Here is a 144179-nt window from a genome sequence, read left to right as displayed (position 1 = left end):
TCGCCAGCATTTACAACAGTGCCTGGAGTACAGTAGATGCCCTGTGACTGATTGATGAATAAATCGATGCCTACATGAGAACAATGTTGTTCTTTGTGGAAGAACAAAGTAATTCATTTGGATTCTGCTTTCTATTTAAACTAAAGAATCCTGCTGATCTGTGTCCCTGAAATAGCCTGTGTAAGCACCCTGTTTACTCATAACCTGGGAGGCTTTTAACTAAAATGTGCATTGTCCATGTCAGTGGAATAGGGCATGCACACAATTAAAAGAGGACAATAAAAGGTCCCTGTCCAAGCAAACGCTGATTCAAGTATTGGGGCTCCCTGGCATCAGCCACTGGATTCAACTATTTCCAAGAGCAAAAGCTGAAAATCAAGGGGTTAAAAGAAGGCACTGACGTTTAAGCATAGGGGTCAGATTCACCTTGACCTCTCAGCTCTTTTTGGATACAGTGATCATATAGAATGTGATGATACTCTCATCAACGTTTGGACCAGTTCCCCCAATTTATGCCCCTCTCATCCATTATAAAAGAGATCTAAAATTTCTGATAACTTTTACTGAGATATAATCTACATACTGAAAGTGCAAGAATTATAATGGATTTATAAGCAAATTATACATTAATTATTTTTAAATGAGCATACCCATATAACTTACACCCTGATCAATAAGTAGAATGCTAAGCAGCCCAGGAACTTTCTTGTGTTTCCTTCCTGTCACTTCCCTCCCAATCACTACAGAACCTGTTGTCTAGTATCGTGGATCAGCTCAGTTGATTAGGGAATAAGAAGACTCATACAAGGGTCATTTTTTTTTTCTTCTTAGAACTTGTATTGTTTTAAATTGACAAATCAAAATTGTATGCATTTATGGAGTTCAATGTGATGTTTTGGCAAATGTTTACAATGACGTGATTCAATCAAGCTAGTTAACATACCTGCTGTCTCACTTGACATTTTTGGGGGTAATACATCTGAAATTTACTCTCTTGGTTATTTTGAAATGTACAATACATTATTGATGACTATAGTCTAACAAGAACTCCAAACGTAACAAAATGTTGAGACTTCTAAGACTAATAATGGAAGGCTTCTCCCAGGTGGACAAGCCACTTAGCAAACCCGTGAGGTATCATGGCAACATGTGGTAATATCTTTAGCAGATGACGGGTGCCTGCTTTTTTTGTTTACACTGTGATGTGTGTGTGTGTGTGTGTGTGTGTGTGTGTGTGTGTGTGTTCTAATCATATATTAAGAGAACAGAAATTTTTATTATCTGTGTCTTTATTTGAAAACCACTTGGCAAAGAGACCTCTGGGGGAAATGCTGCTCCATCTTTCAAAAGCAAATTTCCATTTTTACACATAGAAAAGAGATTTCGTATGTGTGTGTGATTTGGTTTTCAATGGGAACTCTCCAAGGCCCCTTTTTTATTTCAAGTTTTAAAATGCTATGATTCTACATCTCATCAAATATAATAGAAAAGTTCAAGTTTAATATATCTTACAAAAATTGCCTTCCTGTAGATTATGCCCTTCAGCTATCATTTTAAATTGTAATTTGCAGTTTTGAAATTCTCCCATAAAAGAAGATGCTTTAGTCAAAATAGAAGTAACTTAATTTTTTTGTCTGACTAAATTGATCCCCTTTCCTTTTCTTTTGTTTGAAGGACTTGTCACGAAATTGTAGAGGTGCACCGTTTTCTAAGGAAATGAATATATTCTTTGGGTCTCAGTGAGTGACTGACTCTAAAATGCACTTATGGTGAAATAGCTATAATTCTGCTATAGTTTCATTCTTGAATCCAGTTTTTAAGGGACAATAAGTATTAATTAGTTTAAGTGGCCTTCAATGCAACTCAACATATATTTTGGAGTGTGTGGTAAATGTGACATACTGGAGACACTAAGATAAGGTAAGAAGACACAGGGTCTCTTCCCTTAATGAGTTCACAGAGGAGCAGGGTTAGGGAAAATAAGGGGTCAGGAGGGGTTGTCATAACATGGATTAAATGAGTACTTTGGAGATTGCATATGTTGCTTGCCGCATGCCTGTTAACTTACTTCAGTATCAGTGCTCGAAAACTACATTGAAAGAATGGATGGCCTAGTGGAAGACACCTGGGGACAATTTTATTTCATCCACATCTTTAGTGAGTTCTAGAAAACTTGGAAACTGTGTGCCTTTCATGTGCACTTTCCTCAGATCACCTGTCCTTCCTGGATGAATGTGAAAGTCATCCGGAATTAAAAGGCCAAAACTCTTCCTGTGATATTGCAAAGTCCTTGTAAAAAATACTTTTAAGTGATATTTAAATGGAAACTTTAAAAGTAACAAAACTATATATGGTTGAAGGAAAAGTAAGACAGAAAACAGGTCAATGTAAATCATATGCAAAAAAAATTTAAATGGGGACGAGAAAGGCACTTAAACACAATTCACATTGTTCATTTTAAAATTCACTCAAAGGTAGTTACAACTTGGGAGTCTCTGTGGTAACTCACTTACCTGGAAACAATATCTATGGATACACAGAAGACTGAAGGACAATAACAAAATACTGTAAGGCACATGAAATAGCCACACCCAAATTTGAAAATTATTGCTATGTTCCCATATGAATCTTCCCAGGCTGCCAAAACAAAATACCACAGACCAGGTTACACACTGACATTTATTTTCTCACAGTCTAGAAGCTAGAGGTTCAAGATCACGGTACCAGCACAGTTGGTTTTCAGTAAGGGCTTGGTCTTTACCTGGCTTGCAAAGAGCCATCTTCTCATTGTGTCCTCATATGGTCTTACCTCTGTGCATGTGCAGAGAGAGGAAGAGAGAGAGAGAACGCTGATGTTTCTTCCTTTTTTTTATTAAGACACCAATTGTATTGCATTAGGTAGGGCATCACCTGTATGATCTCATTTAACTTTACTTACCTCCTTACAGGGCCTATCTCCAAATACGTCACTTTGGGGGTTAGGACTTCAACATATGAATTTCCAGGGGACAAAACTCAGTCTATTAACAGTAGGCCTCACTGTCATTCTTAGTACTAAAGTTATAACATCTTAGAAAATCAACTTCATAAATTAGCTAAGGTGTCTGGGCCCAGATCCTTGAGAAAGAAAATTTTCAATAAATTAATACAAAAAAATTAGCCCCTCTCATGTACCAGCATGATCTTGATTGGAATGGGAACGTCCTGCTGGCTAATTTGTTGAGCAATTCTGCACTTATTCTATCTGGCAGGAATTGGTTTAATTTATATTTAAACATAATTGGCCTCCACTGCCTTCTCCTCCTGCTTCTCCTCCTCCTCTTCATCCTCCTCTTTCTTCTTCATCCACTCCACAAATTTCACCCAAATTGTTCCAACGCTGACCATCTTTTCACTGGAACAATTCCAGCTTCAATAATGCTTTTCTTTCTAAATGAAGCCTCACATAAGCAATTATCTGCATTTCAGGTTTTGAAAGTGACTTTCTTTCCCCAGCTTGAGAAAATGAACAGGAAGCAGTTTTCGCTTCAGCTCCACACTGTGAATTATCACACGAATAGCCTTATGAGTCAAGTTTATTTTGCACTCTTTGTGCCCTTTGCATGAAGGCGGTTTTCCATTCTCCCAGGTTGCTCATTGTTATTGTGTAGGACCCAGTAAGATGCTAAAAGTAGAAATGCCTTTTACCGTTTATTAATATTTGCCTATTTCTTTGAAGTTTGTTGTTGTTGCTGTATTTAGCCTTTTCTACTTGCTCAAAATTAAGATTCAGACATTTTGAAGGTATAGATAGGAAATATGCTTCTACAGATGGCATGAGACAAGGTGAACTGATATGAGAATTATGTTTTGGATGAAGAAGATCTGAGTTCCAGTTTTGATTCTGCCAAATACTGTGTGTGTGTTCTTAGGAAAGTTGTTCCCTCCCCTTTTTTTTCCTTTTTTCTTTTTTTTTTTTTTTGCCTTACTTTTTAATCTATTAAATGGAGAGAGTGAAAACAACCTCAAAGAATTGTTTTAAGTACCATAGACAAGAATATATTGTATTGCTGGGCATGTAGGGGTTGCTTAATAAATGAAGACTATTACAGTGTCTTGAATCCTCATTACAGACATTAAAGCAATCATATTCACTGTAATTTTCCTGATTGGAGCACAACAGCAAGAGGGCAAATGTAGGTCCTCAAGTCCCTTCCCTAAGCTTCACACAATTATTTCCAGGATTCCTTAGGGGTAGGTCTCAAACTCACATACCACAAACCCTCCTAGTTGAGGGCCTCTACCTGAGAACAGCTGCTGCCACTGTCCACTGCAATTCAGTGACAACGCTGCTGGGGAAGTGTCAAAGATGAACAATATAGGGCTCTACAAAAAGTGGTAAAGACAGATTTTAATCAGTAGTAAGTGTTGCAATAGAGAAAAGAGTGCAGCATGACTGAACTCAACTTCCATTTTCTCAGATGTGAATGCATGTTTTAAAGAAAGAATAAGGGAATATGGAGGGGGGAAAATGGTGGTGGAGGGGAGTAGCAGAGTCAGAGAAGTGAAAAATTACAAAGAGGTAGTCAGTTTAAATGTTATTAGGCCAGTGTGTCTGCCAGCCAGCAATTAATCAAAGTTAGGATTCTATCCTCCCACTGAGACTGGAAGTCAGAGGCCCTATCCTTGGGTGTCAGCTGAAACAAAGAGTGAATCTTCTTTGGCAGCCTTGAGTTTTCTCAGGCAGACACTTTAAAGAGGGGTAGGGTCATTTAGGGATGTGGCCTTAAGCTGTTAGAAACTGTGCTAGTATTTGCTCAAATTTATAGGCCAAGGTTAGACCTAGTTGAGAGGAAGGCTCAAAGGAGCCTGACTAGAGTTTGGTGGAGGAATTTTTGTTTGGGTCTTCCTCCCTGAGCTTCGGAAGATTCAAACCTTGGAGCCACTCAGCTTTCACCGGAGCCTCTGCAGTCTGCAGATGGAGGGCATTGCTCTGTTCCCCAACTTGGGCCCCCGAACACTTGTGCAGGGCATCTGAGTCAAGAGACTGCCTTGGCCTGCCCCTTCTCTCTTAGCATCCTTGTAAAAAGCCACCTTTTTGCTTCTCCCCAATTAAAATAAAGTCAAAAATCCATCATGCAAATTGGTGTTTGCCAGCATGGCCCCTGATTTTGTCAAACTTGTCTCTTTCATATCTAAATGGCAGTTTCAGCCTAAAGTGGGTCTTCCATTTCATTGATAAATATAAGCACCCAGCCTTCTCTTACCTACTCTTTAAGACTGCTAGATCTAGCCTCCAGAGATTTTAGGTCAATTGATTATCAAGAGCTGCTATTATTTTAGGTAATTTTTATTCTTTGAAAAATTAGAATATTCTCCTTCTACATTCTGCTCCAGGACACAAACCCACAAGAGTCTCTTCCCATAGGATTTACTAGTTTGCTTCACACTTTTGTATTCTATGTAGACTGGGGGTTGTTTTCCAATGAGAAGATGTAGGTAAAATGCCATTGTCAGGAAGCTCCCAATTTCTTCCTATGTATCTCACTTAGAATGAGCGTATACTCTCATTAGCTACTTGACTACGAACAGTCCCCAGAAATACAGCTTACAAACTAAAATGGAAAGAGTATTTTTTTCTCCTCAATTAGGTTTTTAAGGGTAAAGTAACTTTCTTTTTACTTAGAAATGTTAAATGGAAGAAGAAAGGGATCCTAAGTATGAGTTAATACCTTGGTTTTTACGCTAAGTTTCTCTCCATTTACTGTTTAGAACTAGGCCTCCTTTTATTCTCAGGTTTGAGTAGAATCTATTCATCTGCAGCATGCTACTTTAGAGTTTAAAGCCCTCCGCATTGGCTGCAGTTATGGTGTTAAATCAGTGAAAATATATTTTAAATGCTTTTCTCAGCTATCAATGGCTTCATAGCGTTGTAGCTTCAAATAGTCTATTCACTGTGCTCCAAATGGACGCAGAAGAGAGACGCCACTTTTGTGGAGGAAAAAAGATAAAGAATAATAATAGCTAACATTCATCACTCATATGCTAATCATATTTACCTATACAGGCCCAAAACTCTTCTAAGCACTTTATATTCATCAAGCCATTTGTTAAGTAAACTAAGCACAAGGATTAATAGCATGAGTATTTTACTCTGAGATATCTAAGTTTAGATTTTCTAGCTGAAACAGTAGAATGAGGACTTGGCAAACCCTTTCCCCTACAAAATAATAGAAATACTGGTAGGCCGGGTGCGGTGGCTCATGCCTGAAATCTCAGCACTTTGGGAGGCTGAGGCGGGGGATCACAAGATTAGAAGACCGAGACCATCCTGGCCAACATGGTGAAACCCCATCTCTACTAAGATACAAAAATAAAAAACAAAAATAAATAGCCTGGCATGGTTGCGTGTGGTCCCAGCTACTCAGGAGGCTGAGGCAGGGGAATCACTTAAACCCTGGAGGCAGAGGTTTTAGTCAGCCAAGATGGAGCCACTGCACTCCAGCCTGGTGACAAAGGGAGACTCCATCTCAAAACAAACAAACAACAACAACAACCACAGCCACCAAAAAAAAAATACAGGCAAAAAAAAAAAAATCACATGCAATTATTTCTTTAAAACAGTGAGTCTGTGTCATTTTCACTTGGGACGATTCCCATCCCAGCTCCATTCCCAGCTCAGTGGCCAGGTGACTATAAAATGCCTGCAGTCTGGCAGCCAACAGAGAAAACTGACCTCTTTGGATCTCCATTAAAAGCTGCATCTCCAGAGTATAGTGAATATGTTGATCAAATTAGGGGCTCTCAGAAAAATCCACATTCTAAGGCAAGGTTGTTGTTTCTATTTGATTTGACTTGAATGTCAGATCAGAAGAAAAAAAGTCCTATCCTGAAGGCATGAGTGAAAACAATAGCAATCTACTGGTAACACTGTCACAGAATAGCTGCCTATGGCTGTAATTACACTGGGGGCAAACAGAACCCTGGAGAGAAGTAGATGATCATAGGGGACTCTGAAAAGCTCTGACATATTTCTGAGGCTCTAGAAGGGATGTAGACATGTGCAGGGTTATGCACATGAGTAGAGTGCACCCAAGAAAGACCTGGGAAAGGTGAAAACTCCAAACACTCAGCTCTTACAGACCTTAAAGCCCCGAATAAGCAGAAAGTGAAAGCAAAAGCTGACTCTTAGGCTGCCTCAAGTTTGAAGGTGTGCCTTTGCATACGGATTTCCATGACTCAAGGCAATTAAGGAAACCTGACAGATCAGTGGCTAATCCCTAAGTGTACTGATCCAGGAGTGAACTCTAGGTCCCAGTCTTAAAATTGAAATAACATTTAATTTTTTTTTTAATGCCAATAAGAAACTCATCGACTGCTTATTGCAGAGAATAAAGAATCTACAGGATTAGTCTAGGAAAGCTGGTGACAAGTAAGTAACAACGACAAAATGCAAAGTGGAAACAACCATTTTGCTAAATGGGGTGAAGGGCAAAGAAGAATAATCTGATACCAGAGTTGCTACTATGTTATCTACAGAGTCTCCATTTCAGCAACAAATTATGAGATGCAAAGAAAGAGGAAGGTATGGCCCACACAAAAGAAGGAAAGCAGCCCGTAGAAAATGTGCCCAAATAGTTCAGATGTTGACTTAACAGATGAGTACTTTTTAAGTTAGCTAGTGTAAATATAGTCAAAGAACTAAAGAAAATTATGTCTAAACAAATAAAATTATGATGATGTTTCATTAAATAGAGATAGGGTTATAGAAAGAATTCAAAAATGTCTAGAGTTGGGAAGTTCAATAATTGAAATGAAAAATTCACTAGAGGGCCTCAACAGCAAATTTGACCTGGCAGAAGAATCAGTGAACCTAGAAATAGTCCAATTGACATTATCCAGGTTGAGAAAGACAGTTTGACAGTTCCTCAAAACTCAAATATGGACTTACTATGTGACATAACAATTCCACTCCTAGGTATAAATCTAAGTGAATTAGAAACATACATCAACATGCAAATTTGTACATAAATGTGTACTGCATCATTATTTCCAATAGCCAAAAAGTGGAAACACCCAATGTTCATCAACTTATAAATTGATTTTTAAAATATAATATATCCACACAATGGAATATTATTCAACTATAAAAAAATGAAGTAATGACACTGCCATCATATGGATCAACTATATGCTTAAAAGCATTGTGCTAAGTGAAGAAGCCAATCACAAAAGACCACATATGTATGATGTAATTTATATAAAATATGCAGTATAAGCAAATCCATAGAGACAGGAAGTAAATTACGGGTTGCTTCTTTTGGGAGTGATAAAAGTGTTCAAAGTTAGATTTTAGTGATAGTTGCACAATTCTGTGAATATACTAGAAACCACTAACCTGTACATTTTAAATGGAAGAATTTTATGGCATGTAAATTATATTTCAATAAAGCTGCTAATAAAAAAAAATTCTTAACCTCTCTGATTCTGGGATTCCACATCTGTATAATACAACACTGTGTGCTGAGAATTAGATGAGACAATGAATACGGTGCCTGCCATAGCCCAATACACAGTGAGTAATTTGGATAATGAAGTTTTCTGCTAGTTTTCCATGAAATATAACAGGAAAAAACAGTAATATAGTGGGTTTGATTTTTTTTTTTGAATTTTAGGATCTAGTTAAAATAGAGTTACAGTTTCTTTTTAATCAAGAAAGTATGTTCACTTTCAGTAAATATTAAAGACTGATATTTAATATTATTTCAGTAAATATTAAAGCCAAAATCATTCACAAGCTAAAATATCACTCTTCTTTTATGTAAACAGTTTGCTTTCAGATGAACAGATTTCTTTCGGAAACTGAAGTTGTAAATTCTAAATATATAGAAAAATGAGACTTCAACAAAGGTTTCAACAAATAAATATATTGCTTTAAATTCACATTGCACCTACAAGATTCACTAACAATATATTTTCAGTGAGAGTTGGACTCAAGTTATCTATCAAATAAACTCAGTCAAGGTCTATAAAATAATATAGAAAATAGAGTGATATGTATTAAGAATCTCTAAAAATATATATAGTAGAAATACATTCCCCATAATTTCATCATGGAATCCTTTTCCTCTTAAATATGCTTATGTGACCAGTGTCCAATAAAACACACTTTGGAATATTGATATGCAATAATATATGTGAAATAACTCTTCTCCACAAGTAGTAAAAGCACAAGCAGACTTTTTTGCATCTACTAAGGCAACACCTGTTCCTTTTGTGATGCTGATGAAAGCCATGTTCCTTATATCTAAGGGGAAAAAAGCACACTAATTTTGTCTGCAGCTTCAGGTGTCTATATCTCCTCTCCAAGGGACATAGCTGGTTTTAAAGTATTCCAAAAAGTGAAGAATCTCCCTAAACTATGTGACTCAACTTTTGCCATGAAAATTCACAATCTTCATGATTCCTCTCAATTTTCTGTGTTTCAGACATTAATGATAAGAGTTTTACACATGAACATTGCTATCTCAGTAAGAGCAATCTGTCTCCTCTTTTGAAACAAAAACATGAAATTCTTAATCCTCTTCTAAAGAATGTAAGTGTTGTGAAAATTACATGATCAAAAATAACATTCCCAGTAATACTAAAGTGTCTCAGTTCAGAAAACAATGCAGAATAATTACATTTTGCATTAGAGTCACCTTCTTTCATCCCTATTCCTTGAAGACAGGCAAAGCTCTACATTTTTTGTGACCATCTTTAAATGTTCTGGTATTTGTTTGTATACACTAAACTTGGGTTTTGAAAAGTGGGTCCTTGTGCTCACAGATTCATTTTGAAACAAAAGATCCACCCACCATATCCTCCCTGTCCTCCCTGGCTCTAACAAAGAAAAGGAATAAGTCAGGAAGAGGAGAACGTATCAGAGGGAAACTTGAGGGTGCCTCTGATTGTAGGAGATCTGGCAGATAGGCTTAAAAAGAGAAATGCAATACCAGCAAATCTTTTAAATTCACATATGAATTTACCATGTGTTTAATAGTTATGGTGTTTCACATCAGCCACTGTTCTAGATATTCAGGATAAAAAAAGGTGTTTTCTACTTGCGAAATGGTCTAAACCATTGCTGTTCAATAGAAATACAAGGTAATCCACATATGTCACTTTAAATGTTTTTAAATTTACTTTTAAATTTACATGAGTAAAGTTCATTTCTTTTGATACACAGTTCTATGAGTTTTCACAAGAGAACACTGTATTAATTTTCTACTGATACCAGAACAAAATGAGACAAATTTACTGACTTAAGCAAAACAGATATATTACCTGAAGGCTCTGTAGGTCAGGCTGGCAAGATTCTCACTAGGCTAAAATCAAGTTCAGGACATAGCTGTCTTCCTTTATCGAAGCTCAGGAGACATCTGTTCCTCTGCCTTTTTCCATCTCCTAGAGCAGGTGTCCCCAAACTTTTTACACAGGGTGCCAGTTTACTGTCCCTCAGACCATTGGAGGGCCGCAACATACTGTGCTCCTCTCACTGACTACCAATGAAAGAGGTGCCCCTTCCTGAAGTGAGGCAGGGGGCCAGATAAATGGCCTCAGGGGGCTGCATTCGGCCAGTGGGCCGTAGTTTGGGGACACCTGTCCTAGAGGCTGACCACATTCCTTGGCTTGTGGTTGTCTTGAAAAGGCAAGATAAGTCCTTTTCAAATCACCTCCTCTTCCACCTCCCTTTTCCACCTTTAAAGATCCTTGCAATGATACTAGGCCCACTTGGATAATCCAGGGTAATTTCTTTATTTAAAGGTACACTGATTAGAAAACTTACTTATGTCCATCACCTTAATTTCCCTTTGTCATGCATGTGACCTAAAACATTTACTGGCTCTGGGGATTCAAATATGAACATCATTGTCAAGGGCCATTGTTCTGTCTATCACAAATGCATGAAGTCATGTAAACACCATCATGGTCAAGGCAATAAACAGTTCCATCTTCCCCAAAATTCTCTCTTCCTCCTACTTTGTACCCAAGTATGCCCCAACTCTAACCTCTGCAAACATTGATGTGTTATCTAAGCCTTATGTATGCCTCTTCAGATATCATATACATGAAATCATATATATTCCATGTAGTGGTCTTTTGAATCTGACTTCCGTAAATTAGCATAATAAAATAATTATCCATCTCACTGCAAGTAACAATTGTTTCTTTTTATTCCTGAGTAGTCTTTTTTTAATCCCTTCACCAGTTAAAGGACATTTGGTTGTTTGGAAATTATGAATGAGGCTGCTTATAAACATTAGTGTACAGGTTTATGCATGAACATAATTCCATTTCTCTCGAGAAAATACCCAGGAGTGGAAAAGATGGGTCATATAGTAAGCATATAGTTAACTTTATAAGAAACTGTCAGACTACTTTCCACAGTGGCTGTAGCATTTTTGCATTCTCACAGGTGATCTATCTATTCCAGTTGCTCAAGATCCTCATCAGCATTTGGTATTGCTGTTTTTATTTGTTATAGCTATTCTAATAGGTATGTAGTGGTATCCTATTGTGGTTTTAATTGGTATATCTCTAATGGCTAATGATATTGCACTTCTTTTTATGGGCTTATTTACTATCAATATACCTTCTTTAGTAAATTGTTTCAATATTTTGCACATTTTATTATTGATTTTCTTACTGAGTTTTTGAGTGTTTTTTCATATATTATGAATAAATCTTCTTTTCTACACTATTTTCCTGAGCTGTAATAAATGTTCTTTATGAGATATTTAATTTGCAAATAGTCTCTCCTAGTCTGTGGCTTTTCTTTTCCTTCTCTAATAGGTTCTTTCAAGGAGCATAAGTTTTAATTTTGATGAAGTTGCATTTATCTTTTTAAAAACAGATTATTCTTCTGATGGTGTATTGGAGAACTCTTTACTTAGTCAAAGATCACAAAGATTTGTTTGCTTGCTTTTTTTTTTTTTTTTTTTTTTTGAGACAGAGTCTTGTTCTGTCACCAGGCGCCAGGCTGGAGTGAAGTAACGAGATCTCGATCTCGGCTCACTGCAACCTCCGCCTCCCGGGTTCAAGCAATTCTCCTGCCTCAGTTCCAAGCAGCTGGGACTACAGGTGCGCACCACCACGCCCAGCTAACTTTTGTATTTTTTAGTAGAGATGAGGTTTCACCATGTAGGCCAGTATGGTCTAGTTCTCTTGACCTTGTGATATGCCCGCCTTAGCCTCCCAAAGGGCTGGGATTACAGGCGTGAGCCACCGTGCCCAGCCTGCTTGCTTTTCTATAGTGAATTAAATTTACTTATGTTTGGGTGTTGTATTCCTGGAATATGCTCTACATAGTTATGAGGTATTATCTTTATAAAAATTGTTGAATTAGAATTACTAAAGTTTTATTTAGAATTTTTACATCTATATTCTTGAGGAATATTGATCTGTAGTTTTATTTTCTTGTGATGACTTTGATCTTGATATCAAGGTTATAGTGGTCTCAGAGAATGGATTGTGATGTATTGTCTCTTCTTCAATTTTGTAGAAGAGTTTACCTGAAATTGTTTTGATTTCTTACTTAAATGCTTGACTGAATTTACCACTAAGGACATCTGGGCCTGGATTTATCATTGTAGGGAAGCTTTTAACTACAAATTTAGTTTCTTAAGCAGATAAAAGGCTGTTTAGGCTTTTTTATTTTTATTTTTATTTTTATTTTATTTTATTTTATCTTTGGTTAGCTTTTGTAGTTTAGGTCTTTCAAGAAATTTGTCCATTTTATATATGTTGTCAAGTTTATTGGTATAAAGTCACTCATAGTTTTCTCTCATCTTTTAAATATGTACAGAATGTGTAATGGTGTCACTTCTATCATTCCTGATATTGATGGATTGTGCCTTCTCTTTTTTTCCTACAATCACACTGGCTAGAGATTTATTATTTTTATTGATCATCATAGAAATCCAGCTTTTTGCTTCAATAATTGTCTCTACTATGTGTCTGTCTTTTTACTTCTTAGACTTCAGCATTGACTTTATTATTCCCTGTCTTCCGCTTACTTTGTTTTTAGTTTGTCTCTTTTTTGCTAGTTTCTTGAAATGTATGCTGAAGGCACTAATTTGAAACCTTTCTTCTTCTCTGATATGAGTGGTTAGTGCTATAAACTTCTGAGTACTACATTAGCAACATCCTGCAAATTTTGACATGTTGTGTTTTTATTTTCATTCAGTCTAAAATACTTTCTAATTTCTTTTTTGATTTATGCTTTAATATCTGGGTTATTTCTATGTGTTATATTTAATTTTTACATATGTAGCAACTCTCGAGATCTTTCTGTTATTGATTTCTAATCTATTCCACTGTGATGGATGAACATACTGAGTGTACTGGTCTGTTTCCATGCTGCTGATAAAGACATACGTGAGATGGGATAATTTACAAAGAAAAAGAGGGTTAATGGACTCATAGTGCCACATGGCTGGGGAGGCCTCACAATCATAGTAGAAGGTAAAAGGAACATCTTACATGGCAGTAGGCAGAAGAGAACTTGTGCAGGGAAACATCCCCTTATAAAAGCATCAGATCTTGTGAGACTTATTCACTATCACAAGAATAGCACAAGAAAGACCCACCCAATGATTCAATTATCTTCTACTGGGTTCCTCCCACAACACCTGGAAATTGTGGGAGCGACCATTCAAGATGAGATTTAAGTGGGGACACAGTGGAACCATATCACTGAGTATAACTTTAATCTTTTTAAATTTATAAGGATTTGTAGTATAATCCAGAATATGTTCTATCTTGGTAAATATTCTATTCTTTGCACCTGCAAGGAATGTTTTATTGAAATCTACACACTTCCTGATTTTCTGACTACCTAGTTGATACGGTTTGGATATGTGTTCCCACCAAATCTCACATGGAATTGTAATCCCCAGTGTTAGAGGTGGGGTCTGGTGGAAGATGATTGGATCATGTGGATGGAATTCTCATGAATAGCTTGGCACCATGCCCACTGTGCTGTTCTCCTGATAGCTAGTGAGTGAGTTATTGTGAGAGCTGGTTGTTTAGAAGTCTGTATCAACTCCCTTCTCACTCTCTTCCTCCTGCTCTAGCCATGTGAAGATACCTGCTTTCGCTTTGCCTTCCAGTATGAGCAAAAGTTCCCTGAGGTCTCCCCAGAAGCAGAAGCCTCATGCTTCCTGTATTGCCTGCATAATGATGAGCCAATTAAACCTCTTTGCTTTATAAATTACCTAGTCTCAGGTATTTCTTTATAGCAATGTGAAAATAGACTAATACACTAGATCATCAATTATTACGGTAGAAACACTGAAACAACTGACTACAGTTGTGGATTTGCCAATTTTTTTCTTGCAGTTCTATCAGGTTTTTTTTAATGCATGTTGAAGTTCTATCCTATTTTTTTACTTCTCAAATTTCCATTTGGTACTTTTTAACTTATTTCTTTGCTGAGGGCTTCTATCTCTCAAGAGTGTTAACTTTATCTCACAGAAGATAGCTATAAAGTCTGACAGATTATTCCAAGATTTAGGTCATCTTATGTTTGGCATTTATTTACTGTCTTTTCCCTTGAGTATTTTTCAGATTTTTCTCATTCTTATTATGTCACATAATTTTGGATAGTAAACAGAACATTTTAATTTCATCTTGCAAGTTTGTAGGTCCTGTGATAATCTAAAAAATGTTACTTTTTTTTAGTAACTGGTAATTAACATGATTAGCTTCAGACATTTAGGAAGTTGCACCTTCAGTGGTGATGTTCCCAATGTCAGTTCTATTTGCAAAGTCTTTGCTATGCTCTTTGGGTCAGGCCAATGAATGCTCCACTTGGAGAAGAGCCTGAAATTTGAGTTATGGTTTATATTGTAGTTCAGCCCTCACAATCTTTGCTATGCCTTGGTGTTGTTTCACAAATATTTAGCTCAGGGTAAGTCCAAGAGTTATGTCATTACATACCCAAAATTTGGAATTCCATTTCTCCAACTCTTTCGTCTCTGAGTTTTCTCCCACACATTCCCATAATCAATGATGTTTTCCCCCTGGTATCTCTAGGCAGAAAGACTGAATCTTCTTAAATGTTTAGCCTCTCACAATGTCATGTGCTTTTGAGTAAATAGGGTTACTTTAAGGTTAAATGTCAAAAGAAAAGAGAAAAATGGCATGGATCGTGTACACTCATTTTAGGAGCTTCTTTAGGAGCTTCTTTTTTTTTTTTTGAGACGGAGTCTCGCTCTTGTTACCCAGGCTGGAGTGCAATGGTGCGATCTCGGCTCACTGCAACCTCCGCCTCTTGGGTTCAGGCAATTCTCCTGCCTCAGCCTCCTGAGTAGCTGGGATTACAGGCACGCGCCACCATGCCCAGCTAATTTTTTGTATTTTTAGTAGAGATGGGGTTTCACCATGTTGACCAGGATGGTCTCGATCTCTTGACCTCATGATCCACCCGCCTCGGCCTCCCAAAGTGCTGGGATTACAGGCTTGAGCCACCGCGCCCGGCCCAGGAGCTTCTTTTTAGTTCGTTTGGCTAGAAAGACAAGCCTTCTCTCAGGGTTTTAGGTTTTTGCTTCACTACCATACATCTACTGAGCTGCTCTGGACAGGGTTCAGAGATAAAAGATTGAAAAAAGGAGATGGGGAATTCTCTCCACCATCTCCAGCATATAGAGGTCCTTTTTACTTGTCTTTAGTCACAAAGAGTCAAAATGCTTCCCTAAAGCATTTGCTTTCAGCATCTGCCATGCAATTCTAGGACTCAGACTCCTTTTTGAAGCCATGCTAAGAGACAAAGAAAACAACATGAAACTTTCCTGCCATATCCCACTCCTCTGCTCTACCCCATTTGGGGTCATTACTCATGTTTTGACATCAACCTTCAATCCACTTGCTGTAGTTACTTTCCAGAGATCTTGGGCAGTGCTATTCACATTCTGTCCAGAGTTTTTAGTTATAATCAATAGGAGAGACAGACTACACTAGACTTGTTCCTTAGCCAGCCAACATATGTAATTTCAATTTCATAGTAACCACATTAAATAAGTAATAAAAAGGAAAATATTGTTTGTACGAAATTTGTTATTTAACCCAATATATTCAGAATATTATTTAAACACATGATCAATATAAAAATCACTGACATATTTTATGGTTTTTTTCCTGTACTAAAACTTTGAAGTTTGGTGTGTATTTTTAGAGATATTTCACAGCATATTTCTACTTAGACTAGCCACATATCAAGTGCTCAATACCCAGAGGTAGCCAGTGACTACTGTATCAGACAATATAGGCCTAGCTATAGGGCAATGCTTCTTAACCTTTAGGGTAAATAGAGTATTATGTTAAAATGATTATGATTCAATAGAATTGGAGAACGGCCTGGGTGATTCTAATGCTGGTGGTTGGACATGTGAAGTCACAAGGCTCTAGAGTTAAATCATTACTTTTCAAATTAATTCTTTATTCCAGCTAATTATATAGGTACTGATATAGTTTAAATGTTTGTCTCCTCCAAATCTCCTGTTGAAATGTGATCCCCAGTGTTGGAGGTGGGGCCTGGTGGGAGGTGTCTGGGTCATGGGGGTGGATCCGTCATTAATGGCTTGGTGCCCTCCCCATGGTAATAAGTGAATTCTCACTGTATTACTTCATGGGAGATCTGGCTTTTCTCTTGCTGGCTGTCTCACCACGTGACACTTCTGCTCCCCCATCACCTCCTGCCATGATTAGAGGCTTCCTGAGGGCCCACAAGGAGCAGATGCCGGCACTATGCTTCATGTACAGTCTACAGAAGTGTGAGCCAAAATAAACCTTTTTTCTCTATAGATTACCCAACCTTAAGTATTCCTTTATAGGAATGCAAAATGAACTAACACAGGTACATAGTAAATATCTTATAAGAAAGTTTTGTTTCTACATTTCTGCACCGGTAACATCATAATTCTATCCACTTCAAGGTCTTCCTCATCACATGGGGTATGCTACCATGGTACTAGCCACAAGTATTTACGTATTTTTATAGTACTTTATACTATGTAAGCCACTTCTGAAGGGACAAACTAGAGAAACGACATCTGTGGGTGCCCATCTTTAATACTTGACCAGTTTACTTTGATGGTCTTGGCAGCCACTCAACACTTAGCAAAAAGAAGAGATGTCCTAACATTTGGATTTTAGGACCTGTAAGTCCTAGTTCTATTGTGGAAGCACTTCTACAAAGAACAGGTTAAATATCTTCTTTTTCTACTTGATAGCTAACCATCAAGAATCATTTTGGAATGCTTCTTGGCAAATCTGTATGGGATGATGGCTATAAAATGAGACCTAAAAAATAAGCTGCTTTTGAATAAGAGCTTAGCGTCTCTATTAATCCTCTCCTCATCCCCTAAGTATCTCTTACTTGGGTAAGACAATCACTTAAAATTCCACAAAGCAAGGAAACTTAGAAGAAAGCAGGCCATTCTCCAGGATTTGGTATCTAGTCCTGAGCTTGAGTGGGGCCCCACCATGCATAAGGGACTAGTTTAAAAAACGTGTTCATAATAGGATCTCAATAATTATTTCTTTGAAGAAGACAAACATGCTATGCTATCAGTATTCATAGATAGACCAATTCTTCTTTTTTGAGACAGACCCTGTCATCCAGGCTGGAGTGCAGCGGCATAATCTTGGCCCACAGCAACCGCCACGTAACAGGTTTGAGCAAATCTTGTGCCTCAGCCTAGCAAGCAGCTGGTATTAAATGCACACACCATGATACCGAGCTAATTTGTATATTTTTAGTAGAGACAGGGTTTCACCATGTTGGCCAGGCTGGTCTCAAACTCCTGGTCTCAAGTGACTGCCTGCCTCGGCCTCCCAAAGTGCTGGGATTACAGGTGTGAGCCACCATATCCAGCCCACAGACTAATTATTTAAAACTCATGTATGCATTCTCTTAATCAGAGAATGTAGGTGTCAATATCCTGCTATTTTAGAACACAGAAAAGTCTCCTGAATTTCTGGAAAATGTAATATCTTTACCTCTGAGGTTTAAGAAACTACATGAAGATTGCTTCCTTAAATTATAAACATACAGCTTTCATGATAGTCTTCCTGGTATTTTTAAGCAATAATAAAATACTTCCAGAAAAAAAAAATATGGGCTAGGTATGAATACTGCTCTGAAGAAAGAAGAAATGAGCAATTTTAAAAGCTGAAGAGATCCTTTATATCTAAAACACTAAAATCTTCAGAGTGACAATAACACTAATATGTGACTACAAGTGGTTTATTTAGAGGCAATTCCAGGAAACATTAGTAGGAGAGCAGGTAGGAAGACAGAGCAAGGAGGAAAGGTAATCTTGGATACATTAATAGGCAGCTTATCACATGAGCAGCTACAGCTCCATCCAACTGGGGACCTCTGGAAGAGAGCGTAAAACACATCTTATTCAGAGTTATCTCACTTGAGGGGATAAGGCTGAAGACTACTCCTTGGATAACACCTTCTCTACTTCGTCATCCCTCTCACTTGCCTTGTGAATGGGCCAAGCCTGGTTCCCATTGCCCAAGAAAGCTCTCAGGAAGATGCTCAAGTGCTTGAGGTAAGAAGCAATCAGCTTGCAGGGGATGATGAGGGCCACTAGCTTTGACTCTGTCCTCTTTGTTTTTCAGTGTAAATGATAATTACAAGAGGCTGACATAGTCCTCAGCACAGGCTACAAAGAGACTGTTAGAAGGAAAGTGGAGGAAAATCAATTATTCTGATGACTCTTCACCATGTAATCTTTTTGAGAATAAAGTCAACCCTGAAGAATGAAATTGCATCTTTTCTGTTTTAACATAAGCATTGCCAGTAACTAACACAGCTAACTAAAAGTTATTTTCTCCCTGTTTCCTTTGTCAGTGGGTATTTTTACTGTATTTTGGTTGCTTAAGAGTAACATTTACAACATGTCTATTCTAAGTCAAACAAGAAAAAGAGCAGTTTGTTCAATCTTTTATCTCCATTATATTGGTTTAAAGAATCATCTCTCTCTACACCCTACAGTTGCCTTTAGTTCTACATTTATCAGAAGCAACCAACCCAGTGGTGGCCTATTTAACATCAGCACAAAACCTAGAAGGTTTAATTGAAAGCACTGGCATTCAAACTGTGCTTCGTAGCTTTCAGAAAAAAAGCTATGTATTTAAGACCAGTATTGAGTGGATCCCCATGGGTCTCAGGGCACAGAGCCCAGGGAGCAAGATCTGAAAGAGCTGAGAGAATGTCCAGTCATAAGTGACCACAATTGGTGACTTAACCTAATAATACAGAGTGAATAAATTGTTAACAGTTTAGATAAGGGACTGTCAAAATAAGATTAAAATAGTCTTTCTTCCAATAATAACAAAAAGATTATAGCACCAACCTATTCCTTTTTTATAGCTGATAATTATTCAGAGATACAAAGGAGATCAGCAAGGTTATTTTTCTGTCACTGCACTGCTTGACAACATCTCTCAATTATTACTCATTGTTCAGGATTAATGTCATTCTTCTCCCTATACTACATAGAGTTAGAAGATTTTTATGGCTATAATTTCTACCACCATGAAGCTAAAACACAGCCAGAACATTTTTATGTAATTATACCCTCAATGTTTAGAAAGCCCATGTCAGAGTTATTAAAGAGATATTAGACATTAAAAAATTAAATTAAATGCACCGAATTAAAGCTTCATGAAATAGGAAGAAAGGTATCAGCATGTTCATTTTAAGTAAACTAGAAATTGCTTCTGTATTGGCATTTTATTTTCAGGCTAATGTTTTATCAAATTGCTTTCTTTTTAGAGGCACTTTATATTTAAATGTGTGTTTTCATATACGTGTTTATATATGTTTTGTGTGTGTGTGTGAGAATGGGTATTAACCCTTTTTCCTCAAAATAATTCTCCAGAGAGATTACAAATACAACTGGTCACTACTTTTCTGAATTCAGCAGTCAACATATAAATCTGCTAAAAGTTTGTAGTGAGAAAATAAACAAACCATTCAAATAAAAATAAGATGCAGATGCTCCACAGAGACCTAGTACACTGATTGGAAGGTCACTAATAGATATTAAATATCAAATGAAAAATCATGTGAATAGCACACTCTGTATATTCACACACTTAGTCTTGACATTCACAGATATTTATTGAACCCCTAACTGTGTGTGCAGAACTAATTGAACGCTTTTGGGGAACACCAAGAAGCAGCCTACTTCCCATCTTCATTTTTCTCCACAGCATTTATCATTGTCATGTATACTATACATTGTATTTTTTTGTTTCCTTTATTGTTTTTCCCTACTAGAGCAGTGGTCCAGAAACTTTTTGCCATCAGGGACTGATTTCATGGTGTTATGGTAGGGTCTTAACTACAATTGTCCAGGTTCTTGGAGTTTTGAACAAAGAATTGAAAAAATGTGCAACAAAGCAAGGAGAGAATGAAACAACAAAAGGAGGAAGGCAGGGATTTACTGAAAGTGAAGGTACACTCCACAGTGTGGGAGCGGCTCAAGGGCCTGGATACAAAATCTTCTCAGGTCCAAATACCTACTAGAGGTTTCCCATGGCTACTTCATGCTCACCTTATGGAAATGAAGTGGTGGCCTGCAATCAGAAGAGTTAGGAAGTGGAGTTACAAAGTGGCCTGAAGTGGAGTTAACGAAGTGCACACTCCTGTGCAAACATCCCATTGGTTGCTTTTTGTAACCAATCAGAGGCTAAGGTGAAATTACGAAGTTGCACTTCTGGGCAAAGGAAGACTGGGTCCGCAATCAGTCGGATTGGCTGCGGACAGCCAATTTCCCATCCGCCTGGCCGAAAAGGTGAAGGGTTTGCAAAGCAAGTAGCCTCTGGTCCTTCTGTTACTTAGGTGTGGAAAGTTAGGGTTTTCCTTTCAATTTAGTTCTAGGAAGTCAGTGTTAAATGGCCTTACGTTCCTTCACTCCAGACCCTATTCTCCTGCCTCAATGGAAGACAGTGTTTCTGTGGATGGGATTGGTGGGGGGTGGTTTCAGGATGAAACTGTTCCACCTCAAATAATCAGGCATTAGTTACATTCTCATAAGGAGTGCTCAACCTGGATCCCTCACATGTACAGTTTACAACAGGGTTCGAGCTCCTATGAAAATCTTATGTCACCACTGATCTGACATGAGCTCAGGCATAACGCTTGCTCACCCACCACTCAGCTCCTGCTGTGCAGCCCTGTTCCTAACAGATCATAGACCGGTATCATGGGGGGGACCCCTGTTGGTATAGGTTGCAGACCTCTATACTAGTGTATAGGTCCTTTAAAGTAGAGACTACATCAGATGCTGTCAGCATACTCACTTTTATCCCCTCATATGGGTTGAATTGTGTCTCATAAAAAAAAAATATGTATTTGGGCCAGCCATGGTGGCTCATTCCTGTAATCCTAGCACTTTGGGAGGCCAAGGTGGGCGGATCACCTGAGGTCGGGAGTTCAAGACCAGCCTGACCAATATGGAGAAACCCCATCTCTACTAAAACTACAAAATCAGCTGGGAGTGGTGGTGCATGCCTGTGATCCTAGCCACTTGAGAGGATGAGGTAGGAGAATCACTTGAACCCTGGAGGCGGAGGTGGCAGTGAGCCGAAATGGCACCATTGCACTCCTATCGGCAATAAGAGCGAAACTCCATCTCAAAATTGTGTGTGTGTGTGTGTGCACGCGCGCGTGTGTGTGTATGTATTTGAAGTCCTAACCCCCGAACTTCAGAATGTAACCTTACTGGGAAAAGTCTTTATAGAAGTAATAAATTCAAATGAATTCATTGGGGTGGGGTTCTAATCCAATATGATTGGCATCCTTATCTAAAGGAGAATTTGGATACAGAAACACATGCACAGAGATGAGACAAAGTGAAGACGGAGAGAGAGCACCATATTTAGGTGGAGGACTAGAATGATGCCTCTACAAGATAAGGGATGTCAAAAATTGCTGGCAAACCACCAGAAGCTAGGAAAGGACAAGGGAAGATTCCTCTGCAGTTTCAGAGCAAGCCCAGCCCTGGCGACACCTTGATTTCAGACTTTGGGCCTATAGAGCTGTGGGACCATCAGCTTTTGTTGTTCTAAACCAGGCATCCCCGAACTACGGCCCCGCGGGCCGCATGCGGCCCCCTGAGGCCATTTGTCCGGCCCCCCCACCACTGCACTTCAGGAAGGGGCACCTCTTTCATTGGTGATCAGTGAGAGGAGCACAGTATGTGGCGGCCCTCCAACGGTCTGAGAGACAGTGAACTGGCCTGGCCCCCTGTGTAAAAAGTTTGGGGATGCCTGTGAATCTAAACCACCCAGTTTGTGGTGCTTTGTTATAGCAGCCCTAGGAAATTGACACACCGCCTCAGCTCTTTTTACTTCAATCCATAGTGGCCCACCTTTTATTGCATATGATTATTTGCCTGCAAGCTTTTTCTAGTTGTGGAATTCAGATTTGCAGGATGGTTCAGGAATTCATGTGGCCCCTCCCTGTGAGGAGCCCTGATGGGATTTGGTGAGAATATATACCTCCCAGCTCCTTCACCCCTCAAGTGTGGTAATGGTGAGATAGGTGTTTCCTTGGATTCCCTAATAGGTTAAAGCTCTGGTTGCCCGTGTTTAACCTTCTAGAAAACATACCTCTCCTGGCTTCCTCTTCTTCCATCCCACTTCCTCCACACCTCTACTGGTGTTTCCTGACATTACTTCTTCAATAAACTGCCTGCAGATGAACCCAGGGCAGCTTCTAGAAGGGCACAGTCTGAGACAGGGAGTTTCTGTAGCTCATTGTGAATTCTCTGGGCTAAGAACCGTGCCTGGTAAGTGGTGGGTGTTGAAAACATATTTGTGGATGAAAGAATCCATGAAGTAGAATACTTATCACTTGTTCTCAAAGATTCTACAAGTTAGTGATGAAATGCAGAGTTAGTAAGAGCAGGTGACCTGTTGCAACAGCAATGCAAGAGAGACCACAGGAGAGTTTGAGGTTACAAGCTAAATGAAGAGTACAGACAACAAGACCCTCAGGATCTTCAGTGGAAGAAGAGAGCACAGAGGGCATTGGTTGGCTCACAAGGCTTCTCAAAGGGCGGCAGTCTTCTTCTGAAGGGCATATGCCTCATGCTAACTATTAGCAAAAGAGACTTTTGCCAACCTTCCTAACTAATAGATATTCTATAGCAGAAGGGACCAATCCTAAGTTTGCCAATGCACAAAGCTAGTACCAAGTTCCATAGCAATTCACTAGCTGAACCAAAAAGAGAGCTGAGGTATTATTTTTAGATATAAGTTGGTTTAACTCTGTTTAATTCAAATGAATGTGCATTAATCAGATTTACATGAATTTCTAAACACTAATGCATGTGAGGTTGGGGAGCCTACTTACTGTGAAATTTAGAGGAGCAGCAGAAGAAAATCTATTGACATGATTTAAAATAGACATCTTTAAAATACATCACCGTAATTACCACTATTAATTTCTATCTCCATCACTATGACTCCCTACGAAAACCAGTAGCTATGTTGGGAGATACTCTGCTCAGAGTTTATGTGAATTATCTCATTTAATCACTGTAACTACCCTGAGATAGGAATTCTTATTTGCAGATGAAGACACTGGCATAGAAAATAGCAGAGCTCAGATTCAAACGCAGTTCTGTCTGATTTAAATGCAATGCCCATGTGCAAAAATGTTGACTGTGATATGTATTATGAGTGTTTTATTAATCTTTTTATCATTTCCAGTTGTTCTGTTCAAGGAAACAAGGCTAGGCATTAAAAACTAAGTTATTTTGTCTAGTAGATAATGACAGAGAATTCATAGTTTTGCAATTCAGTATATGTTTAAAAAAAGCAAAATATGATAGACAGTATTTTCTAAAAATGACCACACCACTGTATATAATATCCCACATGCTTATCCTGTGATATGATATTGATACTCCTCCATTGAGAGTTACAGTCTATGTCTCCTTCTCAGGTAAGAGAAAGTAATATGGCTTTGCCCGACACTATCCTTTGGGGCATACACTTTGAGAACTTTGAGCCAACAGGTAAGAGGTTCATCTACACTGAAGCTGCAATGTGGGGAAACCACATGGAGATCTCCATAGAAACAGAGAACCATGCCTGAGGAGCCCTAGCCACACCAGAACTATTGGAGTCTCTCCAGCATCAATAGGCAAACATGCCAAGGAGTAGGGTTTTAGGTTATTCCATCTTGCAGCCCTCTTTCCAGGGGAAGACATGTGAGTAGAGAGGAGCAATTCCCCATCAAGCTCTGCCAAAAATTTGTAAGCAAAGTATCTTCTATTGTTTTAAGCCACTACATTTTAGGGTAATTTATTATGCAGACAGAATAACAGGAACATAAAACAAAGGTACTTAACTAAGAGAAAGCCAACCTAATGCAAATGAATCATCCCTCCTTAAGTTTTTTCCTGAAAATGCATAGCAGAAAGGTGCCAAGATGGGCTTTCTACATTTATCTTTTTCCCCTCTGTTCATAACATAACTTAAATCCTACTTTCAATCCAAAGTGAAATGGATTTGAAGACCTTTCAACTTGGCCTCCAGGGAATCTTCTCCTCCACAAAGTTATTGAGTGTTACAGATTTTGATCAATTCTGAGATAGATCACAATGTCTTAGGCCAAGAATGAGATCTACTTTTCAGCTCTGCAGAAAAGGTTCATGGCCTCTAGCCACAGATACAGCTGGTTGGGGTTAATGCTCTTATCCTTTGGTTTTGGGAGGATTTATGTCAAGATTTAGGCTGATTCATCTTTGAGATTAATAACATGAGGATGTAGCCCAAGGAAGATCTAACCAAAATGCAGCAATGGGAACATCCCAGCCTGAAACCTGCAATACCTCTGCCCAATCCATAGACTGTCGTTTCAACGCCTCCACACTACCTAATCCAACAATATGTGCTGTCTTTATATCTGTTTAATGAATATACAACCTGGAACCTTGTTCCTATATCTAATTTTCTATCTAACAGGAAGATCGTAAGGTTTCTAATTAGTTTGACTAGGTATCTTAATAATATTAAAATACCAGAATAAATGGCCTGTGTGCACTGATAGACTATTTAAGATCCATTTAGACACTAGTGACATTCATAAGAAATATTATATTTCCTCAGCCCTTAGGCAACAAAAATTTGACTCAGCCCATTTGTTTTCATCTCTACCTTCATTCCCTATTTGAAGAAGGGGAAATACGGAACTTTCCTATATGAGCTCATTTCCAGCTCTAGTCATTCTGTCACTCACTTTACTCTGGCCCTATTAGTCTCTTATTGTTCCTTGAATACACCAAGAATATGTTGGATTCATGAACTTTACACTTGCTCTGATTTCAGCTAGTATACTCTGTTGATTTGCTCACTCGCTCGCTCTCTCTCTCTCTCTCTCTCTCTTTCCCCCAGCCCCCCACCCCAAGAGTTTTCTGTTGTGTAGGAATGACCATGGGTTTCTGGGTTACTATTCACCTTGGTAGAAGGGAATACTTGCTACCTACTTTTGGGTTCTCCAAAAGCAAGACTCGAAACAATTATTTGAATTTATTCAGGAGGGTAACTCAGAAAATATCAGTAGGACAACAGAAAAATGAAAAAGGGAAAGGAATTCAGCCAATGAAAAGTGTGTTATCAAGCCACTTCTCACCATAGGCAACCAGGGCTTACTCTCACTTGGAAACTCTGGGCACACAGTTATCCTACACAAGGAGTAAAGAAGTTGAAGTGTTTATTTACCATAGGTTGAAGTCTTCTCCCAGCATTTTTGCCCAGGCAGAGCAACCCCTGGAAGACAGAGAAAGCCTCAGTCAGGGAGGAGTAGCTGCTATCACAGAAGTCAGGCCAGTGTGGAAAGAAATGCAGAGTGTCATATGACAGGACACAAGCAGCATCTGCCAGAGCACCGCCGGGAACTATTTGTAAAAGTACTATGCCAGTTTAAAGGACTAGTGATTATGTATACTTGGTATAAAAAAGTCAAGACTTCCTGGAAGAGCTGTCATTTGATGTGAATCTTAATAGATGCTTTCACTTCCCATCAGAAACCATGAGGTTTATCCCATAAGGGAGGCCTAGAATTTAGAAAATGCCTTTCCAGGCAGAATGAAGAAGAGGAGAAAAGCAGGACTCTCTGGGAAGCAGGGGCTCTCCGGCTCTCTGGACACAAGTGGGAAGTGCTGCTCATCACTAGCAGAAACAGCAACCTGTAGAAATGTTAACGGGGAGAAATATTTTCATTTAAAAAGATGGTAAAAACTCTTGAGGGAATAAATTAGGCAATATAACAAAAATAAAAGAAAAAAATGAAGGCAAAATATGAAGAGATATTTCACTGGAGAAACCATACAAATGGCAAATAAGCATATAAAATGCTCGACATCATTAAACATTAGGAAAACGCAAATGAAGAACATAATGAGGTATCACTATACACCTATTTGAGCAACTAAAACTTTAACATAATGATAATACAAAATTCAGATGAAGATGCAGAAAAACTGGGCCCCTCATACATTGCTGGTGGGAATGTAAGATGGCACAAAAACTCAGAAAAATTGCTTGGCAATTTCTTTACAAAAAAAAAAAAAAGGCAACTAAGTATATATTCACCATACGACCCAGCAATTGTGTTCTTGGGCATTTATCACAGAGAAAAGAAAACTCATGTCTGTACAAAAACCTATATATGATTGTTCATAGCAGATTTATTTGTAATATCCAAAAATCAGAAGCAATGAAAATGTCCCTCAAAAGTAAATGATTAAACAAGCTGTGGAATATCATACTGTGAAATATTCCTTGGTAATAAAAAGAAGTAAATTATTGATTCAAGCAACAACCTGGATGGTTCTCAAGGGCACCATGCTAAGTTTTAAAAAGAAGCTGATCTGGGCCAGGTGCAGTGGCTCACACCTGTAATCCTAGCACTTTAGGAGGCTGAGATGGGCAGATCACCTGAGGTCAGGAATTCGAAACCAGCCTGACCAAAATGGAGAAACCCCATCTCTACTAAAAATACAAAATCAGCTGGGCGTGGTGGTGCATGCCTGTAATCCCAGCTACTCGGGAGGCTGAGGCAGGAGAATCACTAGAACCCAGGAGGCAAAGGATGCAGTGAGCTGAGATCATGCCATTGCACTCCAGCCTAGGCAACAAAAGTGAAACACCATCTTAAAAAAAAAAAAAAAAAAGCCAATCTGAAAAGGCTACATATTATATTATTCCACTCATATAATATTATCAGAAAGGCAAAATTGTAGAGATAGAAAACAGATTAGAGGTTACCAGGTATTAGTAATGATGGAGAGGAGGTGTTGAGTATGACTATGAACACACAGCACAAGAGAGATCTTTTTGGTAGTGGAATAGTTCTGTATCTACGTTAGGTGGTTGTTATAAAAATCCACCCAAGTGATTAAAATGATATAGAACTATACCTGCACATCACAGTGGTGGCCATATCTTGGTTTTGCTATTGATATATATTTTTCATATCTATAGATTTTTACGATAGATAGATAACAGATAGATGTAATGATATAAAATGTAACCACTCAGAAAAACTGAGTGAAGCCTACATGAGACCTCTCTGTGCCATCTTTGCAACCTCTTGTGAGGCTATAATTATTTCAAAATGAAAGGACTGAAAAAATACTAAGGGTCTTTGGCCGATTTACACAGTCACATCTAAAAGTGAATAGTATTGCTTGGACATGACTCTTGTTATTGAAGAGAAAGAAAGTTTCGCAGAGGGCACATAAGGAGTGTAGAGCCTGCTGGATCTTCAGAAAGCACCCCTTGTAAGCAAGAGCTGGTTGAAGAAACAGATCTTATACTTTTCTACCTTTGTCCAACATCCCTATAAGGGTCACCACTGTCTTTACTTCAAATCACATAGGTACATTTTGTGTATTTGTGTGTTTTACATAGATGAACCAATACTTTTAACGAGAATTCTAATTCTTTTCAATGTACCTGTTACATTTTTGCATAAAACAGTGAATCTTCCTCCTCACCTTAAAGCCATAGCTTAAAAACAGAACCAAGGCACCTACTCCGGGATTAGGTATTGATTCACTCAATGATGTAAAAGTCATTTGCATCATCAACTGCTACCTATGGATACATCCTTAGGGATAAGGGAGGGAGGAAGGGAATCAGGCCAATGTGGGATGGAGAAGGGGGAAATTCTGTAAAGCTATATTCTAGAAATGATTCTCAAATCAGGGAAATTCTGCTTTTTGACATAATTATGTGTGAAGTACAGTTATTTGTATCTTTACTTTTTCAGCTCAGAGATGGGAAGTGAATCAAAGATGTTTTGATTGTCTAAACAAGATCCAATTTCAAGCTCATCTGGGTAATGTGTGTATTACAGATGTAGACGTAATCTCTTTTTGAGAAATGACTACTAGAGGAAGTTCCTTAAATTGACAGAAAGGAATGCTCAGTGTATCTCTCAAAAGGAAATGGAGGCTAATGGTGTGGTCCCTTGTCTGACTCAGTGACCTGGGGTTGTAAATGTCCTTCATTAGGCCTTGTTAGCTTTCACTGGGTCTATGCATAATTCATTGAGATGAAAGATCCTCAAAATACTCTTATTTGCCTGAAGGCTGTTGCCATCCAGTAGAAAAGATCCCTTCCTTTTCAGAAAATTTGTTTTACAGGAATAAAAAATAACAGGAAGTTGTACTCAAGGTATACACCCATATGTGATAGGCTGTACATCAGGCAGATAAGCTTCTAATTGAATGTTAACTATGAAATCAAAACATCTTTGATAAATCACTTCCTCTCCCTGTCCCCAGAGCACTCATGTTATAAATAAACACATTTGAATATAATTGTGGAAAAAAGTACCCCAATGTCAACTCTACATTTTTATTTTAATTTTTAGATTATCAATTTGGTATGATATATAAAATAGTACCTGCCTTTTGCTACTTTCAGCTTCTTTTAAAATCTGTGATGCCTTAATATATTTCATCTATTGTCCAGAATATAATTTTGAGTACTCCCTTCCCCATCATGTTGAAAAATCAATATTTTTAATTCACCTTTGAGTGACATATTCTCTGCAGTTGACAAGCCTAGCTTCCTGTCTTTGCATTTTCCTTTTTTTTCCCCCATTTAGTATTCTAAAGTAAGTTGAATGCCAGCAAGCAAAAGGAAATACCATAGAAATGGATTAATTAATACTAAACTTTCCTCATTATCAAGTAGGTGGCCAGGAGTACATTAGGAGCAATCTTGCACAACACAAAGAAAAACAGTCATGTAGAATGCATTTTTTTTCTCATTGCTTATCAAGGGAAAAAACCTATTCCCAAAAAAAGAGAAAGGAAAATCAATGTCAGTTCTGCTTTTTACTGCTGTACTTTAATTGGACCAGTGGTAAAAATGAGTTGGCCTTTTAGGACCACTGATTTCATCTGGATGTATTTATTGCACATAATATTAGCTGCTTCCTAAATTTCAATAAAAACAATAGTAAATGAGATGGATCTGTGTGATTCTAAATGTTTTCCAATTAAGAAAACATAGCAGTAGCTGTTACTATTGTTACTATTATGACTATTATGTTTAACTGTTGCTTTGTGAGAAAAAAATAAATCCCACACCTTCTCCAAGTTCAACACCTGCTTCTCTCTAATGGAGCTCTAAGGAAAATTGAGACTCCCTGTAAGAAAGAAGCAACCTGGGAAAACAGTCGTGTAAAACCCAAGATGCTTTCAGGACACATGTTTGAATAAATGCAGAAATTAACATTCCAAGTGAATTATTGGTTTGGATTGAAAAAGATGTCAATGGTTCAGTTTTGTTTCTGTCCAGTAGATTTGGAGAATATATTCTTTGTCTCTCTATTTTCAGTCCAGCTAAAAATATTTGAGGCCAGGTATGGTGGCTCAAGCTTGTAATACCAGCAGTTTGGGAGGCCAAGTTGGGAGAATCGATTGAGCCCATGAGTTTGAAAGCAGCCTGGAAAACATAGCAAGACCCTAACTTTACAAAATTATTTGAAAAATTTGGTCAGGCATTGGTGTCGTATGCCTGTAGTCTCAGCTATTTGGGAGGTGGAGCCGGGAGGATCACCTGATCTTAGGATTTCAAGGCTGCACTGAGCAATAATTGTGTCACTGCACTCCAGCCTGGGCAACAAGGGAGACCTTGTCTCTTAAAAAAAAATAAACAAACAAAACTATATATATATTTATGTTTCACAGTGCACTTTGTGATTCGTTCGACTGATATTCTAGTTTTATTAAGTTCAAACAACCTTTCCAAAGGGGTTTGCATTTTTACGAGCAACTGAAAACTGAAGAAAAGTTTTATGTTAAAGTAGCTACCACTGAAAACTGTGTGTGTGTGTGTGTGTGTGTGTGTGTGTGTGTGTGTGTGTGTGTGTGTGATGGGGGTTTTATGTGTGGGAAATTTTTAATAAGAGAAAACTAGTGTATTTTTTAGAGAACATCAGAGTTAGGCCTCAGGGCTGTGTCTCAAAGTATGGTTTCAAGAGCTTTATTTTAATCCATTAGATCTTATAGCTTATTTACACTACTTAAGAATATTTTTCTTTCCTTATGCAGAGCTGTGGGAACAAAAGAACCACCACCACAATAAAGGTAGCTGAATTCAGAGATGCCTTTTCTTGTATCCAAAGAAGAAAGCTGTAACCCGTCCACATGGCCGGAAAGCCCATGAGCTTTACACAAAACTGCTGCATTTTGAGGTTTCTTGAAAGAGTTACTAATGTTTTGATAACTTTTTAACTTTCCTTTCCCGTTTCCCTGCACTGCACCCTTTATTATTGGACTATGCTATTTAGTGACATGAAAGGAAATCTAAGTCTTGAGCTTTGTGACACACAGCTTGGTTTAAAATAGCTCCTCTACTTTTAAACTGTATATACAGGTTTATCTTATTTTTGACACGGTTTTGAAAACATTCTTGATCCTATTTGACTTTGTGACATTGGATTTGAAGTCTTTCTTCTGGAGGTTATGTTGGGACAGTATACAACATGTGAAACTGAGCTTAAGATTTTATGCCTCAGCCTTTTATTATACTGTAAGTGTTCTTAACATTTAAACACATTTCATAATCTAAATCTAAGCTTTTTTTGAGTAAGCATGATATTTCTTTACTAAGTTTATCACCAAACCATATGTCAAAAAAATTCTTTTAATTTTTTTCTCTAGAATTACAATGTTCCAACTCAAAGAGAATGCTGCTTTTTGATGAAGGAATTAAGAAGTACTATATTGACCATGATTCATTTTATGGGAATAGTTCATTAACTGCTTATTAATGCCAATAATTCTTTGTGCATAGGACCTCTTTTCAAAGAAAAATCAATTGAGTATCTTGTACATGATAGTGTTATACCTTAATATTTATTGATTGATAAACTGAAGGATGACAAAAAGATATTATTTGATGTATTCAACAAAACAATTTGTTTTATTGATCACAAAAGTATATTTTGGAAACCTAACATGCAAGCATTATTATTTATTCATTTCACAAATAATGTGGTACTCAAGTACCTGCAAATTCTTAGCAATGATTTTTTTTAGTCCCCTGAAGACCCACCATTTCATCTCCACAAATTCACAAAATCCAATTTCTGTAACAGATATATATATATATATATATATATATATATATATATATATACACACACACACACACACACACACACACACACACACACACATATGCACATACGTATTTAAAGGATATGCCCACAAATATAGAGAGGCAGATGAAGGCAGACTTAATGTTCCCTCAGCTTGACTAAACTTTAGACAGGTTTATTCCTAATTATAGATCCCTGATCTCCCTTTTCTTAGAGCACTCACTTTAGAAAACTTGTAATTGCAAATTGTTTCTTTACCCCTTTGAAATGTATATAAGTCTTTTTTACAGCCTCTTGGCAGTATGAAGACCTTGGCAGTATGAAGACATCTTCCTCAAGGACCTGGGAACTATTCTTCAGAAATAGAAGCATCAAGGAAGATAATGCCCTTATTTCTCAGTCTCTGTGGGAGGATAGGAGTCTAAATTCAGCCTTATTCCAAGTTGTAAAACTATCTCCTGTCATGAAGATACAAGAAAATTTACTTTTTATTTGTGAAACACTTAGCAAACACATGTGGCCTGCAACCCCTTATCCCAACTCTTAAAAACTCTCAACCCTTTTTTCAGCTGAGTTGAGTGCTGGCCTCTCTCCCCTATTGCAACAGGCTTAAATAAAATCTTCCTTTCTTGTTTAACCTAATCTGGTGTAAATTTTTTGAAAAAATTATACCACAAGAGAAATAGCTGACTCAGTGACAATTTCTTCTTGTCAACAAGTAAGAAAGCTGTAACTCACACAGTCCTCAAAGACTACTGGTCTTAAAAACAAATTGCTGTGAATTTGAGGTTTCTCCAAAGAGTTATTAATGTTTGAGTAACTTTTCAACTTTTCTTTCCCCTTTCACCCTCTATTATATGTACATATACAATATGCTATATATAATATATAACAAACATTATCTATTATAATGTATATAATATATAGTATTAAATTATATAATAATACATAATATATAATGTATATATTATAACATAACATATACATTATATAATCTGTTATATAATATAATGTATATGTTATATAATAAAGGGTGAAAGGGGAAAGAAAAGTTGAAATTTCACCCTTTATTATATAACATATATAATATATGCAACTGATACTTGTTATTCACAGTATTTATGTTCTATAAAGTCACTGCAAAGACTGAATCAGCAAATAGTGAACCATTGCTCCTAGGGAAAATTCAGGATTAGGTTCTGAGAGTCTCTGGTCACAACATTTTCACCAACCCATCAATACATAACTTAGCTTTATGTGTTTTTCTGTTGAAAGACACCTTATTTAACATATATTGCTGCTTCATTATCATTGAACTCACAGTCTACATCATTATAACTCAGGCCTAAACAAAGCTTATGTAACACACGTATGTTCTCCATAAGGCACATCACAGTTGTCTTGCACTTAGAAACACTTCAGCAGTATGCTTGGGATCCATTTTAAACAGCAAAAGTACCAACAAAAAAGCACAAAAATGTGAAAAACATAGCAATAAATACACTACAAAAAAGGCCCTTGTTTACAGTATGAAAGCTGAAACAAGAAGGCAGAGCAGCTCTTTGTTCAACCTCCACTGGAAATGTGTGCATTGAGCAATGCTAATATTTTGCCTCTCTGTGCATAGTCACAAAAGACTAAAAAAAATTCTATAAGTACTGATTTGGGATTACAAATAAATATTAGTAAGCAGGCAAATTAAAAAATATGGGCTCTGTAAATAATAATGATCAACTGTGGCCAGGCATGGTGGCTCACACCTGTCATCCCAGCACTTTGGGAGGCCGAGGCAGCCAGATCACAAAGTCAGGAGATTGATACCATCCTAGCCAACATGGTGAAACCCTGTCTTTACTAAAAATACAAAAATTAGCTGGGCATGGTGGTAGACACCTGTAGTCCTAGCTACTTGAGAGGCTGAAGTAGGAGAATCGCTTGAACCTGGGAGGTGGAGGTTGCAGATTGAGCCACTGCACTCCAGCCTGGCAGCAGAGCAAGACTGTGTCTCAAAAAATTTAAAAAAAAAATGATCAACTGCATATATGCACATGAAGCATATATATGTGTACATATATACATTTGTTACACATTTTATGTTTAAAAGATATACACCTATATTTGTTATATATGTTATATATAATTAATTTTTTGTATATATATATATATATATATATATATAGAGAGAGAGAGAGAGAGAGAGAGAGAGAGAGAAAGCGAGAGAAAGAGAGAGACAGTGAGAGACAGAGAGCGCCAGATTGCCTCATGATTGTGCTTCTCTGATTAATCTAAACCCTAACTGAACCAAGGTTCAGATGTATATTTAAAAATATCATTTTGAGAAGGGCTTCTAGGCTTCACCAGTCCACCAGTAGGGACCATGTCTCCAGCAGTTCCCTGCTCTAGGGTGTATGGTCAACTTTTCCAAATATGCCCAAACTTTTCTTATCTTATTTGTCTAGAATTCATCCCAGTATACAACATGTTATGTCTGATATGCCACTATAGACATAGACATATTCAAAAGGGGGTAAGCCACTTAGTTAATAAGAAACAAATGGCTTACTACCACTCTCAGTCAGAAAAAAAAAAACAGGCGGGGACCCTGAAGAGTCAGCTGGTTGGTAAGAGAATGAAGATCTATCACATTTTCCTTTCAAACCGGTCAGAACCCCAAGCGAATTACACTACCCTCTTCAAAGCCCTATAACACACGTTTTCGATTTCCAGGTGCATAATAACAATTAATTATTCATAAGAAATGCAAATCTTTAATCTTCTGATTCCTTCTTTAAATATCTTAAATGTCAAGTAGCAGGTGGTTTTCAATTCAGTAAACAAACTGCATTTGCCTGGATATATGTGAACAGTGTCACAGCTACACTTACATCTCTCCTGGCTGAGTGAATGCTTCTATATCTTTTAACTTTGTTATGCCAGATATAAACAGTATTGAAAAACAGGTTCGAAAGTTATCTTACAAAGGCAACAGAGGCCAGATCAGCTTCTATATATCTTTGATAGTAATGACAAACACAGTGATAGACTTTTCTAGAAAGCTAAACAAAACAGTAACTTTCTGAGAAAATGGAACATGAAAATAAGGTAATGTACACACCAGGATTGGATCCTGGACTAGGAAAAAAAAGTTGGCATAAAGGACACTTTTATAAAAATGAACAAAATCACGTTCTTTGCAGCAACTTGGATGCAGCTGGAGGCCATTATCCTAAGCGAATTAACACAGAAACAGAAAAACCCAATACCACATGTTCTCACTTATAATGGGAGCTAAACATTGGGTACACAGGTACACAAAGATGGGAACAATAAATACTGGGGATTCCAAAAGCAGAGAGAGAGGGGGAGAGAGGAAGGAAAGGGCTGAAAAACTACCTAAATGGTACTATGCTCACTCCCTGGGTGATGGGATCAATTCTACCCCAAACCTCAGTGTCACACAACGTAACTTGCAGCCTGAATCTAAATTAAAAGTTGAAATTTTTAAAAAGGCTATGATTGAGTGGAGTAATTTAAATAATATCTGTTGATAGAATATTAGCATTCTATCAATATTAAACCTCTTGAATTTGATAATGTACTGTGGTTATGGAAATGAATAGCCTTGATCTGAGGAAACACACACTGAAGAATCACAGGTAAATGTGCATAATTTCTGCAACATGTTTTCAGTGGTTTGGAAAAAAAATGTGTGTGTGTGTATATGTATGTATGTGTGTATAAAGGGAGAGAGAGTAATAAAACAAATGTGGCAAAGTGTTAACAATTGGTGAATCTGGATGAATGGTTGAATGGTATGTGAAATGTCTTTGTATTAATAGTCTTGCAAGTTTTCTGTAAAGTTTGTAATTACATAAAAATTATAAAGTAAAAAACAAGTACCTCTACTTTATAAAAATATAGGCATAATTCAAAATGCCTTCAGCATTACATGTTCATTTACTACTTAGCTGCTCCAGTCATCAAGAACAGTCATTATTATCTCCAAGGTCTAAAAAAAAAAAGATAGTTATAGTAATTGCCTGCTTCCCAGCTCAACTTCAAGCCTGCCCTTTATTCTCCCAATAACAGATAAGACTGGCTGTCTACCAGCATGAAGAAAGGTACATAAATTAAGCAACCCTTTTGTCCTAGTTATTATTGTTCATAACAAATCATTCTAAAATGTAGTATCTTAAAACAACAATTAATTTCTTACCTCTCACAGTTTCTACAGACAGGAATTCAAGAAGGGCTTGCCTCGGTATTTCTAGCTTGGAGTCTCTGGAACAGCAAGGAACTGAGGCAGCTGGCGGCTAGATTAGGTCTCTCTCTGTCTCTATCTCTGTCCCTTTCTCTCTCTCTCTCCATTTCTGTCTCTCTCTCTCTCCCTCTCTAAGTAGTTTCAGGTCCTTTCCGTGTTCTCCTTCCGTATGGACTAGATTGGGCTTCCTCATAACATGGTGGTCTCAAGGCAGCTGAACTGTTCAAATGGTGGCTAATAAATCTCAGAATCTGTCAGAATCAGGTCTAAATGGCCTTCTATAAAACAGCTTCAGAAATCCATAGAGTTCCTTCTAACACAGTTGGAAGCCTGCCCAGGTTAAGGAGTCAAAACGTAGGCTCCACTTGCCACGGGCTACAGTCTGAATATTTGTGTCCCTTCCAAATTCATAGGTTGAAACCTAATTACCAATGTGATGGTATTAGGAAGTGGGGCTATGGGGAGGTGATCAGATAATGAGGGTTTAGGAACAGTGCCCTTAAAAAAGAGGCCTTGGAGAGCTGCCTTTGCTTCTTCCACCGTGTGAGAAGACAGAGAGAAGCCACCCTCTAGGAATCAGGAAACAGACTCTCACCAGACACTGAATTTGTTGGTGCCTTGATCTTGGACTTCTCAGCCTTCAGAACTGTGAAAAATAAATTTCTGTTGTTTATAAGCTATCCAGTTTGTGACCTTTTGTTATAGAAGTCCAGATGAACTAGGACCACCACTTTTTGATGACAGCATAGTCAAATTCATATTGTAAGAAGAACATGTAAGATGAGAGATCTTGTTATAGTCAGTTTGAAACTACAATCTGTCACATCTTTCTAATATATATTTGTGAAATGAGATCATCATAAATGATCTCATGTGGACATCTATTCCTAGATTATTTGTTGTCTCAAGGCCTGTGGAGAGACAGATTTTACTCAATAAGAGAGAGCACCCAAATCACAGCTTTTGGTCTGTTCTGTTTCTACAGTTTCTAAATTTTTTTTCTATATACCATAATCTTTCTGAGTAAAAAATTACACATGCATGCTCCAAATTACTGCAGGTATCCTTGAATCACATAAGTCTTCTAGGATAGTGGTGTGAGACCAGGTGGAGTCACTTTCTTAATTGGGAGTGCTCTTGAAAGCAGAGCCTGAGACAGCACTTTGGTACGAGTAGTTTATCCGGAAGTTCTCTCAAAGATCAGGAGCCAAGGCAACAGAGAATGTAACAGGGATGGGAGAATATTCAATCCAACAATACATTATGGGGCTGTAAATGAAGCTTATGGTAAATGAAAATCAGTGGAGAGAAATAATTATCCACCACATTCTTTCCCAATTAGTTAAGGGTTGCCCCAGTGGGTGCAGACAACTCCCACATTTCCATGTTAGGCTGAAACAGTCCTGGGCATAAATCAAAAGACAAAAATAAATGGCATGAGCTTGATGCAAACAGCTGTATCATAGGTGAGTCTGAAAGAATGGGAAGTAGGACTCAGAGACATCCAGAACATTCATAACTGTTCAATGACTGATTCCACATTCTAAGCAAAAAAAAAAAAAAAAAAAAAAAAAAAGCCTATTTTCCTTTGTGTCAAAAAATAGTCATAAAATTTTAACAATGGTATTTAATATATTAACAATTTTGAGGCGCTGAAAGCCTATTATGAAATTTTCAGACATTTTGTGAATCAGTTAAACAAAACCATTATTAAAAATTAAATTACATAAACTTGCTGTTAAATAGATTATATTAAAACAAAGTTAATAAACATAATTTATCACTTTGTATATTATTTCACTACATTAATTATTCTGTATTGTCTTGGGATTAGTTATGTCTTTTGCATCTGTATGGTGAAAATACTACAAAACATGCTCTGCCACCTATCTTTTCTCAACTCTGTGTTGTCACACTGATGATGTCACATAGGTACTGTGAAGCCAACCATGGTGGGAGTATTTACACCACAGAAATTAGTCAACAGTACAAATCAAGGCTTTTATCTTTTTTGTTTGTTTGAGAGCAGGTCGTTAAACATTTCCCAACACACCAACAACCATCTTCACTTTTGTTATTTTCATTCCTGCTACTTCCTGTTGATTCCTGTCTCTTCCTCTCACCCACATTTTGGTAATGTCATATATATGTTCATTGCCTCAAAAAATGGAGGATATAATAAAAGGAGAGAAACAACTCTTTTCCAGGCTTTTGAGTTGTAAAAGGTCAGGCCCTGTGGGAAGAAAGGAAGCTCATATACACAGATAATAAAATAGATTTTTGAGAAGGTGAGATTCGGAAAAGCAAAGTTTACTGGCTTACCCACCCCTCAAACCAAATAGGGAACTTGAGGAGAAGAACGGGTATGGGGTGGCTCCCTAAAAAAGGAAAACCATAAGAGCTTAGGCACACCTCCTTGGGAGAAGATTGATTGAAAACCAGGATAGGTTTGGAAGAATGAATTAAGGGTTAAGCCTCCTTTGGCGAAATTCCAAGTAGTCAGGAAGAAACAGAAGCAGATTATGTCTAGCCAGTTGGCCTTCATCAACTTGACCAAGTCCCTACCTTCAACCCCATGTGGCATAGGGATGTTTAATGTCTGCTGCAGGCCAGGATGGCATGACAATAGTAAAAGAATTTAAAATCTCCTTTAGGCTACCCATTGCAAGTGGGACAGAAGCCCATGTGTCCATCGTGTCTAAAGTGGGAAAGACTCTCATCTGAGATCTTGCAACAGAAGTTGAGGATTATAAACCAGCAATCTGTAGGACCAAGGACTGAGAGCCATGTGAAGGATGGCTCACAAAGATCAATGTGACAGAGGAATCCATACCCCTGAACCCATGCCATGCAAACCATGACACAATGAATACCTCAGAGCTAAATGTCCATCCCTGGGCAAATATGTGGAGACCCTGAATTAACTGAAATTAAATTATACTTTATTGTGGCATAGCGTCTTACAATAGAAATTAACTAGAGTTGCAGAAAATAAAGACAGGTGAATTTCTTATGCACTTGGGCTTGTGAACCTGGATTGGTACCGGCTAACTTTGACTGGATGGGAAACCAAGTTTTGAAAAAGTGCCTATTTCAAGTGTTCTTTTTGAGTTCATTGTACCATTTGCCATGTCTGGAACAGGCATTTGCCTGTTGCTTCCAAGGGTCAGATTGATAATAGGTTGTATTAACTGAACTAGTGATTATGCCAGTGAGGGGTACCTATATGCTAAAGTGACTTTCAAGGAACAGAATTTTGGAAAAATGAAAGTGCATTATCAGCTTTCTCATGTCTTGTCTAACATCCAGAAAACTTTCTCATGCCAGGACAATGTCTATCCTAGACACTAACACACTGAAAGAAACCTGCATTTTCCCCCTGTCTCTTTAACTTCTGTGAAAGATTGTATTATCTTTACAAATATTCATTGCCCATCTGTGAGAGAGGATTCTATTTGCCTACTGGGTTGACATCTGCCTTGGTCACATGACTTGCTCTGACAATGAAATGTGAGAGAAGTGATGTGCTTCCTTTTCCTTTGCCATCATGACCAGCAATGCTCCAGGTTTTAGAAAACTGATTGCAAAAATGACTGTAACTTCTCACTTCTCTTTCTGTAATATGATTTTGTAGCAACTCCCACCAAATATGGAGGTCCCTGTCCCTAGAAGCTGGACTGGCCTGAGATATGATTTGGTCGACAGAATGTGGTACAAGCAGTAATGTGCCTTTTTGTTATCTAATTTGCAAGAGGGTTTATACTCTTCCATTTGTTGTTTTGGAATCCTGATACCGTCATGTAATTCAGCACTGGTTAGCTGAAGAAGGAGAGACCAGTGGACCAGGGATGCATTGTCTTAGCTGAGGCCATCCTAGACCAGCCTACTGCCAGTCCATTCCCAAATAGGTGAGTGATCCAAGATGAGCTCCGCCGAGGCAGGCCCAGATCAGCAGAACTGTCCAGCTGGCATGTAGATTCATGAGAAAAAAAATAAATGTTTATTCCTAAGTATTGCTGAAGTTTCATGGTTTTGTGGTGGTTTGAAATTGCAGGATTAATGTGGCAAGAAATAGTTAATACACAGATTAAAGCTGATCTGTCAGCCTGTACACAGAGTACAGAAGATGTAGGACAGAGCTACAGCAAGCAGGCACAGGTCACAAAGCATTAACAAGAAAGAAACATTTGTGTAAGCCACTGATATATGGAGTCCATTTGTTATCCAGAGCAGCCTAGCCCATAGTGATTGATATACCAATTGACATGCCTACCTGTGCTTGGTTCCTCAACTTCTCATTTCTTTTTTTCTTGCTGGTTGATTTCTATGTTTTCTATTTCATAGAAATTGGGTTTGCACAGATCCCCTATGACACGGACATACAGCTGCTTCTTTCTTGGTTATTCATCCCGAATTTTCCCTGACTTTGGTCCTATTTTTTTTTTGACTTTTTTAATTTTAATTTTTTTAAGAAATGAGGTCTTACTATGTTGCCCAGAGGAGTGCAGTGATACAACAGTGTGATCATAGCTCACTGCAGACTTGAACTCCTGGGTTCAAGTGATCCTTCAACCTCAGCATCCCAAAGTGCTGGGATTACAGGGATGAGCCACCACACCCGGCCCCTGGGCTTAATATTAAGATTAATTTCCTTCCCTTATATTCAAGGATCCTGGGACCACAAGATTGGGTTTTGTTGAATTAGAAATTTTTTCACTTTGCTTAGTGATGAGAGTCTGCAAGACAAAGGTTAAGGTTATGTTTTTTGGGGTCATTTGCACATTACTTTTAGAATTCACTTCCTTTTATGTTTATTCACAAGATCATTTAAGGTTCAGTGCCAAGAAACCAACAAAAGCATGACTTATTTTTCAGGTTGCTGGAAAATTGCTGAACTCTCCTGCAGTATTTTAACTAACAATCAAACAACATTCAAAACAGCCCATCCATCTTCTCTAAAGAAATACAGGTGCACCAGAGAGTATTGTAGAAGATGCTTTATTTCTGTCATTCAAGACACAGTTAGACGTTCCAACAGCAAAGAGTAATGGAAACAGAAAATTTTTTTTTAAATTGTTGCCTCACTATATTTGTTAATGTGAAATGTTATTATTGCTTTGGAAAGTCTGCTTTGACGATAACAGTTTTCTCACTCTGCCTTTAAATTCCAAGTAATTCTATCTGGAGGAAAGGCTGTCCTCTTCTGAATTCTCCTATCACAACTCTTCATGTCCAGGAAGATCAAATGCAACATTAACTAGTGCTCCTAGTGCTGAGAAGGCCACGGATAAACACAGAAATGCCCCTGGTTAGGAACCATTGCTGACTGAAACTTCCACACACTAATGGGTGTGGACATTGGTACACCACTTTGGAAAGCTAACACTAACCTTGACAGTTCAATGTTTGCCACCCACTATGACTCAGCACTTTTATTCCTAGGTATATATTCAATAGAAATGTACAGGCTGGGCGTGGTGACTCACACCTATAATCCCAGCACTTTGGGAGGCTAAGGTGGGCAGATCATGTGAGGTCAGGAGTTTGAGACCAGCCTGGCCAAAACGGTGAAACCCTATCTCTACTAAAAATACAAAAACTAGCTGGATATGGTGGCATGCACCTGTAATCCCAGCTACTAGGTAGGCTGATGCAGGAGAATTGCTGGAACCCAGGAGGTGGAGGCTGCAGTGAGCCAAGACCGTGCCACTGCACTCTCGCCTACGTGACAGAACAAGACTCTGTCTCAAAAAAAAAAAAAAAAAAAGCATATATTTCTTTACCAAAAGGCATATAATACAGTTTTCTTAGAGCCTCAGTGGTGCCACATAGGCTGAAGTGCAGTGGTACAATCATGGCTCACTGCAGTCTGGAACTCCTGGACTCAAGAGATCTTCTCTCCTCAGCTTTTTAAGTACCTAGCACTACAAGTGTGCTCCATCATATCTGACTAATTTTTAATTTTTATTTTTTAAAGATGGGGTCTCACTTTGTTGGCCAGGCTTCTTTTGAACCCCTTCCCTCAAGCAGTCCTTCCATTTCAGCATCCTAAGGCACTGGGATTATAGGCATGAGCCACCACGTCCCATCCTATAATAGAGTATTTGTAGCAGCATTATTTATAATAGTCCCAAACTGGAAACTACTCAAATTCCCAACAGAAGTAGAATGGAAAAAATAAATTGTGGTCTATTCATACAGCAGAATGCTACCCAGCAATGAGCATGAATAACCTGCAACTACATGCAAACCATCATGAATCAATCTCACAAATATAACACTGAGGTAGAAAAACACAGATATGAGAGTTTAGACTGCATGAGCCCATTTCTATAAAATTTGAAAATAAGAAAACTAGTCCATGGTATTAGAAATCAGAATGTTTGCTACTTTCACAGGGTGGTGACTTGGAGAGGGGTATGAAGAGGGCTTCTGTGAGGATGGTAATGTTCGGTTGGCTGATCTCCATGTTGGTAACATGGGTATGTTTCCCTGTGAAAATTGTTTGAATTGCACCTTTGTATTTTGTACACTTCTCTGTATGTGTGTTATCCTTTACTGGAGAGTTAAGGGGAAAACAAGACAAGAAAGAAAGCGATTATTGCAAACTCTTCTTTTGATTATATCCCTATTATGAAGTCTCCTAATATCATTGACCTCTTTTTGTTGTATATGTTCCAGCCAAAATTTTATATTCCTTTTTATGTCAGCCTTATATATGCCAAGAACAGTGCCTAGAATATACAGATATTCAATAAATATTTTTCAAGAAAATGAATGAATAGATGGATGGATGGATGGATGGATGGATGGATGGAAGAATGGATGGATGTTTATGTTCCCAACTATTCAGTGAGCACCACGAGGTCAGAAACTGTTTCTCATTTTGCTCACCAATGAACCACATGTCTGGCACAAAGCCTGGTACACGGTCGGCCCTTAATATACATTCTTATTTAAAATACAAGAAGAAAATAAAGGAGGAAAGGAAGGAGGGGAGGGGAAAGAGGAAAGTAGGAAAGAGGAAAGGAAAGGAAAGGAAAGGAAAGGAAAGGAAAGGAAAGGAGGAAAGAAGAAGACAGAAAGGGGGTGGTAAGGGGGGTGTTGCAGGGCAATGGTATGTCATTTCTACCATCCTGCATGTAGCTATTTAATGGAGAATTGCACTTTTCTCATGGTAACTTATTTGCTGATTTTTATAGTCATTGAGCAAGAGCTCAAGTGGGAAACAACAGAATGACCAGGTAATTCTCAGGTTTCTGATTGAGGGGGCTCGAACCAAATGACTTGGATACTCACTCTCCTGGTACTCTGTTACCTCTCCCCCTAAGAGCTACACCAGGCCTTGGGATCTGCATAAAGCTCCATTACACAGGCTGTATTTAGCAGTCACAACTTTATATCATTACTGTGTAGGCCAGAATATGCTACACTGGCATAAGGATTATTCTGAGCCAAAGGCAATTAAGAAAAAGAAGATACAAGGAAAGCTCTCTTCACTACCCTTATTTGCTTAAAAACAGGACATAAATTTACAAAAGCATCCTTTCTACCAGGAAAGACAAAGTTTGATCACCAAAGACACCTGTAGATGCTTATCAGCCTGGAGGTGGCACCAGAGGAGTCTACAGAACAAACTTTACTAGCTGGTCTTTACCGACCACTTGTTTCCCATATATTTGCCTTCCCACAATCTGCCACTGTTGGAGACTCAAGGTCCCTTTCTTTTGTCTTCTCGCTTCTTTAAAAATGTATTATTCTTTGTTGAAGATGTCACATAGGCTGGAGATCCGAGCCATCTCATGAGAGTTTCTCAAATCCCTGGGTATGTTCCGTGTATATCTGAAAGGAACGTTTAAAAACTCTTGTTGTTGTAGTTAATTTGTTTTTTGTTACAGGGGTCCACAGCTAAGAACTCAGAAGAGTAGAGGGAAAATTATTTTTCCTCCACTACAAATATAATGGCTAGTAGTACTGGTCATTACATTCTTTCATGACTTTTCTTGTGTCCCAGGCACCTTTACATTCTTACAAGAGCTCTAAAAGATAGTTGCTAGAATCAGCCCATTTTAGAGATGCAGAGGCTGAGCACTGAGGTATTTTGCCTCAGGCCTTACAGTCAACATTGATTGGAGTCTGCATTTGAACCTAAGCTCTTAATATCCTGTATTAATCAACCCCATCCACCAGAAAATTGCCAATTTTTACCAAGGTAAGTACTTTATCCATGATGACAGGCAAAGTTTCTTGAGCATGATACCAAAGGTACAAGGTACCAAACCCTGTTCTAAATGCTCACATACCTCCTATATTACGATCTGCCATCATACAGTTGAGGAACCAAAGATAGTGAGGTTCAGTGAAGGTTCCAAGGTTATAGAACTTGCCCATGAGGGAAGTAGCCTGGCTCTAGTGCCTGTGTTCCCAATAGTTACACTATGCTGCATCTTAAATGCTATCCCATTTAATATGGTGCTTCTCAGGCTTGAACCTGCATCAGAATCACCAGGAAGGCTTATTAAACATATTCTAAACACCCCCATCCTTACAGATATTGATTCAGCAGGTCTGGAATGAAGCTAGGAATTTGCATTTCTAGCAAGTGCCCAGGTTTTGTGTAAGCTGCTGGTCCAAGGACCACACTTGGAAGAGCAGTCATTTCATCTTCACAGCACCCCTGCATGGAAGATGCTATTACCTTCTCATTTCAAAGTGGGGCTTAAAGGTCACATTACCTGCACAATGCTTGGCACATGGTAGGCGGAAATCAGTGACTTTTGAATAAAGCAATGAAATGATTACCCCAAGATCTCATACCTGAATGATACTGTGAATATTTAAATATCTATTGTTATTTCAGAAGAAAACCCAAAAACCTTTTAAGAACAGTCCATGGAGCCAAGGCTTTCAAATTCTCCATCTCCCACAAGATCTAGAATAGCTTCCTGACTATAATGAGCAAAGAGGAATTGTGCTAAGTTAAACTGAAATTAGAACACTGCCCAAGAGTTAAGATTGAAGTAGTTACATTAGATTAGAAAATATTTGCTGTTTTCTTCAAGTGCCTGTTTTTCCCTCATCTATCACAATTTAGTTTGTCACTACAAATTGCTCTTGCATATATTTTAACAGACAGAATAATATTTTTCATTTAGACTAACCCTGGAGGCCAGAGAAAATGCATATTAACAGTTTCTTGTTCATTCTTGTTTAACTTGAACAATATACTAATGTAATCAATATCTAGTTCAACTTTCATTGTTAGTAGGAATAAAGCATTGCCAACCCATTACGCTTCCTTAGAGCAAGTGAAAGTGTTCAATAATGTTTCACTGTGATCACCCTCATGTGTAAAAATTAGGTAGACATTTTTGAAAAATGAAAATAAATTAATGCACTGAAGTAAGAAATGGCACCCCTTACAGGGGCTCTGAGTTCATACAACTTACACATTTTAGGGCCTTTGCATCACTTGTAAGTTGAGTAGAGCTCTGATGTTCTCAATAAAGGATTTATGGAAAATACAATTTTATACATTATTTATCCAAAACTGACCCCAACGCCTTCCTTATCTTTTTTTGCTTCACCATTCTCCCAAGACCAAGGGCACAGGGATTGGTGCTGCCCTCACTTCCTTTCCATCACCCTCATCGTCATACCCCATCAGCTGCCCTGCACTCAAGCTCAAGCTGTGCCATCTCTGAAGCGAATGCTGTTGGTGAACACCCAGGTCGTGAGGCCCTTTACTGGTTCTCTGTGCCAATTTCTTTGATTCTGCCTGCTATGTTTCCATAGTTTCAACCTGAAGCTGCCTTTGAGGTTCAGCATTCTATCCTCCCAATGCTGGGTGGTCTATAGTCAATGACTGGTACTGAATGATAAAAGCCCAGTTGCCTAGACTTCAAACAAAAAAGAAAGCTTATATCCAGCCTCTGTCATCATCACATTCATTCCACCCACTGCCCCCTCACTCTAAGTAGAAACAAAGTCTTCAGGCCAGACACAGCGGCTCATGCCTGTAACCCCAACAATATGGGAGGAATCCCAACCCGAGATGGGTGGATCATTTGAGGTCAGGAGTTGAAGACCAGCCTAGCCAATATGGTGAAACCCATCTGTATTAAAAAACACAAAAACTAGCCAGGTGTGGTGGCACACACCTGTAGTACCAGCTACTTTGGGAGGCTGAGGCAGAAGAATCGCTTGAACCCAGGAGGGCGAGGTTACATGAGCTGAGGTAGCACCACTGCACTCCAGCCTGGGTGACAGAGTGAGATCTGTCTCAAACAAAAACAAAAACAAAAACAAAAACAAAAACAAAACAAACAAACAAAAAACACGGTCTTCTCCAGACTTTCCTTCTGTGTGAGCAAATGAGTTCACCTACATGCAGGGATGTGGGAGAGAGTATGTGAGTCATGTGATGGTGAGGGTATGGTTCAGAGGAACTTGGTGCAGGGGTGGAGCAGGTGCCCATCTGACAAGGTTAAAGCTCCAGGAAAACGAACAGTGAGGTACAAAGAGATGTAAGGATCTTGGATTTGATTGACAATGCTTGTTGAGAAGAGAGGCTGCCTTAGAAGGATGTTGCAACTCCACTGAACATGCCGAAGAACAAGAAATGAAGTGGGAAGACTTAACCTTACAGCACCTCCATGAGAACATTCCCCTCATTGGAAACTGACACTTGGCTCCTTTCTCATACATGGATTAAAAAAAAAAAAGATACAAAATGTTTTATTTCCATCTCCAGTCCAAATCTTTGAGTAACAAATCAACACAATAAATGTATACTTATTTAGTTTGTGGCAATTACATACAACAAAAAAACCTTCACAGAATGAAAAGCTTAGATTCCTCAGGAGTGTAGAATTCTTTGGCTCTATAAATCTAAAACTCTTTATTGAGTAGTATGTAATTGAATATAATTGGTTAAACATTTGCCTTTAACTCAGATTTTGCTTTACGGTAAAAATTTATTTCCTCCCAAGTACTTACATGTGTCTTATGACACAAATGATTGAAGGTATGAGACAGAAAGGAAAAAAAAAAAAAAGAGGAAGCCAGAGCTGGGTGCAGTGCCTCACTCCTGTAATCCCAGCACTTTGGGAGGCTGAGGAGGTTGGAACACCTGAGGTCAGGAGTTCAAGACCAGCCTGGCCAATATGGCAAAACCCTGTCTCTACTAAAAATAGAAAAAATTGGCCAGGCATGGTGGCAGGGGCCTGAAATCCCAACTACTTGGGAGGCTGAGGCAGGAGAATTGCTTGAACCCAGGAGGTGGAAGTTGCAATGAACGGAGATTTCACCACTGCACTCCAGCCTGGGCAACAGAACGAGACTCTGTCTCAAAAAAAAAAAAAAAAAAAAAAAAAAAAAAAAAAAAAAAGAAAGAAAGCCAGAAGCAGAAGCCAGACAGACACAGGAGTGTTATTAACATTTCATCTTATAGAACTTGCCCATGGGGGAAATACTCTGGCTCCAGTGCCATGTCCCTAATCATTACACTATGTTGCATCTCAAATGCTATCTCATTTAATTTGGTGCTTCTCAGACTTGAACCTGCATCAGAGTCACCAGGAGGGCTTATTAAACATAAGCCCTCAGCGAAAAAGCTTCTGAGTAGGTTTACTCTATAGATGTTATGGGTATATAGATATCCCATTCACTGATTACTAGCAATCCTAAGATTCTTCATGGTATTTTCAAACTTTGGATGAATCTGTCAATTAAAAAGTTATCTGCCAGTTACCCCTGTTCTCCCTACAATGTCCATTGGTGTTGCTGAAAAGCATGGCTAGGTGGACCTCTAGTTTTATCCATTAATGGCATTTCTTATTTTCTCAAAACCCTTTCAGATAAAACCAAACCACCATGCAATCAGTATTTACTTATATAGTTGTATAAGAACCTGTATTTTGCAAAACACATCTGCGTATATTTATCTCCTGGAATTACTTGCCTCTATTAATCAGTGTCTTTCATGTTCTCTGCCCAGATTGTAAACTCTGGGAAGAAGCCATGGCTTCTATTTCTGTATCCCCTATTTAAAAACTAAAAACACTAAATAATTGAAATCTCTTCTCAAAACAAACTTTGAGCTATAATTTGTGCTGCAGAGCTCCCAGTGTGACCAAGCTAAGGCTGGCACTTGCCCTGAAAGCACAGTCATTCTTGGCCTCTTCTCCTTCCATGGCCCGCTTACTCCACTCCCTTACTGGCTTCTCCTGGAGCACCACTCTGATAAATCACTTGCCCATGTAGCCTCACCTTAGGGTCTGCGTCTAGAGAACTAAACCACAGATAGTCTCTCTTGTGTGCCCACCTTTCCATTACCAAAGCTACCCCCTTGGCTCACTCCTTATGGCATAAGCAATTCTCCTAGCCATTGTGCCCCTTCCATCCAGTGCACTGTTAGACAACCTCCTAATGCGTGACCCTGATCACATCACTTCTCCAATTAAAATCCAGCAATGGTTCCTCATTTGCTGTGGAATTTAGCAAAGACTCCTTGGCCTGGAATTTAAAGCCCTCCATACCATGACTCCAAGCTACCAATTTTTAATCACTGCTCATAGATTCCTAATATCAGATGGAACTCAACTCAAACTCCTGCCCTACCTTCCCTGTTCCTCTGCTCAAAGCTGTTTCTTTTATCTGGAATGTCCTCCCATTTTTAAGCAGCAAAACCCTGCCTGTCAATCAAGTCTGTGTTCAAGTGTCTTTTCTGTCATGAACACTTTATTGATTCTCCATTAGTGTCCTATTGCTGCCATGACCAATTACTAGAAACTCAGTGGCCTAAAACAACACATATTTATCTCACAATTTTATAGGTTAGAAATTCATGCAGGCTTGGATTGGTCCTCTGCTTGGGATCTCACAGAAGACAAATTGGAAAGTTGTTGCCCAGACTAGCTCCTGTCTCTTGGGGATAAATCTACTTTAAAGCTCCTTTGATTAGTTGGCAGAATTCATTTGCTTCCAGTGATAGTACTGAGGTCACTGAACCCTCCATCATTAAATCCAGTCGTTCTGAAGCCTCAATTCTCTTTAACTTCCCCTCTGTTGCATCTTATCTGTCTCCAGGTAAGAATGCTCTCTGTTAGATTAAGCCCACCCAGATAATTCAGCATAAGCACCCATCTCAGGTCTATCACTTTTATCACATCTGCAAAGTCTCTTTTGCCATGTCACATAACATAATCATGGATTATGTGATTTAGGATGTGAACATCTTTAAGGGGCCATTATGCCTACCATGTATCCCCCCCCTAAAGATGATCTCATTCTACTCTGAAATCCTATGGACCATCATATCTACTTTCTATATTTACATATAAAGTAGGAACAGCTCACTTGAATAGTGCTATGTGCCAGGCACTTTTTAAAGCATTTTACATATACTGCCTCACTTAATCTTCATAACAATCCTATGTGGTCAGTCAGTACTATTACTATCACCATTTTATGGATGAGAAAACTGAAACAGAAAGTTTCGTATCTTTATGTTAATAAATAGTAGAGCCAAGAATGGTAAAGATGATGCCATGTTTTACTAAACTGTTCAACTTTCCTTTTAGTTGCCACAGGAAGATTTTATTTCCAACTGCCCTTTGTCAATCATGTGACTGATTCTGGCCAATGAAATATGGCCAGAAGTAAGGAAGGTCATTTATCTGGCCTAACCCCTTCTTTCTGCAGCATGGATTTTTATGCGTTCTCTCTCTCTCTCCAGAAGCAAATGGCCCCAAGATGGCAAAGCCATACCATGAAAAGAGATGGGATCTCTGAGTCACCTCTTTGAGCAGAGAGAGCCAGGAGAACCTCCTCACTCACACTGAACAGTGGCAAGTGGGTGAAGTCATACTGTGCTGAGTTCCTGGAACTTCAGGAATCTTTGTTACAGCAAAGATGATACTTTGAGTAATACACCAAACTCCAAGCTTAGAAAATCTGGATGTAGAACCTGTGCTCTTAACTGCAATGTTATTTTTTTTCTCTTCCTCCTTCCTTTTCTGAATAATAATACTTCTAAGATTGCTAAATGAAGGGAGCATTCATGAAAATAATATAAGGGGGGTAGTTATAATGCGTTTGTAACATACCCTGTATTGCGGTGACTCAGACATTTGTATTTTAAGTCTAGGAGGCTGGGATCTAGGTGTCACTTTCCTTTTCACCTCCTGCTAGACTCAGTACATTGTTTAACATACAGGAAGTAAATACTCACTGAATTCAATTTAGAAAATTGGAGTTTTCAAATAAATTAGTTATAAAAAATATATTTTAAGAAAAGAATTCAGTGTACTAAAACAAAAGTTAACCTCTTCAAAATATTAAGAATGCATCCTATTGACACTGAGCACACACACACTGAAGGGCTCCTACATGCCTGTTGACATCTGTCAGGTGGTGGTAACTCCTTGTAACAAGTTTATCAGGAAGAAGCTTAGATTACATTGGAAATATCAAAATGCATTAAAGATCTGTGATAAAGTAACTCACTTAAGGGTAGCTGTGGTTATTTTACCCCAGTATCTTCTCCAAACAGTGAAATAAAGACTGTCTCTTTTTCTAAATACTCAAGGTCAAAACAGAGGGAAGTATTCTTTCTCTACCATGAGAACATTCAAATAGAACATGTATCATTTTGGACTTCAAATCAATTTGCATATGATCTGGTAAGATTTATTTGGCAGGAAAATCAGAAGAGACAAGTAGGATTGCTGAACTAATTCCACTCAAACATCCCTGACTTAAAACCACAGATTCTCAGAAGGACCAAGAAATGGACATATGGACATAAAACCAAAGTAACAAAAATACAAACTGTTTATTACAATACCAAATGTCAGAATGCTGGCATAACTATATCCTGGAACTAGCCTTGAAGTAATATGCTTCTAAAAGGATTCTAAAATCTGTAAAAGAAAAAGAAAAACCGATATATTTTTTTTTTATCTGGCCTATGCCCACTTTCTGTTGTCCTGGAATGCAAAAATCTTTTACAATTATATTTATAAAATGTTTGCATATAAATATCTCTATATATCTATAAATATATTTACATATTTCTTTCTTTCTGTTGTCTTGGAATGTAAAACTCTTTTACAATTGTATTTATAAAATATGTTTGCACACAAATATATATCTATATAGATACCTACATATCTATGAATATATTTATAATTGAATGTTTATGTTTATAAATGTACATGCTATTAGATTGCCAAATTATAAAGATTTGCATAGATGTTTGTTTACATATCCCAATAATGGCGAATACTTTTGTCTCCATCCTTCCCCACTTCCCTGAGGTCTAGATCCAAATTTTCATGGTGCAGCAGACACATTTTGTAGTATAGTAGATTCTAATAGCCCTAAATCCATTTCATCATTTTTCTCTCCAAAATGTTCTCTTCTAAAAATAGTCCTGATCTGGTTGATAATATTGTCATCTATCAACCACCATAAGCAGTCTGATCTTAACAAGAGATCTAGAAGTTATCCTGTTTCTCCTTTATCCTACACTCAGATAGTTGCCAGAGCCTATAGAATCTACCTCGAAAATGTCTCTTCAAACTGTTTACTCATCCCTCCAGAAGCTGCTTATTGAGGGTGTACTACTAGGTTGCTGTCCTGGAAGTGTTCATATGCAGATTACAAGATAGTGAGAAAAGCTAGAAAAAATACAAGAACAGGGAATAAAAAAAGGGAAAAAGAAAGAAGGAAGGAAAGAGGAAGGAAGGAAGAAGGAAAGAAAAGGGAAGAAAGAATGAAGTTGGGAAAGGAGATGGGATTATTCAGATATATGTTACGAAGGAAATTAGACAGTGATCTAATGGAATCTGACGAGGTAAGTGGAATCTACATCAGAAAGGAAAGAGAAGACAGGCCCCTCTGAATAGATGATATCTGAACTGAGTGAGCAATGATGAAAACAAACAGAAGTTAACGTCTTTAAAACATTAAGAAAGCATCCTATTGACACCAAATGTACATGAGCTAAAGGGATGTGTACAATAAAATAGCAATAGGATACAGAGTAGGAGAGAGTTTTAAGCAGGGAAAAAATGCTCAGAGGAGTACATGGCTCAGTGAGTTTAGGGAACAGGAAAATCAGTGGGGATAGAGGACAATGGCAAAGAAAGAGAGAGGTAGGTATAGGATGACTCCGAAGAGGCAGGCAAAGTCAGTGCATGGGCAGCCTTCCATTTCACCTCTAGTACCAGGGGAATCTCTCCGAGAATTTTAAGCAGGGAGCAATATGGTCTGAACTATCTTTTTTTCCAAGAATGACTCTGGCTGCTCTCTGGATAATGGATTTATATGGGAAGTGAGAGTGAGAAGAGGAGAAAGTGGGACGCTCTTATGGCCAATAAAGCCTAGGAATTGGTATTGGCTTAGACTAGAATTGCTGCAGCAGATGTGATGAACTGTTGTCAGATTTGGAACATTCCTATATGGAGATCTGACAGTACCTGCTAATGCAATCATGTGTGGGAGGAGGGAGAGCACATGGAGGGTATTGAAAGAGGAAAAGATGGATCAAAGATGCCTTCTTCATCTGGGGCCTGAGTGAATGTTCTCTCCCATCCCTTGCTTTGGTTAACGCTCTCTAGGACTGTATCCTGAACAAAATTGCAGTAGTATCCTGGTTTCCATTTCTTCCAGTCTCCTATTTTCCCTTCCTACTCCTTCTTCAAAACTGTCCTACTGATTATCCTTTAAGTCTCAGAATCATTTCCCTGAAAAACTAGATCAGTCAAGCTCTAGTTAGAAGGAAAGAATCTGTAATAAGTATTGTCAGAGAGGATTTAATAAAGGAAACTTCTGTAACCACATTGGAAAGCAGAAAGGGCACATGGGGGCACTAAGCTAAAACCAGCTATTAGCAGTTTCAAGGTTATTGTCAATTCTAATATTGAGGTAGTTCAGAGAATTAATATCTGAAAGATGCAGTTGCTACCCTGAAGACTGAGATAAATATAGAGAAAAGTGAGGAGCTTATTATCCTGGAGCTTGAAGAGGCTCCTAAATTTCCTTGATTCCAGCCTTAATACTTCCTAAACTCATCAAATTTTTTAAAACTGAGTCACTTTTGCACATGTTATTTACTCTATTTGAAATTCACTCCCATTGCCCAGGAAAAAGCTCTGAAAAGCCACCCTCAATTTCTCCAAGCAAAGTAAATCACACCATCTTCTCTGACAGCTTTGTGCTTCCACAGCTATATGTCAATATATATCATATTGGATTGTCACATATCTATTTATGGAGCTGTCTTACCCACAGGTCCATGATTTCTTGCAAATAAGAATTATGTCTTGACAACTTCTCAGTGCTATTCTGGAGATGTTTGTTCAATCAATAAACATCAATCATCTTGGCTGCATGTGGCAACCTCACCTTCAACAGGATAGTCTGGATATAGTGACTGAGCAGGTCTCAAGACCAGCTGAAGGCTATGCTTAGACTAGTTTACCACCATTTCTGTTGCAATCTGTTGGCCAACAAAAATCACAAGCCCAGACAAAACTCAGTAGTATCCACCAAGCTACAAGATTCATGTTGATATCAGACAATATTTTGAGGTTCAAATCAGAGTATAAGATTAAATACTATTCATCTCAACATTTATACAAAAGAGATAAACAGTAAATGGTGGCCATTTTACATGTATGATACCTTTATTATTCAGTTTTTGTGCCATTAAAGAAAACCGCTCCTAAGCTTAGTGATTAGCCAAGCACTCTATGGATTGATAATTTTGGCTGGGCTCAGCAGGGTGGTGGTTCTTCTGGTCTCACCCCATTCACTTATGCATCTCTAGTCAGCTGTGGGTGGGTTGGGGCTGGCTAGTCTAGGGTAGCCCATCTCTGCTGCATGTGTCACCTCACCTTCAATAGGTTAGCCTGGGCAGAGTGACTAGACAGGTGTCAAGACCACCTGAAGGTTATGCTTAGACTAGTTCACCATCATTCCTGTTGCAATCTGTTGGCCGACACAAATCACAAGGCCTGATAAAACTCAAGAGGTAGGGAAATAGATTACACCTTTTGATTGGAGAAGATTCAGTCCTGATGACGGTGTGCCAGTTCCAAGCCTTAGCTTCAAGAGGATTTACATACATGTGCTTATTGGCTCTTGATACTTTGCTGCCACCATAACTGAAAGTCTGGGCTAACCTGTGAGGAGACACATGATCATAGGGAAGACAGTCCAGTTGTCACAGCTGAGATCATCCCAGACTAGTCTACAGTCTGCTAACCCTTAAACATAAAGGAGAATTCAGCAAAAATCAGCAGAGCTGCTGCCCCACCTGTGGCTAACCCTAGCTAGAGACATGAGTGAACTGAGCTAAGACCAAAAGAGTAATAATAAATCTTACTATTTTAAGCCAGAGTCTGGGGATGGTTTGTTATGTATCAATAATTAACTGATATAATGAGCTTATTATCATCCTGGTATAATATAATCTCTATGTTGACCCAAAGCAATTTTGGTTTTTTTTTTTTAATTTATTGTTGAAGATACTCCTTGAGTGACCTCTCATTGGTGCATGTTTTCTTTTTTTCTTCTTCTTTCTGTTTTTTTGAAACGGGGTCTTACTCTGTCGCCCAGGCTAGAGTGCAGTGGTGCAATCTTGGCTTACTACAACCTCTGCCTCTGAGGTTCAAGCAATTCTGCCTCAGCCTCCCAAGTACATAGCTGGGATTACAGGCACCCACCACCACATCCAGCCAATTTTTGTGTTTTAGTAAAAACGAGGTTTCACCATGTTGGCCAGGCTGGTCTTGAACTCCTGATTTCAAGTGATCTGCCTGCCTCAGCCTCCGTAAGTGTTGGGATAACAGGTGTGAGCCATTGCACCCAGCCAGTTTCCTTCCTTCCTTTCTTTCTTCCTTCTTTTTCTCTTTCTCCTTCCTTCCTTCCTTTCCTTCCTTCTTAGTCTTCCAATGTCCAGTGGCAACTTTTTGCATTCATGACCAGGACCATAAATACATACAGCCAATGGCCAGGGTCAGTTATGTTACCCGTCTTCAGCAGAGTGAGTGGAAAAAGCATAGCCTCCATAATCAGACAAATTCAGGTTTAATCCTGGTTCTGACACTGACAGCCACTGTATCTTTGGGCAAAATTTTAAATCCTTCTGATTATCAGTTTCCTTATCTGTAAGATGAAGATCATGATGCAAACCTGAGATTCCCCACATAATGCTGTCCTGGTTGTGTACTGCATAATTCTAAAGTCCACCAATTGTTATTCTTCAGTATATATAACCTGCATGGCTGGTCATGGTAGCTTGGGGTTGTGGTAGTGGTAGTTAGGTTGTTTGGGTAAATACGAGATGGCGTGTATACAATAGGTACTTAATAATGGTTAGCTCTTCTTACCTCTGTCTACAGACTTCCAAACAGAATGTTGAAACCTGCAACAACTAACACTGTAGGCTCTAACCCAGGGGTTGGCAAATTATGGCTCATGTGTCAAATCTGGCCCAGAGTCTATTCTCATAAATAAAGTTTTATTGGAACACAGCCATACCCATGTCACTGGCTGCCGCTCCTCCCATGGCAGGGTTGAGTCATTATAAAGAGGCTATTTAGGTCCACAAATCTCAAAATATTTATGAATATTTATGGGAAACGTTCACAGACCCAGCTGTAATATCCTGTCCCTTAAACTTTTATTGTATGTAAACATCACTTGGAGAGCTTGTTTAAAATGCAGGTTCTAGGTCCTCGCCTAGCAGAGATTCTGAATCAGTACACCTGGGTGAGGCCTGAGATTCTGATTTACAGCAAGCACCCAAGAAAATCTGACATTGTGGGTTTAGAGACCACACTTTAATTAGCACTGTTTTTAACCATCTGAAGTAACTTAATTACATTAAAACCTTATTTTTTAAATGACAAGGTATTAATCAATTAAAAACCCATACAAACACTCTGAATTCACTTTGTGAAAAAGCTCAAAGTTGTGCTACAGGAATTGACTAAATAATGACTGCAGGTCATTTTAAGTACTATGTGCCTCATAGATAATTCATATGTATTTGCAAGAGGAAAAATTAATCTAGGCCAAGGACAGTAACCACCAGCCAACATGAGAAACCAAAACACAAAAACAAAATAAAGACTATATATTAGACTTTAATTATTAGCCTCTGTACAAAATGAAAAATCCATCTCAAGGTTTTCTCAAATTAGAAGGTTTTGCTTTTCCTAATTGTGCCATTTGTCTCATCCCCTCTAAAGTATCTAATAGTGGTATACTCAATGACAACCACATACTCTATGGCTCAGAATAATTTATATTTTCCCCACTAATAACAGATTGCAGATGCTCTCTTGACAGTCTTCAAGATTTCGACTGATTGCTAACCAAGCTGCTTACTTAAGACATACTAGGTCAGATCTGTTGTGATCCAATTAACAATATTTGTAAATCATCCTACAATGAGCTTCTAGAAATTATTATAATTAAGGTGGTTGTTATGTGCTTGCCCTTCCTTGGTCCCTAATTTAATTTCCTTCAGTGATTTCTTTCTTCTTTCTATCTTTCTACTTCAGTGCTTAAAATTAAAAAAGCAAATCACTTCCTTCTAAATTTGCATTCATATACCCTCATTTTATCTTGATAATTTAGATTATCCTCCTTTTATTAGTAGAAAAATGACCTGAATATTATTTTGAGTCTATTTTAAATATGGAATAAGCCTCAGAGAGCAAGAAACTCTTAAAATTTTATGGGAGAGTTAACAGTTACATCTACGTCTGGTCCAAAGATATAAAGTCAAAAGAAAATGCTAGTTTCTGTAACATGGGACCTGAGAGGGGAGATGTGGAATAAAAACCTCACATACTCCATGTGCAGATTCAAAGATTTATGAGCTGTTACAACTAAACACACACCCATACATTCTAATGGAATTGCCTTTAGATCTTATAATGTGCTCCTGAAATAAATCCCTCATGCCAACCATGGTGTGAGAATGAAGAAAATGAGAAATATGGTTTACATCCAGGTTCCACCTTTCTTTCTTTTTTCCTTCTTTTCTCTTTCCTTTCTCTAAGCTCCTAGTTTTACTTTCTTCCTTCTGCACTTTCTTCTTTCCTTCTTTGAAAGTTGAACAGATGAAATTGGGTCATTCTTGTCACACTCAACTAAAGCACAGTAAAGAAGCCAGGGAGTGGCCGGGTGTGGTGGCTAACATCTGTAATCTCAGCTACTCAGAAGGCTGAGGCAGGGGAATCTCTTGAACCCGGGAGATTAAGGTTGCAGTGAGCCAAGATTGTGCCACTGCACTCCAGCCTGGTGACAGAGCAAGACTCCATCTCAAAAAAAGAAGAAAAAGAAGCCAGGAGGGAAAACACTTAGGGCACATAACATTGCTCTAAGACTGCAATTCTGTGCAAGCCTGGCTGCTAAAACCACCTACTGTAACCCAAAACCAGTTTTATCTAATAGCTTCTGAAACAAGGGGTTGCAACACAAAGGCTAGTTTTACCCACCACAGTCACTCACCAATCAGTTTCCCAGCTCCCCACCAATGTTACCAGTACTAATGAACTTTCTCAAAGAGCCATATGTAGTGTTCCTCCTTTTTATAATATAACACCTCCAACCTCCTCTTTGTTCTTAAAACACACCAAAGACCAACAACCAGGTCTGTGTACATGACTTGAATTTCAATTATTTCTTTCCAAATAAAACATTAAATTTAGAAATTCATTTTTATTAAATACATATTTTATTTTGGCTTTAATCCTTCCTTCCTTTTTCTTCCCTTCTTTCCTCCTTCCCTTCCTTCCTTCCCTCCTTCCTTCCTTCCCTCCTTCCTTCCTTCCTTCTTTTGCTACAGCTACCTCATTGGTTTTTTTGAGAAATAAATCAATTAAATTTAATGAAAATCTCAAGAAAAATGCTTCATAAGTATTAATTATTATCATTATCACCTTGGTGATTATAAAATAGAATGCTGGCCAGGTGTGGTGGCTCATGCTTATAATCTCAGCACTTTGGGAGGCCAAGGTGGGTGGACCACGAGGTCAGGAGTTCCAGACCAGCATGACGAACATGGTGAAACGCTGTCTCTACTAAAAGCACAAAAATTAGCTGGGCGTGGTGGTGCATGCCTGTAATCCCAACTACTCAAGAGGCTGAGGCAGGAGAATCTCTTGAACCTGGGAGGCAGAGGTTGCAGTAAGGCAAGATTACACCACTGCACTCCAGCCTGGGTGACAGAGTGAGACTCTGTCTCAAATAATTAATTAGAATGCTGCTCATTAACCCCTTGTCCTTGGTATCTGCTATGGTCTCAATGTTTGTGCCTACACCAAATTCATATGTTGAAATCCTAATCCCCAAGGTGATGATACCAGGAGGTAGGGCCTTTGGGGAAGTGTTGAAACCACAAAGGAAGAGACCTCATGATGTGATCAGTGCCTTTATAAAAGAGGCCCAAGAGAGCTCATTCACACTTTCAGCCAAGTGAGGACACAACAAGAAGTTGGAACATGAATGTGCTGACACCTCGATCTCTGATTTCTCAACCTCCAAGTCTGTGAGAAATAAATTTCCACTGATTATAAGCCACTCAGTTTATGGTATTTTGCTATAGCAGCCAAGGAAATAAGCATTTATCTGACCACTATGTAGAACCCACTTCTTACTGACTATAATCTCTGTCCTGGACATTCATAGTTTTATTCTTTTCATAATGCAAATAGAGTTTGGTTTGATGTATGATCCAGCTTTTTGGAACTTTCTCCCAAATAAATATTTGCCTGAGGATCCTTGTCTCAGGGTCTGCTTCTGAGAGATCTCAGACTAAGATATATATTTAATGTTGAGAGTGGTAAATTGAAGGAAACATGAATAAACCTAAAATTCATAGCAGACTGCCTAGGAAATAGAAGAGAATCTAGTGGAATGAGACAAACATTATTTAAGTCTGAGAAGCAGGGCTTGAAGGCAAGAAAGGGCTTGTTCAATAGGTCTCCTTGAGCAGGGAAAGGTGGGGTGGTGTCCATCTTGATCTTACTCATGACTGTAAAATGTAAATAGCCACCCAACGGCGCAGTGAGTGAAAATATCAGGACGTTTCTTAGACTATTCGAGGTACTATATTCCAGTTTAAAACAACAAAATAACAACAAAAAAGCAGTGGATATTAATAGGAAATTCACAAAAGCAAAATGAGATGAATTAATTTATAGAAGTCATGAAAAATACATAAACTTATTATAAATTTAAATTCCTTCAAAAACAAATGCCCAGTTCTATTAGAAAATCAGACTGACCCTCATACTGAAAACAATTTAAAATGCTAGCTAAAATATGAATAATATATTTTTAGATGCATACTGAGTGAATAAGTAAGTGTAGACTTCTCAGAGGCTAAATACCAATTGAGAGTAGTATATCAGACAGGCCAGCAGACAGTCAAAGCCAACTTCAGGCTAAGGACATTTGACAAGTCCAAGGGAACTTTAAATTTGATGTCTCTCAAAGTCTAGTTGGGGGATGAAACTGGCTGGGATCAGGAGACAAAGCCAGGGTTTGCACACACACAATGTAATCTACAAAGAGCTATGAACAGAGCAAAGATAAATGGGTGGGGGAAAGCTACCTTTACTGCCCATCCTCCACATATTCCCCAGTGCTTCACACCACATGAATCAGTAAGAAAAGTTGATCATCTGAGACCTCGGCATTGGGTGAGTCACAACATGTTCCTTTCACAAGTCTGCCATTTAATTATCATTACCTGTATGTTGTGAAAAACCTCAAGCTAAGAACTTAGCCTAAGGCTACATTTTTGGGGTAAGATTAGCTTTACTAAATAAACCCTGGAGGCCAGGAGTTTGAGACCAGACTGAGCAACATAGTAAGAACCTATCTCTACAAAACAAATAAACAAATAAAAAACCAGCCAGATGTAGTGATATACTCCTGTAGTCTCAGCTACTTGAGATGCTGAGACAGGAATATTGTTTAAGTCCCAAAATTTGAGGTTGCAGATATCTATGATTGGGCCACTGCACTCCAGCCTGGGTCACAGAGTGAGATGCTGTCTCTACAAAAAATAATAATAATAATTTTTTAAAAACCCTGAAATATCAGTGGCTTAACACAATACACAGTTATCTATTGCTTTCACCACATTCAATGCCACAGGTTGAAAACTGGCAGTGGGGAGTCACCTCTGTCTTCACAACATGGCTCATAAGCCTTCCCTGAGCATCTACATTTGCCTGTCAGTCAGGGGAAAAAGGAGTGCATAGGGTTATCAGAGGTAATGCGGTAGAGCAGGCGTCCCCAAACTACAGCCTGCGAGCCGCATGCGGCTCCCTGAGGCCATTTATCCAGCCCCCCGCCGCACTTCGGGAAGGGGCACCTCTTTCATTGGTGGTCAGTGAGAGGACCACAGTATGTGGCGGCCCTCCAACGGTCTGAGGGACAGTGAACTGGCCCCCTGTGTAAAAAGTTTGGGGACGCCTGTGGTAGAGTATTAAAAATGGCCCCCGGTGAATCATGTCTCCCTGTGCCCATGCCCCCTTGCAATATGACTTTGAAGAGGTGGAATCTACTTTCTCATCCCTTGAATCTAGGTTGAACTTATGACTAGAGTGGGCCAATAGAATGTGGTGTAAGCAACATTACAGAACTTCTCTTTCAAACCTTAAGTGGACTGGAAGCATCCACATTTTCCCTGTTGGGCTCAACCACTATGTTCTAAGGATGTCCAGGCAATCTTGCTGGAGAAAAAGGTCAAGTAGAGGCCAGAGGTAAGGGTCATCACATAGAGAGACAGGTCACAAAGAGGGGAATAACAGCACCCCAGCTCACAGTGATTTACAAAAGATCCCATATATGGAAGAGATCATCTTGGGCTTTCCAGCCCCAGCCAGCTTACACCATCATGCAGTCATGTGAGGAGCCCAGACAGGACAGCAAAGTCTGGCTCAGTTAACTGACTGTTTTAATAAATGAACCTATTATTATTTTAGGGTACCAGGTCTTAGGGGTTGTTTGTGACACAGCAAAAGGGAACTGAAATCAGTGTTCATTTGATAGTAAGGATCTTATATTCCATGTTTGGAGGTGAGTCATCACTTCATTCCACTCATATTTCATTGACGAGAACTCAGGAGAGGCTGACAAATACAGTCTAGCTATGCATCCAGGATAAACAAGGAAATATTTTGGTGGACACCTGTTTCTACTACAGAAGTGTTCCTTGTTTGTTAGTTCTTACACTCTTAAGAATAGGTAGAAACAGATAGTGTCTGAGGGAATTTACCTTACTCCAGACTTCAAAGAATTACAAAGCTCCAAATAAAGAAGAGGGAGACATAACTCTAACTATTGTAGTTATTTCAAAAGAACTTGGGAGGATGTTATCCCCCTAAAATTTAAAATAACCCAATTCCCATAAAGATGATGTATCAACACTGACTCAACAGTAATAGGAAATCTGAGTGGACTTAAAATCATTAAAGATAAGAAATCAGCACTTTAAAGTTTCTCTGCAAAGAAAACATCAGATTCTAACAGATATGTGGACAAGTTCTAACAAACATTAAGATAATTTGATATTATTCATACTCTTCTAAAGAACAGCAAAAGAAACAATATTTCCTAACAGTTTATGAGATAGCATAGTCATGACCCAAGAACCAAATAAGATTCAGGGAATGGAAATTTACAGAAAATTCTTACCCATGAACATAGGTATACAATTCTGAAAGAAAAATTCAGTGAATTGAATTGAGCAATGTCCAAAAAAGATATATCACAACCAATTTATATTTGTCCCAAGAATGTGATGTTGGTTTTAAAAGTTATATATACATACCTGTGCATAATATATATAACTTTTTATATATTAAACACATAAATATATACATTTATTATATATAAAAATAAAATTTACTGTATTCTGTATTAACAAGTTAAGAGTCTGGTTTCCAGTCTGACATGTAAAGAACTTGGAAGTCATCACTCTGTCCTAACAATACATAACAAGCTAAACAAACTAAAATCAATTAGATCCATCAGAGAATTTAGGTCACAGGGTAAACTGCTGCCCTAAAACTTGGAGAGAGAGACAGTTGAATACAGAACATCAAAATTTAATAAAACAGATTCACAGGTTAAAAACCCTCTGTGAGGACCAGTATTAGATGAAGAAAATCTGAACTATAAGTGATGAATTGTTGGAGGCTCAGGGTGGACAAGCCTGAGAGTTAAAAACTCTAAGGGGGCCTAATTTTAGGGGATATCAACACTTTTGTGAGTTTTACCTCAAATAACTCTACTAGGTTCTCACAGTAAAGATTCAAGTTCCCTCTGCTTTCAATAAGGGGATGGGGAAAATAGCCATTTTGAAATAGATCAGATCACTCTATTCTTAACAAGGTCTGCCCTCAAAAGAAACTATTTTACCAAAGCCTAACCTATTGTGGTTTTACCAAAATCAAACTTACCTGAGAGAAGGGAAAAATCTAATTCCAGTCCCCTCTTGCCATCCTGTCCCAGCTAAGTAGGGAGAAAACTGAGAAGCCTTTTGGGTTCACACTCCAGGGCACAGGCCCAAAGCAGACTGAGACCTAATCATGGGATTGTAGAACCTTCTACCCTTCTTTTCTCTCCAAAATTTACCACACATCACCATACACTTATTTACAGCAGTTTCTTTTACCCAAAACATCATATCTGGCTATCAAGAAAAAATTACAAGGCACACTAAAAAGTGAAAACCATAGTTTGAAGGGCTAGAACAAACACTGAAACCAGAGTCAGCTACAACAGGGATGCTGGAATTATTAGATCAGAAATTTAAACAACTGTGAAGAATATGCTAAGGGCTCTAATGAAAGTAGCAGCATGCAAAAACAGAGAAGTAATGTAAGCAGAGAGTTGGAAATTTGAAGAAAGGATAAAATGGAAATGGTGAAGATCAAGACACTATAACAGAAGTGAAGAATGTCTTTAATGGGCTCATTAGTAGATTGGATATGCCTGAGGAAAGAATTTCCAACATTGATGATATGTCAATATAAACATCCAAAACTGAAAAGCAAAGGAAAAAAAATACCAAAAAAAAAAAAGGACTAGAATATCCAAGAACTCTGGAGCAACTACAAAAAGTATAACAAATGTGTGTAATCAGAATAGCAGAAGGAGAATAAAGACAGAAAGAAATAGAAGAAATATTTGAAGCAATAATGCCTAAGAATTGTCTTAAAATTAATGTCAGACATGAAACCACAGATTAAGGATGCTCAGGGAACACCAAGAAGGATAAATGCCCATAACCACAGTTAGGCATATCATATTCGACTTGCAGATAATCAAAGATAAAGAAAAAAATCTTTAAAGAAGCCAGAGGAAAAAAGTTCTTATATAGAGAGGAGTAAAGAGAAAAATCACATCTGATTTATCAAAAAACATGCAAGTAAGGAGAAATACATGGAGCAAAACTTTTAAGTGTTGAGATAAAAAAAAAAAAAAAAGCCTACAAACCTAGAATTCTGTAACCTGTGAAATTAATCATCAAAAGTTAGGGAGAAACAAAGACACTCTCAAACAAATAAAATGAGAGAATTTGTTGCCAGTGAGCCTCCCTTGCAAGAAATGTTTTAAAAAAAAGATCCTCAGAGAGAAAGAAAATGATATGGGCCACAAAGAAAGAGCATTAGCGAAGGTATAAGTAAGGGAAGAAAAAATATTATAATAGAAAAAATAATTAAATCACCTCAATACATATAGAAAGAATGTTGCATGAAATTAAGCTTACATTCACTACTTTAAAAAACTCCTGAGCAAATTAGGATTAGAAAGAATTTGTGCTAATTTGATAATAAGTAGAAAGGAAGGAAAGAAGGAAGGAAGGAAGGAAGGAGGAAAGAAAGGAAGAGAGAAAGAGAGAAAGAAAGAAAAAAAAAGTATAACAAGCATCTAATTTTATATGCAGATTTTAAAGTGCTTCAGAACAGGAAAAAAAAAAAATAAGCCTGCTATTCCACCTCTATTCAATATTACCCAGTGAAGTAAAGTAAGAAAGAGAGCTATAAATCATAAGAACTGGAAGGAAAGAAATACAGCTGTCATAATTCAGAGCTAATATGATAGTCTGCAGAAATTTCCCCAAAATCTATAGCCATATTATTTGAATGAATAACAGAGTTCACCTAGTTTGCTGGAACAAAATCAATATGGAAAATTTAATTATATTTCTACAATCCATAAATATTGTAGTATATAGAAAACATCATGTCAAAATATATTTAAAGTAAAACGCAGTACTAGCTTGTGACTTTCTATGAAAACAGCTAGCTAGAATACGGAGTTAATTTGAATCTATAGATCTATTTAGGCAGAATTGACATCTTAACAGTATTGAGTCCCCTGATCCTTAAAAACCGTATATCTAGTCTCTTATTTAAGTCTTCTATAGTTTTCCTCAGCAGTGTTTTGGAGGTTTCATTTAACAAGTTTTAGTATTTCATATTGTTATGTATTATACATGATAGATTTTTCCATTGCACTTTCTGGTTGTTCATCAGCAAATTCACTTATTTCTAGTAGTTTTTATCCTCCTATGTTATTGTAGAAATGATATTATACATCACTAGAGATAGATCAGCATTTAACAATGTTATCCTTATGAAAAAAGAAGAAACTGGATCCTTTACTACACACGCACATACACACACGCACACACAACACACAAAAACACACAAAATCCTCAATAGACTAACAATTTGAGTGAAAGGCAAAACAATTCCCAATTCCCAGAGACAGTCCAGAAACCTTTATCTATTACACTGGAATAAGGGAGGATTTCTTAATTAAGACACAGAAAGTGCAATCATTTGAAGAAAATATTTAATAATTTTGGATATATTAAAATTATTTTTATGTACATCATAAAGAAGTGTATAGAATAGGGGTTAGGACATCATACTGTAGAGACTAATGGTTCATCTTTGAATCCTGGTTCTGTCACTTACCACCAATGTGAACTTGGGCTAGTTACTTATGCTCTCTGCCTCTGTTACCCCAAAAGTAGTGCGGGGCTGGTAATAGTGTAGTCGGGGGAGGGAGGGGGACATCTCAAAGATGCTTCCAATTCCCCAATCCGAGGTCCTTGGCCTCTCTTACCCTGAAGAAAGGGTAAAACATGGACAAATTTTTAAAGGGGCTGCAAAGGCACTGTGAGATTACCGTTTGAATAAATATCGTGGACCCAAAGAATTTTACAGAAAAAGCGATTTATTAGTCAGAGAGAGAGAGAGCTGCCATGCTGTTGAGGGAGGGGAATCCGGAGGGGATATCTATACAAAGAGTGGCGGAGTTTTAACCTCCTCATTCATGTTCTTGTCCAATGAGAGGAGTTCTTTCAAACTTCCTCTGGAGTGATTGATCTCTGACTCTGATACCGGATTGGCTGCTTGGTCCACAACAGAGCCCCCTCCTCTCAGAGCTTTCCATGGGCTTTTTGGAGAAAGAAGCTCACCTGGATTCCTCTACCTAGCTGGCTTGCGGGGAAACCTAGGCAAAGAACTTTACGTTTCCTGATGGGGGCGTGGTGCTGGGAAACTTGCCTTTGAAACCACGCCCCTCGTGGACCCGGGAAGAGAACTTTTTTTCTTTACACAGTCCCTCAATAGTATCCACATTGTCAAGTTGAGATGAGAATTAAATGAGTTACTATTGGATAGTGTTATATATAATAATGGAAATGTGTGTACAACAAACTTTTTCAAGACAGAAACGAGAATGAAAAGTCAAGTTAAAAACTTGAAGGTATTTGCCACACATAAAACTGACCCAAAGTATTAGAATATCTATCAATATTCATCCATCCCTCCATTCATTTATTCATCAACTCATCCAACTATTCATCCATATTCTCTTGCTACAATTGCTACAATGCAAAATGAAAAGGCAGTGAGCAAGAGACATAACAGGCATTTCCCACAGAAGTAAACAAGACGTTTCGAGAACAATTTGTCATTGTTTAGGGAAGCTGAAGGTGACGCAACAATGCCACTCTTAGGAACAAACCCTGGGAGAAACCATTATAGCTTCACCTCAAGAGATTTATACAAGAATGTTTACAATACTGAAAACACACACACACACACACAAATGACACAAATTTCTGGCAAAAGTAGATTGGATAAATAAGTTGCATAGTTCAGTTTTTAGTAAAAATGAGCAATTGAATATATCAACCTGGATGACTCTCAAAAAAATAATATTAAGCCAAAAAAAGTAAGTCATAGAAAAATACATGCAGTTTTATTCCATTGATATGAAGTTTAAAACATGCAATATGAAGCAACAGGTTGTTTAGGCATAAAAATACATGTGATAAATGAAAAAGAAAGTAGAATGATAAAAAAAAAAGCATTCAAGCTAATTACCTCTGTGGGGACTGGTAGGGTGGGATTAGAACAAGAAATGGGGAATGGGGTACTACAATTCTAATAGAAATGTTCTGTCTATCAAATTGGGTGACTTGTACTAAGATGCTTATAGCAGTATTTTTCCTTATCCCCTTATATGTTTCATACTATATTATGGTATACCTACGCTATGTTTAGTAAAAACAACCACAATCAAATGCTAATGCCATCAATAATAGAAAAGTAATATGATCTACAACTATCAAGTAACTACAGAAAAAAAAGGAATAAATACATTTGGAATAACATAGCAAAGGACAGGAAAAAGAACATTCCCCCAAAACCTGGCCGCCTGAAAGTCAAACTATAAAGTGGCACAAAAATATCAGCCATAACAATTATAAAAATTTTAGTAACAGTTGTTTATTATAAGACAGTGATTTTCAGATTAAGAATAAAATGTACGAGAGAACTTTATGATAACATAAAAAAAGAAAAATTATAGAGTTAAATTTAAAATTTTAATAAAAAAATAAGAAAACAGCAAAACAAAATTCAGCTATATGGAGAAGTGTATTTCAGGAAAATATAAATAACACATAAACAACAAACAGAGAATTGCAATATAAGCACTAGCCAAAATAAAATTTGAGACAGAAAGGTTTAATTTGAGCAAAAGGGTTCATTTTTTCCAAAGTTATTTTTTAAAAACCTTGAAAATAGTATAGTCATGATTCTGCCAATTAACAATCTAAAAATACATAGTTGTTTTTTATTATTCACAAGGTCAATAATTGTGTTTGTCTACTTGCTAAAATTTATTCGCAACCCCCAAAATCAATACTTGTACATTTCAGTCATTCCTTGACAAGTATAGATCAGTAAAAAAATGTGCAAGTTTTTGTTGTGGTCAAACCAAGCAATGCTCTACCTTCTAATTTCAGCTCTCATACTCTAAACAAGTGTCTTTTTTGTGGTCTATTCAGCACCTGTTTTACATTTCTGTGCTTTTCTCTTATTGATCTCACTGTTTAAAGTGGCCCCCAAGATTAGTGTCTAGTGCTTCTAAGCTCAAGAAAGCTTGAATGTGCCTCGCAGAGAAAATATGTGTGTATGATAAGCTTTGCTAAGGCATGAGTTATAGTGCCATTGGCCATCCAATATTAATGAATCAAAAATATATATGTGTTAAATAAGATGTCTTTAAGCAGAAGCATACATAAAACAAGATTACATATTGGTTAGTTGATGAAAATGTGACCAGAAGCTTGGAGAAACCGAATACAATATTTTCCCTAGGATCAATGTTTCAGTGTTTGCTAATTGTCTTTGCACCATATTAATAGAACATAACTATCATAAATATGGAGAATCAACTGTGTAAAGCAAATATCACAATTGTAGTAGGAGAATTTAACATGTCTCTAAGAATAAAAAAATTAATTAAATAAAATTTAATTTATAGAGAATCTGAATAATATAGACAATAAACTTGTTTTGACTTTTGATGTTCCTCTCCACCCAAAGGAAGTTCTACAGCCACCTCACATAGATGAACTGTTCAACACTGCAGACAGCTGGATCTTTACCTCTTTACCATTGATGTCTTTTCTCTAGCCCAACTTAGTCACCCACTCCACTGGTCACATCTTAGACATTGTCATCATCAGACACTGCACTATTTCTGAAATCTTGATTTTAAACATCTTAATCTCTGTGTACCACCTTTGCTCTACCTCACTCACAAATTCATCAACCCCCACTGCCACCATTCTTTAACTCTTCAGAGACTGTCAAAATATGGACCCCATCATTTTTTAATTTTCTCTTGTCCAACTCTATGCTCATGACTTCTCAATATAATCACTTCCTTGACAATATCCCCAGATCTTTTTTCCTTTCCCTCTAACAAATGATATCTCTTCAAAGCTCCAATTGGCCAGCAGCTTATAATTTTTTAGGACTCTACCAGAATGTCAGTTCTTCTGGACAGCCCTCCCAGACAACCCTATAGAAATTGAGTGCAGCTTGGTCTCTGCATTCATTCCCTGCTTCTTTCAAAGCAACTTATAGAGGTTTGTAAATATTTTAGTACACATGTGCTTTTTCCTCCTGTCTTTTACACTATAATGTAAGTAAGTTCCATGAGTATAGAAATCCTGTCTTGTTCTCCCTTCATTCGCAGAACCTAATATAACACCTTGCATATATTAGAAATTCAAAGGATCGGTTATCTAATTTTGTACCCTATAAACAAGATATATTATTTTAAAATGTCTATCAGTGGAATGACTAGAAAGTTTAATTGCATGCATAGACATCAATATAACCTTAATTAATTCTATCACATGGGAATTATACTACCTATATGCTTTCACCATAGTATAATAAAACTAAAAATACAATAAGGATAAAATAACCATAGCTAAATCAAACTAACTGGAAATCTAAAAACCTTGTTTATAACGATTCTTGGAGAGAAGACTAAACAGTACAATTAAAAACAATTTATAAGTTAAAGAACATTATATAACAAAATCAACTGCATGAATCTAAAATTGTCCTCAGAAAAACTGTATAGTATAGAATGCTTCCTATTACTAAACAAGAAATATTAAAATAAATTAGGTATTCACAAAAAGAAGCTGATAGTAAAAAGCACTAAAATGAACACAAAGTCAATGAGAGTTAAACTAATCAAGATAAAAAACAATATTGGAGATAAAAAGAAAAAGGAAAATTATTCTAACACATCAAGTCAGTAGATAATCTATTGTCAACTGCACAAAATAAATTTAATTGCAGGAGAGCCTTTTTTTTTTTAAGCTAACCTTTCCTCTTTGCTTTTTCTAGACTTTTTTCTAAGAGCCAAACTAAGCAGGAAAGTTTCATGACAGTTCACACAATGGTTTTCCCATATAGGCAAAGATGTCGACTTCAAAACGGCCTTAACAATGCCTGAAAAATCCTGCCAAGTTTCTCTGTCTGGTCCTCAATGACAAGGCATCTACATTTTCCTATTGGGTCTTCCCAACTCCCTGCCAACTTCTTCCTAACAATAGTCTGACCTTCACCTTCTCAGAGAAAAGTGCAGCGACATTATCTTTTAATGTGTAAGCCCTTTAAGATCATGTTCTCTGTTATTCACCAATGCATCTCAAGCACCTCAGACAGTGCATAGCTCAAAGTTACTACTGAAAATACATTCAAGGAGTGAAGGAATACCAGATCTATATGCATCTGCATTCATTCTCTCTCTACCCTCTTCCATTTCAATGGGAGCAGGGTCTCTCCTCTCAACCATGGCCAAGACTTTAACCGGTGCCTGAACTCCTATCCTTTCCCAGCTTCTCAGGAGTATTATATTGACAGTTAACCTTTTTTGCTTTATTATTCATACCCTAAGTTTAATTCTTCCCAAAAGCTTCTCATTTAAAACATAACCTTCCTCAGACCAAACATCTTTCTCCACCTTTTATCTCTGTAGACACCCCCAAGTTAAGGACTCAGTCCCACAGGACTCCTCCCAATTTTACTCACCAACTGCAAGTCCCAGGTTGTCATGCTATACTTCTAACCAACCCAAATTAAGTGTTCCCAGACGTCCCTCATCAGGTTAGATAATTTGTTCTAAAATGTCTCGCAAAACTCAGGGAAATATTTATTTACGTTTACCAGTTTGTTATGAAAGATTATTATCAAGGATCTAGATAAACAACCAGAAGAAGTCCATAGAGCAAGATCTGAAAAGGTCAAAAAAGAGCAGAAGCTTCTGTCCCTATGGAGTTGGAGTATGCCACCCTCCTGGCATATGTATTCTTGTACCAACCTGAAAGCTCTCCAAAATCCATCCTTCAGGGTGATAGGGGCTTAATTAGGTATAAAAGATTAAGCCATTGGCCATTGGTGATTAAGCCAATCTCCAACCCCTCTCCCCATCCCCAGAGGTCAGAAAGTAAGGTTAAAAGTTCTAACTCTCTAATCCTGTCTTGGTCTCTCTGGTGACCAGCACCATTCCTAAAGCCATCTACGAAACTCAGACATCAGTCATCTCATTAGCATACAAAAAGACACTCTTATTTCTTCTGGAGATTCCAAGAGTCTTAGAAACTATTCTATAAGAAACCAGGGACTAAAATAAAATATTATAAGAAAAGATGTTCCTTACCCATTACCATCTTCTAAAGGATTTTAGAAGCTCTGTGCCAGGAACCTGGAAGAGATTAAATATATATTTCTTATTATATCATATCAAGTCAGTTCTAAATCAAATGATATACAATTAAAGTAGAAGAGCTTAACCCTTCTGACTGCATTTAAATTCGTCTACAAAATATTGCATATGCCTTAAGTTGCACACTAGCAATATTAGGAAAAATTAAACTGATATTAGTGATATTGATAAATTAATATTAACAAATTTCTAAGTCACAAAGCAGATCTCACTGACATCAATTTTGGGAAAGACTTTCACCAGGAGCATGAGAAGGTCAATGGAAATCTATACAATTCTCACTCCCCATGTTTTAGCCATCACTAAGTTCTTCAGCTTGTTCTACTTCCACAGGCTTCTAGCTTCTTAAATATCCAGCGTTCCTTTTATTCTCTCAGCTCATAACTCATTTATTTTAATGCCAAAATTGAAGCACCCTAAAACACTCTTTAAGTTCTCTCCACTTTAACAAATTTAGAAGCAAAAGGGCCCATGCATCCTGGTTTCTTTTCTGTTAATTAAAGATAAAGTTTCTCCTCCTCTCATGTAAACTAAACCCTCTGCTTGTGTCTTGGATATTCAGAACTTCACTCTCTCCTCTGCATCCTGTCTTTACCCTCCTCACAACTGAATAATTCCCTCCAACATTCAAACATATTGTAATTTCTCACAACTCAGAAATGTTTCCTGGGTTCCAATTTCTGTTTCAGGTAGCATGACAGTTTTGTTCCCCTTTGTACTAAAGCTTTGTGAAAAAAGATTTGTCTCCTCTTTCTCAATATTGCCTTTAATTTCTCTTCTTCTCTTGGGCCATCGGAATTAGACATTCGGGCCAGGTGTGGTGGCTCATGCCTGTAATCCAAGTACTTTGGGAGGCCAGGGTTGGCAGATTACTTGAGGTTAGGAGTTCAAGACTAGCTTGGCTAAGATGGTGAAAGCCTGTCTCTACTAAAAATACAAAAATTAGCCAGGCATGGTGGTACATGCCTATTTACAGCTACTTGGAAGACTGAGGCAGAAGAATTGCTTGAAGCCAGGAGGCGAAGGTTGCAGTAAGCCGAGATGGCACCACTGCACTTCAGCCTGGGCGACAGAGCAAGATTCCATCTCAAAAAAAAGAATTAGACATTCAGTCTCATCATGCCAACGAAACTGCCATCTCTAATGTAGAGTTCAGGAAGCAGAGCAACATCCAACAGACGAGGCTGAAAAGGGCATGCCAGTGTGATAGGAGAACACCAGAATAATGTGCTGCCCTAGAAATCAAGGAACAAAAGTAATTCAAAAGGAAGAAGACGACGGTCTGATTCAAATGCTGGTGAGGCTGGAATAAACAGGATGAGGACTGGAAAACAGTCATTGGACTAGGCAATCTGGAGATCACTACAACCTTGATAAAAGTGAATTCCACAGAGACACTGAAATAAAAAGCTTAATAAATGGGCTGAAAAGAGAATGGGAAGTGAGGACTGTAACAGAGTCCTCAAGATCACCCCCAAGTTCAGTGCTTGGCTGGGAGGACGCACAGTACTCAGCGTATAGTTGATTTACAGCTATGATTTATTGCAGGAACGGTACACAAAACAAACACAACTGGCAAAGGAAAGAGATATAAGATGTGAAGTCTAGGGGGAAACCAGGCATGAGCTTCCAAGTGTTCTCTCTCAGTAGGATCACATATTTAATTCCCCCAGCAATGAACTGTGAGAAATTTAATTTAATTCCCCCAGCAATGAACTAGAGAAGTTCACTGGAGTCTCACAACCCAAAGGTTTATCGGACACTGGTTAGGTGGGCAGTCTTTGTGATGCGTAACAAAATTCCAGACTCCCAGAGTGAAATAAGTGTCTGACATGAACCGTATTGTTTGTGTAAACAGTTTGTATACAGTGAGCCACTCTTATGATTAATGGTGGTGAGGACTCTCCTGAAATCCAGGTTCCATTATAAGCAGCCCATTTAAAGTCAGGCTTTTCATATGAACTCTTTTCTGCATGAGGAGAGAGAGTAAACAAGCAGAGACTACTCCTTTGATGAATCTGCTACAAAAGAGATAAGAGAAATCAGAGGGCAGCTGGAAAGAATATAGAATGTTAAAGGATTTTAATTTTTATTTTATCTTATTTTTAATATGAGTGAGTTTAACGGATGTTGTATGATGACAGGAATAATGCATCAGGAGAGAGGGAGATATTTGAGTGGAAAAGGAGAGTGGGATTCAGCTCAGAATTGAAACATAAGCCTTATGAGAGAACAGGATAAGTTCACCCAACATGTGAATAATTACGATTGTCAATAGACATAATAAATATGTGTCTACTTTAGTTATAAATTGGATTAACAAGAGAATTTTGTATGGTGACAACTAATATGATTAAGTATGCAAAATCAATAGCTATCTTATTTTAAAAATGTAATGAGAAAGGAAAGATCACCATTCACGATATCAGTAGGAAAAATACACTTACTTGGTATATGGAGAACTTATATGAAACATGCTATAAAATATCACTAATGGGCATAAAAGAGTAGGTGGAGAAATTGTATCAATTAATGTTCTTGAAAAGAAAGACTAAATATTGTAATGGAGTATTTTCTACTGAAATTACTTTAATCAAATGTACTCATTCAAATCAAAACCAATTTCACAGTGAGAGAGGTTAAAAGAATATTTTAAAACTTTTTATTAACTGAATTATTTTCAAGTTATCTGAATCAAATTAAGTTTATTGATTCACATCAAAATAAATTGGATTTTATAGAAGTAAAAGTAAGTACTAAATTTTTTCCTCAATATTATTTTGTATTAAACAAATAATATACATTAATTGTAGGAAAACTTAAAATACGAATGTTTTTAAAAACACAAAATACAACTATCCACAAATGTAAGACCCAGGAACAACCACTTCCTCTTAATGTTTTATTGTATGTTCTTCCAGGCTTTACTTAGGCTTGCAGTCCTTGACGTGCATGGTTCTGATATGCAAAACTTTCTGTTACCATAGTTCAGTTATAAGTCAGTCCACCATCAAAATGGTTGAAATTTCAGTTACTGTGTTAAGTTAACTATAATTGCATAAACTACAAACTTTACTTCTTGCTGAACTGTCCACCAGTCCCTTTGTACATAAATATGTGCCTCAGAATCAGTGACCAAAGATAGCACCTCTTTCAAGTCTGTCAGTAATTGGACACTGGACATTTGTAATTCAGCTCATACACAGACAGCAAAGCTTATAGCTGTGTTACCTCTGTGTCTCCCAGTGATAAAGCCACTTGACATTTTATAGGAATGGATAACTGAAAGAGAGAATTGACCAACAAAGTGAAAGATCAGCAAAAAAAAACACAAGAAGTTGTCACGTTGGAAGTGCAATTCAAATAGAATGTAAATGGAATTATAGAAGAAATAGCTAACTGGGAACATTGGCACTGCTGCCACTGGAGAGGAGCTTAGTGGAGGCAAGCATACAGAAATGAATGAGAAGTGTAGTTGTGATGGGAAGGATGAAGATGTCCCAGAGACGGTGATGCCAGTAAAATTATTTGCATTAAAGAAACTCTCAGAGATACTTGATGACATTGAATGTAAAAAGGATTTCATGTTTGGAAGCCCATACAAACTTAAAGGGAATATGACAATTGATCAAGGCATAGAAAAGATGCTTGCTCCATATCATAAGATATATATATGACTTGAAGGCAGGCACTATTCAAACTACTCTTCATAATTTTTTTTTTGAAACTGAATCTCGCTTTGTCACCCATGCTGGAGTGCAGTGGTGTACAATCTCAACTCACTGCAACCTTCACCTCCTGGGTTCAAGGCATTCTTGTGCCTCAGCCTATGAATAACTGGGATTACAGGCATGCGCAACCATGCCTGGCTAATTTTTGTATTTTTAGTAGAGACAGGGTATTGCCATGTTGGCCAGGCTTGTCTCAAACTCCTGACCTCAAGTGATCTTCCCGCCTTTGCCTCCCAAAGTGCTGGAATCAGAGTCATGAGCCACCGCACCTGGCCTGTAATTTTTATTAATAAATGAAACACTTTAATTCCTAATGCTTCTAATGTGTTATATTAGAGGGTATTAAATAGACCTGGTCATGGCCTGTGTAATGACATTTTGGTCAACAATGAACCGCAATGATAGTGGTGTCATAAGATTACAGTGGAACTGAAAAATTCCTATCACCTTAGTGACATCATAGCTATCACACCATTAGCAACATATTACCTTCTCTATGTTTAGATACACAAATATGTACCATTGGGTTACAACTGCCTACAGTGTTCTGTACATAACATGCGGCACAGGTTTGTAGCATAGAAGCAATAGTCTATATCAGGTGTTCCCAAACTACGGCCTGCGGGCTACATGTGGCCCCCTGAGGCCATTTATCCGGCCCCCCGCCACACTTCAGGAAGGGGCTCCTCTTTCATTGGTGGTCGCTGAGAGGAGCATAGTATGTGGCGGCCCTCCAACGGTCTGAGGGACAGTGAACTGGCCCCCTGTGTAAAAAGTTTGGGGACGCCTGGTCTGTATCATACAGCTTAGGTGTGTAATAGGCTTGTGTAAGTACACTCTATTATGTTCAAACAATGATGGAATTGCCTAAGGAGGCATTTCTCAGAATGTATTCTCATGTTAAGCTACATATGACTGTATTAGCTTTACTAGTATTTCATTTATGTATATACTTACATAGCAAAGAAACAATTTGTATAGTCATTTTCATAGTTTCACACTACGATACCAAGTAAACGCTGCCAGTATACAGAATATTCTTTCCTTCTTTCTCTTTCCCTTTCCCCTTCTCTCTCTTTCTCCTCTCCACTTCACCTCTTGACAATTTCATACTAGTATATGCACTTTAACAAAGATGAGGCCATAAGAAAACCATTGTTTTAAATCCTACTGTTTTGTTTCACATATAATACATTATTTTCAAATGTATAAATGATAAGCATCATTTTACATTTAGTAAATGCATAATGTTTCACTGATCGTGCCAAAACTCATTCAACTATTCTCCCATTAATAAACATTTAAATTTTTGCTTTGGTTTACTAGTATGGGCAGAGCAGCAAAGAGCTTTCTAGAAGCTTCATTGCTGAATCAAATGGTATGTGTTTTTAAATTTGATATATACTGCTGAACATATTATTAAACTGAGTTTCCAAAAGTTACCCCAATTTACACTTCCAGGAGTGAAGGAGAACCCAACACTCAGAATCCCTATCAACAGTACTTATTTTAGTATTTTTAATCTTTGATAATCTGGTAAGTAATTTTTTTGCATTTTTCTATTGATTTGATGAACTAAATTGTGTGGTGTTATGATATCTATATTGGTTTTCATCCACAGTTTCTGGCTCCTAACTTCCAGAGTACTTTTTATAATATTGAGGCACTTTAGGCCTCAGGAAACAGAATCTCTCTCTCCAGCCTTCTCCTGACCTTCTCCTGACATTCTTTCACCTGCCCAAGGCAGGATTCTAATCTGAATGTGAGTCAAAAGACCCTCATTTCACAGAAAGTCCCGCCCATAGTCTGGAGAAGGGAATGCTGCATGGAGAGACCTAGAAGAATCTGAACAGACAGGTCTTTCTGGGTTTAGATCATACTCGTTTTATCCAATCACATTTTGACACAATTGCTCATGCTTCCATCATGGACAACCAATTAAGTCTCCATAAAAGGCCCAAAGGACAGGATTTGAAGAGCTTCTGGATAGCTGAACACAAGGAAGTTCCTGGAGGGTGTGTACCAATGCATCTCTTCATTTGTATCCTTTGCAATATCCTTAATATTAAACTGGTAAACCTAAGGTCAGTGGGCCATTCCAGCAAATTACTCAAATCCAAAGAGGGGATTGTGGGAACCCAAACTTGAATCTGGTCGATCAGAAGTTTTGGAGGCCCAGAGTTGAGACTGGGGGGAAAGAGGGGGTGGCCTTATGGGTCTGAGCCCTCAACCTGTAGGATCTGATGCTATGGTAGATAGTATCAGAAATGAATTGATGGACATTCATATGGTGTCCACTGCTTGGTGTATGGGAAAAAACTCACATCTTTGGTCACAGAGGTCTTCTGTGTTGATGATTATTGTGATATGAGAGCAGAGGACAAATTTAGTTTAGGACAGTTTTTCCCCAACACAATTTGGAGCAAAATAAGAGACCATGGCAAATTTCTGTTTTTCATTGAGAAACAGAATTTTAGGTCATCATCTAGTTTAAAGTTATTCATATTCAAAGAGGCTTTTTTGCAATTCTCCAAAGACAGGTTTTATAGAATCTGATGTTATCACAGTCTTTACAGACTAGAAAATAGGGGTTACCAGAAACAGAGGACAAGTTTTAGATTCTATGAATTATTCCTTTTACTGACCTGTTTACCATAGATGTCTAGGGGTTCATAATAATCCACTTGGATGTTGTTGTATGCTAAAAATGGTTCACTGGAATCCCTAGAAAACAAAGCAGGAGTTTGACATCGACATTATATCAAGAGTATAAACATAACACGAAGAGTGGGCAGAAGTAATTATATCAAGAGTATAAACATAACACGAAGAGTGGGCAGAGGTAAGGAAAAGACTCAAAATAAAAGTGAGCAGTAAATCAAATTTACTTAAATGTCAAATGGTTAATTATAAGTTTTATTACAACAAAAACTTCTAAGTTTAGCAATAACTTTATATTTATTCTGTGATAAAATGATGCCCTTGCTATTTATGAGGTTTGGCTAGCATAGTAGATTTTTAGTAGCTGAGAAAATTTTAGCACTGGGAGTGCTCAAATTTCCAAGTTTTCTGTAATCCTCAGAAGTTCTGATGAGACCTCTTATTCCTACAGGACATATATAGACAGGAGCTGAGAAGTAACTGCTTTCTTTACTAAAAGGCAAATTTAATAATGTCTAACTTACCTTCTTTATTCAATTATATCACTTGCCTATGTTTTGCTTAAGAAAATAAATCAATCTCAAATTTCCTTATAAATTTATATTACTAGGAGAAAGAAAAGAAAACTCATTATGGACCCTGATTAACATATCAATTATACTTGATAGAGACAGCAAATCAGCTTATCATTCTCTTCAGACATTTTATTTCAGGAAATGTTTTTTTTCTTCAACAATATTCTGCTAAGTTCTTTCCAACTACCTGCCCAAAGAGATGACCTAATGCTGACACACCCTGTGTTAATGTACTGTTTAGGGGTTATACAGGTTTCCACAGAAGTTTCCATGGTCCTAATGAAAGCATTTATGCAACTTGATGTCACTGGATTCTGCTTTGCAGCTGAGAAATTTAGTCCTTTTATTTAACAGCCTCACAAATACCAGTTCACTTTTCTCTAAGAAAAAGGTATATGTAATCTGCCTAAAGTCGCTCTCAATATTTTGTAGGTAAATGTCAATGTCCTCTGAGAAGGTTATGCTCTTCTACTCCAGTTATAAATTATTTGCTTCAGAATTGACTTGGCTCTGAGAAAATTCTTAAATGTATGTTTTAGATAAGTAAGTAAACTTATAGCCTTTATTCCATTCTATCCCAAAGTAACCTTCAAATTCTCAAAAGAAGGAAATAAAGACAGGGTACAAAAATATTTAACCAGCCATTAGGAGGATGATCCTCCTCTAACGCTTTCCCTTGACCTTGCTGAGGTGGGATCTTTCATGCCCAGGCATAACACACATTGTTGGTACTGTGCTCAATTTCCCAAGACCGCCTTTGTCCCCCAGATTCTGTACACTCCCTCCTCCTCCTCCTCCTCCTCCTCCTTGTCCTCGTCCTCCTCCTTCTCCTACTTCTTCCCTTCCTCTCCCTCCTCCTCTTCCTCTTCCTCCTGCAACTGCTGTTCCTTTTCTTTCTTCTTCTCCTTCTCTTTTTCCTCCTTCTTCTTTTTCCTTTTTCTTCACTTCCATCTCCTTCTCCTTCTTCAAATTCTGTCTTCTTGAAATGAGGATCACATAAGTTTATTCCTGCACTTACTCATAAAAAAAAAATCACCGTGAATTAAAAAAAAAATACAAAATTGGTATGTTGTTTTAGCTACCTAGCTATCACAAGTTGCAGTTACTATCAGTGCTGTGATTTGCCAAAAGGATGACCAGTTCTTGTTAAAGCTCTGCCAATAACAAAGTACAATATTCCCTTAACCTCCACTACCATTCCATTTCCACAAAAATCAGTTTATGCTAAAGCCATGCAAAATGTATAATTTGTGTTGATATGTAAAATGAGGTCAGGTTCTAGGTTAAGATAAGTAGTTTTTTATCTCAATGAATGTCTGCTGGAATATTTGATTATCATGTTATTGGGGCCTTTTTCACTGTGTGAGAATGAAAACACCTACATCTTTGACTCTAGCCCATTAAATGACAGTGTTACTTCCCACTCTTTTGACAACCAGTAAAGCCTCTGAAATTTTTTGAAACATGCCCTAGGACTGGACAGTATTTCTCTGTTGAGAATGATTGCCCAAGACTAGTTCATTAACAATACCTGGCAAGCCTCCTTCACCACAATTTCAAGGGTTCTACCCTCTCAACAGACATTATTTCTCTCTAGGCTATTTCCTACTACCCTGATACTGGCATTTCTTTAATTCCAGTGGGACCTACAATTTAGCAAACACATTGCCTCTTCACTGTCCCTAATATCCATTTGTTTCTTATGCTTTGCATCTGGGAACTCCTTCCAAAGGCTTCCCCTGAGCTCTGCAACCACTTTTCCCGTTCATAGCAAGCCAGAAGTGCCTGGGAGTGTGGCAAGTCCACCATAGGCAGCCCATAGCCAAAGACTGATGGTCCCGGAGTGTAAAAGCCTGGCTCTTTTGCTCCAAAGTTTGACAAGCCCTGAGGTGTAATTTGTTCTCTAGAACTCCCCCACTGTATCAAGGCAAAGCAGGGAGTTCACCTGTAATCACACCATTGTGTGGCTTATTCTCCTTCCTTGTCCTGTTTCCTTTACTCCTTTGCTGGTCTCTTCTGGGGAAGATCCCTTTGTTAATGATTTGAACATGACTACTCCTCCCAGAACCTGCTTCTGGAGAATCCAACCAACGATACTGAACAGAATAATACAAAAGCTCACTTCTGAAGGTAGGTGTCAGGATGTCAAGGAATGGTCTTGCACTGCTTTACAAAGCTGAGACAAGGAGCACCTGGAATCTTAACTCATCTCTCCCAGAATCTGTCTGCCCAGAGTTAATTATGCTGCCTTAATCTTTCTTTGGTAAGGAATTCTTGGAAAATAAGCACATCCTTCAAAGCAACCACCACCAAGCAAAGACACTGTGCTGGTCCAGCTATTTCTGTAAGAAAATTCTAGAAGAACTCTCATTTTGAGTCTTATTTATTTTACAAAGATTAGAGAGAATAAAAGATAGTTAGCTGGTTTCTCATTAAGAAAATAGAATTCATTATGGCAATGAACAGAGGCAAGAACAATCCAGGGTTAGAATGTTATTTCTCAACTTCCTAAAATGAATGCTTATTAATTAGGTCCAATCACTCCTTTCTCGATGATCTCATAGCACATTGTGTGTTCCTTAACAAAGTCTCTTGTTTCAATTCTGTGACCTACAGCTACTTTTTTACTAATTGTCAGGTGTCTTTATCTTCATCATCTTTATAGATGCTCTACAACAACGAACTTCTTGGTCCGCCATTAAGCTCTCGATAAATGTCAGCCTGTTGACTGACTCACAAAGTGATTGGCTGAATATCCTTTTCATGCTCCTGTTGTGGGAGGGTATAACTCTCTTATTCATCAAATCAATCACATTCTCCCATTAGCACTAGTGGGTGTCTGTCTTATCCACCCATCTTGCTTCATCCCTCCTCTCATAGCCCAGGATCAGGGTCAAGGTATACCTCACCTGAACTCTTGAAATCTCAGCCCTGTTGTCCTCCCTGTCACTGATCATTTTCAGCTCCAGTCTAGCTTCCTTGCTGTGGTCATGCTGACTCTAAAATCTGGACATGCCAAGCATGTAAACCTGTTAGTGCTCCCTACACACCTCTCTAACTTCCTTTCCCATCACACCTGTGATCTTCTTACAAATGCCAGCATTATTGAACAATGTCCAAACATGCACCTCCCTCAGACCTTTTATTTCCATAGGCCATTACCTCCAACTGGAATGTGCATCCCCTTCCTGTGAGCCTGGGAATGCCCACTCTCCCCAGTTCCTTCCAGCTCCAAAGTGCCTTCTTTGAAACCTTCTTACTGCTCTGGGAAGAACCACAAAAACTCACCTTCATTGGCACATATCTCCAATGTAGTTCTCTAGACACTGCAATGAAATTTCTGTTTGAAAGTGTTTTTCGAGTCATTGTGGAGAGAGATCCAAGATGGCTGATCACTAGCAGCTCGGGATTGTAGCTCCCAGTGAAAGCGCAAAGAACGAGAGGATGCCACACCTTCACATGAATTCTTGTTGCTCACGCACCAGGAGATTCCCAGCGGAGGAGCCCCACGGGTCGCCAGTGCGACTCTTGTGACCAGTGAGGCGGTTTTGCCGGCGCCTCAGAGCGTGGGTTCTTGGTGCAGTCAGGGAGGCACCATCAATCTTAACGCTGCTGATTTAGTCAGCGTAGTGGGTTGCTCAGATTTCGGCGCTGAGAATCAGTAAGTTGGACGTCCACTCAGAAACCCAGTTACAAAGACGGTAATTATAAAGACCACAGATGGATAAATCTACAACGAAGGGAAGAAAACAGCCAAAAAAGGCTGAGAATACCCAAGATCAGAATGCCTCTTCCTCAGCAGGGGATCACAGTTCCTCATCAGCAACGAAACAGCTTGATGGAGAACGAGTGTGTTCCAATTACAGAAGCAGGCTTCAAAATGTGGATAATGAGAAACTTCTGTGAATTAAAAGAACTTGTTCTAACCCAATCCAAAGAAACTAAGAACTTTGAAAAAAAGTTTTGACGAAATGTTAACAAGAATACACAATTTAGAGAGGAAAATAACTGAATTGATGGAGCTGAAATACAATACAAGAACTACATGAAGTATGCACAAGTTTTAACAGCCGAATTGATCAAGCAGAAGAAAGGATATCAGAGGTCGGAGACCAACTCAATGAAATAAAACAAGAAGACAAGATTAGAGAAAAAAGGATAAAAAGGAACGAGCAAAGTCTCCAAGAAATATGGGACTATGTGAAAAGACCTAATCTATGCTTGATAGGTGTACCTTAACGTGACGAAGAGAATGAATCCAAGCTGGAAAATACACTTCAGGATATTATTCAGGAAAATTTTCCCAACCTAGTAAGGCAGGATAATATTCAACTCCAGGTAATACAGAGAACACCGCAAAGATACTCCTCAAGAAGAGCAACTCCAAGGCACATAATCGTCAGATTCACCAGGGTTGAAATGAAGGAGAAAATACTAAGGGCAGCCAGAGAGAAAGGTCAGGTTACCCACAAAGGGAAGCCTATCAGACTTACAGCAGATCTCTCAGCAGAAACCCTACAAGTCAGAAGAGAGTGGGGACCAATATTCAACATCCTTAAAGAAAAGAACTTTCAACCAAGAATTTCACATCCAGCCAAACTAAGCTTCACAAGAGAAGGAAAAATAAAGTTTTTTGTGAACAAGCAAGCACTCAGAGATTTCATCACCACCAGGCCTGCTTTACAAGAGCTTCTGAAAGAACCACTACACATAGAAAGGAACAAACAGTATCAGCCTTTCTAAAAAATACCAAAAAGTAAAAAGCATCAATATAATGAAGAATTTACATCAACTAATGGGCAAAACAGCCAGCAAATATTAAATGGCAGTATTAAACTCACATATATCATTATTAATTCTAAATTTAAATTGACTAAATCCCCCAATCCAAAGACAAACAGGCAATTTGGTTAAAAAACTAAAACCCATCAGTATGCTGCATCCAGACCCATCTCACATTCAAGGATACACAAATACTCAAAACAAGGGATGGAGAAAGATTTACCAACCAAACAGAGCTAAAATAAATAAATAAAAAGCAGAAGTTACAATTTTTGCCTTTGATAAAATAGTCATTAAAGCAACAAAGATCAAAAGAAGCAAAGAAGGACATTATATAATGATAAAAGGATCAATGCAACAAGAAGAGCTGAAGATCCTAAATATATACGCACCCAATACAGGAATACCCAGACATACAAGACTAATAAAGAGACTTAGACTCCCACACAATAATAGTGGGAGACTTTAATATTAATATTAGACAGATCAATGAGACAGAAAATTAACAACGATATCCAGGACTTGAATTCAGATCTGGAACAAGTAAACATAATTAACATTTATAGAACTCTCCACTTTAAATACACAAAATATACACTCTTATCAGTACCACATCATGTCAACTTAGAAGTTTAAACGAAATGTTGGTTGGCTCCTTGTTTGTTATTCTCTTCCCTCATTTTCTTTTATGTCTCCATTATTAAGGACAATTATAGGCATACCCTTATTTAGACTGCATTCTAGCCTGGGCAATAAGGCAATACCCCCATTCTCTCTCCCTCTTCCTCTTTCTCTTTCTTCCTCTTCTTTATTCTTTTTCTTATTATTCTTTTAAAAAAATGACAGAGGATATTATAATATTTCTATTCAACTGTCCTAGATTTAAAGCTAGGATAAAATAAAGGTAGACATTAAAAAAAACCAAAACTATCTTTGTGACCATGATAGCGCTGCAAATATTAACCAGGCTAAGATGGGAATAATAAATCACTGAACATGAATTTCCAAATCTTTAAAACTTGGTTTCAGTTTATATAGCATATTAATATGTGTGCAATACTATGAAAAGCCAAAATAGAATAAAAACACAAAATTAATATTTAGAATGTAAATGGAAGAAATAATGAACCTGTTCCACACATGTCTAAAAAAAAAAAAAAGAAAGTGTTTTTCACCCATAGACTGTGAATTCCTCCATGGAGGAGGTTGTCTGTGTTCTGATTTGCATTCCTGGAACTTGGTAATAATAGTTTGAGGGAGCTTAGCACAGAGAAGTTAATTAATTCCGGTGGAATGCCGGGAAGAATGAGGGTTGACTATTTCTTGAGAACTTTATTCATTCATTCATTATTCCTTAGTTCATTTTGATTATTCTTTTATTGGGTGATTCCTAAAAATGGACAGAATATTACAATGGAAGCTCCTGAGTGGCCTAATACCATAAAACATAAAGCCACTTGTCAGAGCCAGAAACACTGAAAGCTAAGGTCACTCATCTCAGGATATTGCTTAGAGCCAACCATGTAAATATAATAAAAAGAATAATATGAATAATAAGAATAATAATGAGATCTCACATGCATATATTACTTAACAGTTTTGAAGCACTTATGTGTTTTCAATCTATCACATCTTTGGGAGAGGCTTCTCAGTTACAATAATCCCCATATTATTGATAGCAGAACAGATTACATGATTTGTCTAAGTTTACTTGTGTGACGGAGTATGGAAATAGCCCAGTTTTTCACTGATTTTTGTGCCCTTGGTTCTGGCTAGATCACTTTGCAATACTCCTACTCAGACTCTGGCTCCAGCCACATGACTTTCTTTGGTCAGTGACTGTAATATTAGCAGGGTCTTGAAGAAACCCCATACAATCGGGCTTGTTCACGCTTGCCCTAACCATAACCATGGAAAAGGACCTGACCAGAGTAGCCTGCAGTTCCCAGGGAAGAAGGAAAACTACCTACAACAGAGACCAACCATGTCAGTCATCCCAATCAAAGCTAAGAGTCCAGATATATAAGTGACCTGGCCAAGACTAGAAGAGCTGCCCAGATGTGTCTAGACTAAATCACCAGCTCTCAGAATCATTAGTTAACTATATCTTATTGTTTTAAGGCACTCAATTTTGAGGTGGTTCTTTATAAAGTATTAGTGTGACAATCCATTCATTTAACAAAATCAAAGGTGAAAATAGAGAAGATAATGAGTAAAATCTTATTTGTATAGTAGTACATCTTTATAGATACTGGCTACCCTGGTGGCCATTAGTGGCCTAGGCATTGAAGGTGCAACATACCCAATTTAAAGAGTTTCAATTTCCCTCCATTACCTGGAGGATTATCCACCTTGGATAGCTCTGTGACTTATCAGTGGGAAAGTACAAAGATACTTATTTACATCATGGATTCTTCATGATTTTCTAACCTCCAAATTATCTTTCTTATTGTAAAAGTAATTTCTTAGTAACCAATTATCCCTAGCTATCCTACATTGAGAAATATGTATCTAGTCTAGTTGTGAGTGGTGAACTATTGAGATGATGGCATTAACTAAGGAGACAGAAGTTTTATATGTAAGTTTCAGGGGAAGAAATATAAGATATTAAGAGATGGCTAGAGAAGTCTGTAGAGGAGGTTTATTCCAAGTTCCCTCTTACAATCAGGTATGAAGAGCCCAGAGAGAGAGAGAAGATCACAAGGTATGAGCTGAAATGTGGGATTTAGATGGCGTTTGGCCAGGTGGAACATGGCAGGGTTTGGGAAGGAGGCAGAGGTAATGCTTTGGAGCCCAAGTAACAACCTTTTTCAGTGGAACATAGAATATGGCTCTCATGAAATAAGAACAGAATGGAACACAGCATATACTTGTTAGTAGCCCTGGACTTTAACAGCAGTTGAACTACTGGGCAAAATCCCTCAGTGAGGACACAATACTCATTTATAGGGCTTGGCATCCATCATTCTGATATAAGCACTTGTCACATGCCTTATGGGTAACAAACACTAATGAAGTGACCAGATTTCCACAGATTCAACGGATAACCCAGAATAATTAGGTGGCTTTAAAGTGGGTGTTAACACCCTGCATTTATGTAGGTGGGGGCAAGGGACAGCAAGTTTTGGTGTTAAATATTTAACCTACAGGCTGGTGATGTCAAAAGACTTGGGTTTCGGCCGGGCGTGGTGGCTCATGCCTGTTATCCCAGCACTTTGGGAGGCCAAGGTGGGTGGATCACGAGGTCAAGAGATCAAGACCATCCTGGTCAACATGGTGAAACCCCGTCTCTACTAAAAATACTAAAAATTAGCTGGGCATGGTGGCGCATGCCTGTAATCCCAGCTACTCAGGAGGCTGAGGCAGGAGAATTGCCTGAACCCAGGAGGCGGAGGATGCGGTGAGCCGAGATCGCGCCATTGCACTCCAGCCTGGGTAACAAGAGCGAAACTCCGTCTCAAAAAAAAAAAAAAGACTTGGGTTTCAATTATTAAAATTAAAACAAAATATCACCATGATATGCTACCCTATCTAAGATAATGGCTATGATAAAAAAAAAAAGGGATAGATAATACCAAGTGTTGACAAGGATAAAATGCAACAGAAACTCTCACACAATGTTGGTGGGAGTGAAAATTTGTTCAACCACTGCTGGGCAGAATCTATGTATATTCTCTGACTCAGCACTTCTGCTCCTAGATATAACAGAGTTATGTGCCTATGTTCACAAAAAGATACACAGAAAAATGTTCATGGCACTGCTATTTGTAATAGGCAAAAACTGAAGGCAACCCAAATGCCTATCAAATGAATAAATAAATTCTGAAGTGGTCACACATGGAACAGTATAGAACAACGAGAATCAACAACTTATAGTCATATTCAATAATCTGAATGAAGCCCACAAACTTAATATTAACCAAGAAGAGGACAAAGATAATTATATGGTGTGGATAAATATCCACACCATATAATTCCATTCATATAAAATTCAAAACGGAGCAAAATGAAACAGTGCTGTCAGAAGTGAAGAGAATTGGTTATCTCAAGGGAAATGGCCAGTGGTATCTAAAAGTGGAATGAGGGGTTTGGTGAGAATGGCCATGCTCTGGTTCTTCATCTGGGTGCTTTTAGGTTATGAAAATTCATAGAGTTGTATACTTTTGATTTGTACACTATTCTATATGTATATTATATTGGAATTAAACATCAAGTCAAAGCAATATGATGTGATAAAAATGTGGTTGTCTTACAAAGAGTTGACACTCTGTGTCTTCATTGCTGAACCAATAAATTGTGATTTCAAGTTTTAGCTTTCTCATTTTAAAAATGGGGATAATGGGCTGGGCGTGGTGGCTCACGCCTGTAATCTCAGCACTTTGGGAGGCCGAGTTGGGTGGATCATGAGGTCAAGAGATCGAGACCATCCTGGCCAACACAGTGAAACCCCATCTCTACTAAAAATAAAAAAAATTAGCTGGGCGTGGTGGCGTGCGCCTGTAGTCCCAGCTACTCAGGAGGCTGAGGCAGGAGAATTGCTTGAACCCAGGAGGCAGAGGTTGCAGTGAGCTGAGGTCGCACCACTGCACTCCAGCCTGGTGCCTGGTGACTGAGTGAGACTCTGTCTCAAAAAAAAAAAAAAAAAAAAAAAAAAAAAAAAAAAAAAAGGTGGGGGGCGGATAATGCTATCTGTTCTGTTTATTCATATGGTTGATTTAACAATCAAGTGAGTTAATGAGCATTTTTTTAAAAAAAGAAACTTTGTAAACGGTGTAAATGTATACACAAGAAAGTTATCCTTATTGGATCAAAAGCAAAAGGGGGTTTTCATTTTAATTTTTAAATGATTTTGCACTGTTAAGGAATACCTCCCTTTGGCAAATGATAGTAATTGTAAGTGTTTTGGATCAAGTTTTAAAAAGCAGGTTTGTCAATTATATAATAGTCTTTAATGTACCCAGATTGTTGCTTTTGTTTCAGAAAACAGAAAATTACATGATAGCTTGTAAATGGCACATTGAATTTCACACACTGAGAATGCTGAAAAGCGAAAGGTCCATATATAATGCAGGAACTCAAATTTAATGGCATCAAATGATACATAATTTGATTCATTCAACCACATTTCCAGAAATTAATCACTAAGTGTCAGCATCTTTCTGTCCTTCATGACTCGATACATCAAAAGCAAACTGCCCTTTTTTGCCATCGTACTGCTAATCAGTAATTGTTAGTTCTTTCCATTTAGCATTTCAGTCCAATGTTCAGCATCTGGAAGCATTTTTAAAGGTTAGACTGCTACTTCCTTATTCAATTTAGTAAAGTTTCAAAAACCATAATGAGTTTTCTTTGTGTGCCTCCCAACATGCTTAGAATCACCTTTAGAAATAAATGGAAGCTTTGTTTGTTAAAGCAAAAATTGAAAGTAAAGATTAAGAGAGGCCGGGCGCGGTGGCTCAAGCCTGTAATCCCAGCACTTTGGGAGGCCGAGGCGGGTGGATCACGAGGTCAAAAGATCGAGACCATCCTGGTCAACATGGTGAAACCCCGTTTCTACTAAAAATACAAAAAAATTAGCTGGGCATGGTGGCACGTGCCTGTAATCCCAGCTACTCAGGAGGCTGAGGCAGAATTGCCTGAACCCAGGAGGCGGAGGTTGCGGTGAGCCGAGATCGCGCCATTGCACTCCAGCCTGGGTAACAAGAGCGAAACTCCGTCTCAATAAAAAAAAAAAAAAAAAAAAAAAAAAAAAAAAAAAAAAAAAAAAAAGATTAAGAGAGACAATTGAAATGCATGACTGGCAGTTTCTTCCTCTTCCACTGATGATTCTTTAGATTCGGGTTTCCCGACAGCATCACAATGGAACTTTGAGGATGGCTATGGTTATGTGCATTGCTTTGTGCCTTGCAGAATGTTTAGCAGCATCCCTGGCCTCTAGGAACGTGATTCCAGTAGCACCTCTGCCCCAGCTGTGACAAGCAAAACCAGATGTTTCCAGCTATTGTCAAATATCCCCTGGTGGGGAGAGGAGTTGGAGAAGAGTCTGCAAAATCTCCTCCAATTGAGAACCCCTGTTCTAGATGATTCTCTGCTAGCAAACTTTGTCTTCAGATCTGCTTTCGCATACCTACACCTTCATGTAATTTCTTCCAGACTTTCTGGAAATCATTTGCATCTAAGGTGCCTTGATCAGAGAGTACATGTAGGCTGATGGTTTGGCAAACCCTGTATTTTTGCCTTGTTGTTCACTGGGCACAGTGGCTCACTGTCTACTATGTCCACCACTTTCAGAGCATAACTCTATTGATGGTATTAAAATTTGAGAGGGTTAGAGAGGGCATTAAAGACAACATAGGAAAGAAGGCAATCTTTGAGGAGAATAAGGATAATATTCAGGTCTCCCTGAGAAGGAACTTCATGATGCTATGCTGTGTGTCTCTGGGTACCTGGTGCATACTGGTGTAAGAGTCCCTTACACATTCAAGTGCAAGAGGGATGACTTCCAATTACCAGCAAGTAAGATTCTTGTCTTTTTTTTTCTTCTGGCCACAGAACCACATTCAGCTCATGAGCTGGAGCTGAATATAGGTACTAGGAAACTAGTTTCTCTGAGAACACCTGCAGTCTTTGATGGATGGAAACTGGTAGATAATGATTTCAGCTCTCTTGTGCCTTGATGAACGGGAGTTAGTAAATAATGACTTCAGCTCCCTCCACCCCTCATCAGGATATCCCTGCCAGTTCCCCCAGGCAGGATTGAGCTCTGCTGACCACAGGGTAACATGGTTGCCTCCTCTGGTTTGTTTCTTTCACTACGTCACTACAGAGTTTCCTCCAATCATTGCAGAATAAATTACTTTTCACTTGAATCCTGTTTAGGGGTTGGTTCTGAGGAAAACTAAAAGAAGAGGATGTGGTAGAATATGGATTTGTGCTGTTACATTGGGCTCCTGTATGCCCCAAGCCTGTGAAGCTAACCTTGAGAGAATCCAAATCCATGGAGCTTCTCCTGGTCCAAGTTATTATTTGATCAGAAAGAATACTTTCTCCAGCTATGCACAAGAGAATTTAATCTTTTCTTCCTTGCTAGGATTTGCACAACAAAACATATTTTCAAAAGGCAAACAACATAACATAACTAGGTGGTGTTTTCTTAGTCTATTTTGTCATTTACTCAGATAGACACAAAATGTTGCATGGTAATTCAAAGCCCTATGAACTGTAATTTAATTTTATAAGGTTATAATCTAGGAATAAACAATTTACAATGTCTGTATAAAGAGGAAAGATAATTCTATAGGATCCTGAAACACCACAGACACAAAATAAGTAATACTAGAGAAGAAAATGTACTTGTTTTACTTTTCAAACATAGTTTAGTCAGATTTCCAGTTGATAAAATACAATGCCTTTTACTCTAACATCCAAGTTTGAGAATCTCTCCACGTACAACTCTTTAGCATGTTTTCATCAAAATTCAACCAGAACATGATGAACTGAGCTGATTGTAAAGGATTGCAGTGAAAAATGTACATGTGAACTACAAATGTGGAATGGACAATGAGTGGTAGGAAGGGAACATTTGTCAATATTGTATGCCTATGAGGACTGACTTACTTATCTTTTTGAAATTGGGTTGTCTTTAAATATTTTTGGAACTCAAGACAAAGCATAAAGTCTTTCTAACACATTGCATCTGTTTACTGACTGCTTACTTGAGCAAAGATTGCATTCGTTTTTGTTATTTATTCATATAATCAAGTTTAAACAGGGGTTTTCAAAGTATAAAAATGACTGAACCACACACACACACACACACACACACACACACACACAAATAGTTCCAAACAACAGGATACTAATAAAACTTAAAGGGAAGCCGTTTAGTTTGGGAAAAAAAAGAAAAGAAAAGAAAAGAAAAGAAAAAAGAAACAAAAAGAAGACATTCGACACTACAATAACTAATATAATAATGTTTCAGAACTAGAGCAACTGGAATGGACAGAATAAAACATGGTAGGGCTAACTGAATAAAGCACTATGTGTAGTAGATGGAATATGCTAATACCGGTATCCATTTCCTTTGGTAGTGTTCTCCCACATTGACTCTGTGCTCGTGTTTGGGAATTGCTTTGGCCAATCAGACAGTGGAAACTTGATGCAATATGACTCGAAAGTGTGCTTCCTGCTTCATTTGGTCTCTCATGTCCCAGCAGGCTAGCCTGGCTTTGTTCTCAGAGCAGTGGCAGCCTTCCAAGAGACCACATTGAGCAGAACTGAGTTGTTTCATTTGAGGCTGTCCTAGACCACCAGCCCCCAGGCACCCACCCACTATATAATAACGCTTGAGAGAGATTAATGGAGACTGGCCCAGAAATAAAACTTTCCAGCAGACCTATGACTTAATGGAAGTAATAAAGATGAATTTAAAGCCACTAAGTCTTGAAATACTCAGCAATGTTAAGTAAACCTACTAGGTACAGACAATGAATAATCACTGGAGTAGAAAACAAGATGGGAAATATTTGTTAAGCAAATGGGTTAGCCTTCATACTTGTCATACAGGGTATTGGACAAAAGAGTTAACACATCAAATAAATATAGGCATAATGAAAAGGTTTCCTGGTCCACTGTCAGAGGCCCTTCCTATATTAGGAGATTTGCTAAACAATTATAAAGGTAAAAAATCTTTGGGATCCACTGGGGCCTCCAGAATTGATATAAAAATTATTGTAAAATAAAGATATTTGAGATTCAGTAGACACAGAAAGAAGCTTTCCCAGGGCTTCCTTTATCTCAATAAAAACAAAAACTTCTGGGAATGAAGCTGCCATAAATGCCCTCTCTGAGGGAGTTTTATGGCTATGAAGAAAAAAATGGAGAAGGCCATTTGGACCTGCATAAACACACAGTATTACAAACTTTTATCTCCTATTGGTTTTCCTAGAAACCCATTTGTTTTTCCCACAGAAGCCTTTTCTCTACACACCATAAAATTATGCATATAAACTCTCATCATTAGCTATTTATAGAGCCACAACTTTAGTACATTCCCACATGCATATGGATAAGCTTTGTTTATTTTCCTGTGAATATGTCAGTTTCAGTTTAGTTTACATGTCCCCAAACACTAAACCTAAAAGGTAGAGGCAAAGCTTTTCCTCCTCAATAGAACATATACAGAAGGGCTAGTACTCAATAGTTCAAGTGCTGAGATTAAATTCTTACCTGAAGGCTGGGCATGATGTCTCAGGCCTCTAAACCTAGCAGTTTGGGAGGCCAGCGGATGCTGTGAGCTCAGGAGTTCGAGACCAACCTGGGCAACCCCAGCAAGAGCCATGATGAAACCCTCTCTCTACAAAAAAAATTTAAAAATTAGCTGGGAGTGGTGGCCTGAGCTTGTGGTCCCAGCTACTTGGGAGGCTGAGGGCCAGGTGGAGGTCTCCGTACTGAGAATGCGCCACTGCACTCTAGCCTGAGTGACAGAGTGAGACCTTGTTTCAAAAAAAAAAATCCTTACTTGGAATCATCCATTTACATCTGAACTCATGGTCATATTAATTAAAGCATTGACATTTTACTAGCAATTATTTATTAATTTTATTAAAATATACCAGTGATGTACATGTACTGTGCATACTATTTATGCTACAGCACCAGTATATTTCAGTATGATTTTTAGATGCTGTTGGTTTTAAATAAAGAAAATATGAGAACAATTGCTACAGATTTCGTAATATCAAAGTTCTGATCATGCTTTTTAAAATATGTACATAAGTGAGACTAGCAATTCTTAAACTTTGCTACATATTAGAATCACCTAAAGACCTTTAAAAAGACTCTCAATGCCTGGGTAGCATCCCAGACCAAATATGCTGGAATTATGAAACTGCGATATGGGTATCAAAAATGTTTCAAGTTTCAAGTAATTCCAACAGGCAGCCAAGTTTGAGAACCAACAACCTAGTCCTAAATCTGTGTTTTCCAGTAAAATAGCCATGAGTCACACGCGGCTAGTACGTATTTGAAATATGGCTAGTCTGAATCGAGATGAGCTGTAGGTGGAAAAGACAGATCAGATTTTGAAGATGTAGTATAGAAAAAAGTAAAATATCTTGTTAATAATATTTTTACATTTATTACATGTTGAAGTAATAATATATTGATATTTGAGTTAAATATATCATTAAATTAATTTATCTGTTTTGTTTTACTTTTTATTTTTGTTTTATTGTATGCAAATATTGTGTATAATTCTATCATCATATATAGATAATTTTGTATATTATATATTTTTATTATACTTTAAGTTCTGGAATACATGAGCAGAATATGCAGGTTTGTTACATAGGTATACACGTGCCATGGTGGTTTGCTGCACCCATCAACCCGTCAATTACATTAGGTAATTCCCCTAATGCTATCCCTCCCCTAATCCCCCACACCCTGACAGGTCTTGGTGTGTGATGTTCCTCTCCCTGTGTCCATGTGTTCTCATTGTTCAACTCCCACTTATGAGTAAGAACATGCAATGTTTAGTTTTCTATTCCTGTGTTAGTTTGCTGATAATAGTGGTTTCTACCTCCTCCACGTCCCTACAAAGACATGAACCCATCCTTTTTTATGGCTGCATAGTATTCCATGTGTATATGTGCCGCATTTTCTTTATCCAGTCTATCACTGATAGGCATTTGAGTTGGTTCCAAGTCTTTGCTATTGTGAATAGTGCTGCAATAAACATACTTGCACATGTGTTTTTATAGAATGATTTATAATCCTTTGGGTATACATCCAGTTATGGGACTGCTGGGTCAAATGGTATTTCTGGTTGTAGATCCTTGAGGAATTGTCACACTGTCTCCCACAATGGTTGAACTAAATTACAGTCTCACCGACAGTATAAAAGGTTTCCTATTTCTCCACATCCTCTCAAGCATCTGTTGTTTCCTGACTTTTTAATAATCACCATTCTAACTGGCATGAGATGGTATTTCATTGTGGTTTTGATTTGCATTTCTCTAATGACCAGTGATGATGAGTTTCTTTTCACATGTTTGTTGGCTGCATAAAAGTCTCCTTTTGAGAAGTGTCTGTTCATATCCTTTGCCCACTTTTTGATGGAGTTGGGTTTTTTTCCTGTAACTGTTGAATTTCTTTGTAGATTCTAGGTATTAGTCCTTTGTCAGATGGATAGATCACAAAAAAATTGTCCAATTCTGTAGGTTGCCTGTTCACTCTGATGATAGCTTCTTTTGCCATGCAGAAGCTCTTTAGATTAATTAGATCCCATTTGTCAATTTTGGCTTTTGTTGCCATTGCTTTTAGTGTTTTGGTCATGAAGTCTTTGCCTATGCCTATGTCCTGAATGGTATTGCCTAGGTTTTCTTCTAGGGTTTTTATGGTTTTATGTCTATTTAAGCCTTTAATCCATCTTGAGTTAACTTTTCTATAAGGTGTAAAAAAGGGGTTTAATTTCAGTTTTCTGCATATGGCTAGCCAGTTTTCCCAACACCATTTATTAAATAGGAAATCCTTTCCCTGTTGCTTTTGTCAGGTTTGTCAAAGTTCAGATAGTTGTAGATGTCTGGTGTTATTTCTGAGGCCTCTGTTTTGTTCCATTGGTCTATATATCTGTTTTGGTACCAGTATCATCCTGTTTTGGTTACTGTAGCCTTGCAGTATAGTTTGAAGTCCAGTAGCATGATGCCTCCAGCTTTGTTCTTTTTGCTTAGGATTCTCTTGGCTATATAGGCTTTTTGTTGGTTCCATATGAAATTTAAAGTAGTTTTTTCTAATTCTGTGAAGAAAGTCAATAGTAGTTTGATGGGGATAGCACTGAATCTATAAATTTCTTTGGGCAGGAAGGCCATTTTGACAATATTGATTATTCCTATCCATGAGCATGGAATGTGTTTCCATTTGTTTGTGTCCTCTCTTATTTTCTTAAGCAGTGGTTTGTAATTCTCCTTGAAGAGGTCCTTCACATCCCTTGTAAGTTGTATTTCTAGCTATGTTTTTTCTCTTTTTAGCAATTGTGAATTGGAGTTTACTCATGATTGGGCTCTCTGTTTGTCTATTATTGAACTATACAGGAATGCTTGTGATTTTTGCACATTGATTTTGTATCCTGAAACTTTACTTTTTAATATGCGACTGCTAGAGAATGTAAAATTACTTATGTATCTCACATTTATGGTCCATATTTTTTTTCCATTAAACAGCACTAATCCAAACTGCCTCACTAAACTAGAATGTGATGTATGGAAATACTTATTTTAATATTCATGTAATTTTACAAAAACTGATTTAATGAAGTATGTGTATACATTCTAGAAAACTGGATATAATATTCTACAGGAGGTTCATTTTTGAAGAAAAACTATAAGCCAACACTGGGTTTCTTGTCCTGCTTTTGTTGTTGCTTATGCAAAATAACTTATATCCATTTAATTGTTACGATTATACTCAACATAGTACTTTCAATGTTGCACTTACATAAAGTTAACACAGAATTCAAGTTACAGATGTCATGAAAATTTGCAAAAGCCATCTTATTGAACAGTTTTGTGTCAACCAATCATATTTTGTCAAAATCTTAAAGGTAACAGGAGATAGAACCTGTAAAAAATATTGTGCCTGCTAGGCATTTTATTAAATTTAGATTTTTTCATGATCAAATACTCTTCCATAGATGCTTCTCAATTTACAGTGGAGTTACAGACCAATAAAGCCAATGTAAGTTGAAAACAAAATAAGTGGAAAATGCATTTAATATACCTAATCTACCAAACATAGTAGCTTAGCTTAGCCTATCTCAAACATGTTCAGAATACTTACATTAACCTAGGGTTGGGCAAAGCCATGTAACACAAATGCTATTTTATAATAAAGTGTTTAATATTTCATGTAATTTGTCAAACGTAGTACACTGTAGAGTATCAGTTGTTACCCTTGTGATCAAGTAGCTAACTGGGAGCTGTGGCTGACTTCCTAGCATGGTGAGAGAATATTGGGCCAAATATCGCTAGCCTGGGAACAGACCAAAATTAAAAATTCAAATTACAATTTCTACTGAACGTGCATCATCATAAAGTAAAAAATTGTAAATCTAATCATTAAAAGTTAGGGACCATTTGTAGTAAGAAATCCCTACATTACCAGTCTCTTTATTGAGTGGGCAGCAGTCTACCCATAATACTGATGTGGTTGAATTTTTTTGAATAGCATCAATAAAAAGAAAGACCATGAACGGGAGAATGCTGCAAATGAATAATGTATGGCTAATTCTGTTTTCAGTTTAATTTTAAACCATTTAGAGCTAGCACACTGATTACATTTGCAAGGCACCACGCCAGGTGTATGTGCATATATATTTAAAACTCTGGCCTAGTATATATTTTAACTTATTTCACGTCTCCTAGTATCATCCTATTATTTATCAGATCTGGAGACAAAAGTGGCTTCATCTTGGATGCTAATCTGCAGTGTTAATTTCTGATCAGCCTCAGTCCTGTGAATACCTCCTGATTCCTACTTTACTTACCATCCCTAGTGTAAGAAATGATACTCCTGTTTTTAGCGTAAAGCAACCTTGATGTTAACATACAAATTATAGATTGTGACAAACATAGCACTCTTTTTTTTTTAAGGAAAATTTGTATTGTTTTAATTATTTTTATGTACAGAAAACTCAACAGTGTACATTTAACCCAGTTTCGTGGTAAGTTCTTTAGCCTTTGCCTTTTTGAGCTTGGCAATGCAAGCCACAGACTTGGGACCCAGGACATTGCCTCCCCAGTGACATCAGATCTCATCATAACTGTCATTGTAATTGGTTCGGATAGCTTCCACCAGCTTAACCAAAGCACCTTTGTCTTCTGAGTTACCCTGTGTGAAGGTGACAGTGGTGCAGGTCTTCCTGTGGACTAGACGTCCCAGTCTTGCCCTCCCCTTGATAATGCAGGAAGGGACTCCCATTTTACGACACAGGGCAGGCAAGAAGACAACCGGCTCAATGGGATCCACGTTGTGTAATCACCACCAGCTGAGCTTTCTTGTTCTCCACCAAGGTAGTGACGGTGTTAACTCCTGCTCGAAGGACAGGTGGTCTCTTAGTGGGGACGTCCCCTTTGCCAGCCGCTTTCTTCTCGGCCCGGGCCAACAGCCTCTGCTTCTCTTACTTTGTCTCTGATCTATACTTGTGGGCCAGCTTAAGCAGCTGAGTAGCTGTTTGGCAGTCCAGGGTCTGGGTGAACTGGTTAATTGCAGGAGGCACTTTCAGCCACTTACAGAGGATGGCTCTCTGCTGCTGCAACCTGATATAGCAGGGCCATTTCACAAAGTGGGTGAGGTCTCTTTTGGGCTGGATGTCCTGTCAAATGCCAAAATTCTTAGGCCTTTCTCAAACAGGGGATTCACCAATTTCTTAGCCTCCTGCTTCTTCACGACAGCAGGAGCCGGAGCCACCTTCTTCCCCTTGGCCTTCTTTCCTTTCGTCATCTTGGGCAGCAGAAAGAGAGCAACACTCTTTCTTATTTTGAACAGTTGCCTTTCTCTGTCTTGCTGGAATACATATACCTTTTCCCTATAGTACATAAGCCTTGGCTCTGGAAAGTAACAGGTGCAGAGATCTACTTGTCTTGTGGCCACCCAAGGCCATGTTTCTGTCTTTAAGTCCCCAAATAAATTCACCAACGCCGAAAAACTAAATTTGTCTGCCTCCTCTTTGGCTTCTTGTCTCCTTTAGCATTTGGATGTCGCTTTGCTTATATGACTCTTTCAAGGAACATCAGATGATAATTATCATCCACGACTTGAGGCCATTTCTTTCAATTTCTAAAACATTTTCTTTTGTAGCACAGGGCTTCCTTTAATTCCAGATACATTTACTTCCCAGGTCACTGTAGCAAAACTCATAAAATTAATATATTCACAAATTCTCATAATGAAATATCATCCTGATAATTTAAAATATGAGTATTTTCCCCAAATCATTTGTTTTTGTCAGCCCCGGAGTTTGCTTGTTCTTATGCATGGTGGAATATTTTCTTCTCAGCCAAAAGGAAAAAGGAGTCACCTGTGACAACACTGGTCACAGGACAAACATGATTGTCATCTTTGTCCGTCTGGTTAATGATTTCTAATTCAATCATTCATCACCCTTTCATAAATCCAAACCCCCACCTTTTGTTATCTTCAGGTTAGTTTTTAATGTATTTTGCTCATAAATCCTAATTAAGTCAAAAAAAAATCTGTAATTTTTTTCACTCTAAAGTGAAATCTCCCTTAAACAAAACAGCTAAGACAAATGATGAGGAAGACAAGGAGAAACCGTTACATTTGAATAGATTGTGTCTCTCCTGCCACACCCTCTCTAACTGTATCCCACAAACGTGTACTCAGAATCAAAAGTGTCAGTGAAATGAAAATGTTGACTTACTTGATGTTTACCAACTTTGCTCAAAACATATTTACAAGATGCTCATGTATATCACTGGCTTTTACCATAAGAAAATATGTAAAGCTAGGATCCATTATGGAGGCATGATCAGGAAAATGAGACCTCAGCATTAGCTACCTGAGCAAGGTACAATTTGCCCAACCATTGACCAACCATTTATGTTCCCCTTAAGGCACTTGTCACATTCTGCCTTAAATTATAGTTACGCATTTTTCTTCACCATTTGATAAATTCTCTGAGGGCAGGATGCTGCCTAGTACATAACAAATGGTAATATTTGTAGAATAAATGGAATATTTTAATCACTTTCGCATACTCCCCATAACAATAAGCTCATCCTGGTGGGGCACGGTGGCTCATGTCTGTAATCCCAGCACTTTATTTAGGAGGCCGAGGCGGGCAGATCACCTGAAGTCGGGAGTTTGAGAACAGTTTGACAAAGATGGAGAAACCTTGTCTCCACTAAAAACACAAAATTAGCTGGGAATGGTGGCACATGCTTATAATCTCAGCTACTTCAGAGGCTGAGGCAGGAAAATCACTTAAACCCAGGAGGCAGAGGTTACAGTGAGTTGAGATCATGCCATTGCACTCCAGCCTGGGAAACAAGAGCAAAACTCCATCTCAAACAAAACAAAACAAAACAAAACAATAAGCTCACCCAGAAGCCTATTCAACAAACACATTGATTGCTTTAGCATGACCTACTCTGAGATTAGGAATTATTTCAAAAGGAAGCTCTTTCCATGTTTCTCCTTCCTAGTAGCAAGCAGAGTGACTTCAACTGGAACTTAAATTGGAGTAAACTGTTCAGATATTAATTCATATCTCCGCTTTGCATGTCTGGTGTTTTAGAGTACAACCAGGGTCTATCTTTAGTTAATGGCTCTTAAGGAATTTATTTGGAAGTAATTGCAATATTTATCAGATTTTTACTGTGTCAGAGCTAGGGACACCAAAATTTTCTTTTACCTCTTAAATTTGGTTTTTACATATTTATTACCCAGTGAACTGAGAAAAGGCTTTCCAAGTGCTAATATCTATCTTATCTCTTCGTTGGTTTTTCCCTTCAGTGTTCATTCACAAGTAATAGCTGTCATTTACTCAGACTCTGCTATAAACTGGGTGCTTTATACCCTTGTGTTTAATTTTTTACAGCCTCACAAGTTAAAGATTACAATGCTTGTTTTTCAGATGAGAATTAATTTACATAATCTTCATAACCTTTCAAGGTATTAGCCAGAGTTCTCCAGAGAAACAGAGCCAACAGGATGGATATATATCTACATATCTATTTTAAATATATGTCAATTAACACAATTTCACCAAATTAAGTTCAAAAATCTGATTGGCTTTTATCAGCATTTCATGAACTTGGCAGCATTCAGTCTACAACACAGGAAGAAATTCTGATGAGCTAAACAGAGTGGGTGATTTTTATAGGTAGAAAAAAGAAGAGAAAAGCAGAAATAAAGAACAAATAAGAGGGTTGGTCATTTCAAGGCTACTTTTCTTCTACAGATGTAAGCAAAATCTTGTTGGCTTAATAGGGTTTCACTGTTATCTCTCTTGATTTCTCAGAAGGTCAGATCCTGCAAGTAAATAACTCAAGTTTTGGTTTGGTTATGTGACACTAGGATGAGTGACTCCATTTTTTTTCTTTTTTTTCAGTTTAGAGAGAGAAAAATAGAAAGAGAGAGAAAGGTATTGGCTTATACAACTGTGGCTTATTTTAAGGTATTGACTTACATGATTGTGGAGGCTTGACAACTCCAAAATCTGCAGAGTAGGTAGGCAGGCTGCAGGCCCAGGGAAAAGGTGCATGCCAATGGCTGTCTGCTGCCAGAATTCCTTCTTGCTTGGCGGAAGAAGTCAGCATTTTTCTATTAAGACCTTCAGTTGATTGGATGAAAACCATGCACATTATTAACAGTAATCAGCTTTACTCAAAGTCTACTGGTTTCATTGTTAATCCCATCTAAAAAAGTACCTTCACTGAAACATCTAGACTAATGTTTGTCCAAATATCTGGTTACCAGGACCTAGTCAAGTTGACACATAAAACTTACCACTGTACAGGGCAAATGTTATGATCCCAAGTTACAGATGAACACAGTAAGGCCACAGATAGTAAGGAATTTGGACAATATAGTTTTTTATGAGGTGTTTGGACTTTAGCTAAGGGTTTTTTGTTTTCCGAAGCCCAGGTGTCTTTCACTATATACACTGTCTCTCAAATTAATGGTTTTCACCTGGTTCTCCCAGGGCCAAACTCATTCTAAAAGAAGCATTTAATGGTCCTAACAGTATACGTAGGTCCAATTTATCCACTGATACACATTTTGCCAAGGATGATGATCTAATCTAATGAGGTAGGCGCCTGTCATGATAAACATCTCTCTACCCAAGAGGCAGTGACATTAGTTAGGGAGCCATTCTGTCCTTCACAGTCTCTGGAAACTTTTAGATCCTTCCCACTCCTGATACCACCTGTTGAATTTAGGACCCTACTACTTCTTACCTAGAACATACACTACAGCATTTCATATCTCTAGTCTCCACTTCATATTCCTAAATTCTGCATTTAATTAAGCCACCACCGGGCTCCCCTTCTCTCCTTTTTCAGTGCCTCTCAATTATCGACGGAATAAAGCTGAAGTCTTGTTCTAAGCATTAAAGATTATTTCCAGATGAGCTTCAACTACCTTCCCGGCCGCCGTTTTCATCTTCCACTAAGAACAATACACTCAGATTGAACTTGTCCCCGATACAGTGCATGGGTTTATATGCTGTTTGACTTTGACTTTTTTTTTTTTTTTTTTTTTTTGCCACTTACGCCTTTGTGTTCACTTTTCGTCTTTCGCTTCTCAACGAAGTTCTCATCATCAATCCAGCCAGCAGCTACTCTCCTTCCCCAGATCGCTGAAGAGTGTCGTCAAGGTTTGCAATTTTAGGTATTAAGAGACTTCTATTTACGTACACTCTATCTATTAGAGAGGGTTGGTATCAGTGCCTGAAAACGAGTCGCAAAGCCAAATGCCATCGGCCCCCTGTGACCGGAGGATGCCCTGCATCCAGTGCATCCGCTCTGCCAATGCAAGTGTTCAATAAATGCTTAACACATTCATTGATAAAAGACCGACCGTGAGGGAAAAACTGAAGTTTGTGGGACAAGGACGAGGTCGCCTCTCAGAGACTGAGGAGCGCTGGCTCTCCTCTACCTTTCCCGCCTTCTCAAGGCCAGGGGGTTCCCGCCCACCCCTCACTCTAACTTGAGGACAGGACAGACATTGCGCATGCCCCGTATCCAGAGCCGCCTCCGGGAGCACCGCCCCTGCCGCCCCGCTCCCTCCCGGGGCTCGGGCACGCACGCTCGTTCCCGCAGAGCGTGCCCTGCGTGCGGGTGCCCGCCGAGCCCGCCGGGCGCTGGATCTCTGAGTGCCCCGGCCGGGGCTTGAGGAGCGGGCACCGGGCAAGGCGGCGGACGACCGCGTCGCCCGAGGCGAGGAGGAGCGCGGGCGGTGAGTGAGGGCGCTGCGGGCGAGCGGGTCGGCGCCTCCGCGCGTGCGCAGCGCGGGACCGCCTGGGCAGGGGCGCGCGCCCTGCGGCCGGCCGGAGGGGCAGTGCGAGGCGAGGCGAGGCCGGGCCAGGGGCCTCAGGTCAGCCTCGGGCCCTGGGGTCCAGGGGATCCCACACCCGCCGCTCGGGCTCGAGAGGCGCTGGCCGCGGGGGCCGGCTACCCGAGGGGGTCTCAGTGGGGCGCGTCGGGCCCGCGCAGGGGTCCTGGTGTCCGGGGCGGAGGGGCAGGCTAGCCTCAGCCGAGGTACCCCGAGGAGGGGCGCAAGAGCCTTCACGGCCTTGCAGACGCCCGCGGGGTGCGCGACCCCGGAGGTGGCGGAGGTCCAGGCGGGGGGCGCGGTCGGGAAGCCTCGGCGCCTAGCAGGTGGCGGGGGGCCGCGCCCCTCTCCTGGGGAGGCGCGCGGTGGGAAGCGAAGCAAACTTCCCCTGAGTAACTTTCCTGAGGCGCTGCCGGAGGGGCGCGGGGAGCTCGGTCTGGGGGGGGCGGGGGACTCCGGGGACCGACCCTTCGGATTAGTGCGGCCTCGGGCACTGCGGGACCCCAACGCGTGGCGGTGGGCGATGGCGGGGGCGGTTTCCTTCTGGGGCTGCAACTCGTCCGTCGAGTTCTGAGTGGCGTTCGTGGCCCGTTTGCTCTTAAAATAAACGTAGAAGTTTGATGTTCGGAAAAGACGGATGTTTGCTCTCTTGGGAAGAAACGGCTTTTCTACCTCCTGGCCTGTTCAAAGAAAGTATTGTTAGGGCCTGCCGGGGTTCCCTGTTTGTCAGGCAACCCATTGTCCTGTGTGTGCCTGGGGAAAGCGAGCTAATTCTATGATTAGTCCTCAAAAGACCAAGGGAGATCACGGTGCTTTTTCTTTTTTAAACACTCCCCTCCACCTCACCAAATCCTGTAATACAGTTTCCCCAAACTTGGCTGCACAGAGGAGTCGCTGGGGAGTTTTAAAACTCTTCATGCCCAGTCGCACACCAGACCAATTAACACTGTATTTTTTAAAGATCCCCAGGTGATCGTGCAGCCGAGTTTGGAAACACTGGTTTAATATAAGAAAGTCAAGAGTTTAGTTTCACATAGTAGTAGCAATCAGTTCGTAATTGGTGGCATGAAACTCAAATTCTTTTTCCTAGACAGGAACTCACAAAGGTGGGGATTGTTTCCCACCAAGGAGGGAGGGAAGCGTCTCTAATGGTTCAAACTTTATGAACTATAATGTGACTCTAGCACTCACAACAATTGTTCGACGTGCTGTTTTGAATTTCTTTTGGGGTTACTAAGTCCTCTTTCACTGACCCCCTGCCCAGCCAAAGGCTTTTCCCCTTCTTTTAACCCTACCTCAGTCCCTCACTCTACCCTCCCCCAGATCCCCTGTTTTAACTCTAACCTTCAAAAGGCTCTTCCTCCCCCGTGTATTACTGGCTTTAAAGGGTTACTGCGGGTTCCCATAGCAACGAGTCCTCCAGGGGAAGTGGGCGGGTCCTCTTAACCTTGAGTTTCTAAATAGGACTCTTCCTTTTCGGAAGATTTTTGAATCACCCTTTTCATTTCTTGGTCTCAGCGCAGGTAAGGGTGAGCTTATACAGTTCCAAGATTTTCTAAGATACTTACATATTATTTTTTAATGCCATTGTATGGGGTAACTACTAGCAGCTATGTTCTTGATTTTTCATTCTTTCCCAATTCTTGCACTGATAACTTGTTTAACAAACTTCCCAAATGAAGTGGAAGCAATGTTTTCTTTTTATTTTTTAACAAGTTTTCTTGGAGGTGCACAGGCCTAAGAATTGTATGTACTATTTCTCTAAAGTCCTAAATTACACCTTATATTTAAAATTTTAAAAAGCGAAATATAACTCCACATTTGTGCGGGAAAACTTTTGATAATTTGTGGCAAAAAAGCCATTATTAGCTTTTTTTTTTTTTTGCCAGGTCGTCCTTGAAATCTAGAAAACATAGAGAAGAAAAAAAAGAAAAGAAAAAGCCAAAGCCATTATTAGCTTTTAAGTTGTTTTGTTCCTAGAAAGTACTCTGCCAGCATTCTCTACAAAATGTTAAACCGCTTGTAATATTATACTTTAACAAAGGAAAGGCACAATTAGTGTACACATGCCCCTACCTTTGTCCAAACACATGCATCCAAAGATCATTTTTAAAAATGTTCATTTTTTAATGCTCAAAGCAGGTATTCTATGGGCATCGAATTCCAGTTTGCCTTGCAAGGAACTTTTAAAACTCTTCTGAATAAAATAGTACAGAAATAGATCATTTACATATTTCAGGTTTTTAATTTTTTTAATCTTTTAAACTTTGATATATAAGTAATCAGAATTTAGTCAATTCTAAAATGCCTTTAGGATTCCAATGATTGTGTGTTTGTGTTGTGATTGTGTTTGTGTTGGGAGTTGAAATGGCTTTCTCTTACTAAAATCTATTTCATGTGCTGTTTAAATTTCTGTTAACTTGGCTATCAAGCAAATCCTGTAAGGTGAATTATTCTCATTTTACTATGAGAAAGGAATAATGATGGAAATTCCTCTTATGTGATTAACCTTGTGGTTGCAGCAGTGATGCTGGGCTGCTAAAATAATAATCTCTCACCTAATCTTCCCTTCTTTCATCACACATTTAAATGTGATGTTTAAGTCTTTTCCCTTTAGTATACGTTTCAACTTAGTTGTCTAGTCACAAATTCATTGAAAGTGTGTATTAATGTGCATTTATTGACATGTCTTTTGTTTATTCAAATTAAGCAAACATAGTTGAGAATTTCTGTTATTGCTGTGTTTCTTTTAAAAAAAATAAAGTATTTTTTGTTGGAGACATTTTGTGAATCACTGAAAAAAATTAAGAAAGTAAAAATCATGGTCACATCTTCCATAAAGAAACAACTGAAAATTAGATGATGTGCTTCCGTTACCCTTTTTGTTTGTCTGCATAGACATACTTTTAAACAAAATTCGATTTTTTTTTTTTTTAAGACAGAGTCTCACCTTGTCGCCAGGCTGGAGGGCAGTGTCAGTCTTGGCTGACTGTAGCCTCCACCTCGTGAGTTCAAGTCATTCTCCTGCTTCAGCCTCCAAGTAGCTGGGACTACAAGTGTGCACCACGACCTCCAGATAATTTTTGTATTTTTAGTAGAGACGGGGTTTCACTATGTTGGCCAGGATGATCTCGATCTCTTGACCTTGTAATCTGTCCACCTTTGCCTCCCAAACTGCTGGGATTACAGGCGTGAGCCACCGTGCCCAGCCGACTTTTAATTTTATCCATAGTTTAAATATTGCAGATTTATTTAATATGAGGCAAATATTAGAGATGTTTCCTTTTTTCATAAACCCTTTGAAAATAAGGTTTTTCATGATGAATACACCCAAGTTTATTGAACTAATTTTCTGTTATTTTACATATTTTTATTTTTACTGGCTGGGAATACAGTATTAAACCCTCTGGTTGCAAATCCTAGCATGGCTACTTCCTACGTGACCTTAATTACCTCTTTAATCGCATTTCCTTGGAATAAGGGTCATGGTGCCTGCATCACAGACTTTTGGTAAGATGGAATGAACTAAGTAGAGGAAGGCCAGCAGGGTCGACCAAAGGATGTAGGCTCAGTAGTAAGAGTTGACACACAGATGGAGCTGAGAAAAATGCCTTTGTCTGAAAATTTAAGAGTTTCAGACTTACTCGGGTTAGATTAATGGCAGTAGAAATCCTGGGGCAGAGATGAACTCTTTTATGACTCTTGTGGCTTGTTGCCAAATTGCTTATGGATCATATATTCCCTTACAGAGTGTAAGATCTGCCTGTAGTGTGTCAGCACTCCAGTGTTTATCACCTTTCCTGATTTTTATATAAAAATACAATCTTTTAGTTGATATTTTTTGGTGACTATTGAAATTGATAATCTGCTTTTTTCTTTTGTTTTCCTTTTGGGAGCTCTCTCTTCTGGTACTTTGTCCCCTTTACTTTTAAGTGACGATTTAAAAAAAAAAAAACCTGTTTTTTTATTTTAAAAAGATTGCACCTTTATTATATTTTTAGTGTTTTTTTTTTTCTTCTCCACGGCTCATTATTTAATTCACTTTTTGGTGTTATGCAAACAAAAAAAAATTTTTATTTCTATATAAACAGGTCTGTACCTTGATTTTTTCCTTGTAAATGATCATGCTTGGAAAGCCCAGAAAGACGCTGCAAATGACCTCAGTAAAACACTCAGGAGAAGCAATAAGCAGTCAAAAGTGGCTACCTCTGGAGAGGAAGACTAAGGTGATAAGGACGACAACTCATTTTACAATAAGGCTTTTAGACTTTTAAAACTATGCATGTATTGAATTTTATAATCTTTATCTGAAAGGCGAGCTAAATGAAACAAAATTTTGGAAATATATTAGATCTTTTTACATTTAATTTTATAATTGTATGTGGATATGAAGTGCTCTTACACTGCGACTGCCGCCTCCTCTTTTTCCCTAGTCAGCGAGTTCTACCAGCACCATTTGTTAAATAGTTCCTCCTTTCTTCTTTGCTTTGTGGTCTTTATTAATTTTTAAGGTCTTGACTAGCTTTGGGGTCTGCTTCAGTTTTAGGTCTTGCTCATCTATGTGTTGATCACTAGTTTTAATCAGTTGCACATCTTTTTAATCATAAATTTAGAATACATAGAAATATCTGGCAGAGCACATCACACTACCCTTTTAACATTACAGTTATATGCACCTGTCTGTTCAGATAAAGATTATTAAATTTAATATATGCACAGAGTTTTAAAAGTCTTAAGAGGCTCATTATAAAATAAATGGTCTTTTGTCTGCCTCTTCTTCCTCATTCCTTACTCTGCCTTCCCAGTGGCAGCCACTTTGGACTGTTTACTGTTTCTCCTGAGTTTTTCACTGGGGCCATTTGTAGGGTCTTCTTGGGCTGGTCATTGAATAGTCTGCTAGTGTTTTGCTGAGGAAAGCGTGTTATTTCCAGTGTTCATGGAGGAATCTGGCTGGGGTTTCAGCATCCTCTTTGTGTAGTCACTTTGGAGAAGGTTCACCATGCACACTTGCCTGTTTTACCTACACTTCCAAGAACAAATCTGTAATCTTGCTGGGTTCTGGGATTGTCTGGCAATGGTCTACAGTGAGGAGGTGGGGAAGGCATCTAGGGAATTTAGAGCTTCTCATACTTAGTCTTTGAGTAGACTGGAGTGAGTAGTACTTCTTGGCTTTTCTCACTGTTGGTGTAGCATTCGCTCTCTCAAGTTGGCTGAGACAGTTGCCACTTGTCCATCTGCTTTCCACTTTCATGATTTGTAGTTTCCATTACAGTTCTTTAAGTCCTTGGGTCTCTATGTCTTCTAGAAAGATCCCTTACTGTCACTTAAGTGGGGTTTAGGGACAGGGTGTAATTGGATATGTGTGTTAAGTTTGCCATCGTAATCTGGAAGGATCCAAAGATGACTCTTTAGAACTGAAAAAAATACCAGATCATTTTGCATTTTGTTTTGTTGGCAAGGACTGCCATCTGTAATCAGTGTTTCTTTTTTCTTTTTTTTTTTTTTTTTTTTGAGACAGTTGCGCTGTATCGCCAGGCTGGAGTGCAGTAGCGCGATCCTGGTTCACTGCAACTTCTGTTTTCCGGCTTCAAGCAATTCTCCTGCCTCAGCCTCCCGAGTAGCTGGGACTACAGGCACACACCACCATACCTGGCTAATTTTTTGTATTTTTAGTAGAGACGGGGTTTCACCATGTTGGCCAGGATGGTCTTGATCTCTTGACCTCGTGATCCACCTGCCTCGGCCTCCCAAAGTGCTAGGATTACAGGCATGAAACACTGCGCCCGGCAATCAGTGTTTCTTTTAAGGGTCGTGAAAGATTATTCAGACCTTCTATTTCTCAGCAGAGTTGTTTTCTTCATCTGAGTTCTAATGTTTCCTCAGAGTTGTTTTCTTCATCTGAGTTCTAATGTTTCCTATTATAATTCTTCTTAGGTATTTGTTTTTGTAACTTCGTGATGGGTTCTTCAAATTGTCTATTGGTAGTCTAAGATAGTGGTTGATTTTTGTGTGTTTATTTTATAGCTGGCTCTTATGCTAAAGCTTTGCAGTTTATTTTCGTATGTTCCCAAGTTATATAATCAGTGGCAGATGATGACACTTTTATCTACTTCTAATAGTTATACCTTTTGTTTTGGTCCTATGGCAGCTTACACTAGATTTAGCGTTCTGGAACGTTATCACATGTTTCTGGAACATTATCAAATAGTAATAGTGATAATGTACAAACTTGTTCTTTATTTTAATAAGAAAAAGAGTAGTAGAATATTGGCTTTTTGGTTTCTTATAGTTCTTTATCAGGACAAAGAAAATCTATCCTTTCATTTCCAAGTTGCCTAACGGTAATTTTATGTTTTTAAGACATGGGAATTGAATATTAGCACATGATATTCTCATCTGCAGTTTATCAACTGGTATTTCTAAAAAGTCTATTGATTTGAGTCCCAGATATTAAATTGGATGAAAGTCTTCCTTATGGATGATTCTCTATAAAAACAAATTGAACTTATAGGAATAATGAAGTATAACATATTCAATGTATGAGCATGTTGTCTTGGTTGGGGTGGTATAGGAGATAGTCACCAGGAATTTTTCACAAGCAAGCATTCCAAGTGAAATCTAACACTCAAGTCACATTTTTACCTGTTGGCAGTGTTTGATATAATTTGTTATTCCTCCTTTTCTTTTTAAATATTCTTTCTTCATTTGATTATTGATGACACTACACTTTGGTGCCTTTCCTTCTATACTGCTCCTTCTGGTTTCTTTTCAGTTTTCAAATTTGTGCTGGTTTTCTCTTCTCACCAGCCTATGAATTTAGAATGTGCCAAAGCTCAGTTCTTGCCACTTTGTTGTCACAAATAGTCACAGGGCTTTAATAAAATACTGTGTAGCTGCTTAAGACTCTTAAATATATATTTCCACCTTAGACACCTCCAATTACTTTTTTGACTTAACTTGAATATGTCAAAGACGCTTCATTCTAAGTATGGCCAGAACAAAAGTGCTGATGTTTCTCTGCAAACCTGTTCCATCTGCAGCCAGCACCAACCTAATGGGTCTAAGCTCCATTTTTTCAGGTTATTTAAGCCAAAAAAAACTGGGAATCCTTCTGATTCTTTTCTTTTGTTCCAACTTTATATCCAGGTTGTCAGCAAATCCTGTTGTTCTATCTCCAAAATGTATCCAGAATCCAGAGTTTAACTGTTTTTCCCATTTGTAGTACCAGCATCTTTGTCCAAGTCTCCAGCATTTCTTGTCTGAATTATTGCAGTGGTCTCCTAGCAAATCACTGGTCTCCTTTCTTCTTCCCTGGCTTCTCTTTAATTTTCCATCAGCTTAACATCAGAGTGATCTTTTAAAAATGTAAGGCAAATTATGCTTAACACCCTCCAATGGCTTCCATGTCACTCAGAATAAAGGCCAGTTTTCTTAAAATGATTCATAAAACCCTACATGATCTGGACTGGGCACTGTGGCTCATGCCTGTAATCCTAGCACTTCAGTAGGCCAACGTGGGCAGATCACTCGTGATCAGGAGTTCAAGACCAGTCTGGGCAACATGGTGAAACCCTGTCTCTACTAAAAATACAAAAATTAGTTGGGCATGGTGGCATGCACAAGTAATTCCAGCTACTTGGAGGCTGAGACAGGAGAATCAGTTGAACCCATGAGGCAGAGGTTGTAGTGAGCTGAAATTGTGCCATTGTACTCTAGCCTGAGCAGCAGAGTGAGAGTCTTTCTCAAAAAGAATTAAAAAAAGATAGAGCCCTACATGATCTGATTCCCACTAACTAACCTCTTCTCCCACTTGTCTCCCACTCATGCTTTCCATCGTAGTCACCCTTGCCTCCTTGCTAATCCTTGAACATGGCAGGTACATTTCCATTTTAGGTCTTTGCACTGGATTTTTTTCTCTGCCTGTAATATTTCATCCTACCCCCTAGCTCCCAGATACATTCATGGTCAACTCCCTCACCTCTTTCAGGTCTTCACTAAAATAGCATTTTGTTTGTGTGATTACGCTAGTTATAACTGCAATCTTTATCCTGTATGTCTCTTGCAGTTCTCTGCATTTTATTTTTACATCCCATCTATTACCTTCTAAGTTACTATTTATTTATTTTGTGAATTACGTCTCTTTTCCATCTCTGCTAGACTATAAGTTCCTTGAGGGTGAATATTTTATGTATGTTTGTTAATGTGTCCCAAGTGCCTAGCACATAGAAGGTGCTCAGTAAGTATTTTTTGAATGAATGAATGTAGTCTACCTTCTCTATTTTTTTTTTCAGTGAATTTCTCATGAAGCAACATATGCATAGTGTTTAAGCATTTGTGGATCTAACGTTGACTTATCCCACCAGAAGGGAAAAGTTCAAGAACATTTATAATTTATAATGGAGATAATACAGAGAATGGTTACGAGAATTAAATAGGGTACTGTCTGTAAAGTACTAAGCTATACTAGTGGGTAGGACCAGGTCACATAAGTAACAGAAAAGCCTAGCCAAGTGCCCTGATTCATATCTGAATGATGTGAATTGTATTCTAGAATCTTCTCTCTTTATATTTCAATTTATAATCAAGTAGGTATGGCATCACCTAGGAGCTTTTCAAAATATGCCTGGGTTCCCTGGTAAATATCAATGATATACTGTTACTGTTTTTGTTCTTTAACCAGTCTGCAGATATTTGTCTCTTAATGTTGGCAATAACCATTTGTTTTCCCCTTTTTAATGCCTTTTTCTATTTGGGACATCATTCATGGCCCCTTTAAGCTTTTTTTCCTATAAGGATCTTGCTGAAATCGCTTCTAAGGTGATTTTAAAATCCTTAAAGCCACCTGGATACACTTAATTGAACCATTTACTAAATCCACAAAATCAGGCGTCCCCAAACTACGGGCCCGCCGGCAACATGCGGCCCCCTGAGGCCATTTATCCGGCCCTCCGCTGCACTTCGGGAAGGGGCACCTCTTTCATTGGTGGTCAGTGAGAGGAGCACAGTATGTGGCGGCCCTCCAACGGTCTGAGGGACAGTGAACTGGCCCCCTGTGTAAAAAGTTTGGGGACGCCTGCACAAAATCAAAGGATCTCAGTGCATTACATTCAGTTTTCTAGACAAGAGAATGTTGTAGTCATCCCTATGGCAACTGTTACAGCGGTCATTTTTATTTTTAAAATACATAATTTTTATATTTTTCATATGAATTGTAATAAACAATTATCATGCCCCCTCCAGTGCTCACACAAATCTGAGAAGTGGATGAGCACTGTATTTGATCTCTTGGACACTTCATTTTGTTTTCCATGGTTCCTCATGTCTCAGACTCTTGAGGTATTTGCATTCTTTTCTTTCCGAATTGTATTTTAAGTTTCGGGATACATGTGCAGGACATCCAGGTTTGTTACACAGGTCCATGGTGGTTTGCTGAACCTGTCATTCATTTTTAAAGTTTTGCTTACTGTGTTTCTACACTCTTTTTGTGTCCTTCAAATCGAAGAATATGTCAAAAACATCAAACTCCCTTCTCTTTCTTAATAGAGCAAGAAATATTTGTATGATTTTTACTGTTGTAATTTACTTTGCAAGTAAGTGGTGTGATTTGCAAGAAAAAAAGATGATTATTTTAGAGGTTGTTTATTCAACTGAAGAATAGAAAATAAACAAAAACCATGATGTATGTGTCTTTAGAAATGGATAAGCCCCACCTGGGCACGGTGGCTCATGCCTGTAATCTCAGCACTTTAGTAGGCCAAGGTGGGCGAATCACCTGAGGTCAGGAGTTCAAGACCAACCTAGCCAACATTTAAAAACCCTGTCTCCATTAAAAATAAAACAATTAGCCAGGTGTGGTATTGTCCGCCTATAATCCCAGCTACTCTGGAGGCTGAGGCAGGAGAATTGCTTGAACCTGGGAGGTAGAAGTGAGCTGAGATCGTGCCAGTGCACTCCAGCCTGAGTGAAAGAGTAAAACTCTGTCTAAAAATAAAAAAATAAAAAAATGGTTAAGCCCAGTAGCTGTTACCTGTACACAAAAATGTGAAAATTTTCTTCAACTCTACTGTCAGAATAATTCAAGATATAGCTAGTTCGTTGTGTATATTTGATCTCTCCTTAATTTTTATGTGGTAGTATATAGTAAGAGTATTCCCCATGTTTAATTAGAAGGTGCAAACATTTTAGCCATGATTACCTTACGTATTAGAAATAAAATTTCACAAGTTCCATTGCTTTGAATGCATCTCTCCTACCTGATGAATTTGCCTTGCCTTTGCTACTCTGATTAGATCTACTTTTTGTTGTCATGAAGACTCATTCTTTTGACAATAGCGCGGTTTCAAATTCATTTTGTATTGAACCCTAAATAGTCAGTACTATTGGCCAAGGCTGAATAGAAAGCATTGGCCTACCTATCTTTCTTATGGTAAGTCACATTGCCCAAAACACATCTTGGTAAAGTTCTACACTTGCTTTGGAGACTTGTAAGTGTTTGTTGCCTTTGTGAGAGTTTTTGTTTTATAATGCCACCTCATTTCTTCTACTTACCTAGTTTTTTGTTTTCTTTAAAGTGGTGGTCTATATTCCTTGAAAACGTAGAAATCGGTAAAATTCTTAATTGAGGTTGTATCAGGTGACTCTTTCCAAAATAATCTTATTTTCAGTAGAAAAATACGGTGAGAAGCTACCCAAAAGTCCCTCCTTCTGCTCAGGATGCAGGTTCAGGCTACAGGCAGCTGTTGGTAGCATTCTCTTACACAGCTCTGTCCCCCTACACCACTTAGACACCAGTGTTGGTGGAGGTGCATTCCAGAGTGCTCTGTTTCTTCCTGGGGTTTTTTGTTTTTTTTTCCCCCACCATCTCTTGTGGCCTTGGGAGACAGGATAAATAAGTGCATGAAGTGGGCGCTCATCTGTTGGAGAGTGGGCTGCCATCTGAAAGTGGTCAGCAGTGGAGGGAAGGTGCACGTGTGCAGTCACTTTTGATCCCCGTGCAGTTACAGTCAGTCTCTCAAAGCGGACTTCATCACCCCTCCCCAAGATGATTTCAGCACCTATTTAATAAATGCTGTATAATTTATTTAAATTAGTAGATATTCTAGTTGATTTAATACCATTCAATAAGTATTTCTGTAAGATCTGTGGGATCAACTCATGCATACTTGAAACTTTTTTATTACTTTATTGGCTATTTTCTCTTTTCAGTTCATCTCCCCAAAATGTCAGAATCAGTCCTGAACTCTTAGCTAGCAAATAGCTCCTAATGTGTACTCAAAGTCATCACCAGATAGTGATGGATTTGACTAGGTGGGTGTGGTTTAGGGATATCAATAGATAATGGTGTTTGGGTTGGCTTAGAGGAAAATGAGATGCTCAAGATAAGGACAACCTATATTTTGCATTTACAGTGTTTCCATAGTATTATTTAGTTACTGAGTTTGAAGTAGTTGTGAGGATCAGAATCCTACTAAAATGTACAACCTCTTAAAATTTTTTTAAGAGTGAAGATGGGAAAGTATTTGGATACTAGCTCTGGTAAAATACTAGACCCTTGAACAACTTCAGCATAAAGAGGCACTGATGCCCCTCTCCCATCTCCCACCCCAAACAGTTGAAAATCCATATGTAACTATTGACCCACAAAAACTTGACTACTAATAGCTTGCTGTTGACCAGACGCTTTATTGAGAACATAAACAGTCAATTGACACATATTTTGTATGTCATATGTATTATATACTACATTCTTACAATAAACGGGAAAATAATATATTAAGAAAATCAAGGAAGTGAAAATACATTTATAGAACTGTACTGTATTCATCAATATTGTAAGTTTACATCATCTGTTTACAAGATGAATCATCTGTCTGAAATGGTGAGTGACCACAGCTACAGACCTCAATTTACAGTACATATCAAGCAATTCAACTTTTTTCTTGTACTGTCTTTTCTATGCTTCTTGGAAGCACTTCCAGCATCACTAGTGGCACTTTGTATGGGTCGCCTGGTATTATTCGTGGTTTACTGTATTGCACTAAACATGATGAGAAATACGCAAGAACCGCCAGAGATCACATTTTACTGCCATAAGCAATATATTGGAAAGAGAAAGTGCTCATGCTGAGATGGTTAGCATCACATGACATTATAGGCAAGTACTAGCAACACTTGAGTTCACCACAGGAACAACAGAAGATGGCGGTGAAATTATTACAGTAGTATAGTATATACTACAGTTAATTATATGCCTTTATGATTTAATGCTGCATCTTAACATGTGTTTAGATTTCTCTGGATTGGGAATGGCACTGTATACAGACAGCATGTGTTTATGTGCATAAATTTTGATAATTCTGATGTGTGTATATTTTATGGTAGTAAATGATAAAGTAGACTAATAGCTACATGGTTTATATATTCATGAAATACAAAACATGGAGTTCATCTGTTTTTTGAATTGTTACACAGATCTCCAACTAATTTTCTAATGTATTTATTGAAAAAAAATCTACATATAAGTGGACCAGAGCAGTTCAAATCCATAGTGTTCAAGTGTTACCTGTATTTTTAAATGAAATGTTATTGCTGGAGTGCAGTGGCATGATCACAGCTCACTGCAACCTCTGCCTCCTGGGTTCAAGCGATTCTCCTGCCTCAGCCTCCTGAGTAGCTGGGATTATAGGCACCTGCCATCACACCTGGCTAACTTTTTTTTTTTTTTTTTTTTAAGTAGAGACCCAGTTTTGCCATGTTGGCCAGGTGGTCTCGAACTCTTGACCTCACCTCCCTTTCAGGTGTGAGCCCCTGTGCCCAGCCAGCTCTTAATTCTTGTGGCAGAGATTATCTTTGTGTCCTTCATTCTGTCTGCAATGTGCAAAAATATTTTTTGGAGTGAATGGTTGAGAATTATTCTCTGAGAATTAGTTACTGTTTCCTAGGAGAGTGAAAGGAAAAAGCAGGTATATATAAAAACTTGGCCCTGATCATGTATACTTTGTTAAGAGTTTTTTTTTTTGTTAATAGCTGTATGTGTTTATTCTAACACTGCTATAAAGAACTATCTGAGACTTGAATTTAAAAAGAAAAGAGTTTTAATTGGCTCATCGTTTTGCAGGCTTTACAGGAAGCATGGCTGCAGAAGCCTCAGGAAACTTACAGTCATGGCAGAAGGTGAAAGGGAAGCAAGCACATCTTCACATGGTGGCAGGAAGGAGTGAGCAAAGGGGCAAGTGCTAGGCACTTTCAAACAACCATATCTGATGAGAATTCACACACTGTCAAGGGGGAAATCCACTGCTATGATCCAGTCACCTCCCACCAGGTCCCTCCCCCAATATCGGGGGGTTACAATTCAACATGAAATGTGGGTGGGGACACAAATCTAAATCATATTAATAGCCTCTAGAGGCTTATCATTATGCTTACAATAAAATCCAAACTTCGTATGAAGCTGGGCATCAGCAGTTCTAATAGTTTCTGGTCTTGGGACCCTTTTATTCTCTTAATTATTTTCAAAAGCCTTGTTTATAGGGGTCATATCTATTAATACTTACTGTAGTCAAAATTAAAGAAAATATTTAAGTGTGTATTTAAAAAGAAATGTTTTTGTTAAAGCATATGAAGAAAGTCTGGCCTCATGCAGCTGTATAACAGGAAAACACTATTTTAATAGCATTTTCAAATGATTGTGGATATTTGATACCTCAACAAAACTTCATAAATGATAGTTTCTTAAAGATTAATTGCTGTATGGAATCAAACTGTATCAGTGAACATTTTATACTCTTGTTATACTTTAAATCCATTGGTCGATCTTGTACTTTGGATCTTTTATCAATACATGATTTTGTATTGTAATTGCATTCTTATTAGAAAAGGTTGGTTCACTGAGTTATGCAAATCTTTCAAGTGTTGACATATTTCATTATACAGTATCAAAAATTATGTTCATTTAATATCACTGCTCTTAACAGAGCAGTCTTTTGAGTATTGGGAACCTGTCAGGTTCATGGTGGTGTAATCAAGGTTTCCAAATTCTAATTTTTGCTTGAAGTCTTGAATTTTATGATCACAATAAATACTGTCAGTTTTCCTTACAGTGACAGTCTGACTTCATTCATTTTTGAGAAAAAGTCTGCGAAATACCTTAGTCTGAATAAGCGTGCTTTGCTTCTTCTGTCAGGTAACATGGCATTTCAACAAAAAAGCTGCTGGTTTGACTTGTAACACAAATAGTTGTACACGTGTTTTTTTCTCAAGGAGGAAACAATTCTATTCCAATTTCACTGGAAATGCTTTGCGCCTGTTTCCCAATTTCATGACGCAGAATATTTGAATCTCCCAGAGATTCCCCAAGAAACAATACATTGATTATAGCAAAAGGGAATGCACAGTAGCTATTTTGCATTTACCCAGGTCATTTTACCACTAGGCCGAAATCCCCCGTCATTCAGGTGTGGGTGAGGAGGACTGTGGAAAAGTAAGGGGACTTGACTGCTCCATTGGCACTGTTGACTTTTGCTCAGAGTCACTGGGGTAACCTTCAAATGACTTAGAAACCAGTAGCATCAATAGCAAGAAAAGTTACAGAGCCAGACTATGGAGCAATTTTTATGTTTTGTAGTTCCTGGAGAAACACTTGCCTTTTCTGTTTGGAGCAAATTATCCCTTCCATGGCAGCCTTTGTTGTGCCTCACCACCAGCAGATGCTGCTGGGAGGTTGCAGAGGGATTTGGTCACTTGTTCTACTTAGATCCTTTCTTAACCAGTGCAAGTCAGAACTGCTTTTAAATCATATACACATCAAACAACAGGCACACACACAATGAATTTACCTCACCCTGCCTTCTAAGAAGCACACTTTTCTAGCCAGTGAATTCGTTATTGAAAAATTCAGGCAGTTTTATTTATTTATTTTGGCCACCACAGAACTCGAACTGTGACTTTAAAACAGTTTGTTTACATTTTTAACACTCTTAATGGTTTTTAAGATCATTGCTGGTGGTAAAGGTTCCATAAATAACAACAGCCCAGCAAGAGACTTTCTAGCTTTGGCCAACAAATAAGTTATTCCAATGATACCATCATTTCCATTTATTATTACACCATTTTTTTTGGAAACAGAGTCTTGTTCTGTAGCCCAGGATGGAGTGCAATGATGCTATCTCTGCTCGCTGCAACCTCCCCCTCCCATGCTCAAGCTGTTCTCCTGCCTCAGCCTCCCAAGTAGGTATGTGCCGCCACGCCCAGCTAATTTTTGTATTTTTAGTAGAGACAGGGTTTCGCCATGTTGGCCAGGCTAGTCTCGAACTCCCGACCTCAGGTGATCTGCCTGCCTAAGCCTCCCAACGTGGTGGGATTACTGACATGAGCCACCATGCCCAGCCTATTACTCCAATGTTGTAAGGGAATATATGGATGGAAGTTGAGAATTCTTTATTTTTTGTAAGAAAAGTCAAACACCTGATTACTCTTCTGATTCTTCTTAGTGAAGTAAGACACAGAGACTCACACATTTAAGCAGTATACTTTTCTACTTGTGCTTTTGCTCTGCAGTAATTTGAAATGAGACATTGCCCATCCTAGAAGTGTGGTCTAGACATTGCCCATCCTAGAAGTGTGGTTTATTTGCAGGGGAGGCATGCATTTTCTACTGCCCTGTACACATAGCCCATTTTATTACTTTGTTTGAAGATTAGAAGTGTCTAATGTAGTGGAAATTCACCGATTCAATGTTAAGTACAGACGAAACACATTTCAAGACCACATTAGAAAGTCTTTTTAATTACCTTTTTTATTATTATTATTCATATGACTGCTTTCCTCTTTTCATGTGAATTGCTGAGAATTTATCATTCTTTCCACTTCATTAAATCATTAAAATTCTTTACTAGCACTATAAATAAATATGCCAGGCCATGAATTGAGGCTGGTTGATAAAGGCAGCTTTGTCCTGGTAACCAGTGCTTTTTCCTGGTTAACGCACACTTCTCTGTGAATATCTATATCACAGCAAATTTAGAATTCTAATGAAGCAAGGCCTTACCTCTAAGCATGTAGGGACTTGCTTTAAGTTGAGCTTTGGTGTTTTCAGTTGGATTAGTTGTGAGATTAATGTAGTATTATATACTGCATTTGTGTTTAGACATGTTCAGGAGAGCCCTGGGACATGTTTAATAGGTATTCAGGTTCTTTGCCACTCTACCTAGTCTAAGCTTGCGTCTCAGTCAGCTAGAAACACCATAGACCTTAGTCTCAGACCATTTTGGTCTAGGACCAGTTACACTCCACAAGTGTAATCTAGAATTCTAATTGGACTTGGAAGTATTAGGCTTTAACCTCCTCTTGTATAACCATTGAAAGCCAGGTGTGTGGGCATGGCAGTGTTGCAGATATGGAGATGCAGTCCTCAGAGAAAGCACACTTTAATCTGGCAACGTAAGGCAGCATAGAATGTGAGAAAGTACTCAGTTGAGCATGATGAGTCTGGAAGCACCAGGAAACCTTCCTTGCTGAGGTATCCTTTGGACTGCATCTTGGAGGATGGGTGGATAGGGTTTTGATAAGTTGGATTGTACAGAAGAAAGGGCAGTGAGGATGGCAGGAAGCAGTGGACCCACTTGTAGTGTTAAAACAGTTTGGTTTGCAGGGTGGGTGAATAAAGAGGATGAGTCAAAATAACTGAATCCAGCCAGTCATGGAGATCCAAAATGCATGGCATGCCATGCTTCCCCTCACTGGGAAAGGTGAGATGGAATTTCTTCCCTTCTTCTGGGGCGGATGCTTGTTTGCACTCCTCTGTCACGTGAGAGAGATCTTCCCCAATTCACATGATAGCCCCTTAAGGAAGAACGTTACAGAGTACAGTTAAAATTTGACCACTTGCCACTTTTCGTCTCATTTTTGGTGTCATATTTTAAATTTTGCAAGACAATGTTACTTCAAGCAAATGCTGTTACCAACCTATGCTGAACTCATAGTAGAAATCATAGCGTCTCTGCAAATGACAAGTAAAATCCTTATGCAGAGAGACCTGACTCAGATGTAAGTTGTGACCTCCATTTTCAGAGATTGACTGTCTTTACTTGGTCTGGTTCCAGTCATCATCACCACGGATTTTAATGAGTTCATATCTCTGTTAAGTATGGTGAAGTGGTTTCTTCTCTATGTATTATTTTTAAAAATTAAGGTACTGACAGTTGCCACTCTTTGAAGGTATATTTTGACTTTAATGTTTTTAATCTGCTTATTATGGTTAAGGTTCATACATATTATAAATGCTGTCCTGCCTATTGTTATGTGATGCAGAGATTGGAGAAACTCAAATTTAACAACATGTTTTCATGAACAGTCCCCACTTTCTAAATGAGACTTATTTTTGCATCATTTCATGCACAATTAGATTATTTTATTCTTAATCTCTGGGCAGTTCAAGTACTGACCTACTTATATAGTAGCTCTTAATTTAAATAATTATTTTTATTTTAGAGACTATTAGAGAATTGAATTGTTTTGAAATACTTTATTTTCTTAGTTCTAATACATGTGATCAAGCTAGGTATAGAACCTCAGTTTTTATTCTGATTATAACAGCATGAGAAGTCGAAGCAACAAAGAAGGGCTTTATCAGTGTCAAATTATTATTTCCTGCAGCAAATGGTGGTAGTCTATGAATATTACTTGATGTTGTTATATTTAAGGTTATACCAACATTTAAAGTACACTATGCCTTTCTATTGTGTACTTCACAACAGTTGACCAGGATTGTATACTTTTAAGCTAATTAAAAGTAGCATCAAATGGCCAGGCGCAGTGGCTCATGCCTTAATTCCAGCACTTTGGGAGGCCAAAGCAGGTGGATCACCTGAGGTCAGGAGTTCAAGACCAGCCTGACCAACATGGTGAAACGCCATTTCTACTAAAAATACAAAATTAGCCAGGCATGGTGGCACATACATGCCTGTAATCTGAGCTATTTGGGAAGCTGAGACAGGAGAATCACTTGAATCCTGGAGGCGGATGTTGTAGTGGGTCAAGATCATGCCGTTGTACTCCAGCCTGGGCAACAAGAGTGAAACCTCTTCTCAAAAAAAAAAAAAAAAAAAAAAAAAAAAGTAGCATAAAGTGTTTCTTTTAATTTGGTTCTAAAACAGCTTTTACTATGCTAGAAACTGGTTTCTATAATAATGTTCTATCACAGCCTTCTAATTCTACTTGAATTTTTTGTTAGGGGATATTATTGTTACTTATTTTATAAATGTATGTGCCTTTTATCATTTTCTTTTGGTGGTATCTACTTGAGAGAAGGTGTGTTAGAAATTGGGTGTGAAGCTGCTTTGTAATTTCATGCATGTCTATGTTTTCCCACAACAAAATTTGTCAAATTTCACTCAGCATAGCAGACCTGTTAGTGTTAGGTCTTGTATTGTTTGCCCGAAATAACTATATTTCATTCTGGTCACATATATTGTAAAAACAAAGCAAGGCATTTCATTAAATACCAATTAATTAAGACCTTGCGGGATATGTGTATAGTGATTGTCAAAAGGTGAGATTGTAACTGGTCTTTTCTATGTGGTTTTGCAAAAAAATAAAAAAATAAAAAATATTTTTTTTTTTCTATTTTTGCCTTTCCCAACCTATCCTCTTCATTTTACAGTGAGCACAATTTAAAATCTAAGGTAATTGATGTCATTCAGGTATTTTGGTGTTGATAGTGGGAAGGTAGTAAATTGAAGGACAGGAGAGTAGTATTTATTTCTAAGCACTGAGTGACCTAAGTGTATAGCACTTAGTTGTGGATGTGGGGGAAATTTGGCTGTGACACTTGGAGCCTCACTAATAATTAGGACTGACATAGACTATCTGGTGGTTTGGGAGTTGTCTGGATTCTTTCTTCTCATCCCATGTGTTCTTTGGAAAAGAGCAAGATATTCTTTGGTTAACAAATGAGAGAAGCTTAGGACTTTAATGATCTGATTGAGGAGATGTTCTTGATGACTATCTTTCAAATATCAGGAAAAAGAGAGAAAAAAATAACTATTACTAGCCAAAGTAAACGTATCTTTGGAAACACTTTTTTTTTTTTAACCAAAACGTATTGTTTTCTTCCTCTGTTATTTAAAGCCAACAAATGATCTGGAAAAAGCCATAGCAATGGTTGGGTGAGGTTGTTCCATTCCAGCTTTTCCAGTAGGATTGAAGTCCTCTGTTGGAACAGCCCCATTCAGGCCTTTTTGAAAGGGATCTTCTGAGCCTTGGTTTTACTTTTCTTTGGATAGGTTATTTTCAAGTACCTATTAGAGAGTCATACATATACTGGGATCATTGTATTAATGATAATATTTCTCTCTCTTAAGCTAACATTTTAATATGGATTCTATTTGTTTGAAAGTAAGCAGTATCTTCCAAAGAATCACTCAGTTCCAGATTTAACTTATATATAAAGTAGTTGTAGGTTAATAAATCTTGAATTGATTGAGAAAATATCTTTAGCAAATATTACCCAGATCAGTTTTATGTACATTTTATTTACAATTTTATGTACAATTGTGACATGAGAAAATATTAGAAATGTATTGTATTAATGCTGGAATTCTTACCAGTCTTGGCAACGCAAATTCTCATTTTGAGATTTCCATCTAGATATTCTACCATATCAATGGTTGTCATAGTAGCAGTCTCAATTGAGAATTGTGATTATATACTTTATCAAATAACTACTTGATGAAAGCTCAATTATTCTAATGTAGTTCAGCCAGAATTCAGAGCCATCATCTTGTCTGGTTAAGGAAATAATTAACCAACCTAAAGAAAAGATTTCTTTCTGTTGAATTGTACAAATTTTACCGTATTTCACTGACTGTAAGGTGCCATCAGGTGTAAGACATGCCATTATTTATGTACCACTAAGAAAGAAAAAAAAAACCTAATAGTTAATATTCATGAGATGCCATCATTTAAAAGATACAAACCAGTTTCAGAGATGTTAAAGTGGCAAGAGTGGAGGAGGCACAAGGAATTTACCACCCGTATCCTCTATGTGTGTGCGTATATATATGTGTATATATATACACACACACACATAGAGTTTTAGTTGGGTATTGGTCATAATATTAAAATGTAAAGAAAATTAAATAAATTGCTATTTCTGCCAAATATTTACAGATTTTTTAATTCCTAGAAACCTATAATTGGGAAAGATAGACAATCATGTAGTTAATACTTATACCTGAGGAAATGTACCATGAGCTCATCTAGAGCAGAGTTGTCTTATCTTTTGGCTTTCCTGGGCCACGTTGGAAGAATAATTGTCCTAGGTCACACATAAAATATGTTAACACTAACAATAGCCTATGAGCTGAAAAAAAAAAAAATCACTTTTGAAAAAAAAATCTCATAATGTTTTAAGAAAGGTAATGAATTTGATTTGGGCTGCATTCAAAGCTGTCTTAGGCCTCTTGTGGGCTGTGGGTTGGACAAGCTTGAAGTATGTAAAACTTAGAAATCGATTGCTTTTTTATTTTTTTATTTTTTAAATTTTTTTTATTTTTTTTAATTTTTTTTTTTGAGACGGAGTTTCACTCTTGTTACCCAGGCTGGAGTGCAATGGCGTGATCTCGGCTCACTGCAACCTCCGCCTCCTGGGTTCAGGCAATTCTCCTGCCTCAGCCTCCTGAGTAGCTTGGATTGCAGGCACGCACCACCATGCCCAGCTAATTTTTTTGTACTTTTAGTAGAGACGGGGTTTCACCATGTTGACCAGGATGGTCTCGATCTCTTGACCTTGTGATCCACCCGCCTCGGCCTCCCAAAGTGCTGGGATTACAGGCTTGAGCCACCGCGCCCAGCCCGCTTTTTTATTGAAGTATCATCAACTTTACAAAAGAAATTACAATATTCCTTTTAATAGCCATCTTCAGAGTATCTCCTGATAAACTTCTATACCCCTTTTCAAGATCACTTAAATGTATGGAAGATAATAATTTGGGATTTAGATGAGTTGTTCAGTATTCCAAACCAGGTGCACACTAAGACACAGTGTATATGTAAGAGCTGTAATCACCAAATGTCATGCTAAATGCCATATAGAATTTTAAAAAGAATCATCATTCCCTGCATTCTAAGAATTACCACATTCTACCTTTGGGCACTCCCCCCACCACCCCACCCAAATCTAAAGTACAATTGAAGGTTAACTGGACCTCTATGTCATGAAAAGGTGACTTAATGAAACTGACAGTGAACCTTATCCTTGTGGACAGCACTGAGATATGCCTTGACCAAATACTTGCCTTAGTTATCACGCTTGGTGCTGGAATTCAAACTGGGTCATTGTTAAGAGAGGCCAAATTGAGTTACTAGTGAGATATGGCTGGGTGGCTAAATGGACTATTTGCAGGAGACTGTCTCAGGAGGTGGATACAGCAGTGCATCAGCCAACAGGTGGCCTCCTGAAAGTTTAAAGACCACAATGGGCACCCATCCTGAAGTGTGGGTTCAAGTGCAGGGTTGGAAATAACACTGTGGGATTTGGACATTGGGTGTAGACCCAATCGCAGTGCACAGCACAAATCTTGATTATTATTCAACCTTCCCTGCAAAATCAAAGATTCCTAGCAACGTGGGACCTGCTTGGCCCACAGGTGAGGCTAGAGGAAGCCTGCAGATAGGATGAAATGTCGGTAGCTATGCAGTCTGAAAGAGTACAAGAATGAGGAGCTAGATTAATCTTTGAGTTTTCGTGTTTTAGATAATTGCATTACAAACATTTTTTGCTTTGGGTACAGTTGCTGCTAATGGTGAAAGCTTACCTTTGTAGAGTGTTTTTGACTAAAGTGCTTTCACAAAACATATAATCTTGCCTTCACAATAAACCTGAGGGTATATAGCTGGGTCTAATTACCCCATTTTGCAGATGAGGAAAATGAGGCTCACAGATCTTGAGGTCACTTGTTATTGGCTCTTGCTTTTTTCACTGTGCTTTGCTGCCAGTGCTTGACTCTGTGTTTCCAAATTTAGAAAGTGTATATAGTCTGTTTTACAGCAGCTGCTGCTGACTTTGGGAACTGCCAACATTTTGTTGCTTATCTTTTTACCTCCCAAATCAGAAGCATAATTTTTGCTCAATATTGAAGGAACAAATAAACAAAAACAAAACACAATTTCATCATAACTTACCAGGTTAAACCACTCTGCTTTGTTAGGTTTATGTTAACCATTTTTGGAAGTGATAGGTGTTTCTTCAGTCTACCTTACCTATTTAAACCTCTGTTAACCTCACTGCTGTTGCTTTTTAGTTGCCTTGTAGTAAACCATGGACAAGTCAGACAAGGAGTCCAGGGTTAGAGCAAGTTGAACCAGAGTTGCCAGCATCATCAGTTGTTGACATAGAAGTTGGTGTTAACTGTGAATAGCTGGTTTCTAACTTAATTTTATCTAGAGAGCCTCTTCTGCTTTTGAGCAGCATTCTCACTGCTGTTCCTTCCTTCCATCTCATTCCACAAGTATCCTTTCAGCATTCTTACATGTAGTGTCCCCCTACAGGGGCGCAGTCTACATATGTTGATGGTTTTCATCTTTGTAAACTTTAAAAGAAAACTTTTTCTTTTAAGTAGATTAGAAATATAAAAGTAGAGCATTTTGTAAGTATGTGAGGTAATCACTGTAGCTGATTTTGTACTCACCTACAGTGATTACCTCACATACTTACAAAAGAAGTAGGGAGTCACTAGAGTGAGCAAAGCAAACAACATGACAAGCCAGGAGATCCGTCTTGTAGTCCAGGTGTCGCCCCACTTCTTTACTGTGGAATTTTCACAAACACCTTGTAGTTCTTAGACCCAGTTGCCATACCTGTGAGAAAAAGAGTTGCATTAAATGATCTCTGGAGTCCCTTTCTGTTTCAAACCTCATTCAAGTCTCCAAACTGAATATGTAAGATTGTATTAAATAAAGGTAGGATTGCTGACAAACCCTCCAGTGGTGAAAAGGATGATCTAAGTGAGCTTAAAATCTGTTGATAATTTTGTTACTATTGAGAATTGAATGGAAATAGGTTAACAGTGATTAAGCTTTCTGGCAATTATAAAGTCAACTGAAACCCACTATTATTAACCAACCTTTTATGTTTGGTTTTTAGTCTTGCTCACCACCATATGCCCAACACCGGACACACTGTATGTTTTATTTTGGGAATACTTTCATAAAAATTTGTTGGGCTTCTGGGACTATTTACTCATTTGGGGCAGACTAACCATTTCTCAAACAGCTCTAAAATTCAGGAGGTGTAGAAACAGGTGATAAAATGCCAATTGGAAAGAAATTTTAGGGCCCAAATGTGGCAGTACATATCAGGCTGCCGTCCTTTTTTACCCTTCAACCCAGTGGGTGATGTTTCTGGGTTATAGACTCAACAGATGGAGTTTTAACTATTTGTATTTAATCAAGGAGGAAAAGAAGCCATAATTTGTATTTAATGTAATAGACTATGGAAATGAAAGAGAATATATTCAAATCAATCTTACATTTTTATAACATTTTAACCCTAACATTTTGTTGTATTTTAGTTGCAATTACTCAGGGCAGATGAACGCTATGGTTTCTCTTTCTAGAAAAAATAAATGCACACATACTGCCAGTGTCACATACAGTTTGAGGAGTTTCATGAACCTGTCATCATCTGGTAGACTCTAGTCCGAATTTTTGATAGAAAAGAACCTAGCATGTTAAACCTTAAATGCCCTTAGAAATAACCTAGACCAGTGTTTCTTAAACTGTGGTCTTAAGATCAGTTGAATGGATTATGACCAACATTAAAAAGAAAAGAAGAAAGAATAAAATAAAAAATATCAGGGTGTATATCATAACATGCTAAGCATAAGTATTGTTTTGTGAACCATCTCTTTCCATGTGTATGCCTGTATGTGTGTTTATGTTTGGTATTAAGTCAGAATGTAAAATGCATTTCTTACTATGGATTGAGTGTAAAGTTTGAAAACTGTTTATTATCGGTGAATCTCTTCATTTTATAGCTGAGGAAAACTGCAGCCTTAAAGGCTAAATGATTTTTTCAGATACTACGCTTTCTCTATTTAAAGTGGCCAAGCCAGGACTGAACTAGATTGATTGCTAATTTTACCATGGTATATTGCTAATTTGTTGAAATGGAATTGTGAATTAGGCCATTTAAAAATATTAAGTGATTTGTCTGCTTCATAGTTGACATTTTTTAATCCCTTATTTTTCCAGCTGAAATCATCACTATCATTATCTTTTAAAATAATTGGGGCTGATGCTTTCTTTTCAGAGAATGATCAGATATCTTGGTCCCTCTCAGTTGGCTGTCTGCATACCTCAATCCTAGAATTTGGCATTTGGGGCCTAATCAGAAGAATTTCAGAACAAGATGTGAGGGGATGTTAAGTTTTTAATGTCAAAACCATATTTAATTATTTTGAATTATTTTCAATTCACCTGATAGTTGAATGCAACCTATGGCACCAGTTTTGATACTGTATCATTGGGAAGAGATCCTAGTAGTCCGTAGTTATCTGAGATTTTTTCAACTTGAATACTATATGAAATGCAGATTCTGATCCAGAGTCTGGCTGAGATTCTGGGTAACTTACAGGCTCCCTGTGGATGCTGCTGCTGATCCTTCAACTACATTTTCAGTAGCAAGAACCTGTATTACCTGCCTTTTTACAGTGGTAAAAAAAAAAGTAGCCGTCAGATAATTTTTCTGTCTTGATTTTAAACAGCCATGCTCATCAGTCTTCATATACATTGGAGTAATAATGCCCCTCTTTGTAGCACTGTTCTGGATGATTCAGCACTACTTCATTTAACGAGTATTATCAGAATTTTCTACAAAAAATTATTTTTCTAAATAACTGTAATCTTTAATTTCAGAAAATATTTTCTAAAATATTGTATAATTCTCTTTCTCAAACTGTTGCATGCACTTTACTTTTTTTTTTCTTTAACTTAGTGGTGTAAGAGCCGTGTTTTTTGGAGACTTACTGGTGGTACTGAGCTATATGCAAAATGAGTAAAGAGCACAGTCTTCTAAGTTCTTCGGTGTTTTACGTTTTTTCTATTTTGTCTCCATCCAGTTACCAATTAATAATATGTCTGAATCAAAGCAGCTAGTTTCCCTTTCCATTCTAATTTACTCCTTCTGACCTGAAAAGCCAGATATTAGATTTGTTGGCAATATCTATGAGATTAATCCCAGTCAAAAGACCTACCTGGCATGGGGGCTTTCCTGAGAGGGAGGTGGTCAGGAAGTTCAGTAGCAGTTGAGCAGGAGAGAAATCCTTTAGTGTTAACACTATTCTGAATAGTTAAGTCAATAGGAGCTTACTTGTTTCTTCATGCATTTCTCTATGCGCTTTTTAAACTGGTTTCTAGATCCCTCTCTTGTTAGAGTGTTTGTGTGTTCAAGTGTATATGATTTGGAGGTGTCTGTATGTATGTGCATGTTAGTTCTGTTGTTGAGAATATAATAAATGAGCAGCACTTTAGGATCCTTCTAAAATGGAGACAGGTAACTGTGCTAAAGGCCCTGTTTCTCTTACAGAATATGTTTTGCAGAGACTTTGCAAACGGTTTTGAGAATAAGAACAATAAAGAGGATATTTCTTGGTTCAATTTAGTGTTATAGGGTTCTAGGGATCTAAAAACTGATTTCTGGTAACTGCCTTTAGCAGATTATTAATTATAACAATGACAGTCCTAACTCTTATTTGCTGAGCACTCACTGTGTCAGGCAGTCGTTATTCAGACAAATGTTGTTACAACAAGAAGGACTATGGTCCTGAAGGGTGCATTTGCCTGGGAGGGTAGCAAATGACTGCTATGCTTTGAATAAATGAGAGTGATTCAAATGGATAGGGGTGAGATTAAATCTCTTCCTTAGTCCCTCTTTACAATAAATAAGCATGCATAGAACCTGTAGCAGGTGTTTGTGGGGGTTTTTTTTGTTGTTTTTTTTTTTAACTCACCAACGCTAGAAATTGTTGAAGGATTCACATCTATAAAAATCAAATAGTAGCTTATATTCTTCTAATGCAAAGCAGGAGAACCTGTTTGCATTTTCACTAGGTGGAATCAGAACACAACATTTTGAATAGCCTTGTTATTGGTTGTGTTAGAAGTTGTAGATTATATTCTTTAAAAAGAAGATAAGACTAAATGTAGCCTAAACAGTTAAGTTGAATTTTGAGATCCTGACCAGGGCCCTATCTGAAATATTTTTAGTGAATTACTGCCTTTAAATATTGATCATCAGATTGTTTATATTTGAACCTTAATTTTACTTCTAGAGTTTATCTTATGCATCAGTGCAGTTAGATGTACTGGTATAATCTTAATCTAATTAACAGTATCTTGTGACCTGAGACTCCTGTCAAAGACCATTATAGAAGCTAGAAAACATTGGGAGGAAAACTGAACACATGGCCTCAGTTCTCTTCTTTAGCACTAGAATATGTCTTGCATTCAAAAGAGACTGAGAAAAAGAAAAATAACATCCTTTGCCTTTAAAGTGTAATAAATGTGTTTGATATTAACAACTCTTTTCAGTTTATAGACTGGAGGATTTTGTTTGAAGTATTTGAAACTAAATGCTACCGGGAAAAAAAAATTTAGTAGATATAATAGGATAGATATCTGTCCCTACCCTTTGTTAATTGATCCTGCTTAACTGGGGAAATAATGTATGTCTACTGAAGAGAAATCTGTGGGCATAAACTCCTCCCTGTTGTCAAATATATTTTGTATGTTGTTTATCTTATTTAAATATGCAGTAGACGAGAGAATGCAAGTGCTGTTCCTTTAATATCAGAACTATGCATGCTACAATAGGTGTCACTGTTTTGCTTGGTCCAATCATGATTGGTGACTTCAGCTATTGGCTCGGAGGACTGGCTGTCTGACTCCATCTGCAGGGCTGTAATACCTACTCTCCTCCGATCCATTCACCACACAACTTCAGCCGGCTGAACAGACTCGCGCAGCTCCAGCCCAGCTTGCTAACCTAATTCAGGAAACAAGTGCTACAGCTCTGTGCCTGTCATCTTTGCAGTGTAGGATTTTCAGGTGATCCAGGAAACAGTTATTTTTATGAGCAAATAAGAGAAACAGGAATCATGATGGGGATATATTTAACAGACCCAGTACTGGATAAAACTTAAAGCCAGTTTCTCTTCAACATAGTGAAAAGGTCACCTTGCCTGGCTGAGAAAAGCAGCAAAATATCAGCTTATTGGTTTCAGTTAACCTCTTAGCTCGGGCTAATCTCTTTTCCTTGATGTTCAAATCAATTTGGGATATCTAACTCCAAAGAGAGACACACTGTACTCATGGTAGATGACAAGGAAAAGAACATGAAATGTCTCACCTTCTTCTTGATGCTTCCAGAGACGGTAAAGAACAGGTCCAAGAAAAGCTCGAAGAAAGCAAATACCAGCAGCAGCAGTAGCAACAGCAGCAAGTTGCCCCCAGTTTGTTATGAAATAATTACCTTGAAGACTAAAAAGAAGAAGATGGCTGCTGATATATTTCCCCGTAAAAAGCCAGCCAACTCCAGCAGCACCAGCGTCCAGCAGTACCACCAGCAGAATCTGAGTAATAACAACCTTATCCCAGCCCCAAACTGGCAGGGTCTTTATCCCACTATTAGAGAGAGGTAAGTGCCGGGCTAGTCTGTTTACTTTAAAAGTTTTCCTGTGTTGAAGTTTCTGCTTCTGCAAAATGTGTAATGTATTTTAACACAAATCTGTGTTTCCTCTTTTCCCAGAAGCTTTTTATTGGTAATGGAAAATTGCCTTGTATCTTTTCCAAAACAGTACAGCTGTTTTCCTCTTAGATAAAAATGTTTTTGCAAGCTGTAACATTTAGGTAACAGGGTTGCCTATGGACCATAGAAGATAGGAAACTTTTATTTGTCCTTAGCCTTATTAAAAGTTTTTGTAACTTTTATTTTAAACTTTAGTTACTTCCCATGTGTTTGAAATGATTACGAACAGTTGTTTAGTTAGAACATTTATTTGTTACTGAACTGTTGCTTAGCTTGCAAGTCTTTTGTGGGTTTTCTATGCTGGGGAAAGGGGGTATTAAAAATGCTGGCTGCTGTGAATTAATGAGTTGCCTCTGTTTATAGAAATGCGGTGATGTTCAATAATGATTTGATGGCAGATGTACATTTTGTGGTTGGGCCACCAGGTGGGACTCAGCGGTTGCCAGGACACAAAGTAAGCAACAGCTGCATGACCGGTTTAGTCCTGAGGTTTACAAAGAGGGACCCTCTCCATAAGCCTGGAACTTGGTGTGGGCAGCTTGCCGATGTCAGGCAGTGCATGTTTCACTCGATTAGGGTGAGAGCACACCCTTTCCAGAGGGCTTTGGCCACGCTTAATTTTTTCTTTGTTTCCTTCTATACTGCTTTATATGTCACACGTCTCCTCTTAACTCTCCAGTCATGGGAAGTTGTGACAGGTTAGGAAAGTTGTATGTTTACCCTTCGTAATGAGGGGACGTGTGCATTAATCTCTTAAAGCTTTGAGATAATTAGCAGGATGGTCTTACGTTTCTATGGCAAGATACCCTGTGTACCTTGGCTTTTTTAAAGCAGTGGGTTTAGGTACACTATATCTAGTAAACCTGATTGCCTAGGGTTGTTTTTCTGAATTGATTTGCTAGAAATGCCTTCAATTTAGTGTATGAAATAAGATTTCCCTTTCTACACAGTATGTTTTAGCTGTTGGGAGCTCTGTGTTCCATGCGATGTTTTACGGAGAACTTGCAGAGGACAAAGATGAAATCCGTATACCAGATGTCGAACCTGCTGCTTTTCTTGCTATGCTGAAGTAAGCATCATTTGTATGTTTGGAAAGAGTTTGTTTATGCTGTATTTGTATCCTGCTGGTTTCACAGTTAAATTTAAGTTCTACATAACAGAAAAGAAGACTGATGAAGAAAGAGGGTGCTACTTACCTTGTAAATGTTTTTGAAAAAAACACTTTATCTTTCAGTGGAAACCATATGGAATTATGCAGCATTTATGATCACACCTTGACACAATTTGGGAGCAAGTAGCATGTGTAGTGATCTGATTTTTAACAACTTATGATTAAAGACAAATAACTTTCTGGCATTAGCATTATCTAATAGAACATGTTCTCTCTGAAAGTATTGTGTGTGAAAAAGTCTTTAAAGAAATAAATGTTTTTGCTTCACAATTTCAGAAATTACTTGCTTTATTTAAATATCACCAGTTGGGAGATTTCTGAGTGTTCTAAGAGTTATTGTCTCCTAAGACCAAATGAAATATCTGTTGAAATAATCTGATCTTTTTGTACACATACATATACATACTCTTATATAAAATCAGACAGTCCTTCTCAAGGGTAAAAAGTATTTGCATTTGATATTAGAGGGGAGATCCTAGAAAGATACAGAGAGTCTCGTATAGTTTCACAGAAAAGCTTTCATTTCACCTGTGAAACTGTAAGATATATATTTATAAAAAAGATAGTTTTCTGTCTGTTGGGTTTTCTGCAGGCTCTAGTATATGTTAACCACGTTATAGAATTAGCTTCTTTATCATGTACGGTACTAAACAATGTGGTAGTCCACTAAGTGATCAAAATCTAATTATTGTTCTAAGTAATAATTTATATAATTTTTCCTAATCTTTATTCTAGCACGGTGAAGTATATAACTTTAAGGTTGTCTCTTGCTCAAGGGATTTCAGTTCATTTGAATGAGTAAAATGTTTGTTGAAAAATATTCAGTGGGTCAACAAGTTGGGCAGTACTCCTACATATGGTGAAAATGTTGCCATACATTGTTTGCTGTCTCCTGAAAAATAAGTATTATAGTTAGTTCTAGCACTTAAAAGTTTTTAATTCCTTATTCATAATACAGTTTTGAAATCTAATTGTCACTGACAAGAACTTTCACAGTGGGAGATAGGGAAATTAAAGGCAAGTAAGCATGTGAAGTACCAAAATATAAACTAATCTGCTACTTTTAACCTTCATATGCTTTTGGAGTTATATTTACAGAAACCAATTTTACCTGCAAGGATTCCCCACTGCATGAATCAGCTTGTATTTTTGACAGTGTTTTCTGTTGCTGAGGAGATTGCTAACACTAGTTCAGTATTTTATCTTCACTGCAGTCAAACAGGATGTTATATCATTCCTGATATATACATAATTAGGAAACATGAGCAAGAATGGCAGAGAATTACATCTCACCTAAGTCATTTGATTATCATTTGACAAGTATCTTTTCCCACAGATGCATTGCCTATAGTATATATTGATACAGCTTTATAAAATGATACATGCAGTCCACAAAAAGTGATAAGATCAGAAATGAGTCAGGTGCCATTTGCTCTAATGCTGTAGTTGGGAAGGTGGTGGCCTGCTACATCAAATATGAGTAGCCAGTGTTCCTGGGGTTATCAGAAAAAGAGAAAAGCTGCTCCCTTGACAGTTCCAGGGTAAGAGCCAGACAGTGCTGACCGTGTTCTAGGATCCTCCCCAGGGTCCTGGCTTGTGGTTAGAGCATCACTGAGCTGCAAGTATGTTGTCAAGTGGCCTTGCCAGTAGTAGGTGACTTAGCCTATCAGAGAAGAGAAAGCAAGCAAAAAGGCAGGTTTCATTCGTGATTGTGGACATTTTTTCTCATTGCCATACTTGTGTGTGTGTTTTTTTTCTTATAGAAGCTATTGCTAATTTCTTAAGTTATATGTCTTTCACTAAGGTGAAATATAATAACTAAAGGAAAACTCCAAGATAAACGAGCTATGGACCTCAGGTAGAAGAGAAGCAGATGATGGCTACCTTTACGTGCCTCTTTGGGAGACTGCCACTGTCTCCCAAAAAGTGTATCCGATGAAGTATATTATCTCCTGAAGTAAGGACAGTTCACAGAAGCACAGGAATCATATACATTGAAGCATTCCTACTTTGTCTTTTATTCAGTATATCTGGAAATAACGTAATCTTTAATTCTGAAGGTAGAAGGAATGTGTGTAGAAGGAAGAGTTTTGAGTTTAAAAAACAAAAACAAAAAGTTTATTATTGGATTCTATGTAACGTTAACTGGAAGATAGCATTGCAGTCCATATTTGATAATCTACTGAACTTGGAACTATTTGAAAAATATTTAATCTCAGATTTTATTTTGTGTTTAGGAAAACTCCAAAAGCATCAAGATGCAATAATTGCTGACATCATAGTATTAAAAGCGTTGTTTTTATCTGAATGTACAGAAAGAAAACTTCACAGTAAAACCATATATATTGCTCTTAAAACAGGACTATTCTTGTAATAGAATTTTGCTTTTTTTGGTAATGTTGACTATCTCCAGTATGCAGTTCTCTTTCAGTTTCAATTGCTTCTGTTTTGTTGAGATGACACTGAATGCAGCTTGTAAAATAGAGGCTAGAATGGTAGCACAAAGTTAGTATCTTTAATTTTTACTACTGGGTTGAAATACTAATTATTAATATGTTTCAGATGTTTCTTTGCTCTCCAAACATGTTTGTAATAACTGTCACATAAGATGATGTTCTCAGAACAAACTTCAAAGTGGTTGTATCTTTTCTTGCTGGATGTACTTACTTTGTAAAAATTCCTCTTACAAGTTATGTGCTTTTTTCAGATATATCTATTGTGATGAAATTGACTTGGCTGCTGACACAGTGCTGGCCACACTTTATGCCGCCAAAAAGTACATTGTCCCTCACCTTGCCAGAGCCTGTGTTAATTTCCTGGAGACCAGCTTGAGTGCCAAGAATGCCTGTGTGCTTCTCTCCCAGAGCTGCCTGTTCGAGGAGCCAGACCTGACCCAGCGTTGCTGGGAGGTGATCGATGCCCAGGCTGAGTTAGCTCTCAAGTCTGAGGGATTCTGCGATATCGACTTCCAGACTCTAGAAAGTATTCTCCGTAGGGAAACTCTGAATGCCAAAGAAATTGTGGTTTTTGAGGCAGCTCTCAACTGGGCTGAAGTAGAATGCCAACGACAAGATCTAGCGTTGAGCATTGAAAATAAACGCAAGGTCCTAGGAAAGGCACTTTACCTGATCCGCATACCCACAATGGCCCTCGATGATTTTGCAAATGGTGCTGCACAGTCCGGAGTATTAACTCTCAATGAGACCAACGACATCTTCCTCTGGTATACTGCGGCCAAAAAGCCTGAGCTGCAGTTTGTGAGTAAAGCCCGCAAAGGCCTGGTTCCCCAGCGCTGTCACCGTTTCCAGTCGTGTGCCTATCGAAGCAACCAATGGCGCTATCGGGGTCGCTGTGACAGCATCCAGTTTGCAGTAGATAAAAGAGTGTTCATTGCTGGCTTTGGGCTGTATGGCTCCAGCTGTGGTTCTGCAGAATATAGTGCCAAGATTGAACTTAAGCGGCAGGGCGTTGTCCTGGGGCAGAACTTGAGCAAGTACTTCTCAGATGGGTCCAGCAATACCTTTCCGGTATGGTTTGAATACCCAGTGCAGATTGAGCCAGACACTTTCTACACAGCCAGTGTGATACTGGATGGCAATGAACTCAGCTACTTTGGACAAGAAGGCATGACAGAAGTTCAGTGTGGCAAAGTGACTGTCCAGTTTCAGTGCTCCTCAGATAGCACCAATGGCACTGGGGTACAAGGAGGGCAGATCCCTGAACTTATATTCTATGCTTGAAAACTCACTTCCTGAAGCAGTGTGAGCTCTGAAGTGCACATCTGGTTCCAGCTTGCTTGATGCTTAGCTCATCTGCAAATATGTGATCAGTACCGGTAATTTGTAATGAATGAAGCGGTAGGCAGGTTCTAATTTCTTTTAACCTTTTAATTATGTACAGGCAAAAATGCAGCATTCTGCTTTTAACTATATCTTAAAAGAGCTAAGGCTTTTTAGTGGTTTTAGAGTTGCATCTCTATACCTGGGGATATTGTATGCTTTCCCAAGCATTTCACCACCCTCTCAGTTTTGTCCCTCTGAAGATAATTTTAGATCACCTTGAATTTCGTTTTGAATGTTATTTGATGAACAGAAATAAAGTGAAAATGAGTTATTTTTAAACAGAACTCCTCTTCCCCCCAACCCCAAAGAAACAGATAAACCTCAGTGTACAATTTTGAAAGAAGTTTTTGCCTTGTAATGAGTAATTTAGAAAGTAGACAGTGGTCATGTTTAGCTCTTGTTTTATTCCTTTTACATTTGTTGCTTCTGGGATTAAAAAAAATTCTAAATTCATAAGATTGTTAGGTATTAAACACTTCAGAGTATCAGTGTAAAATTGGAAAATAAGGAATTGGGCATTTGTTTAGGCCATGACTTCTACAAGCAGATTTATATTCTTTCAGTTTAGAAGACAAAAAATTTCAATATAGATACTTCTTTTAGCAGTAATTAAATTTTGTCAATAGAAAAAAGTTAAAGTTCTACAAATTTAAGTTTAAAAAGGAAGCCTAAAAAAGACTTATACTTCAAATAATTTAATTGACGGCACATAAGAATATGCAGTTTGAAAAAGCCAAACTCTTCTCCCCACTTAGCTTTTGATCCCCACTGTTTGCTTATTTGTATAAGTCATACTGTGTAGAATTCTTATTTTCTTTTTCCCCATTAAAAGAGGACCAAACAATTCTTTATACAAATGGAGTAACAACTAGTTTTGTAGCACTACATGTTAATGTAATAAGATACCTTTGTTCATGTTTTAAAATCTGAAATATACTTTACCTGATCCACTTTGATTATATACTATATTCTTTGTTAATTTAAATTTTGTCCTGTTTCTGGACTGCTAGAATCTGGCCCCTGGCCATCTTAAAGTACCAACATATGCCTGCAGGCTATATAAAAAATGGTCTGGAGTGACACATTTGATTATACCTAATATTCACTGCATCAGCATCACATCTAGCTCTCTTGTCCACAGATAATGTAAACAAAGGAGGGAAAAGTGTATTAAAAAGTTCTCCTACACTGTTGGCTTGTTCTGGTTTAGTGCCTGTGTCCTTGGCAGTGTCCAGTATGTTCACTTCCAATTGAAGTGTTCATGTGTTTCTGGGCAGCTTTTCTGCTCAGTGTGATCCTGAGATGGCTTCCCCCCGCCACCCAGAGTGTGGTCCCTGGCCGCCTCCTGCTCCTGCTCTGCAAACCAGAACCTGGCTTGTCTAGAGCCAGGAGTTAGTCCTGGGGTGTGTGTGTGCCTGCGCAGCCATGCGCACGCAAGTGTGTTTGCCAGCTCAGGAGCTGTCTCCTCTCTACCTTGCTTACTAATAAGAGGTGGGACAGTAATGGTCCTCCTGCTGGCCCCAGCAAGGCCCATGAGTGACTGCCCTTACTCATTCGCTGTGCTTCTGGACCACTTCTTCCCTTATAGATGTGGGCTTGTTGCCTTTAGCCAGCTTCCCTGAGGGAGGATAACACTGGATTATTGGAAATGTTTTAATCACTCTTGCCATTATCTACATCTATTATCATAGGTGATGAAAAGCTGTTACTGGTGATGATAGATGAGTATTTCCAGGACACCTTGCTAAAATTATAATTATTTCTTAATAGGGAGATTACAGGTAGTTTGGCAAAGCATTGATGAAATACAAAGGTAAATTTTCTATTAAAAAGCATACTTCTACAAAAAAAAATTGGTTTTTAAATTACGGTTAAACATTTCAGTAACTCATGGCTATGATGCAGGTTGGCAGACCTGATTAGAAGGCATTAGTTTTTAAGCCAGAGGAAAAGAAACTTTAACACTAATTGCATCCTATCAGATTGTTGAGGTGAGTGTGATAGTCATAGAGTGCAGAGCGCATTCAGTCACTAACACTCACTGTCACTGCCCATGTTAGCTAGCTGCCGCCATGTGACTAGCAAGCTGCTGGTGAAAGTCGTGTGAAATCCTGTACAATGTGTATAGAAGAACGTAATTTTATGTTAATTGTTATTACTTTAAAAGAAATCTGCCATCTGATTGGCTGGCCCTGAGAGCTTTGGGTAAAATTTGAAAATTGTATTTAGAATAAGAAGTTTTACCTTTTCAAACCTATTCTCCTTTATGCATTTTCCTTGAAATGGAATGAACGCCGATGTGCTTGCTTTATTTTCTTTTGTAATCTTGGATTTTGTAGCTTTTAAAACTAGAAACCAGTGTTCTAACAAAGCAGGCAACTCTATAAACACAATTTTATTAAGCAGAATACACTATAGATGCTTTTCCCCAGTGTATTTGGCAGTCTTTGTCATTGTTCATCCTGGGGATAAAGGGGAACTAGGCTAGCAGTTCTAATGTAATATTCTTTAAGCATACCTTAAAATAGTATTCATGTAAATGGTCTAATTTCCACATAATTATTGCACTGAACTGTCTTTTTTGTTTAATAAGGTGTTTAAATAAGCTCAACTAATTCAAGACACTGTGGCCACTTGTGCATCAGCGTGCTTGAATTTAGTAGCTTACAGCATTATTTATGAAGGAAAAAATATATAAATATGAAGTACCTCATGTTAAATGTTATTGTACTGTATTTTTAATGTAACAGTGCAGATCTTGTTAGACACCTGAATGTGTATAATCATGTTACATGCAAATAAAATAAAACTAGTTCATAGATTTGTTTTCCTTAATGTTTTTGTCACTCCCTTGAAATAGTCAGAAATTCATTCTGGCACTTTTGATGCCACTACATTTTGCAGAGATGGTTTCACAGAGGCATTTGTTTGCTAAGTGTTCAGATATCTTTGATCTCTAAAGAAGTAAAAATTTGAGGCAAAAGCTTAACCAACAGTGAATATGTTAATCAATTGCATTGTTCAAAGCCTGTTAAGTTAAGGAGAGGGGATGAATGGGTGCATTTATATTTCTGTTATGGATTCGTCTTGGTCCCTGTTCTGCTCAAATGTTCAGATCTTCCTGTACTAAGGGGGTGCTGTTACTGAATGACATCTGGCTTCTGATATGACCAATGCTGCTGTTTCCTTTGCTACAGTAGCTTAAGTCTAGGAATTTGAAATAATTTTGAATATAGTTTTTACGTGCTCAACTAGTTTTCCATTATATTTCTTCATATCAAACATTTATATATACACACATCCACATACTCATACATAACTATGCACATACACTTTTTTTTCATCTGCAGCTCCTGATGCTTTTCTGCTGTAGTTTAGTGTGAAACCCTATGTATTTGCTTAACCACTTCATCTACGCAGGGTTTAGTTTCCATAACTTACCTGCCCAAAGGAGTTTTGGAATTACCCCAAAGAACAAAGGCACTGGAACTCCCCATTCTCATCAGTTCAATCACAGTTACAACCTGAGGTATAAGGATCTTTAATCCTGGAAAACCTTAGCCATTATCTCTTCTTTGTTGCCACTTAATCCCTCTATGTTTATTTTCATTATTGCAAGACAGTTGGGAACAATCCTCCTTCACTGTTGGGACTTGGGATCTACGAGAGTACACTTTCTTCCCAGTTGACTCTGTGACTTGCCTGTGAAAGCCATGGGTTTACACTTGGGGGGAAAAAAAAAAAAAAGGAGAAAAGCATTCCTGAGGAACTAAATGGCTTAAAATATAGAGGCCAAAACAAGCCAGTAGCTCTGAAAACCTGTGGCTGAGTGTTTATTAGAGCAGGGTTTTGAGTGCCTTTGAGGTGCTTCAGTAGAAGATGAACACACTTTGTGGATTCCTCATTAGTACATTTCAACATTTTTACAGAGCCATTTACATTTATTTACTATTCCCTTTGCTTTACATTTCATTTATCCTCTTCAGAATATTTTTTTTTTAAAACTAGTATTAGGGAAAATTTCCAAAAATCGTTTCTTCATTTATTTCCATAACCGACATAAACACTGGTGGAAAGTTTCTCAACTAAGAAATTTCCTGGTAGGTGAGATTGAGGTACCTGTGAAGAAGTGAAGACTGTGGATGACCCTGCCACACTTCAAGTAGTGTAAGGCACTAGCAGTTATAGACTGGTTTCCAAAGAATATTTGGGTACACTTTCCGAATGTGGGCATCTCCCCCTATTGCCTCGTAAACCTTTTTTTGAGAAGTGAAGGGCAGTAGGGAAGGTGTAGTACCTATTTTTGCCAACCCTACTTATCCTCATGATCATTGTTTACATGCCTGTCTACTTCAGTGTCCAGTGGACAGCAGTTTTACTAGCAGATGCTGCTGTTTTATGCTCTGCCATCTAAAAAGTTCCTAACCTCAAGATAAATAGTGAAACCAAACAACCCACTCTGTCAAACCTGTGCTTTAAATATGTCTGTGTGTAGGACATCATGAAAGTTACCTATTAAGACTACTGGCCCTTAATACTCTTAATGATCTCTTTTTAAGCTGTTGGTAGTAACCAGAGTAGGTGTGTGTTCAAAGTTACTATAAGGATGATGTCCTTTTTCACTTCATGTGACAACAGTAGAGAAAATTACTTCAAATTAAGGCATATTTTCGTTATGACTGGTAAGCAGTTTTATATTTAATGAACTCTTATTTCAATAGTTTTAGAGTAAAATTACACCTGAAAGAAATTAAAGATATGTCATACTGGTGGCCTCCATGTTAACTTTGACATGGAGTGCTGCAATAAATCTGTGAGCAGCCTAGAGTATAAAGACTGTTTTGTGAGAAACCAGGAAAGTCTGCAAAATATTTTTATATGTAGCAGCCTTTACTGTAGCTATACAATATGAAGTTTCTTTCCTAAACTATATTCAAAAAATAGTCAAAAGAAAGATAATGACTATTTAGGGAAGTTCAAATAATCTTACAAAGCTTGAAGCAGAGGGTACCTTCCGCTATACTATAGAATATGTAAAAATGTACTTTTGAGAGACATTTTAGGTGTCCTAGGGAATTTTTATCTTTGTGCTTGTCTTAAACAGTTCTAAACTTTAAATTATTTTAGCTCCCCTTATAATTTTGTTGAAACAGTGCACTGAACATTAACCAATTCAAAATTAAAGGCTGTTGTAGTTGTTCACTTGTCAAGAAAAATTCCAAGAATATTTGGAAGCATTAACGGACTAAAGAATATATTGGTTTTTTTTTTTTTTTTTTTTTTTTTTTTTTTTTTTTTTTTTTGCATAATTTAGCTCCCTAGAAGAGATAGAAGGTTTAATGAATTTTAAGGGATCAACACACCATTCACCGATCATTTATTGATCCTTTGCGTCATCCCAGGCAGTCACAGAGGTTCTAGAGAGTCAGAGACCAGTAAGAGGTGATGTGGCATACCTTGCTGTGGAACAGTAAGTTTCTTAGAGGAAATGATGCTTGAGCCACGTTGTAAAGGATGCATTAGAATGATCTTGGTGAAGACTGGTGATGCAAATTGTCATGAGGGGGAAGGAAGGGGATGAAGGGAATTCCAGAAGAGGAAATATCAGCAGGAACAGAATGGCAGACAGCTTAATACAGTTCGGTAAAGGGAACCTGTGGAAGAATGACCACCTTCTATGTGCCAGGTTTGGAGTAGGATGATGAACTGGGCAGAGGCATGAAGTAAGCACTTTGTGTATTAGGCTAGATTGTCTGGCTTTTGTCCAGAAAATAAAGCAGTGATACAGAGATTTGAGTACAGAAAACAAGTTTTGTGTTTTAGAAACAGCTTTGGGAAGGGTATACCAGATCAGACTGGAGGAAAGGGGCAGTTTGGGCTGAGAGAGCCATGCCAATGCCAGTGAAGGCCAAAGGGGCAGGGGATGGAGAGAAGAATGGAAGTCCTAGGAGTGTAGAGGGGAGATACCCAGGGTGCAGTGGGGCTTTTCAACACCCAGTCAGAAAGGGGCTTATTGAAGTGGGATGCAAGCTTTTGTCTTATATTTATCCTATGGAGAGGGAAGGCAGTTTTTTCTCTACCGTTCTCTGTACATAGTTGATATATAGATATCCACCCTTGATTGTATCTTTACAATCTTTTAGGAAGAAGGTAAAACAAGAGTTGACAGGGTAGAAGTAAATAGTTCAGACCCTGGAGCCAGACCGAGGCCTGGTTTTGGACCATGGGTCTAACCGCCGGTGACCTTGGGAAGTTGCTTGACCTCTCTGACCCTCAGTTCCCTCAAGAATGATGGCAGTAATAAAAGTGCCTTCCTCACGTGGTTATTTTTACTGTGAAATACATTATTTCTAAAGCACTTACAATAGTACCTGGCAAACAGGAAGTGCCCCATACATGTCATTAAATGAAACAAAATGTTAAAAGCCACTTTCCTCATTTGCATTTATGAGAACCAGTTTACATATAGTTTATACATACTTCTAACAATTTGTCAATGCAGAGAAAAAGTGATTTTGTTGGTTTTTCAAATTGCTGTGGTAAATAGGGAGAATATAAAGCTACAGAGAGCTGTGTTATTGAGGAATTCTCACACTCTAACCAAACTTCTCATAAATATTTCAATTTTGTCATGTTAATGAGAGATAGAAATGATTTATTCTGATTAGATGGATTCTAGCACGTCAGACAGCTTCTCTGCTAGAGAATTGTGTAGGATTTCTCAGAAAATTACTTTGTAAAAGCTGAACGTGTGTGTGCATAACAAGTTTTAGACATGTTCCGAGAGGAGTCTATTTTGCAGGTAAAAAAATAATAGCACCTTTACTAGTTATGCTAGAGTCAAAAATAAGCCCTTTCTGTGGCCTACAACCTTCGCAATTTTAGATATGACCCCTTCTCCAAATATTTTGAGGTTGAAATCAGTTTTAGCATTGACATTATTTGTTATATGTTTTAAGCAGGTTTGACCTTTATTCGAGTGATGTGAATGTTACAGGGAATATTTGAATGGCTAATTGTTTTTATTCAAGTAAACACAGGTGTGCTGAAGCACTTGCAACTTTATTTGGGTGTCCCCATGGTTGTTGGAGCTTCATGTCTGTCTTCCCCACGAATGTCTTCATGTGCAGTCTCATGTAGTTCACGAGCCAGTGCTTGGACTTCATTTCCTGAGAGCTCTATCATCCCAGAAGCTAATTCTCTGTCTCCTTTTCAGGACCAGATTCTTCTCTATTTTGCAAAATAAACCTGTAAGAACCTTCTCCAACCTGTCTCCAGAGATTCTCATTTAGGAGGTCTTGGGCACAGCCAGTCCTCTTTGTTTATATGAAGCTGGAGAGGGGTAGTAAGGTTTCCGCTAATGCACATAAAAGGTTGAGAATCCTGATGTAGACAAATCCTGGAACCTTCCTTTATAGCCACATGGACTTCCAGCTTCAGCACTGTGATCCTTGCTGGAGACCCTGGCACCATTCACTTTGAGAAATCAGTCTGGTGCTTATACCCTGAACCTGTGACCCTGGCGCCATCTCCAACAAAACCACCATCTGCATCTGGGAAGGATGGACTGGATCATGCTGGAGGCCAGAGAAGCAGTTAGGGCAGTGAGAGCCATGCCAGTGAAGACCACAGGGGTCAGGGGATGGGGAGAAGGATGAAGATCCTGGAAGTGTGGAGATGAGATCCCCAGGGTGCAGTGGGGCTACAAAAGGCTCAGTCTCTGACCCTTAACTTTTTGATCCTGATCTCTGCTAGTTGATCTAGCTCCTACCTGTTCATCTCCCTATCTCGTCATCCTTCCATCTGGTCTTCAGAGGCCCAGAGATCCAGTCTGATCAGCAGTGTGCTGATTCCACCTTATGCACTTGACATGCCACCTACTTAAGGTCTAATCACCATGAACTGGTCTTAGTGTCTGCCCATGCTTCGAACTGTCTCTGTAACCATTGCACTTCCTCCAGCTATCTGCTGGCCTGTAGTGCCTCCTCTCCTAGCCTCTAAATCCAAGCTCACTTATTTGCCCACTAGGCTTCATAGGACCCCTGTCCAGCCTGTTCTGTAGCCCCAATTTCTGTCTTTTTCCTTCTTGCTTCTGACCTGCCACCCAGAATGTCAAAATTAAAATGCATTGTGTCAGCTTTCTTTTGCCCAGATAATACAAACAAACACAAAACCTCAGTCACATATTGCATTACATTTGTGCTTCCACAGGTTGTCTAGGCAGCTTTGCAGATCTGACTGGGCTTACTCACACTTGTGAGGGTTGACTGCCCTCTGCTAGGGCAGGTTTACTCTGATTGTCTCTCATCCTTCAGCAAGCTAGCCTGAGCACATCTGCATGGCACATGCAGCAGGAAGAAACACACGTGGCCTCTTGAGACTGGCTCAAAACTCATAAATTGTCACTACTGCTGCATTCTATTGGCCAAAGCAAGTCACAAGGCCTCCCAGGTACATGGGCTAGAGAATTAGACTCTACTTCTTTCCTGAAAAGTGCAAGTCACACAGACAGGGCTGTGAGTGGCAGAGAGGGGTGGCTTATTTGGCTCTATATACAGTCATCTGACCACAACTTTAACCTAGGCTTAGAGAAGCCTAGAGATAGACACTCTGCTCCTTTTGAACCTGGACCCTAGACTTACTGCCACTTGAAGTTGCTTCTCAGGCCCCAACCATCTCCAGCCACAGCTGTAGCTTTCCATTGGACTGTATCTCACCTCCCAACGCTGACTCCTTAAGCTGGAAGTTGCATTTGGAGCTAGGAAACATCTCATTCAATATAATTTTTATCTTGTCACTTACGACCTTACTTCAATCTTGTATACTGCCCTGCTTGCATCACTGCACAATTTAGCTCAGGAAATGTGACCTTAGTAAAAGCGAAAAAAGGTTGTGGAGGTGAACAGGGAGGATCTTTTCTCCTCTGTGTTTTATTATTGTTTGTAGCAACACCCCAAGGAAACCTTAGATGGTCCATCTGCTTCTCCCAGATACAGGAAGATGGGGAGAGACTGTGTGCTTTGAGAAAACAGTCCAGCCAACCCTTGGAACCAGAGAGAACTGTAGAAGGAGGATTGGCTGGAAAAGGGAGAAAAGATGGGGCTCCGGTTAGCAAGAAGCCTCACATAGCTTTTTACCTAGAGCTTGTCTCCCATTTCTTCTCTTCAGGACTCCTTGGCATGGGCCCAATTCACAGTGTTCAACCTGGGGAAGCTCAGCACTTGGAAAAGTCTAGGTAGTGCTAGTTCATGAGCCACTGGTCTGGACACATCACCCTTACTCCTAAGCAGTGTTTGACAAGGACTTCCTTTATATTCTCTGCATTTGGTGACCATATCACCAAGGCCTCCTCAACAGAATAGATTTCTTATGTGGGCTTTCCTACACTAGTGTGACTTGGTGCCCTTTGACAGCTTCCACATGCATTTGTATGTCAGCTCTTTGCTCTGTGGCCTTAGGGGAGGTACCACAATGTCGTTGATTGTGCTTGTGTTTCTTTCCTTTCTGAAGGATGCTTCTCTTGCCAATGGCCCTAGAGGGAAGCCCTGGCTGCTTTCCCACTGTCCTTCTTCCACATAACAGAAAGTTTTAACTTTTGGAGTGTCTCAGATCCTGCATTCCTTACTGTCCTAGACAGTTCAGCCTATGATAACAAAATAACTAGGTGGCTTATAAACAATGGAAATTGATTTCTTACAGTTTGGGGCTTGGAGTTCCAAGATCAAGGTGCTAGCAGATTCAGTGTCTGGTGAGAGTCCACTCTCTAGTTCACAGGTGGCATCTTCTTGATGTATCCTCACAGGATGAAATAGGTGAAGTGACTCTCAGGCTTTTTTCTAAGGGCACTAATCCATTCATGAGGGGCTTCACCCTCCTGAACAAATTACCTCCTACTCCCTGAAGACCCCACCTCATATATACCATCAGTTGG

General features: G+C 38.3%; 1 protein-coding gene, 1 long non-coding RNA gene and 1 pseudogene across 4 annotated transcripts; 2 read left to right on the top strand and 1 right to left on the bottom strand.

Moving 5' to 3' along the window:
* Window positions 1-25603: 25603 nt before the first annotated feature.
* LOC141585531 (uncharacterized) lies at window positions 25604-101048 on the bottom strand. Its single transcript, XR_012519078.1, has 5 exons — window positions 100650-101048; window positions 99563-99706; window positions 76981-77059; window positions 70539-70583; window positions 25604-25824 (listed from the first exon to the last, which is right to left on the bottom strand). It is a non-coding gene; the product is annotated as an uncharacterized LOC141585531 (long non-coding RNA).
* LOC120367922 (anaphase-promoting complex subunit 13 pseudogene) lies at window positions 46327-46623 on the top strand (annotated as a pseudogene).
* Window positions 101049-101186: 138 nt separating the features above from the next.
* BTBD3 (BTB domain containing 3) lies at window positions 101187-137069 on the top strand. Of its 3 annotated transcripts, none has more exons than XM_039479461.2 (5): window positions 101187-101334; window positions 128857-129124; window positions 129599-129689; window positions 130186-130304; window positions 133114-137069. In XM_039479461.2, exons 2-5 carry the CDS (start codon window positions 128982-128984, stop codon window positions 134144-134146), a joined length of 1386 nt encoding a protein of 461 aa, XP_039335395.1. In that variant the 5' UTR covers window positions 101187-101334; window positions 128857-128981; the 3' UTR covers window positions 134147-137069. The 3 variants fall into 3 exon arrangements, with proteins under 3 accessions (XP_039335395.1, XP_039335394.1, XP_074262334.1); XM_039479460.2 differs by having other exon boundaries at window positions 101197-101334; window positions 128302-129124; XM_074406233.1 differs by lacking the exon at window positions 101187-101334 and having other exon boundaries at window positions 124119-129124.
* Window positions 137070-144179: the final 7110 nt, after the last annotated feature.

Source organism: Saimiri boliviensis, chromosome 9 (assembly GCF_048565385.1).
Source record: "Saimiri boliviensis isolate mSaiBol1 chromosome 9, mSaiBol1.pri, whole genome shotgun sequence".
Classification (NCBI taxonomy): domain Eukaryota; kingdom Metazoa; phylum Chordata; class Mammalia; order Primates; family Cebidae; genus Saimiri; species Saimiri boliviensis.
Note: the sequence above shows the minus strand (reverse complement) of the source record. Positions and strands in the feature narration are given on the sequence as shown.

Coding starts and splice junctions, on each gene's coding strand:
- BTBD3 (XM_039479460.2), top strand. CDS start 128,799: ATGGTAGATGACAAGGAAAAGAACATGAAATGTCTCACCTTCTTCTTG. Junction 129,125..129,598: donor TATCCCACTATTAGAGAGAG/GTAAGTGCCGGG, acceptor CTCTGTTTATAG/AAATGCGGTGATGTTCAATA. Junction 130,305..133,113: donor GCTTTTCTTGCTATGCTGAA/GTAAGCATCATT, acceptor TGCTTTTTTCAG/ATATATCTATTGTGATGAAA.